Source organism: Apodemus sylvaticus, chromosome 7 (genome assembly GCF_947179515.1).
Source record: "Apodemus sylvaticus chromosome 7, mApoSyl1.1, whole genome shotgun sequence".
Taxonomy (NCBI): domain Eukaryota; kingdom Metazoa; phylum Chordata; class Mammalia; order Rodentia; family Muridae; genus Apodemus; species Apodemus sylvaticus.
The window spans coordinates 38,793,418-38,906,776 of record NC_067478.1 but is presented as its reverse complement, the minus strand read 5'-3'; the positions used below and the strand labels follow the sequence as shown (position 1 = coordinate 38,906,776).

Here is a 113,359-nt window from a genome sequence, read left to right as displayed (position 1 = left end):
GCAACCTAGAATGTGTCTGGCCTGAAAGATGTGCTGGGGCAATGGAGAAGAACTTTTGGGAGTGGCCAAATCATGACTGGTTTAACTCGAAGCCCACAACTGGCGTCTGGGTAGCCAAGGACCTAGGGTAGGAAAAATAAGTCAATGAAATGATTCCTAGTGTTATTCTGCTATACTCATAGATTGGACCCTAGTTCAATAATCATCAGAGACACTATTCCTAGAAGCTGATAAGAGCCAATGTAAAGACTCAGAGTCATACAGTAGGTAGAGAGAGAGCCCAAATTGGAGTACTCCATTAGGTCTCTCAACTTGGAGCTCAAGGAATCCTATGCAAGTTGGGGAGGAAGAATTATAAGAGCCAGAGGAGTCAAGGGCATTAGGATAATACAGCACACAGAATCAACTAAATAGGGATCCTGGGAGTTCGTAGAGACTGAAGCAGCAATCCTGGGGCATTGATCTGTGCTTAGGTCCTCTGCTTTTTATGGTTTTTAGGTTGTGGCTTTGTAGGACTCCTAACAGTGCACAGAGATCTGACTCTTTTGTCTGCTCTTAAGACCCATTTCCTCCTATAGTTCTCCCTTGCCCAGCCTTGGACTGGGAAAAATGGAAGAAGAGGATATGATCTGGCTGTATTGTATTTAAGAATAAATTTTAAAATGTATATATATATATGAGTTTTGTATTTTACCTTATTACATATGAATTCAAAAGACCACAATAGTTAAATAAGAAAGGATCTATACTTTATAATGCTCTAAATGTGGCCAAGATTAAGGCCTTTTGCCCACACCAAAAGTGCATTTGAGGAGCTTGGAACAGGAGATAAGTCACTGAGTTGCTGTTGACTATTCTACTGTGATTTTTACTTTCCCTCCTTTATTAATTTATGGCAACTTCATACATTGATTATTCACCCATGAACTTTTCTACTCCCTCTTCCTTTGTGTGCCTAATTTGAGGAGATGTTCTGGTGATTTGGCTGGTATGATGTATCTGCCTCTTCTGCAAAGTTTCCTGAGTGTTAGATGAGTGTTAGATAGGAGATGTTGTATTGTTGATATATCAAAACTGATGTTTTATGGCTAGAAAAATGCTTTCAGGAAATTTGGGGATTTAGAGATTCTCCAGAACTCTGTACATTATATAAATGCAACACTAACATTTGCTTTTGATTTTTCTAATAGAAATGAGCACATTAGAAACACAAAACACAGACAGGCAGTGCTGTCACAGGCCTTTAATCTCAGCACTTGGGATGTAGAGGCAGGCAGATTTTTGAGTTCCAGGCCAGCCTGATCTACAAAGTAAGTTCCAGGGCCAGGGCTTTACAGAGAAACCCTGTCTCAAAAACCTCCCTCCAAAAAAATTCCACACATAACACCTCATCCTCTTTGAGCTTAATGTCTCTATATTTTGAGATCTTATTGAACTGCACTATTGTTGATTATTGTTCTCAAATAACTGGTGCTGGCCAAGTAGTCAACATGCGGCATTTCTTATGTCTACTGTGTTCTTAATTAGCCTAGTCTTTTCTAAAATAATATTTGCAAGAAGATTCCTAAAGAGACACCCTAATTTCTCAGGTCTCTGTATAGTCCTTGGAGTAAAATTCAGGTCAGAGCCTTGGTATCACACAAGTCAAACCATATGTGGACAAAGAAATGGTCAATGCAGTAAATTATCCATATGTTGGGATATTAAGAGGTGTAATATTAAGCCTTTAGGAACAACATGAGAAAGACAGGGGGAACCATACTGGCTAACCAAATGGAAGGCAAAAATTTGAGAATTCATTTCTGAAAGTCTAGGACGATGAAAGTAAGTGTCCTTGGATGGACATTACAGTCTACTTCTCTCAGTGTTCTCAAGTGCATAGGACACTCTAGCAAACCACCAATGAGAGGTTTCCAGAAAAGGATTGCAGCTTTTGAATGTCAGAAAACAATTGTGTGTTCTCAGACTGGAAGATTATTTGATATTTAAAGCTGTTTCATGTTCCATTAATTAACGTTTTTCAAGTGTGTCCCCAAAATAAAACAGCTATAAAATAATGAAAGTGAAAGAAGAGGGGGAAACTTGTTTTTTTTTTCTAGAAAAAATAATCCCTTCTCTCTGAATGATGAAAGCATGGTTTTATCAATCACAGATGGTAAACATTTATATTTGTTTAGATCAAATAGGGATTCAAGCTTTTATTGATCAACAAAACAGCCTACAGTACATCTCTGTGCCTCTGCTTGACATCATTAAGTTAGAATCACATAGATATATAATATTTTAATAGTCTTGGAATCCTACTTTGTATCCTGAGCACACTTAAAATTTCTAATTCTATAGTAGATCCTAGATTCTAATTAATAATTCTTACAAATATGTAAAAAAGGAAAAGCAGTACCCACTGTGAAACTAAGTATTCTGGGAGGAACATATGGACCACAGATAAGAAGAAAGCAGTCACCCATCTTTTACATGTAATGTCATTGTAATATTTGTTTAAGTTAGGGTTTGACTGCTGTTAACAGACCCCATGACCAAGGCAAATCTTAAAAGGGACAATATTTAATTGGGGCTGGCTTACAGGTTCAGAGCTTCAATCTCTAATCATCAAGTTGGGACCATGTCAACATCTAGGCAGTCATAATACAGGGAGAGATGAGGATTCTACATCTTCATCTGAAGGCTGCTAGTAGAAGACTGGCTTCCATAAAGCTAGGATGATGGTCTTAAAGCCCACACACTCAGTGACACTCATACTCCAACATGGTCACACCTTCTAATAGTGCCACTCCCTGGGCCAAGCATATACAAATCATCACAATATTTAATCACAATAAAGAGAGGACACATTATCATAGAAAACCACTAGCATACTAGATACAGATCCCTATGACCATGTGTAGACAGTACAGTAGCAAGGCCTGACAGTATAATGGAATGTTACAGGGAAGTAGCTCTATGAGGGAACTCTTAGCTACATCCAGGAAACTCACACATCCACCCTCAAAATCAATGAACACTCCAACCTGGCCATCTGGTTTCTATATATAGTGGTGAAATGTTGGGCAGGTCTTGAGGAGACTATAATGATCACTGTCCTTCAAAAACACAGGAAGAAATGCACCTTCAGATCCAATCTCAAAGTGTCTCAACCAGACATTGTCACAGACCCCTACAGCCCATTGCTCATGGTCCTTCAAATCCAGCTCCCAGTAATGTTTTCTAGTGATGAAGCTCTCTGATCCCCAGGAAGCACGATAGGATCCCGGTACAGCTAGAAATGGACTTTCATTGCGAGGTCTAGAGGTTGACTTCTGAAATCAAAAACATGTCTTGGCTGGCAGTTGAACAGGACTAAATTTTGAAAAAAAGTTTTCACTGTGTTAAGAGACAACATTTTCATTAAAACAAATATTTACATTTGTCAGTTGAGAGAGAGAGGGACCCCTAGAGATTTTCTGGGTTTTAAAAATAGATAGTCTAAGACTGGAAGGGTAGGTATAATCCAGATAAATAATAGTCAAGAGTTACCCCAAAGAAACAGAATGAGCACATAAGGAAAACTTTTTTTTAAAAATCTGGAGAAGCTGCAGAGGTGGAAGCCACAGCACAGTTCTGTCAGGGGCTTTAGTTACACCAGGCAAACAAGCTGTGTGCAATGCAACGAGGATCCCCTGAAGGCTGTACCCCTGAGTCTCCATGAAAAGTTATTCCTAAGTCATAAGTCAGGGTTGCTTTCATCTTATTGTTTGGATTTTCATCCCACTATGCAGATTTGTACCAAAGATAAATCCAAGCATGCATTAGAAGTTATTCCCTAGTAGCAATTTTCTGCATTTAACTAAACCCTGGTTGCTCTCATATTCTTTCCCTGTGATGTTACAATCCATATTTTGATCTCCCAGTGTGATTCAGACTGCCCCATGTCTTTTCAACTTGTTGTTGTTGTTATTATTATTACCATTATTATTATTGGTTTTTTGGATTTTGGATTTTTTCGAGAAAGGGTTTCTCTGTATAGCCCTGGCAGTCCTGGAAATCACTCTATAGACCAGGCTGGCCTTGATCTCAGAAATCTGCCTGCCTCTGCCTCCCAGAGTGCTGGGATTACAGGCATGTGCCACTACCCCCCAGGCTTTGTTTTATTTTTATTGCATGTGATATATGACTTTTTTGTGATCATTTCTGTAGTTTTTTGAGATAGGATTTCTTGCAATATACTCTTGACTACCATGGAACTCACTATGTCACTCTATCTGGCCTCAAACACTTTGGCAGTCCTCCTGATGCCATGTTTTTAATATTGGGGTTACAAGTGGGTGCCACAATATCTTGCGAATTTTTAATCTATGGAGTATAATACACTTTAAGAATTCAACTGATAGCTGAGCATGGTTTTGCATGTCATTAGTTAATGCATTCCAGAGCCAGAGGCAGGTGGATCTCTGTGAGTCTGAGCCCAGCCTGGTGTATAGAGCTGGTCCCATGATAGCCAGGGATACAAAGAGAAATAATGTCTCCAAAATAAAAAAAGAATAAATTGCTAAAAATTTAATCAAATATACAAATATTTTAATGGCTTAATATATATTAAACTGTCCTGAATTAATCATTCTTTGTGTCTCAAGGAACATATGAAACTATATTTTCAACCAGAATCATGTACATCATTAAATTGGTATTCATTAATCTTTGCTTGTAAAATGACTGTCTGCCTAAATATGATGTGGATTAACTAAACATGTATGTTTAGGGAATTAAAATATTCATTGTACAAAGGTTATCTCACAGTTCAAGGGCACCACTGGACATTATATCAGTGCTGATACTCACCTTGGAAGTTGTTGAACTTTGTAGTCAGCCCAGTATTGGGATGGGCACTGAGTTTTGGTTTCATACCCTGTGTCAGCCCCACTACTCACTCCTGCAAGGAGAAGACATTGATTGGCATGTACTACAGATATCACCCCAGTGATGAGGAAAAATCTTCAGTAGGAGCCAAATATTAAAACCCTTGTCATACAACCTGACAAGTGAAGTTCAATCTCAGGAACCAATGGTGAAGGGAGAGGACAGGCTCCTGAGAGTGCTCCTGTGTCCCACATACATGTGCACTCACATAGGTATTCCTAACAAACCAAATTGATAAAAGGAAACACTTACCTGAACATTTTTTCACACAGAACATTTTCTGGTATTAAAGAAACCCCATGGTCAAGAGACAGGATGGTTTCCTCTTAGATGTTCTTTCTCAAGCCCTTCCTGTTACCAACCTCTTCCCTGTGCTTCCAGGCCCTTTCTTCTACTACCAGGAAAGTACAGCCCATGGGCCTCAATGATTAGGATTTGAAAACAACAAATTTTACCTCAAGCCCATTATATACACTGCTTCATTCATAGGGAAAAAGAAAAGACACTGTCTGGTGAAGGCAAACAGGCTTCATATCCATGAAAACAATCCCAAAGTCATCATCCATAAACAATTAAATATTTTCTATGTAAAGTATATCTGTAAATTGCTAAGAAGGCTTGTCCAGCTTTGAATGATAGTTCATAGCATCCTGGTTTACACTGAGGATTAAACTCACCTTCTGAACAAGTCATCCAAATCCTGCAAACAAAACAAGGGAAGATATCTGAAGAAACAGCCTACAATGTATTTCTATATATACATAAAGATTTATTTTAGAGACTTATTTATTCATTTTATGTATTGAGTATAAGCTTGCTCCTTTCAGACACACCAGAAGAGGGCATCAGATCCCATTACAGACAGTAGTGAGCCACCATGTGGTTGCTGGAAATTGAACTCAGGACTGCTGGAAGAGCAGTCAGTGCTCTTAACCGCTGAGTCATCTCTCTAGACCATAAAGCTTTTTTCCCCCCCTTTTCTTTCTCTGTTTATAATTTTATTTGTTCCCTTCAACATTCCACATAAAAATTTAAATAAATTCAACAAACACCTACTGGTTTATATTGTTAGTTACTGCAGTCAGCAGTGGAGCAATGGAGACAGAATCAGAATAATATAATAGTTTATTTTGTCTTTAGAAAACTTCCCACTTCCTTATTTGGCAAGAACTGGACAATCTTAGGACCAAGCTTATTAGTACGATACAGATGAGTGATTCCTGGGGAGGTTTCAAAATGTCTGACTCCATTTTTCTGAGGGGAAAAATTAGAATTATTATTATTGGACCAGAGAGGAGTAACAGACTAGACAAAATTTGATTCAACTTGTGATTAAATTCTGATTATGGCAATAAAGACTTTTTTATTTTTTTCTTTGCCCAAGAACTTTTCCCTACATATTGCCCGACACCATTCTAGATCTACCATCTACATTCCTACTGAAGACTTCAGCCCAAATTGGTATGTTTTTCAAGGCCAGAGACATTCCTCTTTATTGTTATAGAGAAAGATATACCATACTGAGGAGTGATCCAAGTCCTTCTGCTCCATAGGCCACTCCTTCACTGCAGGCACGTGAGTAAACAGCTCCTTCATCTGTTGTCTATTCAATAAAATGCACACTATTTCATACCTTCTTTACTAAATATTTGTGTTTGGTATCTGACTTTTACTTTCTTATTATTCAGATTTTACTGCCCCAACCCTTAAATCTTCATGGGAAATATCACTCACTTCTCTTCTTTCGGCTACAAAATGCCTAAAAGTAAAGAATTTATGCTCTCTCCTACTTCAAGGATATCACAGTGGGGAAGAAATCATGGCAGGAGCTCAAGGCAGCTGTTCTCATGACTTCCAAAATCAGGAAGCAAAGAGCAAAGGAAAGCTTGCTCCTCAGCTCCTCTTCCACCTTTTTCTTCATTGGAGCCCTCAACCCATGGGCTGGAGGATCTCACCAACATTTAGTGTGGCTCTTGCCAACTGAATGAATCTAATCAAATAGATTTTCACAAATATATCAGGTCATTTCTATAGCAATCATGCTCCCCTCAAGTAGAACACAAGGGGAATTCTTTTTTTTAAGATTTATTTTATTTTTTATGTATGTTAGTACATTGTCACTGTCTTCAGACACACCAGAAGAGGGCATTGGATCCCCATTACAGATGGTTGTGGTTCCTGGGAATTGAACTGAGGACTTCTGAAAGAGCAGTCAGTGCTCTTAACTGCTGAGCCATGCCTCCAAGACAGGGGGAATACTTTGCAGACTCTTGTTTATCTCCCCAAAATACAATTCCTGCCTTGAGTTTGTGGGAAGAAATCTTGAGGCATAAATGAAACACTCATGTGTATGTGAGACTTGGTTATCTAACCAACAGGTACACATTTACCATCTCTTAACTTTTACATGTAGAAATAATCTCAGACCCAGCAGTGGTGGTGCATGCCTTTAATCCCAGCACTTGTGAGGCAGGGGTAGAGACATGTGGATTTCAGAGTTCAAGACCATCCTGGTCAACAGATTGAGTTCCAGGACAGCCAGGGCTACACAGAGAAACCCTGTCTTGAAAAGCCAAATAAGAAAAAAAGTAAATAAAAGAAATAAAGATGGAAAGAAAGAAATAAAAGAACAAAGGAAGGAAGGAAAGAAAGGCAGAAGAAAGAAAGAAAGAAAGAAAGAAAGAAAGAAAGAAAGAAAGAAAGAAAGAAACAAAGAAAGAAACAAAGAAAGAAACAAAGAAAGAAACAAAGAAAGAATTTGTTTGATTGAGGCAAATTTTGTCAAAATAATTAAGCTTTGCAGTTAGACACAGATGGAATCAAATGGCTTTAGCTGGTGTTCTGTATATTTCAAACTGCAATACTAATATTATCAAAAATCAGATTAGCAAAAATATTGGTACTTTAATGCTGCCTTCCTTAATTTAGCTAATGGTCTGAAGTTCTCTTTCTTTGTTGGATTTTTGTGTGGTTTTGGTATCAGCATAAGTGTGGTTTTGTAGATGGAGTTGGGTAGTGTTCCTTCTGTTTCTATTTTGTTGAATAGTTTGAAGAGCATTGGTGCTAAGTCTTTTTTGAAGGTCTGATAGAATTCTGCACTGAAACCATCTGGTCTTGTGCTTTTTTTGGTTGGAAAACTTTCTATGACCCCTTCTCTTTTATTAGGGGTTATGGGACTGTTTAGATGACCTATTTGGTCCTGATTTAATTTTGATATGTGGTATCTGTCTAGGAAATTGTCCTTTTCCTCCAGATTCTCCAGTTGTGTTGAGTATAGGCTTTTGTAGTATTGAGTTGGGGTCTCTCAGTGCCTCTTTAATACTTGAATAATACGTTTTATATTTTTTCATTCAAAGCTTGCTATACTTGTTCAAAACACTCTTAATGAGACTTAAACAGAGAACAAAGTCTATTCTGGGTATTTTAGAGACTTCCTTTGTCTTTTGTTTTTGGGGGTCTTTTTTGTTTGTTTGTTTGTTTTTTTGAGACAGGGTTTCTCTGTAGAGTCTTGGCTGCCCTGGAACTTACTTTGTAGACCAGACTGGCTTCAAACTTAGAAATCCTCCTGCCTCTGCCTCCCAAGTGCTAGGATTGAGAAACCTCAACTCAATGTTTGTAGACCCCTAAACAACTAGCCCATCACAGAATAACTTGTTTTTTCTGCTTTCAGCTTGAGAAAGTTAGCCCACCCCGTTCTAGTTCCAACGTTTAAGTATATAATGTGCCAAGGATGTTTGCTCCAGATAATCTCTAACCTTTCCTAGGCATAAACTATTGCCTGACTTCCTCATTCTGTACTTCCCCATTCCATGCATGTTTTGTCCTCCACCCCTTGCCTTTTGAATTGTGTCCCCCATGCTTGTCTTGTGATTTTCACCAATCAATTACCCCTGATTTCAGTTGCACGGGGTTCCACAGTCCTCTACCCAAATGTGGTGTATGGCTGTGGACCCCTGAGCCTTGGAATAAAAGAAATCCTCATGCTATTGCACCAAGACTGTTTCTCAAGAGTGATGTGTGTCACCTTCCCAGGTATGGGGTGCTGGGGCAACACTGCCCAGTGAGACTTCCTTTGTCAAAGAAATTAATCTGAGTCTCTTCAACCTATCCTCGGGCAAACTCTTAAAACTGGGGCAAAAAAGCCCCCCCCCCAAAAAAACCCAAAACAAACCAAAATCAATCAGAAAAGCCCTAGGGCAAAAGGCAGGCACATTTTTTTCTTTCACGTAACATCACATGAGTAGCCTCTACCCCTCATTCTACCCCTCATACTGAGATCCTTCTCTCACAGTTCAAAACCCTCAGCACCAATGTCTTCAAATTCCTGTTAGAATGGTTCATTAAACCGAACTTAAAGCACTTCACTGCTTTCCACATCCAAAGTCACCAAATCAACGTTCCTCCAAAAACATGAAAAAGCCTACCACAGTAATACCCTAGTCCCCAGTACCAACTCCTGTATCAGTCAGGATTCTCTAGAGTTCGAGAAATTATGGAATGTCTCTATATATTAAAGAAATTTGTTCTCTACAGTACATCTAACCCAATAATGGGCAGCTGTGACTGGGAAGCCTCACTTCATGAGAAAAAAAAAATTGTTTGTTTTTTTTTTTACAAGATTTCTCTGTATAGTCCTGGCTGTCCTGGAACTCACTCTGTAGACCAGACTGGCCTTAAAGTCAGAAATCCACTTGCCTCTGCCTCCCAGAGTGCTGGGATTACAGGCATGGGCAACCAGCGCCCAGCTGAAAAATTTATTTTCAATGATAAAAAAGAAATGCCTAGTAAATCAACAGGCTATATTCCCTTGAATATGTCTATGAGGGCCTTTCAGAGAACAAGAGGGAAGAGCCATCCTGTGAGCATCCATCCAATAGATTAGGCACACAGGAATAAAAGAAAACAGTAAGTAAGGGCAGGCATTCTGCTACCCTGCCCTTTGGCTGCTGAGGTGAAGACCTTACTTCTGACACCTAGACAAAGAATCAGCTTGTATCAGGGATAAGCTTTCTAACTGATCACCCAATACAAAGTGGTCAGCCTCTGTGATGGCTGTTCTTGGTAATTATTTGACTACACCTGGAATTAAGAATAACTCAAGTGGCTGGAATTTTTCTTGTGAGGATTTTTTCCCCTCTTGACTGAATCATTTGAGGAGGAAAAAACTACCCAAACCCTGACATTTTGAGCTTTGAGAATCTACCTAAAATCCTAGCCAAAGCTCTGGTAGCCACCTCTATGAAGGACCTGTAAGAAAGGAAGGGAGAGGAAAAATTATGGCATTTTATTTTAACTAAGAAAATATTAAAAAAAAAATAGACATTCCAGGTGTAAAGGAAGCAAAAACCTGACTGAGATGTGGAAGGTTCCTAGTTATTTCACATCTACAACATTAACACACAACTGTCTGGTTAATGTGAACTCAACAGATGGGGAGGTAGGTATCTTTGAAGTCTAATGACACGATACACAGTCAAAAGTAAATAGAGGGAGATTCGTGCATTTTCCCCCCTTTTAGTAAATGGGGTAGACTTAGAAGAAGTAGCAGTTGAGATTAATATGAACAAAAGAAATTGTAACACATCCCCAAAGAACTGAAAATATATTCATGTTGATAATTGTTAGAATCAGAGATTAATGGCACCACCACCTGTAAAACTATGAAAAGCAAAGTATGAACACATTGCACAATATGTAGTTACAGTAAAACAATGTTGTAAAATTACTATGTTTCTTAGAAAAATTCTCGCTGTATATTTTAGGCAGGTCTTGAACTAAAAATCTTCCTGCTTCAGCATTCTGATTCCTTGGACTCTGGGTAAAGGTGTGAGCTACCACACCCAGCTAAACAGTGACTCAGGAAATTTCTTGGGAGAGACTTGCTTGTGGAGATTGGCCAATGTGTTAGTTCAACCTTCCATCCATTTAGATAATCCCACTTAGAGAAGCTCACCCATTGGAAGCACTAGCAAAAGTCACCATGGGAGGAAGTGGGAGTGGAAACACAGTCCTAGAGCCCACCAGGTTCATTCTACTTCAGATCAGACACAGAGTGTTTTCAACCTTCAGGTCCAGACACTGCTAGACCCCTGTGCTCTGAGGATCTGATCTCAGAACTGAGCTAGTATTGTCTTGCTACCAAGCATTGATGAGCTCAGGGATAATTGCTTGGGTAAGTGCACAATTTACAAGAGAAAATTCCTTCATAGTCCCTATTTTTAGCTAAATACAAACAGGTGTTTGCTTAGAAGTTGTATGTTGTCACTCAGCAAAACTTGACTCAATTTGCATTTGGATTTCTTTCTTGGTATATAATGGTGGTTCAGGTTATAGATAATTTTAAATTTATCATTATGCACATTTGAATTGATCTGATGTATTGTATTGATAGTTTCATGATACCTTTCAATTTTGTATTGAGAGATAGTTTCATTATACTTTTCAATTTTTTGTGTTGTCTAAATTCTAAATGTTTCTTTTTCTTTTTTTGTTTTGTTTTGTTTTGTTTTGTTTTGTTTTGTTTTGTTTTGAGTCAGGGTTTTTCTGTGTAGTCCTGTCTGTCCTGAACTCACTCTGTAGACCAGGTAGGCCTCGAACTCAGGAATCCACCTGCCTCTGCCTCCCAAGTGCTGGGATTACAAGTGTGAGCCACCAAAAATGCCTCTAAAATATTTCAAGAGCATTCTATGCTTAACATGACATAGTTTAAAGACGTAGGAATTTAAATATATATAGAAAAGTATAGAAGTAAAAACTCAATTATCAGCAAAAGAATTTTAATATTTCTTCTCTTGTAAATTATAGGAGGGAAAATTTCACAATATAAATGGGTACTTACGTGTACCATGGTGATGGAATTGGCTATTCCTGATAGAGTTGGGAATGCTAGATTGGAAGGTTACATGTAGTTAAAGAATAGAAAACTAACCACTCCCTTATTCATAAGAGTACATTCTGGTTAAAATCTGATGCCATTTTTCTTTTGTGTTTAATCTGGGTTATCTCTGTGTTCTTGTTTTGTAGTAAAATGTCTAATGTACAAAAAACAAAACAACAACAACAACAACAACAACAACAACAACAGCAAAAAAAAAAAAAAAAACGAAAGGAAAACATGACCATTAATAAATTAAGGAAGGCAGCATTAAAGTCCAAATGTTTTTGCTAATCTAATTGTTGACAATATTAGTATTGGAATTTGTAAAACAAGAACCATCAGCTAAAGCCATTTGATTCCATCTGTGTCCAACTGCAGAAGCTTAATTATTTTGACAAAACTTGCCTCAAACTGTGATTTTCTTTTTCTTTCTTTCTTTCTCTCTTTCTTTCTTTCTCTCTTTCTTTCTTTCTCTCTCTCTCTCTTTCTTTCTTTCTTTCTTTCTTTCTTTCTTTCTTTCTTCTTTCTTTCTTTCTTTCTTTCTTTCTTTCTTTCTTTCTTTCCTTCTTTCCTTTTCTTTTCTTTTGTTTTCTTCTCCCTTTTCTTTCTTTTCTATTCTTTTTTCTTTTTGGGTTTCTCAAGACACAATTTCTCTGTATATCCTTGGCTGTCCTGGAACTGAATCTGTATACCAGGCTGACCTTGAATTCAAATATCTGCCTGCCTCTGCCTCAAAAGTGCTGCCTGGGAGTTAAAGGATGCACCACCACTGCTGGGCTGAGATTATTTCTCCATGTAAATGTGAAAAAAGATGGGAAATACATACCTGTTGGTTAGATAATCAAGTCTCACATAGACATGGGTGCTTCATTTATACCTTAAGATTTCTTCCTGCAAACTCTAGGCTGGAGTTGTGTTTTGGGGAAGTAAACAAATGTCTACAAAGTATTGCCCCTGGGCTAATGGCATGGCTCAGCAGGTGAGAGCACCAACTGCTCTTCCAGAAGTTCTAAGTTCAATTCCCAGCAACCACAACCATCTCTAATGGGGATCCAATGCCCTCTCCTGGTGTGTCTGAAGACAGTGACAGTACACTAACATATAAAAAATAATTAAATCTTAAAAAAAAAAGAATTCCCCTTGTGTTCAACTTGAGGGGAGCAGGATTGCTTTAGAAAGAGCTGATAAGCAGGGCTTGGTGGCACATGCCTGTAATCCCAGCACTTGGGAGGCAGAGGCAGGCAGATTTCTGAGTTCAAGGCCAGACTGGTCTACAGAGTGAGTTCCAGGACAGTCAAGGCTACACAGAGAAACCCTGTCTTGGGGGGAAAAAAGAAAGAAAGAAATGACCTGATATATTTTTGAAAATGTATTGCATTAGATTCATTCAGTTGGGAAGAACCACACTAAATGTTGGTGAGATCATTCCTCCAGCCCATGGGTTGAGGGCTCCAATGAAGAAAAAGGGGGAAGGGGGAGGTGAGGAGCAAGCTTTCCTTTACTCTTTGCTTCCTGATTTTGGAAGTCAGGAGAGCAGCTGCCTTGAGCTCCTGCAACCATTTCTTCCTCACCATGATATCCTTGAAGTAGAAGACAGCATACTAATTCTTTTAGGCATTTTGTAGCAGAAAGAAGAGAAGTGAGTGATATTTCCCATGAAGTTTTAAGGGTTGGGGCAGTGGAATCTGAATAATAAGAAAGTAAAAGTCAGATACCAAACAAAAATATTTAGTAGAAAAGGCATGAAGTAGTGTGTATTTTCTTGGATAGAAAATAAACAAAGGAGCTGTTTACTCACATGCGTGCAGTGAAAGGCTAGCTTGTGGAGCAGATGGACTTGGATCACTCCTCCATGTGGTATTTTTTTTTTTTCTCTATAACATTGGAGAGGAATGACTCTGGCATTTGAAAACTACCAATGTGGGCTGAAGTCTTCAGGATGAATGTAGATGGTATATCTAGAATGGTGTCACATCAGGCAATATGTAGGGAAAAGTTCTTGGGCCAAGAAAATTAGTCTGTATTTTTTGCCATAATCAGAATTTTACCTCAAGTTGAATTATACTTTGTCTAGTCTCTTGCTCTCATCTGGTCCAATAATAATAATTCTACTTTTTCCCCCTCAGAAAAATGGAGTCAGACATTTTGCAAACCCTCCAGGAAACACTCACCTGCTTCATTTGCCAGGGCATCTTTATGGTTCCAGTCTCCTTAAGGTGTGGCCATACCTTCTGCAAGGCCTGTCTCATCCTTGCTTCAGAAGACGTTGGAATCCCTGACCTCTGCCCTATATGTAGGCAACCATCTGATGGGACATTCAGAAATAACATCACTATCTGTTACCTGGTATCTGCTATGAGAAAAAAAAAACAGGCTCATGAAGTATTTGCATTCTCGGGATCAAAAGTGCATGATCCACAAGGAGAGAAAGACAACATTCTCTGGTGATAGCAGGGTCGTCTTCTGTCAATTGTCTTCTGACTCCCAGAATCACAGAGGTCAGAGATACTGCATCATTGTACTGCATGTTTGCACGCAAATGGTTAGTGATATTTCTGAAAAAAAATGAGAGCTTAAGAGAGGGAGGCTTAGCAGACCATGTGGAGAGGCTTGTCCTGATTCTGAGGAATCCACTGTGCTCCAAATTTTGCCAGTTTTTAAACAAAGAATGAGGAATGGCGATAAAATACAAACATTCCGTGACAGGTGCAGAAGTATAAATGCCATTTCTAGTTTCATGATTCATTATGTTCATGTTATTGAAAAGTATAATCATAAATTTACATCTTTAAAAACTGCTTTAAAAACTGACATGAGACTAAAATCCCAAAAGTACATTGGAATGAGGTGGTTAGAAGCATCTGGGGATCCCAGTCGGATGCTAATTATCCAGACAATCATCATTTTCAGTCCATCACTTTACTTGAGCACAGGGTGGTTGTGTTTTGTAATTCTATAGTCTGAAATCTAAAGATCCATAGTTATTAAAATAAAATATAAATAGCACTGTGATTCTTCTTCTACCCTCCATAAATTAATTGTGTTCAGTGCTAGAGTTTGTCATCAGGTAAATTACATTATTTATGTAAGGATGATATTCATTTATTTACTTATATAATTATTTACTTTTATTTATTTATTACAGATGAAACTTGAAAAGAAAATGGCATCTTTATTGAAGAGGATCCACGAACAGCAGGAGACTCTAAATGCAGAGAGGAGAACAATCTTTCAGTGGTTGGTGGGTATGAGAGTGATCTGTAAAGTCAACCAGATGCAGATATCTTGCAAAGCTGGTCATTCACAATTTGAGGATCATACATGTGAAGTGATGCTAGGAAATTCTTTTGTTAACCTTAAATTCTTAAAGGCAAAATCCAATTTTGAACACAGAAGGGCCTGGCTATGTGGCAGAAAATTTTGATATTAAATCTTTTTTAAAAAGGGAAAAGTTTGATATTAATAGGCAAATTTCTGAGTGTTTAGCAGAGTATATTAGACTCTATGGCTCCACTTGGAATTTCGGTTACAATGTATGTACAACGTTCCTTTTTTTTTCTTTTTTGGTTTTTGAGACAGGATTTTTCTGTTTAACCCTGGCAGTCCTGGAACTTACTCTGTAAACTAGGCTGCCCTCAAACTCACAAATCTGCCTACTTTTTCCTCTGTTGCTTTTTTGAGTGAATATTGTAACTATCAAAACCTTTTTTTCCCAGATATCTCAGAGTCTCAATTAATAGACGAAAATGGGAGCCGGACGTGGTGGCACAAACCTGTAATCCCAGCACTTGGGAGGCAGAGGCAGGTGGATTTCTGAGTTCAAGGCCAGCCTGGTCTACAGAGAGAGTTTCAGAACATCCAGGACTATACAGAAAAACCCTGTCTCGAAAAACCAAAAAAAAAAAAAAAAAAAAAAAAGATGAAAATGGTAATAGAAAAAAGGATGGATTTGTTTGCTTCCTCTAATAATAATGAAGAAATGTATAAAATCAAATGATTTACATTTTCTGAAAAGTGGGGAGAGTAAATCAGCGTGTACAGCACCCTGATGGGATCCTGTAGGTGAATTTAAACATAGAAGAACTCAGTGGAGAGGATCAAATACTCTCCAGATGTGATCTAGGATGTCCTTTTTCCTTCAGCACTATGTGGCCCTATGGGGGCGGGGGGAGTGGGAATGGTCAGAACAGAGTATAGCAAACTACATCCACCCCTCGAAGAAGGAGAGAATCAATATATGGAGTGTATGAAAAATCAAAGCAACACTATTTTAGAGGAGTTCAAGAAAAGTGAAGCCATGATGGTCCACAATAGGAGTCAACTAATAGAATTGTATCAGAAGCTGAAGGCGATGTCCCAGAAGCCACATGAGGTGGTGCTGCTGCAGGTAAGCATGGAAGAGGGCTTGAAACAGCTTTATTATCTGAGGCCCACACCTATGACTGTTACATCTGAGATCCCTTTCTATATCCCCTCTACTTATCAGGTTTTAAGAAAAAACTGGAGAGACAATTTTTGCAATAACCTAAAAAGAGCAAGCTTGCTGACATTGTGTCAGTAGATTCCCCATTGAATATCTCATTTTTTTGTGTTCATAGCTTGCTTCGCTTCTTTGAAACCAAAATAAGTGATTCTTGATACCAAACACTCCATTTTACCTCTACTTGGATGCTAGTTCAGTTTTAAAGTAGTGTACCTTAAGTTTGTTCTGTTTGAAAGCTGTGTTTTAGAGATTTCTTTGGGAGGTGGGGGATTTGATATTTGTTCTTCTTTATTGGTGAACAATGGCCTCGGATTCACAGGATTCCTGAGACCTAAACCCAAAATTCTAGAGTTAAAGATATGAGACACCATGTAGGGCTTAGGCCTCAGTTTTGAATTACCCATAATGAAAGTTTCATATGCTTTGTGTACAAGATCAAAGAAAGTTCTCTTTGCAGACAGTTGTGTGTTACAAAGCAGTGTATAACTCCTACCCATATGCTTGTCAAATAGTCTCACAGCCTGCTTTCATTAAGAATTCATCCCATGTCATTGGCCTTACCCTGGGACATGAAAATACTTTTGCAGGATGAATAGGTGTAGTGATGACTGGAAATTACCTTTATATATAAAACTTTATGGACTGTAGAGATGGTTCAATGGTTAAAAGCACTGACTGCTCTTCCAACAGTCCTGAGTTCAACTCCCAGCAGCCACATGGTGGCTCACAACCATCTGTAATGGGATCTGATACCCTCTTCTGGTGGCTCTGAAGGGAGCCAGAGTGTACTCATATACATAAATAGAATAAATAAATCTCTAAAAAAACTTTATATATGTATAGATCCACATAGTAGTGTGTTCCTTCAGATATCTAAGCTTCTCTTGTTTGTTTGCAGGATTTGGATGACTTGTTGAGTAGGTGAGTTTAATCCTCAGTGTAAGCCAGGATACCCTGAACTATGGTACAAAGCTAAAAATGCTCTCTTAGCAATGTACAGACACACTTTATATAGAAAATACTTAGTTGTTTATGGATGATGTGTTTGGGATTGTGTTCATGGATATGATGCCTGTTTGGCGTTACCAGACGGTCTTTTCTTTCTCCCTATGACTGAAGCAGTGTATGTAATGGGCTTGAGCTAAAATTTGTCATTTTCAAGTCCTAACCATTGAGGCTCATGGGCTGCACTTTCCTGGTAGTAGAAGAAAGGGTCTGGAAGCATGGGAAAGAGGTTGGTAACAGGAAGGGCTTGAGAGAGAGCATCTAAGAGGAAGCCACCCTGTCTCCTGAACATGGGCATTCTTTAATATAAGAAAATGTTCTGTGTGGGTGCACATGTGTGCAGGACACAGGACCACTCTCAGGAGTCTGTCCTCTCCTTACACCACGGGTTTCTGAGATTGAACTTCAGTTGTCAGGTTATATGACAAGGGTTTTAATACTTAGCACTGAGTGAATATTTCCCCCTCATCCCTGGGGTGATATCTGTAGCACATGCCTATCAATGTCTTCTCCTTGCAGGAGTGAGTTAGCACAGCTGACACAGGGAATGAAACCAAAACTCAGTGCCCATCCTAATACTGGGCTGACTGCAAGGTTCAACTGCTTCCAAGGTGAGTGTCAGCACTGATATAATGACCAGAGGTGCCCTTCAATAGTGAGATGACCTTTGTACAATGAATATTTTGTTGTTGTTTTTTCGAGACAGGGTTTCTCTTTATAGCCTTGGCTGTCCTGGAACTCACTCTGTAGACCAGGCTGGCCTCGAACTCAGAAATCCGCCTGCCTCTGCCTACCAGAGTGCTGGGATTACAGGTGTGTGCCACCACCGTCCAGCTCCAAAGAATATTTCAATTCCCTAAAAATATATGTCTAGCTAAGCCACATTGTAATCATATTTAGGCAGATGGTTTTTTCACAAACAAAGATTAATGAATACCAATTTAAGGATGTACATGATTCAGGCTGAAAATATAGTATCATTTGTTCCTTGAGACACACAGAATGATTAATTAAGACTGTTTAATATATATAAAGCCATTGAAATATTTGTATGTTTTCTATTAAATATTTTAGCAATTGATTTTTTTTTATTTTACAGACATTATTTGTCTTTGTATCCCTGGTTATTCTGGGACTAGCTCTGTAAACCATGCTGGGCTGAGACTCACAGAGATCCACCTTCCTCTGGCTCCAGAATGCTTTAATTAAAGACACGTGAAACCATGCTCAGCTATCAGTTGAATTTTTAAAGTGTATTATACACCATTGATTAAAAATTCACAAGTTATACTGGCAACAATTTGTAGTCCCAGTATTAAAAACATGGCATCAGGAGGATTGCCCAAGAGTTTGAGGCCAGATAGATTGACATAATGAGTTCCATGCCAATCAAGTGAATATATCAGGAAATCCTATCTCAAAGAATCTACAGAAATGATTACACATGCACACACACACACAAAACCCAAACAGACAAAGTCATATATCACAGGCAATAAAAATAAAACAAGTTGATAAGACATGGGGCAGTCTGAATCACACTTGGAGACCGAAATATGGATTGTAACATCACAGGGAAAGAATATCAGAGCAACCAGGGTTTAATTAAATGCAGACAATTGCTACTAGGGTGCAACTTCTAATGCTTACTTAGATTTATCTTACAAATCTGCATAGTGAGATGAAAATCAAAACCGTAAGATGAAAGCAATCATGACCTAGTACTTAGGAATAACTTTTCATGGAGACTCGGGTACACAGCCTTCGGGGTCCTCATTGCATTGCATACAGCTAGTTTGCCTTGTGTAACTAAAGCCCCTGACAGAACTGTGCTGTTCTGTGCTGTGGTTTCCACCTCTGCAGCTTCTCCAGATTTTCAAAGCAGTTTTCATTATGTGCTCATTCTGTTTCTTTGGGGACCTTCTTGACTTTGATTTACCTGGGCTATAGCTAACCTTTCAGTGTTAGACTTTCTATTTTTAAAACACAGGAAATCTCTAGGGGCTTCTCTCTCTCACCTGATGAATGTAAATATCTGTTTTAACTAAAATTTCTTTCTTTTTTTGATGTTGGTTCTGTTTTTTGTTTGTTTGTTTGTCTTTCTGGGGTTTTTTGAGACAGGGTTTCTCTCTGTGTGGTCCTGGCTGTCCTTGAACTCACTCTGTAGACCAGGCTGTCCTCGAACTCAGAAATCCACAGCCTCTGCATCCCAAGTGCTAGTAATAAAGGAGTGTGCCATCGCTGCCTGGCTTAACTAAAATTCTGTCTCTTCCTACAGTGAAATTTTTCTTTCAAAATTTAATCATATACAACTACTACCCAAGCATAGTTTTTGATGTCAGAAGATTCACCTCTAATCCTCGAAGTGAACATCCAGTTCTGGCTGTGCCTGGATCCTGTCGTGCTTCCTGGGGAGCAGAGAGCTTTACCAATGGAAAACATCACTGGGAGCTGGATTTGAAGAACTATTTATTGTGATTAAATATTGTGATGGTTTGTATATGCTTGGCCCAGGGAGTGGCATTATTAGAAGGTGTGGCCATGTTGGAATATGTGTGTCACTGTGGTTATGGGCTTTGAGACCCTCATCCTAGCTCACTGGAAGCCAGTCTTCCACTAACAGCCTTCAGATGAAGATGTAGAATCCTCAGCTCTCCCAGGACAGCGAGGGCTACACAGCAAAAACTCTGTCTCGATAAACCAACAACAACAACAAAAAAGAATCCACAGTTCTGCCTGCACCAGGCCTGCCTAGGTGTTGCCATGCTCCCACTTTGATGATAATGGATCAAACCTCTGAACCTGTAAGCCAACCCCATTTAAATATTGTCCTTTTTAAGACTTGCCTTGTTCATGAGGTCTGTTGACAGCAGTAAAACCCTAACTAAGACAAATATTACAATGATAATAAATGTAAAAGATGGGTGACTGCTTGCTTTGTATTTGTGGTCCACATGCTCCTCCCAGAACAATTACTTTCACAGTGTTTAGTGCTTTTCATTTGTTTTTACATATTTGTAAGAATTGCTAATTAGCATCTAGAATCTACTGTAGAATTTGAACTTTTACTTTTTTGTTTTGTTTTATGTTTTTTTGTTTTTTGTTTTTTGTTTTTTTGTTTTTTGTTTTTTTTTTTTTGAGTTGGTTTTTATTCCAGACAGGGTTTCTCTGGATAGTCCTGGCATTCCTGGAGCTCACTCTGTAGACCAGGCTGGCCTCGAACTCAAAAATCCACCTGCCTCTGCCTCCCAGAGTGCTGGGATTACAGGCATGTGCCACAACCACACAGCTTAGAATTAGCACTTTTAAGTGTGCTCAGTATACAAAGTGGGATTCCAGAACTATTGAAATATTATGTATCTATGTGATTCTAACTTAGTGGTATCAGGCAGTACAGAGATGTACTGTAGGCAGATTTGTTGATGAATAAAAGCTTCAATCCCTATTTGATCTAAACAAATATAATTATTTACCATCTGTGAATGAACCATACTCTCATCATTCAAAGAGAAGGGATTTTTTTCTATAAAGAAACAAAAGTGCATTTCCGCCTCTTCTTTCATTTCCATTATTTTATAGCTGTTTATGTTGGGGACACACTTGAAAGATGTTCATTGACCCCAACATAAAACAGCTTTAAATATCGAGTATTCTTCCAGTCTGAGAACACACAATTGTTTTCTGACATTCAAAAGTGATGACTACTTGGCCTGCACCAGGTATCTGAGAAGAGTAATCAACAATCATGCAGTTCAATAAGATCTCAACACATAGAAACATTCATTTCAAAGGGGATGATGAGGTATTTTATGTTTCTAATGCATCCATTTCTATTAGAAAAATAGAGAAAATGTTGGGGTTGCATTTAAATCATGTACTGAATTCTTTTTTTTTTTTTTTTTTTTGTTTTGTTTTGTTTTGTTATTTGAGGCAGGGTTTCTCTGTGTAGCCCTGGCTGTCCTGGAACTCACTCTGTAGACCAGGCTGGCCTTGAACGCAGAAATCCGACTGTCTCTGTGTCCCAAGTGCTGGGATTAAAGGCCTGTGCCACCACCACCTGGCACAGAATTCTTGAGAAACTCTGAATTCCCCAATTTCCTGAAAGATTACATTCCAGTCATAAAACATCACTTTTGATACATCTACAATACAACATCTCATATCTAACACTCAGGAAACTTTGGAGAAGAGGTAGATACATCATAAGTGCCAGAGCACCAGAACATCTGCTTCAAAGTAGCTACACCGAGAAAGATGGAGTTGAAGGAGGGTTCATGGGTGATTATACAATATAACAAATTGCCTTAAATTAATAAAAGTTCTAAAATACACAGTGGTTAAGTGCACTGCTCTTCCTAAGGTCCTGAGTTCAAATACCAGCAAGCACATGGTGGCTCACAACCATCTGTAATAAGATCTGATGCCCTCTTCTGGTGTGTCTGAAGACAGGGACTATGTACTTACATATAATAATAAATAAATCTTAAAAAAAACAAAACAAAACAGTAGAACAGTCATAGCAACTCAGTGGCTTATCTCCTTTTCCAAGCTCCTCAAATGCACTTTTGGGTTGGGCAAAAGGCCTTCATCTTGACCACTTTTAATGAAATATAGAATATAGATCCTTTCTTATTTAATTACTGTTGTCATCGTTTGAATTCATATGTAATAAGGTGAAAAACAAAACTCATGTATATATATATTTTAAAATTTATTCTTAAATACAATACAGCCTGATCATAGCCTCTCCTTCTTCCATTTTTCCCAGTCCAAGACTGGGCAAGGCAGCTCTGTAGCAGGAAATGGGTCCCAAAAGCAGACAAAAGAGTCAGATCTCTATCCACTGTTAGGAGTCCTACAAAGCCACAAGCTAAAAACCATAACATGCAGAGGACCCAAAGCACAGACCAATGCCCCAGGATTGCTGCTTCAGTCTCTGCTTAGTTGATTCTGTGGGCTGTATTATCCTAGTGTCCTCGACTCCTCTGACTCTTATTATTCTTCCTCCCCTACCCCTTGCCGAGCAGGGGTGGTGCACACCTTTAAGCCCAGCTCTTGGGAGAAAGAGGCAGGCAGATTTCTGAGTTCAAGTCCAGCCTGGTCTACAGAGTGAGTTCAAGGACAGCCGGGGCTACACAGAGAAACACTGTCTCAAAAAATAAAATCTTCCTCCCTCGCAGCCATAGGATTCCTTGAGCTCTGAGGACAAAGACCTAATGGAGTACTCCAATTTGTGTTCCTTCTCCAACTAATATATGGCTATGAGTCTTACACTGACTTTCATCAGCTTCTAGGGAAAGTGTCTCTGATGATTATTGAATTAGGCCCCAATCTATGAGTATAACATAGTACCACTAGAAATTATTTCATTGATTTATTTTTCCTACCCTAGGTCCTTGGCTATCCAGACTCCAGTTCTTGATTATCCAGGTAGTGTCAGGCATAGCTCCCTCTCTTGTTGTGGAGTTTGAATTAGACCACTCACAATTTGACCACTCCAAAAAGTTCTTCTCCATTGCCCCCCACCCCCGGCACATCTTTCAGGTAGGATAGATTGTAGGTCTAAGGACTGTAACTGGGTTCATGTTGCAATCCCACCACTGTAAGTTGCCTGGTTATAGAATATGGCTGGTCCAGGCTCTATATCCTCCATTGCTGAGAATGGTCTTTAGGGTCACCTTTGTACATTTCAGGGATTTTCCATTTCACTAGATTTCTACATCAGCTTCAAAAGTCAACTATTTCCAGTTGCCTTTCCCATACTCTCTCTCCATTCCTCCTTGAGAACTTGATTCCTTCTGTTCCCATCCCTCCCTACCCTAGTCTACCTTCAAATGTATCCTACTTCCTCCATGTCAATGATATACATTTGGCCCTGGTAGAGCCCTCCTTGTTAATTAGCCTCTCTGAGTTGGTGGACTGCAGCATGATTATCATTTACTTAACAATTAATATCCACTTATAATTGAATGTATACCAGGTTAGTCTTCCTGGGTCTCTGTTACCTCATTCTGGGTGTTTTTCACTAATTCCATCTATTTTCCTGCAAATTTCATGATGCCATTTTAAAAAATAGCTGTGTAATATTCCATAGTATAAAAGTACCAAATTTACAGCTGGAAGTGTCTGTGCTTCCGGTTGGTGTCATAAGCTTGGTGAGCAGTGGTGTTTCTTCAGTAAATCATGGGTAAAATGTTGCGGAGTAAGTTGAAAAGGAAGATCCTTGCTGAGAAAAGAAAGAATAATTCATCAAGGGAGCTCAACAGACTTAAAAGTATTCTCAGAGTTGATGGTGATGCTTTAATGAACCTCATTGAAATAGAAACTATGGTGGTACCCAAACATTGCCAGGAGAAAGTACAACGTGACGTGGATGATGAAAAGGATAACATGAAATGGAAACTGAAATTAAGAGAAACAGAAAGACTCTAGACCAACATGTCCAGTACCCAGGGTAAATGAACCAGAGGGAAAGAAAAAGACTGAAGGCCAAGAGAGAAAAGAAACAGGGGAAAGGCAGAGCAAAGGTTGTGAAGAACATGGCCCTTAAAGAATGGAAAGAGAGCCAGGCATGGTGGTGCACCACTTTAATCGCAGCACTCAAGGCAGAGGCAGGTGGATCTCTGAGTTTGTGGCCAGTTTGGGCTACAGAGCAATTCCAAGATACCCAGAGATCTTTTACACAGAGAAACCCTGACTCAAATAAACAAGCAAACAAACAAAAAACAGAAGCTATTTGTTTTCAGTTTGGACTTAGTTATGTAAATCACAACCAAAATAACTCATTTTTCTTAGAAATGTAAATAAAATATCTTAGGTGATGAAAGAGTGTTATGCTGAGGTTGTGATTGGATACAGCAACCATGATGCTGGGTATCGTGAGCATTAGTGTGGTTATACTTATTTGATTTTACAAATGTCCATTATACTCAATGCCAAAACATGCTCATATCAACAAAGTTTTGGCAGAAAGCTATTATGCTGTCACATTCAAAAATTGCGTATCAAGGACCTGAGGATGACTCAACCTCTGTTCCTTGTTGGGTGGCTCAAAACTAGCTCCCTGGGATGTGCCCTCTTGTGGCCTTCACTGGGACCCATATTTGTATGCACAAGTTAATAACTAAATAACTAAAAAAATAACTAATAACTAAAATAGTCTTAAAAAGGACATCAGTGGATCTTACAAGTAGTACTTATTTGAAGTGTTTATTTTTAATACTTAATAATAAATAATATTTTGCATGGGAATAAAAATACCACATTTAATTTATCCATTCTTAATTTGAGAAAAATTTATTGTTGTTTCCCGTTTGGGGTTATTATGAATAAAGCCACTTTGAACATACCTGAGCAAGTGTTTCTGTGATAGTATAGTGTGCCCTTTGGGTATAGGCCTAATAGAGGTATAGCTGGGACTTGAGAGATCAGTTCCCAGTTTCCTGAGGAACTATATTGATTTCCATAATTCTTTTATAAGTTTTTACAGCTGCAGACATTGCAGATTGTTCCCCTACTCTCCAGCATGAGCTGTCACTGATGTTATTGATCTTAACCATTGACAGATATAAGATGGAATCTCAGAGGAGTTTTGATTTGCATTTCCCTGATGACTGAGGATTTTGAACATGTAAGTGTTTCTCAGCCATTTGTAATTCCTCCTTTGAGAATTCTCTGGTTACATGTGTATTCCATTTTATAATTGGACTATTTAGTTTGTTGTAAATAACCCACTTTTTTCCCTATCATTAATTTTACTTGTTTTGTTTGTCTATCAAGCTGTACCATTAATACACATGAATGCAAGAGGACAGGTTGGTTTCTCCTTCACAGTGTGGTTTGTGGGACTCCACTCAGTCAGGCTTGACAGGAAGGCCCTTTACCAGTTGATGTTTCTTTATTGGAGCAGGTGCAGTTATCCAGTCTGGGCTTCAGTTTGTTTTTAAGATGTTGTTTTTAGGCATGTCTGTGCCCCTGTGCAATGTGTGAGTGCAGGTGCCTATAGAAATCAGAGGTGTTGGTCCCCCCCTTCAAGTTGGAGCCAGAGTACAGATTAGTGTTGAGATTTGAACTCAGGTCCTCAAGAATAATAACACTCTTTTTAAAGAAGAGTCATCTGTCCAGTCCCAGACCTTCAGTTTGTGATAGGCTATTAGGAACACTTTATCCTCCTGTGCCAAATAGTAAGTAGTAACCTTTTAGTTCAGAAAATTGACTTCATATTTGAAAGTCTTACACTTAAGTCTTTGATTCCTTTTGGGTTTCTACTACTCAACCTGAGAGGCACGGGTCTGCTTCCTCTAGTAATAACAGAAATAGTCCCAAAGCAGTCTTTCCTTTTGCATTTTTATATTTATGTGTGTGTGCATAAATATATAAAGGTTTTCTCTTTCCTAAGAAAGGGTTTATCTGTGTAGCCCTGGTTGTCCTCAGCTCACAGAGAACTGCCTGCCACCAGCACCCAGCTCAGCTTGTTCCCTTATATTACCCAGGCAGACCTCCTGAGGAGTTATGCCGAGAAGCCATTAATTCACCTTCATTCCCAGCAGTCTGGAGTCAGAGGCAGGGCAATCTGTGGTTCAAGGCCAGCCAGGCCTACAAACTTAAGTTCCAGAGAGCTTCATATTGAGACCCTGATTCAAACAAAAGAAAACTATCTAAATATATTTCTCAATCAGAGTGTGCACCTGCATGCCCAAAGAGGCCATCAGATTGCACTATAGATGGCTGTGAGCCTCTTTGTGGTTGCTGGGAATTGATCACATGACTTTTTGCAGAACTGTCAGTGCTATTAACTGCTGAGCCATCTCTGGGATTCTGGGGATAGGGGAATCTCCACTCTCTAAGCGGTGGAGAGTGGTTTTAGGGTGAGGGACTGCGAGGCTGGAACCAGGAGTGCCTGGATTAAAGGTGTGTACTGTCAACACCCAGGTTCTTTGAACTGCAGTCATCTCTCCAGCCGCAGACCCACACCCCAGTTTTTTTAAGACTTGAGTCTCTATTGAGCTCTCAGGTAGGTTTCTTAACGAGCTAGATGTCAGGGATGATAACTAGTATAAGCCCTTTATTAACAAAAAGAATTATTCAGTCAGAATCTGTAATTAAAAGGTTTAGTCAAAAATGTCATCCAGTGTGTATTAAAAGGTTTGAGTTATTAAATTTAATGGAAACTAATTTTACTTCCCACTAAAACGATGCCTTGTTTGGACTTGCCTCTTGTTCAGGTCAATAATAAGGATGGCTCAATGGTCAAATGTGCTTACTGATTTCAGGACCCAAGTTCAGGACCCAGCTCCCTCACAGCATCTGAACTCTAGCATGAGATTCAGCACCCCCTTCTGTCCTAAAAGTGCAATTACACACGTAAACATAACACCCCCTAATCCCCAACCTATAAAAACTGACCATGTTTCTCTTTCAATGTACAATAAACACATCAAATTATCATCACAGTTTCTTACTGAAAACCATTGCAATTTGAACCCATCTACTCAGAAACTACAATGCACTTAGCATTCAGCCTTATCTTGCATTCCTTTTCTTCCCATCCCATTAATACCAAGATCCCATTGTATCACAAATACATACCATGCTTTATTCATGCAGTTCCTTAAGGCTAGCTGTATGTTTCCTAAAGTTCAACTGGTTTGGCCTCCATTTGTTTAATCCTTTAATAGGAAGGATTCTCTGGCTAGCTTGGTGACACCTACCTGTAATCTACAGGTAGGAGGCAGGATTGCCAAAAATTCCTAAGACCAGTTTGGTGTGAAGGAGCTCCAGGTCTAAACAGTGATGCACTCTTCTAAAGTAATCAACCAACATACAAAATCTTCACTTGTGTTTTCTATTTCTATAAGGTTGCTTTTGATTTTATTCAGCATCCTGTATATATATAGGTTTTTTTGGATTTGGTTTTTTCAAGACAGGTTTTCCCTGTATACATCTGGCTATCTTAGAACTCACTCTGTAGACCAGGCTGGCCTCAAACTCAGAAATCCACCTGCCTCTGCCTCCCAGAGTGCTGGGATTAAAGGCTTGCACCACCACTGCCCAGCATGAATTTCCTGAGCCTGGTCTACAGAGTGAGTTCCAGGACAGCCAGGGTTACACAGAAAAACTCTGTCTCGAAAAACCCAAAATAAAGAGAAAAAAAAGGGAAATTCATATTTCTTCAAATAAATAAAAAGGAGGCACAACAAATAACATGTGATATAGCAAAACAGAATGTAGGAACAAGGAAAAATAAAAAAAAAAAACAGTATCAAACAGAATTCTGACATCCTGAAAAATAAGCTACCTGACTAAACATTCAGCTGCACCTAACGTAGAGAATCCACAAAGAACTTTGTATCCACAGGAAAACTCATTTTTCAAATGTAGCAAGTTTTCACCAATGCTACCAGGAAAACTTAACATATATAGGGGGAAAAAAAACAACACAAACTAGATTCCTGCTGCTTAGTGTGAAAAATCATTTTAAGACCTTGACTTTAATAATAAGCTAGGTAGAGGGGTGGACTGATATGCTTTTAATCCAAGAGTTGGGGAGGCAGGAGGATTGAGTTCAAGATCAGCCAAGTTCAGAGTTCAGATAGCCAGGGATACTGAGAACTGTCATGAAAAGTGTTACCACAAAGCAACGGCATACCAGAAGAATTTATCCATAACCAGTGACACTACTTTATATAGGTAACAAAAAATTGAAGCCTACCAATTTTATAGTATTCTAAGGGTAGGCATGGTGGCTTTTTCTTTAAACTGAGGCCATCTCTATAGTTGAGTATCAGGACAATTTTGAGATACTGTTGCCAATAAAAAAATCAAGTTCAACCCTTGTCAATTACCACAAAGGAAAATGGAAGTATGCAGCAGTTAAGAATTTAGAAATTAAAGCCCACTTATTCTTACCGCTTGGGAAGCAGAGACAGGTGGAATAAAGACCAATCAGTCAAAGATCATTAGCTCTGAAAACTCAATAACCATGGAAGTGGAACATGTACCAGGGCACTCTGGTTAATCTTCTGACACATACTGAATTGAAGAAATATTTGCAACTGGATGTTTATTGCAGCACTCTCAAATATCCACTGTGGGATGCCTAAGGAAATAGCTCACAATCAAGTTTACAATCACTGAGATGGTGACCTGCTGCTTTAAGTTCATGATTGCATTCACTCTGCTCAGTCTGTACAGCTGTGTCAGCTCACCACAACCTTCACAGAACAGACCACCCTCAATGGATTGGCAAAACAATCCATTTACATATAGCCCACAAAAAATGTACAAGAATCAACTCTTCAGGCCATACCAGATGCTGTCCTGATCACTAGACAGATTAACAGGGACAGCCAGGGCCATGGAGACCCCATCTCAAACATCCCAGTACTAATACTGTGCATTTTCTTCTTGTCTCTGCCTTTTCTGGATGTTTATCACATCTAGTTTTCATTCTCAAATCTTGTGTCACTGGCCCTAAAAATAAAAAAACAAAGAAACACAGGCATTACATAGCTGCCAAAATTAAAACAGAACACAACAGACCTTTGTAATGGTCCATCTCAGAAGTCAGATCCATAGTTGTGGTTTTTCAAAAGGAATTCAGGTTCATGATAGGATTATCATAGACTAGACCAACTTCATTAAGTTCAACACAGGGCTGGAAAGATGGCTCAGCGGGGAAGAGCACCAACTGTTCTTCCAAAGGTCCTGAGTTCAAACACCAGCAAGCACATGGTGACTCACAGCCATGCTTACACATATCTCATGATGCCTTCTTCCGGTGCTTCTGAAGACAGCTTCAGTGTACTTACACATAAAAATAAATAAGTCTTTAAAACAAACCAAAAAAAAGTTCAGCAGAAAACAAACCAGAGAAGCACTCACATGCACTCCTGCTCTAGGATCTTTACAGGCTACAGACATCCCAATGGGTTGGCATTCCCTGCTGGCAGAAAGAAAGAAGTACAGTGACACACTATTAATATGAACTGCATAGAAAGAGTAAACAAGACCACTTCACTAAAGCACAATGTTCTTCTCTCAGAAGCTGTATTTGTCTTCAGGTCATCAACTTCTGGATATAGTTCATCACTGTTCAGACCAGGTACGTCCCACAAATTTAATTTGTACCCTATGCATTCACTACAGTCATTCCAAATTGAAAAAGCAAGGGTAGTTGGTTGGCTTTAGTTTACCAGCACTATTTCAGAAAACATTTACAGGAAGCTGATGCTAATTCACAATGGTAAAAATGGATGCTGACAAAAATATAAATCTAGGTTTCTTACACACCTTTCAAAAGAGTCAGGTTTTAATCAAGTTACTTTCTGTTACAAATTCTCTTGGATGCTATGGGCTCCCCTCCACCTAAGGAAAAGAAATTCTAAGCAGCACACTCCACTTCCTATTGCTCTAATACTTCAAGTAGAAAACTAAGCTATATTGCCCTTAACTTGGCATCGTTTTGCAGCTGTTTTGACCATATGAGGAATGGTGTCACCATTGTTCAGGTGAGAGGATTTGTGTTTCTCTTGGGTGTCACCATTACCTTCTGAATAGCACAAGAGGCCTAGCATATTTTTCTGCAAACCCTGCTGTATAAGAACCCACCCAAGGTGAGACCAAGGAACCAGAAAGCAAGCAGCCTTCAACCAGGCTGTCCAGTCCCAATCTCCCCAGGACCTAGGCTCCAATCCAGAAATCCCTTTTGCTGCTGCACATTTCCCCTAGGAAGTTTACATGGGTACCCTGCTCCACAGACCCGGAGCCTCTAAATTCACTTTGCATGTCCACATTTTGGTTGGCCATCCGGGCACTTAAACCACACACCTACAGAAAAGAAGGAATGCTTAGCTTTCCAAGCAGCTCCCATTATACCTTCAGTTGAGGGAAATGGAGGATGCCCCTCCCTCTAGCACCGATTGGACGGAAGAACACATGGGGCGTGGCCTTTCCTGGAGCACTGTCTGGAGCTGTTCTCAGTGGTCTTTTCTTCCAGGGCATTCCAGGGCATGGTGAGCACCTGCCAAGTGCCTATCCTGTTCTGTGTGCACTACCACAGGCTCCGCACCACCTGTCTATTCCAAGTCTGGAGACCCACTGAACTTGATGTGGAGTGGGAGTGGCGCCAGAATTCAAAGGAACAACAGCAGTTGGAGGTGAGGTCTCCTCCGACTTCCAGCCTAGTTGGTTGGCACACATGGTTGGCAGATGGGAGTGGCCTTGACGTCACCCTAACTGTAGCCCAGATGGCAGGGGCACCTCTGAAGGGACCTTGGAGGACAGAACTATGCAGGTGAAACCAAGCAGCCCTGCTCATGTATGCACATGTATGTGGAGGATGAAGGACAGCCTTAAGTGTTGTCCCACGAACACCATTTTTTTTCCTTTGAGAAAGGGTCTTTTATTGATCTGGAGCTCACAAATGAGGCTAGACTGGCTGAGCACAAGGAGATCCTCCAGCTCCCAGCTCTGAAACTATAACCATGTGCCACAACGAACATCTTTTTTTTTATGTGGTTCTGGGAGTGAATCAATCTTGGGTACATGGGCTTGCAAAGAAAATGCTTTACTGAGCCATATACACAGTCACATTATTAGGTTTTTTTGTTTTGTCTTGTTTTGTTTTTGGGGTTTTTTTTTTTGGTTTGTTGTTATTGTTGTTGTTTTGGGACAGGGTTTCTCTGTGTAGTCCTGGCTGTCCTGGAAGTCACTCAATAGACCAGATTGGCCTTGAACTCAGAAATCTGCCTGTCTCTGCCTCCCAAGTGCTAGGATTACAGGCGTGAGCCACCATGCCTGGCTCAGAATTAGGTTTTTAAGGTTACTAGATGAATGTCATTTTCTAAATGATTTTGGTATGTCTTTTTAATCTTTTTTAAAAAAGATTCATTTATTTCATCATAAATAAATAAGTAAATAAATAAACACAATAAAGTACACTGTATCTGTCTTCAGACACACCAGAAGAGGGCACTAGATCTCATTACAAGATGGTTGAGAGCAACTGTGTGGTTGCTGTTAATTGAACTCAGGACCTCTGGAAAAGCAGTCAGTGCTCTTAACTGCTGAGCCATCTCTCTAAACCTGTAGCTTAAATCTTCTGTGTTAACACTCATCACAATAACAAGAGAATTTAGATAAGGAATCGTGGTATGCACTCACTAATAAGTGGATATTAAACTTGAATACCCAAAATATAATCCACACATCAAATGAGGTACAAGAAGAAAGGAGGAGTGGCCCCTTGTTCTGGAAAGACTCAGTGAAGCAGTATTCGGCAAAACCAGAACGGGGAAGTGGGAAGGGATGGGTGGGAGGACAGGGGAAGAGAAGGGGGCTTACGGGACTTTCGGGGAGTGGGGGGCTAGAAAAGGGGAAATCATTTGAAATGTAAATAAAAAATTATATCGAATAAAAAATAATTAAATAAAAAAATAAAAAAAATAAAAACACAAAGGAGGCAAAGAGTTTTCTAGAGCTTCTCCATTTTCATAGGTTTCTTTTCAGTCTATAATAAATAGGACAATAAATTTCTTTCTGATTCAAAAAAAAACGATCTCATTTCCTATTTCCAGTTAGTAATCAGAGTCAGAATGGTGCTTCAGGAAGGTCACCATATTTTGTGAATAGGCATTACACAGACACCTTAGGCCATGTGTACATTTGTGTGCCTATGACAATATGGCAGGAGCAGAAGGAGGTCCTGAGTTCAAATCCCAGTAACCACATGGTGGCTCACAATCATTAGTAATGAGATCTGATGCCCTCTTTTGGGGTATCTAAAGACAGCTACAGTATATTTGCATATAATAAAAAAAATAAATCTTTAACAAAGATGTCTGTTTTTCAGAAAATGCAATATTAAGAACTGTTTCTAAGGGAACAAGCAAACAATTAAATGAACAATATATTGTTATAACTTTTGAAACCACTAGAGCCAAACACTTGTGTGGAAGGAAACAGCAAGCAATTTATGTTATAAGTCAGGGATGTGCAAGCCTCAGCTTACTCCACAACTCCTGCAGACCTTCAAATTCTGTAACACCTGGGTGATTTCACACTATCAGTTCCAGCTGCAGTACCAGGTACAGCCTTAGCTATCTCTGGAACACAACTTCTTTGTACTCTGAGAAAACACTTCCTAGAAGATTTCACCTCAGTGATGCTGGCCTTTTTTTAATCCCCTCTAATTTCGTAGCTCCAGCTAACCAGCATCAATTACCCCAATAGTCCCTTCTATTTCTGACTCTAAAGCCAGGTCTAAGTGACAGAAGCTGCTGAGTTCTGCTGCATGAAGGATATGGGGCATGGCCCCCTTGTTCTATTTCATTATCACTAGCTTTCCGTTTGCCACCTGCTTCACTGCCTAAACTTGTCTGTACTGGAACTTGTTCTGTACATATTTGGGGGGGGGGATTTTGTTTTTTTTTTTTTTTTTGAGACAGGGTTTCTCTGTATAGCTCTGGGTGTCCTGGAACTCACTCTGTAGACCAGGCTGGCCTCGAACTCAGAAATCTGCCTACCTCTGCCTCCCAGAGTGCTGGGATTACAGGCGTGTGTCACCTCCGCCCGGCTTGTTCTGTACATTTATCTCTGAGATCTGCATGGCTCTGTGTCCTTAATGTGGAGATTGAAGGCGTGAATCACCATGCCTGCATCTAAATTTAGCTGGGGGGGGAATCTTGCTCCAAGATCACCATTCCCTTTATTTAATGTAATAGCCTAGAAATCACGATCAAGCTCCATTTCGCTTCCTAGTGCAACCCCTTTTGTTGTTTTGTTTTTGTTGTTGTCTGTTTCTAGGTTGTTTTTTTTTTCTAGACTGAGTTCCTCAGTATATTCCTGGATGTCCTTGAACTAAGTCTGTAGACCAGGCTGGCCCCAAATTTAGAAATTCGCCTGCCTCTGCTTTCCAAGTGCTGGGATTAAAGGCGTGCACCACCACTGGCCAGCTGGCGCCCCCTTTAATACTTGAATAAAACATTTTATATTTTTTCTTTCAAAGCTTTCTATACTTGTTCAAATCACTCTTCATGAGACTTAATTAGAGAACAAAGTCCATGCTGGGCATTTTTGAGACTTCCATGCAATTGACAAGAGACGTGTCAATGCAATTAATCTGAGTCTCTTCAACCTACCCTCAGGCAGACTCTTAAAACTAGGGAAGATAAAAGCCTAGGGCAAAAGGCAGGCACCATTTTCCCACTAAATACGACAAGAACAGCTTCTAGGCCTCATACTGACATTCTTTTCCCACAGTTCAAATCACCTTCAGCACCAATGTCTTCCATATTCCTACTAGAATGGTTCACTAAGCCCAACTTAAAGCACTCCACTGCTTTCCACAACCAAAGTCATCAAATCAACATTCTTCCAAACAAAAACATGAAAACGCTTATCACAGTAATACTCTAGGCCCCAGTACCAACTTCTGTATCAGTCACGATTCTCTAGAGTTAGAGCAATTATGGAATGTCTCTACATATTAAAGGAATTTGTTGTCTGCAGTGCATCAAACCCAATAATGGGCAGCTGTAAATGGGAAACCTGCTTCATGAGAAAAATTTATTTTCAAGGAAAAAAAAGAAATGCCTAGGAAATCAACAGGCTATTCCCTTGGGTATGTCTATGAGGGCCTTTCAGAGAACAAGAGGGAATAGCCATCCTGTGAGCATCCATCCAATAGATTAGGCACACAGGAATAAAAGAAAGGAGTGAGTGAGGGCAGGCATTCTGCTTCTCTGCTCTTTGGCTGCTGAGGTGAAGACTTTAGCTCTGACACCTAGACAAAGAATTAGCCTGTATCAGGGATAACCTTTCTAACTGATCACCCAATACAAAGTGCTCAGCCCTTGTGATGACTGTTCTTGATAGTAATTTGACTACATCTGGAATTAAGTATAACTCAAGTGGCTAGAATTTTTCTTGTGAGGATTTTTCCCCTCTTGACTAAATCATTTGAGGAGGAAAAAAACTACCCAAACCATGACATTTTGAACTTTGAGAATCTACCTAAAATTCTAGCTGAAGCTCTGGTAACCACGTCTGTGAAGGACCTGTAAGAAAGGAAGAGAGATGAAAAACTATGGAATTTTATTTTAACTAAGAACATATTAAAAAGTAAACCATCCAGATGCAAAGCATGCAAAAGCCTGATTGAGATGTGGAAGGTTCCTAGTTATTTCACATCTACAACATTAACACACAACTGTTTGGTTAATGTGAACTCAACAGATTGGGAGCTAGGCATCTTTGAAGTCTACTGTCACTATACGTAGTCAAAGGTAGACAGATGGAGATTCATGCATTTTCCACCTTTTAGAACAGAACGTCGAGTTAGTAAATGGGGTAGACTTGGAAGAGGTAGCAGTTGAGATCAATATGAGCAAAAGAAGTTGTAAAAATCCTCCAAAGAACTAAAAAGATGTTCATGTTGATATTTGTTAGAATGAGAGATTAATGATGTCACCATTGATGAAAATCAAAGTATCAAAGTATAAGCACATTGCATAATATGTAGTTACAGTAAAACAGTGTTGTAAAATTACTAATATTTTTCTTTAGAAAATTTCTCACTGCACATTCTAGGAAAGCCTTTAACTAGAAATCCTCCTGGTTCAGCATTCTAATTCCGTGAACTCTGGGTAAAGGTGTGAGCTACCACACTAAACTATACAGTGATTCAGGAAATCCCTTGGGGGAGATTTGCTTGTGGAGATTGGTCAAGGTGTTAGTTCAATCTTCCAATCCATTTAGATAATCCCCCTTAGAGAAGCTCACCCATTGGAAGCATCAGTAAAAGGACCATGGGCGGAAGTGGGAGTGGCCTTTCGAGACTCTAAGCACAGTCCTATGGCCCACCAGATTCATTCTATTTCAGATCAGACCACAGTGTGCTTTCAACCTTCAGGTCCAGACACTGCTAGACCCCTGTGCTCTGAGGATCTGATCTCAGAACTGAGCCAGTATTGTATTGCTACCAAGCATTGCTGAGCACGGGGATAATTGCTTGGGTAAGTGCACAATTTGCAAGAGAAAATTCCTTCATAGTCTCTATTTTTAACTGAATAAAAACAGGTATTTGCTTAGAAGTTATATTTTGCTATTCAGCAAAACTTGATTCAGTTTGCCTTTGGATTTCTTTCTTGGGATATAATGTGGCTTAAGGTTATAGATAATTTTAAATTTATCATTATGCACATTTTAGTTGATCTGATGTATTATATTGAAAGATAGTTTCATGATACTTTTCAATTTTGTGCTTTGTCTAAATTTTAAATATTTCAAGAGCATTTTATGCTTAACAAATGCCCTGAATAGTTTAAGGACATTGGAATTTAAAGATATCTAGGAAAGTATAGAAATAAAAACTCAATTTTCAGCAAAAGACTTATCTTTGTTCTTCTGTTACAAATTACAGGAGGAGCCGGGCGTTGGTGGTGCAAACTTTTAATCCCAGCACTTGGGAGGCAGAGGCAGGCAGATTTGAGTTCAAGGCAAGCCTGGTCTACAGAGTGAGTTCCTGGATAGCCAGGGCTATACAGAGAAACCCTGTCTCGAAAAAAACCAAATCCAAAAAACCCCCAAAAATAAAATAAAATAAATTACAGGAGGGAAGATCTCACAGTATAAATGGGTACTTAAGTGTACGATCATGGTAGAATTGGCTATTCCTGCTAGTGTTGGGTATGTTAGATTAGAAGGTTACATGTAATTAAAGTAGAGAAAACTAACCACTCTCTTATTCATAAGAGTACATTCTGGTTAAAATCTGGTGCAATTTTTCATTTCTGTATTTCATCTGGGTTATCTTTGTGTTCTTGTTTTGTAGTGAAATGTCTAATGTACAAAAAAAAAAAAAAAAAAAAAACATGCCAAAGGAAAACATAACCATTAACTAAATTAAAGAAGGCAGCATTAAAGTCCCAAAGTTTTTGCTAATCCAATTGTTGATAATATTAATAGTGGAATTGGAAATACACCAAACCTCCAGCTAAACCCATTTGATTCCCTGTATGTCCAACTGTAGTAGCTTAATTATTTTGACAAAATTTGTTGCAATCAAACTGAGATTCTTTCTTTCTTTTATTTCTTTCTTCCTTTTCTTTTTCACTTTTCTTTCTTTACTTTTCTTTCTTTTCTTTTATTTTGTTCTTTTTTTTTTGAGACAGGATTTCTCTATGTAGATAGCCCTGGGTATCCTGGAACTTAATCTGTAGACAAGGCTGACCTTGAACTCAAATCTGCCTGCCTCTCCCTCCCAAGTGCTGGGATTAAAGGTATGCATCACCACTGCTGGGCCTGAGATTATTTCTATATGTGAAAGTTAAAAGAGATTGGAAATGTGTACCTGTTGGTTAGATAACCAAGCCTCACTTAGAAATGAGGAAGTAAACAAGTATCTACAAAGAATTGCCGTTGGCTGGAGAGATGGCTCAGTAGTTAGGAGCACTGACTGATCTTCCAGAAGTCCTGAGTTCAATTCCCAGCAGCCACAACCATCTTTAATCGGGATCCGAAGCCCTCTTCTGGTGTGTCTGACGACAATGACAGTGTACTAACATATACAAAATATAAATAATCTTAAAAAAGAATTCCCCTTGTGTTCAACCTGAGGGGAGCAGGTTTGCTATAGAAATGACCTGATATATTTTTGAAAATCTATTGGATTAGATTCATTCAATTGGGAAGAACCACACTAAATGTTGGTGAGATCATTCCTCCAGCCCATGGGTTGAGGGCTCCAATGAAGAAAAAGGGGGAAGAGGAGCTGAGGAGCAAGCTTTCCTTTGCTGTTTGCTTCCTGATTTTGGAAGTCATGAGAACAGCTGCCTTGAGCTCCCGCCACCATTTATTCCCCACCTTGATATCCTTGAAGTAGGAGACAGCATAAATTCTTATTTTAGGCATTTTGCAGCAGAAAGAAGTGAGTGATATTTCCCATGAAGAACTAAGGGTTGAGGCAGTAGAATCTAAATAATAAGAAAGTAAGAGTCAGATACCAAACAAAAGTATTTAGTAGAGAAGGCATGAAGTGGTGTGTATTTTCTTGGATAGACAACAAATGCAGGAGCTGTTTTACGCACATGCCTGCAGTGAAAGGCCGGCCTATGGAGCAGAAGGACTTGGATTACTCCTCCGTATGGTATTATTTTCTCTACAACATTGGAGAGGAATGTCTCTGGCCTTTAAAAACATACCAATGTGGGCTGAAGCCTTCAGGAGGAATGTAGATGTTAGATCTAGAATGGTGTCACATCAGTCAATATGTAGGGAAAAGTTCTTGGGCAAAAATAATATGTCTGTATTGCCATATTCAGAATTTAATCATAAGTTGAATCACATTTTGTCTAGTCCCTTGCTTCTCCTCTCTGATCCAATAATAATAATTCTCCTTTTTTCCCCTCAGAAAAATGGAGTCAGACAATTCACAACCCCCCCAAGAAATACTCACCTGCTTCATTTGCCAGGGCATCTTTATGGATCCAGTCTTCTTAAGGTGTGGCCATACCTTCTGCAAGGCCTGTCTCATCTTTTCTTTGGAAGACGTTGGAATCCCTGACCTCTGCCCTATATGTAGGCAACCATCCCATTGGACATTCATTAATAACAACACTATGAAGATTCTGGTATCCACTGTGAGAGAAAACAGGCTCATGAAGTATTTGATTTCTGAGGAGCACAAGTGCATGACCCATAAGGAGAGAAAGACGACATTCTGTGGTGAGAGCAGGGCCCTCCTCTGCCAATTGTGTTCTGACTCCCAGGATCACAGAGGTCACACACACTGCACTATTGGAGCACGTGCTTGTATGCAAATGGTAAGTAATATTTCTGAAAAAAAAAAGGCTGAGAGCTTGAGAGAAGGAGGCTTAGCAGACCACAGGGAGATGCGTGTCCTGATTCTGAGGAATCCACTGTACTCCAAATCTTGTCACATTTTAAGCAGGGAATGAGGAATGACTATAAAATGTAAACATTCTTTGAGAGGTGCATAAATATAAATATCATTTCTAGGTTCACGATTCATTATATTCACGTCACTGAAAATTATAATCATGGTAAATTTACATCTTTAAAAAGTGAAAATGACATAAGACTAAAATTCCAAAAGTACATTGGAATGAGCGGCTTAGAACCGGGATCCGGGTTGGATGTTAATTATCCAGACAGTTGTCAATTACAGCCCATCACTTCACTTGAGCTCATGGTGGTTGTATTTTGTAATTCTATGGGCTGAAATCTAAAGTTCCATATTTAATAAAAATAAAAAGAAACAGCACTGTGATCTTTCTTCTAACCTCTCTAAAGTAATTGTGTTCAGTGCTAGAGTTTGTCTGCCAGGTAACTCATTATTTATGTAAGGATGACATTTATTTATTTATTACAGCTGAAACTTGAAAAGCAAATGGCATCTTTATTGAAGAAGATCCAAGAACAGCAGAAGAATCTAAATGCAGAGAGGAGAACAATCTTTCAGTGGTTGGTGGGTATGAGACTGATGTGTAAAGTGAACCAGAGGCAGATATCTTGCAATTTGAGGATTATACATGGGATGTGATGCTAGGAAATCTTTTTATATTTACCTTAAATTTGTAAAGGCAAAATCCAATTTTGAACACAGAAACACCTAGCCATCTGGTAGAAAAGTTTGACATTAATGGGCGAATTTCTGAGTGTTCAGCAGAGTACACCAGACTCTATGACTCCACTTGGAATTTTGGTTGCTATGTATATGCAAAGTTGCATTTTTTCTTTTCCTTTCTTTTTGTTTTCTTTTTTTGTTTTTTTGAGACAGGCTTTCCCCGTGTAGCTCTGGCAGTCCTGGAACTTAGTCTGTAAACCAGGATGGCCTCAAACTCAGAACTCTGCCTGCCTTTGCCTCCCAAGTGCTGGCATTAAAGGCATGTGCTACCACTGCCTGGCCCAAAGTTGCATTTTTGAGTGAACATATTATTAGTCCAAACCTTTTTTCCAGATATCTCAGAATCTCATTTAACAGAAGAAAATGGTAAGGGAAAAAAGAATGGATTTGTTTGCTTCTTCTAATAATAATGAAGAAATGTATAAAATCAAATGACTTACACTTTCTGAAAAGTGGGGACAGTAAATCAGCATGTGCAGCACCCTGATGGGATCCTGTAGGTGAATTTTAAACATAGAAGAATTCAATGGAAAGGACCAAATACTCTCCAGATGTGATCTAGGATGTCCCTTTTCCTTAAGCACTACGTGGCCCTACGGGGGGAAATGATCAAGAAAGAGTATAGCAGACTGTATCCTCCCGTCCATGAAGAAGTGAATCAATATATAGAGTGTATGAAAAATCAAAGCAATATTATTTTAGAGGAGCTCAGGAAAAGTGAAGCCATGATGGTCCACAAGAGGAGTCAACTAATAGAAATGTATCAGGAGCTGAAGGCCATGTCCCAGAAACCATTTGAGGTGTTGCTGTTGCAGGTAAGCATGGAAGAGTGCTTGAAACAGATTGATTATTTGAGGCCCACACCTATGACTTTTACATCTGAGATCCCTTTCTATATCCCCTGTACTTATTATCAGGTTTTAAGAAAAATCTGGAGAGATAATTTGTGTAATATCCTAAAAAGAGCAAGCTTGTTGACATTGTGTCAGCAGATTCCATATGGAATATCTCATTTATTTGTGTTTGTAGCTTGTGTCTTTGAAACCCCAAATTAAGTGATTCTTGTTACCAAACACACCATTTTACCTCTACTTGGATGCTAGTACAGTTTTAAAGTAGTCTACCATAAGTTTGTTATGTTTGAAAGCTGTGTTTTTGATATTTCTTTGGGAGGTGGGGGATTTGATATATGCTCTTCTTTTGTGGTGTACAATGGCCTCGTATTCACAGGATTCATGAGCCCTAAACCCAAAATTCTAAAACTGCAGATATGAGCCAACATGTAGGGGCTAGGCCACAATTTTGAAGTACCCTTAATGAAAGTATTCTATGCTTTTTGTTCAAGATCAAAGAATGTCCTCTTTGCAGACAGTTGCATCTTACAAAGTAGTATATAATTCCTACCCATATGCTTCCCAAATATTCTCACAGCCTGATTTCATTAAGAATTCATTCCATTGTGCAAGTCCACAATGGACTCTGGGGCATGAAAATACATTTGCAGGGTGAATTGGTGTAGCAATGACTGACAGTTATATAAAGATAATAAAATTTACATATATATTTATATAATGATATAAAACTTAATGTACTGGAAGTTGACTGAGCAGTTAAGAGCACTTTCTGCTCTTCCAGCAGTCCCGAGTTTAATTCCCAGCAGCCACATGGTGGTTTACAACCATTTGTAATAGGATCCGATGCCCTCTTCTGGTGTGTCTTTAGGGAGCATGAGTGTACTCATATACATAAAATGAATAAATAAATCTCTAAAAAAATCTTTATGTATATATAGATCCACATTCTGGGCTGTTCCTTCAGATATCTAAGCTTCTCTTAATTTGTTTGCAGGATTTGGATGACTTGTTCAGAAGGTGAGTTTAATCCTCAGTGTAAGACAGGATAACCCTGAACTATGTCACAAAGATGAACAAGCTCTCTTAGCAATGTACAAATACACTTTATACAGAAAATACTTAGTTATGGATGATGGGTTTGGGATTGTTTTCATGGATATGAAGCCTGTTTGCCTTCACCAGACAGTGTCTTTTCTTTCTCCCTATGAGTGAAGCAGTGTATGTAATGGGCTTGAGCTAAAATTTGTCATTTTCAAATCCTAATCATTGAGGCCCATGGGCTGTACTTTCCTGGTAGTAGAAGAAAGGGGCTGGAAGCATGGGAAAGTGGTTGATAACAGGAAGGGCTTGAGAGAGAGCATCTAAGAGGAAGCCACCCTGTCTCCTGACCATGGGGTTTCTTTAATATAAGAAAATGTTCTGTGTGAAAAATGTTCAGGTAAGTGTTTCCTTTTATTGATTTGATTTGTTAGGAATACCTATGTGAGTGCACATGTGTGCAAGACACAGGAGCACTCTCAGGAGTCTTTCCTCTCCTTACACCATGGGTTTCTGAGATTGAACTTCAGTTGTCAGTTTGTATGACAAAGATTTTAATACATACCTTTGTTTGTATGACAAAGGTTTTCAGCTCTGCCTGAAGATTTCTCCTCATCACTGGGGTGATATCTGTAGCACAGGCTCATCAATGTCTTCTCCTTGCAGGAGTGAGTCAGTGCAGCTGACACAGAGTATGAAACCAAAACTCAGTGCCCAACCCAATACTGGGTTGACTGTAAGGTTCAACTACTTCCAAGGTGAGTGTCAGCACTGATATAATGACCAGAGGTGCCGTTCAGCAGGGAGATAACCTTTGTACAATGAATATTTTAATTCCCTAAAAAGATATGTCTAGTTAAGCCACATTGTAATCATATTTAGGCACACAGTCATTTTACAAACAAAGATTAATGAATACCAATTTAATGATGTACGTCATTCAGGCTGATAAATATAGTATTTGTCCAATGAGACACACAGAATGATTAATTCAGTACAGTTTAATATATATTAAGCTATCAAAATATTTCTATGTTTTCTATAAAATATTTTAGCAATTGATATTTTTTATTATGGAGACATTATTTCTCTTTGTTTCCCTGGCTAACCTGGGACTAGCTCTGTAAACTAGGCTGGTCTGGGACTCACAGAGATCCACGTGCCTCTGGCTCCAAAATGCTTTAATTAAAGTCATGTGAAACCATGCTCACCTATCAGTTGAATTTTTTTTAGAGTTTACATATAACATTTATTGCAACATTCACAACATGTACACAGAAGTTCTCAGAACAAGAAAATATAAAACAGCCCGGGAATCTATCTCATCCTTTAAAAAACATGTTTCTAAAACTAAGTTTAAAAGAATATGGGACTTTCAGGGAGGGGGGAACCAGGAAATGGGAAATCATTTGAAATGTAAATAAAGAATGTATCTAAAAAATGAATATGTTTAAAATACTTCGATAGTAGATTGACAATATAAGAAACATCTGAAAGTGAATTATACTCCATAGATTAAAATTCACAAGATACAGTGGCGCCCACTTGTAACCCCAATATGAAAAACATGGCATCAGGAGGATTGCCCAAGAGTTTGAGACTAAATAGATTGACATAGTGAGTTCCATGCCAGTCAAGGGTATATAGCAAGAAATCCTATCTCAAAGAAACTACAAAAATGATCATTAAAAAAGAACCCAAACAGACAAAGCCATATATCACAGGCAATAAAAATAAAAAGTAAAATAAGTTGATACAACATGGGGCAGTCTGAATCACACTTGGAGATCAAAATATGGATTGTAACATCTCAAGGAAAAATTGTCAGAGGACCATGGTTTAGTTAAATGCAGAAAATTGCTACTAGGGAACAACTTCTAATGCATGCATAGATTTATCTTTGATACAAATCTTCATAGTGGGATTAAAATCAAAACCATAAGATGAAAGCAATCAAGACCTAGTACTTAGGAATAACATTTCATGGAGACTCAGGGGGTGAGCCTTTGGGGGGGGGTGGTCCTCATTGCATTGTGCACGGTTGTTTGCCTGGTGTAACTAAAGCCCCTGACAGAACTGTGCTGTTATTTGCTGTGGTTTCCACCTCTGCAGCTTCTAAAGATTTTCAAAAAAGTTTTCATTATGTGCTCATTCTGTTTCTTTGGGAAAACTCTTGACTTTGATTTATCTGGATTATAACTACCCTTCCAGTCTTAGACTTTCTATTTTTAAAACCCAGGAAATCTCTAAGTATCTGTCTCTCTGTCTCTGTCTCTGTCTCTGTCTCTGTCTCTCTCTCTCTCTCTCTCTCTCTCTCTCTCTCTCTCTCCTGACAAATATGAGTATTCGTTTTAACTAAAATGTCTCTTCCCACAGTGAAAATTTTCTTTCAAAATTTAATCATATTCAACTGCAACCCAAGCCTACTTTTTGATGTGAGAAGATTCACCTCTAGACCTTACAATGAAAACCCAGTTCTGGCTGTGCCTGGATCCTATCGTGCTTCCTGGGGAGCAGAGAGCTTCACCACTGGAAAACATTACTGGGAGCTGGATTTGAAGGACCATGAGCAATGGGCTGTAGGGGTCTGTAACAATGTCTGGTTGAGAAACTTTGAGATTGGATCTGAAGGTGCATTTCTTCTTGTATGTTTGAAGGACGATGATCAATACAGCCTCCTCACTACTTGCCCAACATTTCATCACCACATAGAGAAACCAACTGGCCAGGTTGGCGTGTTCCTTGATTGTGAGGGTGGATGTGTGAGTTTCCTGGATGTAGCCAAGAGTTCCCTCATATACAGCTACTGTCCTGGAACTTTCCATTGCACTGTCAGGCCTTACTACTGTACTGTCTACACATGATCATAGGAAGCTGTATCCAGTATGCTTTTCTATGGCAATGTGTCCTCTCTTTATTGTGATTAAATATTGTGATGGTTTGTATATGCTTAGCCCAGGGAGTGGCACTATTAGAAGGTGTGATCATATTGGAGTATGTGTCTCACTGCGGGTGTGGGCTTTAAGAACCTTATCTCAGCTGCATGAAAGCCAGTCTTCAACTAGCAGCCTTCAGATGAAGACGTAGAATCCTTAGCTCTGCCTGTACCATGCCTGCCTAGATGTTGCCGTGCTCCCATTTTGATGATAATGGACTGAATCTCTGAACCTGTAAGCCAGCCCCAATTAAAAGTTGTCAGTTTTAACATTTGCCTTGGTCATGGTGTTTGTTGACAGCAGTAAAATCCCAACTCAGTCAAATATTACAATGATATTAAATGTAAAACACGGGTGACTGCTTGCTTCTCATCCGTGGTCTATATGTTCCTCCCAGAACACTTATTTTCACAGTGGTTATAGTTTTTTGTCTTTTTGTTTTTACGTATTTCTGAGAAATACTAATTAGAATCATGGATCTACTGTAGAACTAGAACTTTTAATTGTGCTCAGGATACAAAGTGGGATTCCAGCACTATTAAAATATTATGTGTCTGTGTTATCCTAATTTAGTTGTGTCTAGCAGAGACACAAAGATATGTTTTAAGCAGATTTGTTGATCAATAAAAGCATGAATCCCTATTTGATCTAAACAAAAATAATTATTTACCATTTGTGATAGAACAAAAACCGAGGCTTTCATTATTCAGAGAGAAGGGATTTTTTTTTCCTGGAAAAAATGAAAGTTAGTTTCCCCCTTTTCTTTCAATTCTATTATTTTATAGCTGTTTTATGTTGAGGATACACTTGAAAAAATGTTAGTTAATTGTCCCCAACATAAAACAGCTTTGAATATTCTTCCAGTCTCTAAGAGCACACAAATATTTTCTGATATTCAAGAACTGCAATCCTCTTCTAGAAACCTCTCACTGGTCGTTTTCAAGAGTGTCCTGTGTACCTGAGAACACTGAGAGAAGTAGATTGTAATGTCCATCCAAGGTCACTTTCTTTCACCATCCTAGATTTTCACAAATCAATTCTCAAAATTTTGCCTTCCCTTTGGTTAGCCAGCATGATTCCCTCTGTCTTTCTCATGCTGGTCCTAAAAGAATAATCTAAGTTCCACTTCTTTTTTTTTTCCTCCAGCAGTGGCAGCTGATGACACTCCTGTCACCTCTGCATCAACCACACCTTCTCTTCTCTTCAGAGTGTGTTATCTTAGTGAAGAGCAGAGCCACAGGCTCAGGCAAGGCACAGTGCAGAGATATGGTAGGGGTGTTAGGCCAGAGGGTGTGAGTGCACTCTAATTTTTATCTCTTTACAGGAGTGGAAAAGACTCAACTATGATATCTACACCCTGCGGCAGATCCGCCGGGAAGTGAGGAACAGAAGGAGACAAATCTTAGAAGACTTGGGTGAGTCCGAGAGAGCTTGTGAACCAGTGAAACGACTGGTCACATGCTTTTCACTTTTTCTATCATGGTATGGACACTGTCTCAGACCCACCAGCCGCGGAGTAATGACACAGGGACCTTTTATGAACTCTGAAAGCTCAGCCTTAGCTTAAGCTTGTCCCCAACAGCTCTTTTACATCAATTGGCCCTTTATACTAATGTACGTCTGCACCTTGGCTCGTTACCTCCTGAGTGCCACACTTGCTTTTTCTCCCGACTCAGACTCTTTCCCAGAGTACCTAGCTCTGCCTGGAAATCCCGCCTTTCCCCTCCTGCTTTGCAATAGGCCTTCCAGCTCTTTGTTAAATAAATCGGAAGGTGAAGGAGAAGATGTTTACAAGTTGCTGAGACAGGTGATGCTTCATACACAGTGCACAAGAGATTATCTCAACAATCTTTTTATCAAAAGATTGTCAGCCACTGACTAATTCTTTTTTTTAAATTTATTGATATATTTATTTACATTTCAAATGATATCCCCTTTTCTGGACCCCCACTCCCCGAAAGTCCCATCAGTCCCCTTCCCTCCCCCTGTTTTCCCACCAAACCCTTCCCACTTCCCTGTTCTGATTTTGCTCTATACTGATTCACTGAGTCTTTTCAGAACAAGGAGCCACTCTTCCTTTCTTCTTGTACCTCATTTGATGTGTGGATTATGTTTTGGGTATTCCAGTTTTCTAGGTTAATATTCACTTATTAGTGAGTGCATACCATGATTCATCTTTTGAGTCTGGGTTACCTCACTTAGTATGATATTCTCCAGCTCCATCCATTTGCCTAGGAATTTCATGAATTCATTGTGACTAATGGCTGAATAGTACTCCATTGTGTATATATACCACATTTTTTGCATCCACTCTTCTATTGAGGGATACCTGGGTCCTTTCCAACTTCTGGCAATTATAAATAGGGCTGCTATGAACATAGTGGAACATGTATCCTTATTACATGCTGGGGAATCTTTTGTGTATATGCCCAGGAGTGGTATAGCAGGATCTTCTGGAAGTGAGGTGCCCAGTTTTCGGAGGAACTGCCAGACTGATTTCCAGAGTGGTTGTACCAATTTGCAACCCCACCAGCAGCAGAGGAGTGTTCCTCTTTCTCCACATCCTCTCCAACACCTGCTGTCTCCTGAATTTTTAATCTTAGCCATTCTGACTGGTGTAAGGTGAAATCTCAGGGTTGTTTTGATTTGCATTTCCCTAACGAGTAATGAAGTTGAGCATTTTATAAGGTGTTTCTCCGAAGTTCTTCATTTGAGAATTCTTTGTTTAACTCTGTACCCCATTTTATAATAGAGTTGTTTGATTTTCTGGAGTCTAACTTCTTGAGTTCTTTATATATATTGGATATTAACCCTCTATTTGATGTAGGGTTGGTGAAGATCTTTTCCCAATTTGTTGGTTGCCGATTTGTCCTTTTGATGGTGTCCTTTGCCTTACAGAAACTTTGTAATTTTATGAGGTCCTATTTGTCAATTCTTGATCTTAGAGCATATGCTATTGGTGTTCTGTTCAGAAACTTTCTCCCTATACCGATGTTCTCAAGGGTCTTCCCCAGTTTCTTTTCTATTAGCTTCAGAGTGTCTGGTTTTATGTGGAGGTCCATGATCCATTTGGATTTGAGCTTAGTACACGGAGACAAGGATGGATCAATTTGAATTCTTCTGCATGCTGACCTCCATTTGAACCAGCACCATTTGTTGAAAAGGCTATCTTTTTTCCATTGGATGCTTTCAGCCTCTTTGTCGAGGACCAAGTGGCCAGAAGTGTGTGGGTTCATTTCTGGATCTTCAATCCTGTTCCATTGATCCTCCTGCCTGTCACTGTACCAATACCATGCAGTTTTAACACTATTACTCTGTAGTATTGCTTGAGGTCAGGGATACTGATTCCCCCAGGCTTTCTTTTGTTGCTGAGAATAGTTTTAGCTATCCTGGGTTTTTTGTTATTCCAGATGAATTTGAGAATTGCGCTTTCTAACTCTGTGAAGAATTGAGTTGGGATTTTGATGGGTATTGCATTGAATCTGTATATTGCTTTTGGCAAAATAGCCATTTTAACTATATTGATCCTGCCGATCCATGAGCATGGGAGGTTTTCCCATTTTTTTGAGGTCTTCTTCCATTTCCTTCTTCAGAGTCTTGAAGTTCTTGTCATACAGATCTTTTACATGTTTGGTAAGAGTCACCTCAAGGTACTTTATACGGTTTGTGGCTATTGTGAAGGGGGCCATTTCCCTAATTTCTTTCTCAGCCTGCTTATCCTTTGAGTATAGGAAGGCCACTGATTTGCTTGAGTTGATTTTATAACCTGCCACTTTGCTGAAGTTGTTTATCAGCTGTAGGAATTCTCTAGTGGAGTTTTTTTGGGTCACTTAGGTAGACTATCATGTCATCTGCAAATAATGATAGTTTGACTTCTTCCTTTCCAATTTGTATCACTTTGACCTTCTTATGTTGTTAAACTGCCCGAGCTATTACTTCAAGTACAATAGTGAAAAGATAAGGAGAAAGGGGCAGCCCTGTCTAGTCCCTGATTTTTGTGGGATTGCTTCAAGTTTCTCTCCATTTAGTTTGATGCTGGATACCGGTTTGCTGTATATTGCTTTTACTATATTTAGGTATGGGCCTTGAATTCCTGTTCTTTCCAAGACTTTAAGCGTGAAAGGATGCTGAATTTTGTCAAATGCTTTTTCAGCATCCAATGAAATGACCATGTGGTTTTTTTCTTTGAGTTCCTATTGGGTTTCTACTACTCAACCTGAGAGGCAGGGGTCTGCTTCCTCTAGTAATAACAGAAATAGTCCCCAAAGAGTCTTGACTTTTGCATTTTTATATTTATGTGTGTGCACATAAATATATAAAGGTTTTCTCTTTCCTAATAAAGGGTTTATCTGTGTAGCCCTGGTTGTCCTCAGCTCACAGAGAACTGCCTGCCACCAGCACCCAGCTCAGCTTGTTTCCTTATATTACTCAGGAAAAAACCTCCTGAGGAGTGATGCCGAGAAGCCATTAATTAAGAAGGAGACATTCACCTTCATTCCCAGCAGTCTGGAGTCAGAGGCAGGACAATCTGTGGTTCAAGGCCAGCCTGGCCTACAAACTTAAGTTCCAGGACAGCCAGAGAGAGCTTCATATTGAGACCCTGATTCAAACAAAAGAAAACTAACTAAATATATTTCTCAATCAGAGTGTGCACCTGCATGCCAGAAGAGGCCATCAGATTGCATTATAGATGGCTGTGAGCCTCTTTGTGGTTACTGGGAATTGATCACATGACTTTTTGCAGAACTGTCAATGCTATTAACTGCTGAGCCATCACTGGGATTCTGGGGATGGGGCAATCTCCACTCTCTAAGAGGCAGAGAGTGGTGTTAGGGTGAGGGACTGTACGAGGCTGGAACCAGGAGTACCTGGATTAAAGGTGTGCACTGTCAATGTCCAGGTTCTTTGAACTGCAGCCATGTCTCCAGCCCCAGACCCCACCCCAGTTTTTTTAAGACTTGAGTCTCTATTGAGCTCTCAGGTAAGTTCCTTAACAAGCTAGAGGTCATGGATGATAACTAGTATAAGCCGTTTATTAACAAAAAGAATTATTCAGTCAGAATCTGTAATTAAAAGGTTTAGTCAAAAATGTCATCCAGTGTGTATTAATAGGTTTGAGTTAGTAAATTTACTCGAAACTAATTTTACTTCCCACTAAACCGATACCTTGTGTGAACTTGTCTCTTGTTCAGGTCAATAATAAGGATGGCTCAGTGGTCAAATGTGCTTACTGATTTCAGGACCCAAGTACAGTACCCAACTCCCTCACATCAGCTGAACTCTAGCATGAGATTCAGCACCCCCTTCTGGCCTAAAACGGCAATTGCACCATTTGTTGAAAAGGCTATCTTTTTTCCATTGGATGTTTTCAGCCTCTTTGTCGAGGATCAAGTGGCCATAGGTGTGTGGGTTCATTTCTGGATCTTCAATCCTGTTCCATTGATCCTCCTGCCTGTCACTGTACCAATACCATGCAGTTTTTAACACTATTGCTCTGTAGTATTGCTTGAGGTCAGGGATACTGATTCCCCCAGATTTTCTTTTGTTGCTGAGAATAGTTTTAGCTATCCTGGGTTTTTTGTTGTTCCAGATGAATTTGATAATTGCTCTTTCTAACTCTGTGAAGAATTGAGTTGGGATTTTGATGGGTATTGCATTGAATCTGTATATTGCTTTTGGTCAGCATGCAGAAGAATGGGAATTGATCCATCCTTGTCTCCTTGTACTAAGCTCAACTCCAAATGGATCAAGGACCTCCACATAAAGCCAGACACTCTGAAGCTAATAGAAAAGAAACTGGGGAAGACCCTTGAGGACATCGGTACAGGGAGAAAGTTTCTGAACAGAACACCAATAGCGTATGCTCTAAGAGCAAGAATTGACAAATGGGACCTCATAAGGTTACAGAGTTTCTGTAAAGCAAAGGACACCATCAAGAGGACAGATTGGCAACCAACAAATTGGGAAAAGATCTTCACCAATCCTACATCAGATAGAGGGCTAATATCCAATATATATAAAGAACTCAAGAAGTTAGACTCCAGAAAACCAAACAACCCTATTAAAAAATGGGGTACAGAGTTAAACAAAGAATTCTCACCTGAAGAACTTCGGATGGCGGAGAAGCATCTTAAAAAATGCTCAACTTCATTAGTCATTAGGGAAATGCAAATCAAAACAACCCTAAGATTTCATTTTACACCAGTCAGAATGGCTAAGATTAAAAATTCAGGAGACAGCAGGTGTTGGAGAGGGTGTGGAGAAAGAGGAACACTCCTCCACTGCTGGTGGGGTTGCAAATTGGTACAACCACTCTGGAAAGCAGTCTGGCGCTTCCTCCGAAAACTGGGCACCTCACTTCCAGAAGATCCTGCTATACCACTCCTGGGCATATATCCAGAGGATTCCCTACCATGTAATAAGGATACATGCTCTACTATGTTCATAGCAGCCCTATTTATAATTGCCAGATGCTGGAAAGAACCCAGGTATCCCTCAACAGAAGAGTGGATGCAAAAAATGTGGTATATCTACACAATGGAGTACTATTCAGCCATTAGAAACAATGAATTCATGAAATTCTTAGGCAAATGGATGGAGCTAGAGAACATCATACTAAGTGAGATAACCCAGGCTCAAAAGGTGAATCATGGTATGCACTCACTAATAAGTGGTTATTAACCTAGAAACCTGGAATACTCAAAACATTATCCACACATCAAATGAGATACAAGAAGAAAGGAGGAGTGGCCCCTGGTTCTGGAAAGACTCAGTGAAACAGTATTCGGCAAAACCAGAACAGGGAAGTGGGAAGGGGTGGGAGGGAGGACAGGGAAAGAGAAGGGGGCTTACGGGACTTTCGGGGAGTTGGGGGGCTAGAAAAGGGCATATCATGTGAAATGTAAATAAAAAATATATCGAATAAAAAAAAGAAAAAAAAAAGGGCAATTGCACACATAAACATAACACCCCTAATCCCCAACCTATAAAAACTGACCATGTCTCTCTTTCAATGCACAATAAACACATCAAATTATCATCACAGTTTCTCACTGACAACCATTGCGATTTGAGCCCATCTACTCAGAAACTACAATGTACTTAGCATTCAGCCTTATCTTGCATTCCATTTCTTCCCATCCAATTAATACCATGATCCCATTGTATCACAAATACATCTGAAACCATACCATGGTTTATTCATGCAGTCCCTTAAGGCTAGCTGTATGTTTCCTGAAGTTCAACTGGTTTGGAGTCCATTTATTTAATCCTTTAATAGGAAGGATTCTCTGGCTAGCTTGGTGACACCTACCTGTAATCTACAGTTGGGAGGCAGGATTGCCATAAAATCCTAAGACCTGCTTGGTCTGAGGGAGCTCCAGGTCTAAACAGTGAGACACTCTTCCAAAGTAATCAACCAACAAGAAAATCTTCAGTTGTGTTTTCTATTCCTGTATATATATATATATATATATATATATATGTTTTTTGGATTTGTTTTTTTCAAGACAAGGTTTCCCTGTATAGCCCTGGCTGTCCTTGAACTCACTCTGTAGACCAGGCTTCCCTCGAACTCAGAGGTCAGCCTGCCTCTGCCACTCAGAGTGCTGGGATTAAAGGCGTGTGCCACCACTGTCCAGCATGTATTTCCTGATTCTGGTCTACAGAGTGAGTTCCAGGACAGCCAGGGCCACACAGAAAAACCCTGTCTCAAAAAACCCAAAATAAAGAGAAAAAAGGGAAATTCATATCTCTTCATATAAATAAAAAGGAGGCACAATAAATAACATGTGATACAGCAAAACAGAACATAGGAACAAGGAAAAATAAAAAAAAAGCACAGTATCAAATGGAATTCTGACATCCTAAAAAATAAGCTACCTGACTACAAGAACTTTGTATGCACAGACAACTCATTTTTCAAATGTAGCAAGTTTTCACCAATGCTATTAGGAAAACTTAACATGTATAGGGGGAAAAAAAACCCAACCCTAGATTCCTCCTGCTTAGTATGAAAAATCATTTTAAGACTTTGACTTTAATGATAAACTAGTTAGAGGGGTGGGCTGACATGCTTTTAATCCAAGAGTTTGGGAGGCAGAAGGATTGAGTTCAAGATCAGCCAAGTTCAGAGTTCAGATAGCCAGGGATACTGAGAACTGTCATGAAAAGTGTTATCACAAAGCAACAGCATACTATAAGAATTTATCCATAACCAGTGACACTACTTTATATAGGTAACAAAAAAATTGAAGTCCGCCAATTCTAAGGGTAGGCATGGTAGCTTTTTCTTTAAAGTGAGGCCATCTCTATAGTTGAGTATCAGGACAATTTTGAGAGAATGTTGCCAAGAAAAAAAAATTAAGTTCAACCCTTGTCAATTAGCACAAACGAAAATGGAAGTATGCAGCAGTTAAGAAATTAGAAATTAAAGCCCATTTAGTCTTAGCAGTTGGGAAGCAGAGACAGGTGGAATAAAGACCAATCAGTCAAAGAGAAACCCTGTCTCAAAATTAAGAAATGGGTAGGGAGGGCTGGATAAATGTGATCAAGTCACTGTTTGACAATTGTCACAGGGAAACCTCATCATGTGCACAATTGGGCTAGTTAGGACACTGACACTAGTGCACCTAATGCACTTACTCTGAAAACTCAATAACCATGGAAGTGGAACATGTACCAAGGCACTCTGGTTAATCTTCTGACACAAACTGAATTGAAGAAATATTTACAACTGGATGTTTATTGCAGCACTCCCAAGTATCCACTGTGGGATGCCTAAGGAAATAGCTCATGATCAAGTTTACAATCACTGAGATGGTGACCTGCTGCTTTAAGGTCATGATTGTGTTCACTCTGCTCAGTCTGTACAGCTGTGTCAGCTTATCACAACCTTCACAGAACAGAGCACTGTCAATGGATTGGCAAAACAATCCATTTACATACAGCCCACACAAATCATGTACAAGAATCAACTCTGCAGGCCATACCAAATGCTGTCCTGATCACTAGACAGATTAACAGGGAAATCCAGGGCCCTGGAGACCCCATCTCAAATATCCCAGTACTAATACAGTGCATTTTCTTCTTGTCTCTGCCTTTTCTGGATGTTTATCACATCTAGTTTTCATTCTCAAATCTTGTGTCACTGGCCCTAAAAATAAAAAAACAAAGAAACACAGGCATTACATTACTGCCAAAATTAAAACAGAACATAACAGACCTTTGTAATGGTCCATCTCAGAAGCCTGATCCATAGTTGTGGTTTTTCAACAGGAATTCAGGTTCAGGATAGGATTATCATAGACTAGACCAACTTCATTAAGTTCAGAACAGGGCTGGAAAGAAGGCTCAGCAGGGAAGAGCACCAACTGTTCTTTCAAAGGTCCTGAGTTCAAACACCAGCAAGCACATGGTGACTCACAGCCATCCTTACACAGATCTGATGATCCCTTCTTCTGGTGGGGCTGAAGACATCTTCAGTGTACTTACACATAATAATAAATACATCTTAAAAAAATGTTCAGCAGAAAAAAAAAAAAAACAGAGCAGCACTCACATGCACTCCTGTTCTAGGATCTTTACAGACCACAGACATCCCAATGGGTCGGCAATCTCTGCTGGCAGAAAGAAAGAAGTACTGTGACACATTATTAATATGAACTGCATAAAAACAGTAAATAAGACCACTTCACGTAAGCACAAAAGTTTTCTATCAGAAGCTGTATTTATCTTGAGGTCATCAACTTCTGGATATAGTTCATCACTGTTCAGACCAGGTACGTCCCACAACTTTAATTTGTACCCAATGAATTCACTACAGTCATTCCAAATTAAAAAAGGCAAGAGTACTTGGTTGACTTTGGTTTGCCCGAACTATTTCAGAATACACTTAAGGGAAGCTGATTCTATTTCAGAACAGTAAAAATGTATGCTGACAAAATATAAACCTAGGTTACTTACACACCTTTGAAAAGACTCAGGTTTTAATCAAGTTACTTTCTGTTACGAAGTCTCTTGGATGCTATGGGCTCCCCTCCATCTAATGAAAAGAAACAAATTCTAAGCATCACACACCACTTCCTATTGCTCTAATACTTCAATTAGAAAACTAAGCTATATTGCCCTTTCCTTGGCATCATTTTGCAACTGTTTTGACCATGGGAGGAATGATGTCGCCATTGTTCAGGTGAGAGGACTCATGTGCATATAATCGGGTTTCTCTTGGGTGTCACCAGTACCTTCTGAACAGCACAAAAGGCCTAGCATATTTTTCTGCAAACCCTGCTGTGTAAGAACCCACCCACGGTGGGACCAAGGAACCATAAAGCAAGCAGCCTTCAACCAGGCTGTACAGTCCCAATCTCCACAGGGCCTAGGCTCCAATCCAGAAATCCCTTTTGCTGCTGCACATTTTCCCTAGGAAGTTTACATGGGTACCTTGCTCCACAGACCCGGAGCCTCTAAATTCACTCTGCATGCCCACATTTCGGGTGGTCATCCAAGCACTTAAACTACACACCTACAGAAAAGAAGGAATGCTCAGCATTCCAAACAGCTCCCATTATACCTTCAGTTGAGGGAAATGGAGGATGCCCCTCCCTCTAGCACTGATTGGACAGAAGAATACATGGAGCAATGCCTGGAGGTGTGCTCAGTGGTCTTTTCCTCCAGGGCATTCTTGGGCATGGTGAGCGACTGCCACATGCCTGTCCTGTTCTGTGTGCACTACCACAGGTTCCACACCACCTGTCTATTCCGAGTCTGGCGACCCACTAAGCTTGATGTGGAGTGGGAGTGGCGCCAGAATTCAAAGGAACAACAGCAGTTGGGGGTGAGGTCTCCTCCAACTTCCAGCCTAGTTGGTTAGCACAGATTGTTGTCAGCTGGAAGTGGCCTTGACCTCACCCTAACTCTAGCCCAGATGGCAGGGGCACCTCTGAAGGGACCTTGGAGGACAGAACTATGCAGGTGAAACTAAGCAGCCCTGCTCATGTATGCACAAGTATGTGGAGGATGAAGGACAGCCTTAAGTGTTGTCCCACGAACGCCTTTTTTTTTCCTTTGAGAAAGGGTCTGTTACTGATCTGGAGCTCACAAATGAGGCTAGCCTGGCTGAGCACAAGTCTAGGAGATCCTCCTGTCTCCAGCTACCAGCTCTGAAACTATAACCATGTGCCACAGCGAACAACTTTTTTATGTGGTTCTGGGAGTGAATCCATCTCGGGTCCCTGGGCTTGCAAAGCAAATGCTTTACTGAGCCATATCCACAGCCACAGTATTAGGCTTTTAAGGCTACTAGATAAATGTCATCTTCAAAATGATTTTTGTACATCTTTTTAATTTCATTTTTTTTTTTTGGTATTTTTTTGGATTTGGTTCTTTGGAGACAGGGTTTCTCTGTATAGCCCTGACTGTCCTGGAACTCTGTAGACCAGGCTGGCCTCAAACTCAGAAATCTGTCTGCCTCTCCCTCCCAGAGTGCTGGGATTACAAGTGTGCACCACCACTGCCTAGATTTTTAATCTTTTTTAAAAAGGCTTATTTATTTCATCATAAATAAATAAGTAAATAAACACAATAAAGTAAACTGTAGATGTCTTCAGACACACCAGAAGAGGACACTAGATCCCATTACAGAGGGTTGTGAGCCACTCTGTGGTTGCTGGAAATTGAATTCAGGACCTCTGGAAAAGCAGTCAGTGCTCTTAACTGCTGAGCCATCTCTCAAGCCCTGTCGTTTAAATCTTCTGTGTTAGCTTTCATCACAATAACAAGAGAATTTAGATCAGTGGTTTTCAACTTGTGAGTTGAGATCCCATTGACAAACCTATATCTGCAAAAACATTTACATTATAACTTACAACTAGCAAAATTATGAATTAGCAGTGAAAATAATTTGATGGTTGGAGGATCACCACAACATGAGGAACTGCATTAAAAGTCTGCAGAATTAGGAAGGGTGAGAACCACTGATTTAGGTAATCAACCTTTGTAAAGAGAAAAGAATCATTTTTGGTCATGGTTTGAAATCTCTAGTGCATAACTGGTTACTGCATTCTGCCGGGCCTATGGTAAGGCTGGGGATTATGTTGGAAATGTGCAACAGAGTAAAAGTATTCATCTCAGGGCTAGGAAATGAAATAGAAGATAAAGAAACCAGAGCCCCAGAAGTCTCTAAAAGTACACCTCCACTGACCTGAAGGCCTGGTCAGCTGCTTCTTAAAGTTTCTACCATGGGCTGGCAAATGTTCATTGTCAACTTGGTAGGACATAGAATGATATAAATATGGGATATAGATATGGGTGTATATGTGAGAGATATAGGTGTAACTGCGTGGATGTTTCCAGAGAAGTTGAACAGGTAGAGAAGATCATGGTGAACATAGATGGCATCAACCCCTGAGGAGAGGGGGACTCAGACAGACTAAAAACTGAAAAAAGGGGAAAGCTAATTGGGTAGCAGTGTTCATTCCTGACTGTGAAGGACATGTGACCAAGGGCTTCACACTCCTGCTGCCAGTCTTGGAGCCATTTTTTCCATCACCCTTTTTCCTAATTGGTAGATTATATTCTCAAAGCAGGAGCTAAAATAAATGCTTCCTTAAGTTGTTTCCCTTGGGTACTTTGTCATAGAAATGGAAAAATACAGCCATCTTTCAGTATTGCCAACAGGAGACCAACCCTCTCACACATAGAGTTTTGCAAGACACTGAATATCCAAATTACTGCATCTTGCTTTAAAAATGAAAAGGATGAATGGAGATCTGAGTTAACTAATAGCATCTCAATTTTTTTTTATTTTTGGTTTTTTGAGTCAGGGTTTCTCTGTGTAGTCCTGGCTATCCTGGAACTCACTCTGTAGGACAGGCTGGCCTCGAACTCAGAAATCTGCCTGCCTCTGCATCCCAAGTGCTGGGATTAAAGGTGTGTGCCACCACTGCCGGGAATAATATCTCAAAATTACTGAGACTCCAGCCTCATAACCATGTCATCAGAGCATGTTGTTAGTGACATCATGGTAAGCACTGATGGTGAACAGTGGGAACAGGAAAGAGGCAAAGTGGACCCTGGCAGGGAAGAGAATGTCAGGCCCAGTGCCTCACAGAAAATTGAGATCAAGCACAAGAGGGTGAAGTGGTTTTTCTTTTGTACCATGCATGTGCAGTGCTTGTGGAGGCCAGAAGAGGGTGTCAGAATCCCTGCAACTGGAGTAACGGGTGGTTGTGAACTCCTCGGTGGGGGATGGAAACTGAATACAAGTCCTGTAGAAGAGCAGGTAGCTGCTTTTTTTTTAATAAGGTTTTTTTAAAAGATTTATTTATTGTTATATGTAAGTACACTGTAGCTGTCTTCAGACACACCAGGAGAGGGCGACAGATCTCATCATAGATAGTTGTGAGCCACCCTGTGGTTGCTGTGATTTGAACTCAGGACCTTGGGAAGAGTAGTCAGTGCTTGTAACTTCTGAGCCATCTCACCAGGCCCAGTTAGTTGCTTTTAACAGCTGAGCCACCTTCCCTTTTGTTAAATTTTAGAGGCAACATTTGGCTACATTTGCCCAGTAAGGGATCAGAATTGTTAACTGGACTCCAAGAGAAAGGTCTGGACCATAGAAAGGCTAGTGGACTGACTGGTTAAGGACTTTAAGGGCTATTACAATTACAGTGGCCTGGGATTAGTGCCACAGTATGTGCAGATGTCTTGTAGTAGCTGACCTTGGAAAACATAGTACTTATAAGAAGTGGTTACATAATAAATGTGTAAGATCAATGGCACAATTGCAGCTTTCAGAAAAACCACAGGAAAATATATACACCAAGCTAAGTATAATACACACAATTCATTTATTTCAAAGCAGAAAAATAATCTTAAATATTCAAGAATACTATTGTGTCACTAGAGTGATCCCATACTTCCCACCCCCTCTGGTCTGAACTACCTAGTAAAAGTGAGGCTTCATAAAAAGGCACGCAGCTGCCAATCCTATGAGAATTAAAAACAAAAACAAAAAGAGTAAATTTATGAACTCAAAAAAAAGTCTCATCTTTGTGGATATTGATCCATGAGTCTCAAGCTCAGGAGTGGGGTTAGGGCTTGAGTGCCACTGGCATAAGAAAGTAACTTGAAGCATGAAAGGAGTGAGGTCACCAGGAAATCATATAGAGAACAGGAGAAGGTGCAGCCCAGGGGCCCCGGAACACTGGAGACTGGAAAGTTCCAGTGGAGGATGAAAAGCTCACCAAGGAAACACCTAGAGGGGAAAATTGGAGAATGTGGTATCCCAGAATTGAAGTGTTTCAGTGAGAAATCAGCCAACTGGACTGAATGCTTCTAAGACTCTGAGTTTGATAGTGGAAGCAACCATTGGGGTTGGCCATTGTTGGCATCCCATTGTAGCAGAGCAGCGATGGCTGTTCATCTGAAGGTGTGAAGGCAGATGTGGATTAGCAGGTAGTGAGGAGTGTAAGGAAAGGAGTGTTTTCAGATAGAAGTGGGTGGTATTAGACATAGACATTGTGTGGCCTTAGGATGCAGGAAAGTGGTAGAATTCCAGGAGCCAAATCTTTGAAAAGACAAGAGCTCCTTCACAGAATAGAAGTGAAGTCTTTGATCAGAATATGAGCATGGCATCTGCTAAAACAGAAGAGGAGGCGGGTGTTGACAGAGGAAGTCATATGCAGCCTGCCCACCATCACATGACTATGAAACTGTGTGCTTTGTTGTAGATTAGACCATTTTCTTTTTTTTCATGGAGTCACGACACCTGCACAGCCTGTGCTTGGAATACCACTGTCTTTGGCAATAGTTGTTTTTTCCCTCCCCAGAGTTTATGAGAACTTCTCTATTTGGCTACAAGAATGTTCATCTGCTAGAGACCCACAGCCAAACAATTGGAGGTGGGGTCTGGGAGGGTGTCCCTGAGGAAGAAGAAGAAGAAGGATTTTAGAAGGAATAGGGGTTAAGGACATCAGGACAACATGGTCCACAGAATCAACTAAGCAGGGCTCCTAGGAGCTCACAGGAATTGGAGTGGCCATCAGGTAGCCTGCATAGGTCTCCACAAGACCCTCTACATACATATTGTGTAGCTTGGTGTTCTTGTGGCATTCCTCCCAGTGGGAGTTGGGGGAGGTGTCTCTGACCCTTGTGCCTGCTCTTGGGACCCTTTTCCTCCTATGAGGTTGCCTGACCCAGTCTTCATATGAGGGATTGTGCCTAGCCTTATTTATGGTGTTATGTTGTATTTGGTTATTTCTGGGCCTACTCTTTTATGAAGGGAAAATGGAGGGGGCCATCTAGGAGGAATAGAGGGATGGGGATGTAATGTATGAGAGAGGAATAAACACAAAAGAATGTATATCCTCTAGTGTCTGAACACTGCCTCCATCCCTAGTCAAGTGAAAAGAGCTCCCATGGCCATAACCATGGGACCACCACTTTGAGGCCACTGTAAGGCAAGACAAGCTGGCCACGCGGGAAAATACTCACTGTTTAACTAATCTTATCTTTTAAAAAAAAGATTTATTTATTATTATATGTAAGTTCACTTGTAGCTGTCTTCAGACACACCAGAAAAGGGAGTCAGATCTCATTACAGATGGCTGTGAGCCACCATGTGGTTGCTGGGATTTGAACTCCGGACCTTTGGAAGAATAGTCAGGGCTCTTAACACCGCTCAGACATCTCTCCAGCCCATCTTTATCTCTTTATGTGGGGAAAGTAGTGAGCCACGAGAGCCACTGCTTTCTTGGTAACCTTGACATCTATAATTCTTAGAGTGGACTGCATAATGAGACTGCTACCCCTGTTGTTACTCAATTAACAGTTTAGCGCAAAACCAGAATTATCCCAGCATAGAAGACACACAGTCTTATCAGTCTACGAATTTCAGGGTGGTACCTCCTTGTCCAAGGACAAAATTCTTGTCCTTAGAAGTATCAATAATTAAGAAAGAAGATCCCGGGTTACTAAGCCAGTTTAGATAGTGTGGATAATGTGTGTTCTGTGTGGGTATTCTTTTGGCCACATTAGTCAATATTGCCCCAAACATGGCCATTTTTATAAGCACCAAAGGTCATAAAATATGGAACAACACAGGCTCTGCTAATGGAGCCTGTCAGACTAAGATTGACACCAGGTGTGATGCACTTGGAAGTCTGAGACAAGAGGATTGCAAATGCTGAGCGTGGTAGCACACTGCTTTAATCCTAGTACTCAGAAGGCTGAGACGACGGGAGGATCTCAGCCCGGTCTCCATATGGTGTTCCAGGAGAGCCAGGACTACATAGAGACCCCGTCCCAAAACAAAACAAACAAAAGAGGATTACAAATTCAAGGTTAGCTAGCTACACATGATGAAGGTCTGTCAGGGTTTGAATATGGAACCTCTCTACACAGGTTTATGTGTTGAGGTACTGGCTCGCTGCTATTGGTGCTATTGAGGTGAAAATCTTAACCTTAGTGATGAGTTATCCCATTTAAAGCTGAATGGACTTTCAAGAGGTGGAATCTAAGTAGGAAGAAAGTCACTAGCAGTGAACCTTTGCAGGCTAGATCCCGTGCCTATAGTTTCTGTTTCTCTCCGTTTCCTAGCTGCCCTGAGGTGAGCAGTCTCTTTTACCACATGTTACACTATCTGGGTACTGTTCAGTTTAGGCCCAAGGCAATTAAGCCAGAGACCATGGATCAGAAACTCTGGACTCAGAATCTATGAGCCCAAATAAATCTTTCCTTCTCTTTAAGTTTACCTTCTCAGTTATAAAGCCACCAAAACTTTTACTCAAAGGAATTTGAATTAATAGCAAGAGAATACATCACAATGTCTGTACATAATACATTAGTACATAAATGATCTGAGATGGCTACCAGATATACCATCTTTTGGTATACCAGATATACCAAAGGAAAATCTGCCTGCTATTGGGTGTTTTTGAAAACTAGAGCACCAAACCATTGTGACCTTAAAGATCTATATGACCTTAAATCCAATGCTGTCACTTAGCATATGGGACTCACTCATTGTATTAATAAAACAATCTTAGCAAATCTTCACTACTACATACAATTCTGCTTCCAAGATATAGTCTGACTAGGGCCTAAGAAATTAATCAATTTTATTAACAAATAGTTATCTTGATGAAGGGGGCTAACAACCTACCAGGGGCACTTTCTTCCTTTCTTTCTTTCTTTCTTTCTTTCTTTCTTTCTTTCTTTCTTTCTTTCTTTCTTTCTTTCTTTCTTTCTTTCTTTCTTTCTTTCTTTCTTTCTTTTATTTATTTTGACTTCATGGCACTCAAACTTCAAAGATATTTTAGCTGATGTTTTGGCTTGGTTTCCAGACAGATCTTCAGACCTCAAGTGTAATGGAGTTTAAGGCTCTATCTTACCTAAGTGAGCTGGCTAGTTTTATGGCAACTTGATAGAAGCTATCTGGGATGAGGGAACCTTGATTTAGAAGCATTATTCTCGAGACTAGGCTGTAGGCCAGATTGTTGGGGATTTTCTTAATTGATGATTGATGAGGGATGTCCCAGCCCATTGTGGGTGTAGACACCCCTGTGCTAATTATTCTGGGTTCTATAAAAAAGCAAGGTAAGCATTTTTCAGTAAGTAAGTAAGTAAGCAGCAATCTTCCGTGGCCTCTGGATCACCTTCTGCTTCAGGATCCTGCCGAGTTCCTTCCTTGACTTTCATCAATGATAACAGTGATGTGGAAGCACAAGGCAGATAAACCCTTCCCTCTCCACATTGTGTTTGCTATCATATTCCATCACAGCAGCAACAGCCCTAACTGAAACACTAAGGATGACCAACTTCTGATTGAAACCAGTCTTGTGCATTCTGTCCTATGGGCCAAAAGTTCTATAACAACAGTGTGTGTATGGGCTAGTTTCAATAGCAACTGTCTGGTAAATATTTGTAGATATGGGTCTCATATATGAGCTAGTCATGCAGCTGATGATTAATACTAATAGACTATGGAATGAAAAGTGTAGCAACAGCTTGGAAACGGAAAGTGTATCCATTTGTCCTTCACGTTGCAGACCCAGGACAAAGGACCATAGAAAAGGAAGCATAAAATGAACTTATACACTGAGCTAGCAAGGGCTCAGGATTGTTCAGTTCTATGTAATGTATGATGTAAAAATATACTCCATGCACAAAAACTGGTCAAACTGAGGGCATAGAAAAATGCAGACTGGGGAGGGGGGGCAGCTGGAGACATGACTCAGAGGTTAAGAGCACTGGCTGCTCTTCCAGAGGTCCTAAGTTCAATTTCCAGCAACCACATGGTGGCTCACAACCATTTGTAATAGGATCTGATGCCTTCCTCTGGTGTGTCCCAGAAGAACCACAATGTACTCACATAAAGAAAATAAATTGAGAGAGAGAGAGAGAGAGAGAGAGAGAGAGAGAGAGAGAGAGAGAGAGAGAGAGAGAGAGAGAGGCCAATCTGAGGGAAGCATTTTGTCAGTTAAGGTCTCTATTCCCAGATGATTTTAGCTTCTGTCAAGCTGACTAAAAAACTAGGGTTAGTTAGACAACCTCTGAGAACCAGCCAAGCCCCAGGATCTGTGTGGAAGGCCTGGCTGGAAGAATGTTTGGTTGTCGGTTTTCACTGGAGTCGAGAGAGTAAACATCCTTAGGGGTTGCTGACTGGTGTCCAGAAGGGAGTGCATGAGACTTGACAGCATCCCTTGGCTACCCAAGATACATCTCTGTCGTCCTCTGTCAAGCAGCCACACCTTACTTTGCAAGCAGGTGTGGCTGATGAAACTGTACTAACTCTTCCTCAGTAGCCTAATGGTTCCTGGCTGGGTCTTAAAGTCTGCAGTGGTCAGAGAGATCGTTGATGTTCTGGTGATGCCTCTAGTTCTGTTAAAATGCTTCACCCATGGTGGATTAAAGCCTGGTGGGTAGACCAGGCACCTACTAGGCTGCCATATACAGTCTCACTCAGGTAGGACACTCTGGCTTTGGCCCCAGCTCCTGGGGCATGGGTGCTGAAGACGGAGGGTTCACATCCCATCAAATGCCAGAGCCTCTAGGTTTTCATGCTGTCAGAGGTCTGTGAGTGACAGTGGGTGTGTTTTGTTTACCAGGCTTGGTCTCCATGGCTCAGTCCTGCATAGAATTTTGCAGGCATGGTGTTACTTAATCCTTTCCATGGCCCTGTGAAGTAGCTCGGAATAAACAATTTGTTGGTCACATATATGAGGCTTTGAAAAGTGAAATTACACACATAATTGACTCCTCCTCTCTGTGGACTCTTCCTCTCCTCTTTCCCACCAAGTCTGGACTTCTGACAGGGTCCCCAGGTGTATCCAGGATGTAATCTGCATCCTGGGCCATGAGACTCCATCATCCTGCGTGACCTTCCTTGTCAGGTCACAGGGCCCTGGCAACCTGAGCTGGCCATGGGCATCCATTTGATTGTTGAGGTTTGGTATATTGCTATGTATTATAATGCAAATTCTATACTTGAAGATTTAGGCCTAGGAGTGACATCTCATGTTTATAGCTTTCTTTGTGTAAACTTTGTTCTTGATTTAAAGATATTGGTTAAATAAAATTGGCTGCAGCCAATTACAGGAGGGATTAGAGGTAGGTGAGTTTGGAGTGACTTGGTTGGAGCAGGGAGAGATGAGGGGCAAAAGAGGAGGAACAAGGGAGGAGGAGGAAGCCCCCATGAGGGGAGAGGAACCGTGAGCACATGGACAGGAGAAACCGCAAATATTTGGGATACACTTCTGGGGAGGTAGCCAGGCTAGCAGTTAGAAGAGTAGATTGACAGTGACCCCCTCCCCACCCCCAGTAATTGTCAAAGCCAAATAACCATAGTCTGAGTCTTATTTATTTGTAAACTAGTCAGGGTTAAGCTTAAGTTTCTCATACTCCACCTATAAACAGCAACTCCAGCAGTGGCTCTTTACTTTTCTCACCTCTTTCAGAGTCTGGTAGATGTCCTGGACTACACTAGTTCGCTAATACTAAGTACTGAAAATAAGCTTTCTCCGCCGTAATTTGTAGTGCTGAGGAACATCTTTAGCTAAAACAGTCAGAGCCTATTATCTTATTTTTAAGGTGTGGCAAAGCTTTCATTCAAAAATCCTAAAAGTCAATGGCTAGTTACGTGTGACCCTCCTTTCCTTCTACATGAAGCCAAGTGTCCATTATCTTCCCCTTGAAAACGAGTTGCTGCCGAATGGTGGTGGCACACACCTGTAATCCCAGCACCCTGGGAGGCAGAGGCAGGCAGATTTCTGAGTTCGAGGCTAGCCTGGTCTACAGAGTGAGCTCCAGGAAAGCCAGAGCTATACAGAGAAACCCTGTCTCCAAAAAAAAAAAAAAAACAAATCCAAAAAACCAAAAAAAAAAAAAAATGAAAAGAAAAGAAAGAAAAGAAAGAAAAGAAAGAAAAGAAAAGAAAAGAAAAGAAAAGAAAAGAAAAGAAAAGAAAAGAAAAGAAAAGAAAAGAAAAGAAAAGAAAAGAAGTTGCTGCTGGATGGTGTATGCCTTTAAACCAAGGACTCAGATGGCCAAGGAAGGCAGACCTCTGTGAGTTCAAGGATCTTGGTCTACAGACTGAGTTCTAGGACAGCCATGTCTTAAAAAAACAAAAAAACAGAAAACAAAACAAAAAACAAAACCCCTAAAACAAAACAAAACAAAACAAAAATAAATGATCAAACAAAAACACCACCAAAAAAACCAACCAACCAAAAAGCAAAAAAGAAAGAAACAAAACAAGTTGCTACTCCTGCTTTTTTATTCCCCAAGCTGAGTTGGCTTTGGTGTTGGTGATGTCTTTGGCAGGGTGTGTGTGTGTGTGTGTGTGTGTGTGTGTGTGTGTGTTGGAAATCAAACCCAGGCCTTCATAACATGTACCTTAGAGTTAACAGTCTTCTTGAAGCAGCCCCACACCCCATATTCATGGGCTTCAGTTTTTTCTTCAGTCTAGGTTGGTTTCTACTTTGTATTTTCATGGAAATTGTGTTTATCCAATTAACTTCTTGGTTGGATTCCTATTCCCTCTTACCTAACTCGACTTTCCTAGAACAGTTCTTAAGTCTGTTAAACTTCAGAGAAAAATTGCCTAAGCATCTACAAAATTTGAGAAATGCTCTTTTCTTCTCAGAAGGTAGGTATCAATTACAAAGAGTAATTCCATCCTGGATACAGCTTAGAAATATTGTATTTTGCAAAGGCAGCTGATTTCAAAAAGCAAGGAATAATATGGGCCAAGACAAAAGAAATAATGAAAGCCAAAACAGACATCTGGAAAGCAAGAGTGTGGCCTGGTGGGATGGAGTCCAGGAGGAAGAATGGACAAAGAGTGGGAGGACCACACTGAACTATGACTAAACACTTGCTGCCCAAGGAAGGGTAGAGACTTGGGTGTTTGTGAAAGTGGATGAAAGCAAACCTAAGTCGGAATAATGACCTTTTGACCTTCCTATGTATTATTAGGAACTTATAACTGAAAGATTATTTCAAGTTTTATTTTTTCAAACGGCTCTTTTAATTTTTTTTAGTGCCTTTTAAATTAAACTATAATTAAACCACGTTTCCCTTCCCTTTCCTCCCTTAGCCCAACACAGGTTCCTTCCTTATAACTTCTCCATGTCTGACACCTCAATCTCAAATTGAGTGACTTTTTTCTTTGATTATTATTGTTACACATGTGCATGCACATACACACTCACACAGACTCAGACACACATACACACACTTATATAAATGCACAACATGTAGATGGCAATCTGTTGTTTTTTGTTGTATATATGTGGCTACAGGACTGACCACATTGTACTGGATAACCAATCAGGGCCTCAGTCCTGGGATGGACTAATCATCTCTCTTGGCTGTCATTAGTTGTCTGTGACATATTTCCCTGCTTTGGTATGAGCAGTTCTGTGAAGAGACACCATGACCAAGGCAACTCTTGTAAAGAAAGCATGTGATTGGGGTCTTGCTTACAGTCCATGATCATCAGGCCAGCATCTGTAGTGGAGAGCAGTGACTGAAAGCTTTAAATCCTGATCCACAGGCAGCAGGCTGAGAGGAAGCAGAGGGGAGGGGAAAGGAGAGGAAGGGAGGAGAGGGGAGAATAGGGGAGAATAGGGGAGAAGAAGAGGGAGCAAGACTGGGCTGGGGCCTGGCTAGGCCTTTGGAGAGGTTGTCTCCTCCCCCCCTTCCCCCCCACAACTAAGCTGGCTGGCAAGTCACCCAACACTTCTGATAGCTACCTCCGGCCTTTGTTCTGTGAACAATAGGCTCCGCACCTCGGCTATTGACACCGCCCCCAAGCCGGTGTTTACCTGAGTCGCCAGCCCGAAGGCAGACGACCCGCTGAGACCTGGAGCCAGAGAATTCACAGGACCGCCTCTGAAGCCACAGACTTGTGGGGGGTTAGTCGATCCCCCAAAAGACTATTTAACCTGTCTTAAAATTATTAAAACCAGTCTTGACCGGAATCCCCGCCTTGACTCAAATCTCTTGTCATCTCCCCTGTCCCTGTAACCTCAAAATTCTCTCAACAGGTAACCCGGTTTACATGTGGCTGCTGGCAGCTACATAATTGGTGCCTGAACGTGGGAAAACCTGGTACGGGAGAATTTCCTGAGGTAACCCTATCCAGCGAAGCTTCGCAAGAAAGGTGAAAAGGAATGGTATCTGCACGGTAAGCAACATAGAGGTCAAAACTAGCGCTAGTGAAAAATTGTGTCTATCGTTGTGAGTGCAGAAGGGATACGGTTTTTCAAGCAAACTGTGTTAGCCCGGCACAGTGGCTGCTTGGGTTGAAAAGATAGGGAAAATGGGACAAGAAAGTTCGTGCGAAAATTGCGCACGCAACATTCAAGAGTTGCTTCAGGCGAAAGGGATAGGGTTTGATGAAGAAAGATTGGAGGATTTCTTGGACCAGATATATTCCTGTTGTCCTTGGTTCCAAGAAAAACGAACGTTAAATGAGAGAACTTGGCTGAGAATTGGTAACTCGCTAAAGGCAGCCAAGGCAGACAATATCACTCTCTGCCTCTGGACTCTGATTAAAGACATCATAGACGAAGGAGGTTTGGAAGAATTAGGTGTTATTCAAGAAAGTGAGGATTTTCAAGTAAAAGGCCTTGTAGAGAGGATCCCTGTAATAGAAGATTCTCCACAACCTAAGTCTCGTAAACACAGAGACAGTTCGGATGAGCCTATTGTAAGAAAAAAAATAGCTCATCCCGAGAAAGGAGCGACCGAAGTTCATGGAGAAAATTGGCCCCCCGTAGCGCCATCTGCTCCGCCTGTGACTTTGATGGCAGAGGCCGAGATCCAGAAGGGCATGCAATTACAAAAGTTAGAGTTTGAAATTAAATTGCAGAAATTGACTAATGAATTACAGGAGCTAAAAAGGGTCTCTAATACTAGAGAGAACAATAACTCGGAGACCCGCCAGTCCCCATTAGAAAGAGTTATAAACCAGGCCCGCGGGGAGGGGCAGGATACGTCAGAAATCTTAGCTTTTCCAGTCCTTGAGATAGAAGACCAGGACAATGTGATTAGACAATATCAGACCTTGGAATTTAAGGTGATAAAAGAATTAAAGCTAGTCGTAGCCCAGTACAGCCCGACAGCTCCCTTTACACAGGCGTTATTGGATACTGTGATAGAGTCGAATCTAACTCCACAGGATTGGAAAACGCTGTGCAAAGCTACATTGTCGGGGGGAGATTTCTTGCTTTGGAGTTCTGAATGGCGTGAGGCTAGCAAAAGAACCGCCGCCACTAACACTCAAGTAGGCCATCCAGAATGGATTGCGGAGATGTTACTGGGGGAAGGCCTATATGAAGGAAATAATAACCAGATTGGGTTTCCCATCGAAGTGTATGTGCAGATTGCGGTGGCCTCCCACCGTGCTTGGAATCTGTTATCAGCTAAGGGAGATCTTAGTGGAAATCTAACAGCTGTGAAACAGGCTCCCGACGAACTCTTTCAAGATTTCGTAGACCGATTGCTAAAAACGGCTAATAGAATTTTTGGAAATTCTCAGGTAGAGAATCCGCTGGTTACTCAACTAGCCTATGAGAATGCTAATGCGGCCTGCCGGGAGGCCATTAGACCCCAGAGGGGAAAGACAGACCTAGCTGGTTACATCCGTCTTTGTTCTGAAATCGGTCCCTCCTATAATCAGGGTTTAGCTATGGCGGCAGTGCTGCAGGGAACCACGATCCAGGAGATTCTTTCACAGAGACGAGGGAATAGAAGGTGTTTTAAATGTGGTAGTCTGAGTCATTTTAAAAGTGATTGTCCTGATAATAAGCCTAGTATAAACGGGCAATCAGGTGGTCCACCAGGAACATGCCATAAGTGTAGAAAAGGAAATCATTGGGTAAAGGGATGCAGGTCAAAAAATAATTTCCAAGGTAGACCCGTGTCGGGAAACGAGGGGAGGGGCCAGCCCCAGGCCCCGTTGCATCTAAGACAGACTGTCTGTGGGGCACAGCTGCTGCCGAGCCAAGGAAATCCATCTTTGACCTCGCCAGAGCTACACCAGGAAGTGCAGGACTGGACCTCTGTTGCGTGTGCCAGGCCGTACTAGTGCCAGAGATGGGTGTTCCGGTTTTACCCACGGGAGTCTTCGGACCATTACCCGAAGGCACTTGGGGATTGCTGTTAGGACGAAGCAGTTCTACTGTAAAGGGACTGCAGATTTATCCAGGAGTCATAGACAGTGACAATGAGGGAGAAATTAAAATTATGGCTGCTTCCCTTCATGGTGTCATAACTATACCGGCTAATCAAAGAATTGCTCAGCTAGTTTTGGTTCCTTTACATCCACTGCCTTCCAAATTCATTAAAGATAAAAGAGGGGAGGAAGGCTTTGGCTCCTCCGGAGTGTTTTGGGTTCAGTCTATTACAAATAAAAGACCTAACCTTAAATTGACTATTGAAGGAAAGAGTTTTGAAGGATTAATAGATACGGGAGCTGATGTTACAATTATTAAGGGACAGGACTGGCCGAGTAATTGGCCATTGACAGAGACCCTAATGCATCTGCAGGGTATTGGTTACGCAAACAACCCCAAACAGAGCGCGAGACTTTTAACTTGGAAAGATGCAGAGGAAAATTCAGGACAAATTCGGCCTTTTGTGATGCAGAACTTGCCGACTACCCTCTGGGGTAGAGAACTTCTATCTCAGATGAATTTAATTTTGTGTAATCCTAATGAAATCGCCTCTAAGCAAAAGACAGTGTCGGAGGAATCCGTACCTGCTCAGGGGCTTGGAAATGAAGGGCAAGGCACTAGAAAGTTTAAAAACCCCCAGGGAAACCCTAACTCTAGAAGTCTGGGGCATTTTCGGTAATGGCCACTATCTTTCCTGCACCCCACGCCGATAAAATTCAATGGCTTAGTGACAATCCTGTGTGGGTTGTTCAGTGGCCTTTATCTAAGGAGAAATTGGAGGCCGCCTCTCTGCTGGTGCAGGAACAGTTAGAGGCGGGACATTTAATAGAGTCATTGTCTCCATGGAACACGCCAATATTCGTAATTAAAAAGAAGTCCGGCAAATGGAGATTGTTACAGGATTTAAGAAAGGTAAATGAAACAATGTTGCCCATGGGAACCTTACAAGCGGGTCTTCCATCCCCCGTGGCTATCCCAAAAGGGTTCCATAAAATAGTCATAGATTTAAAAGATTGTTTCTTTACCATTCCTTTGCACCCTGAAGATTGCAAAAGGTTCGCTTTCAGTGTTCCTTCTATTAACTTTACAGAGCCTATGCACAGGTATGAGTGGACAGTGCTTCCCCAGGGTATGGCTAACAGCCCGGCCTTATGCCAGAAATTCGTAGCACAGGCCATTCAACCTGTGAGACAGAAATGGCCAGATATTTACTTTATCCATGTCACAGATGATTTTCTAATTGCAGGAAAAAATCCTCAGACCTTGCTTTTATGTTTTAGAGATTTGCAGCAAGCCTTGGTCGCTAAAGGGCTGCAGATAGCTTCAGAAAAGGTTCAGATCCAGGAGCCATATAATTATCTGGGTTTTAAACTTACAGACCAGTCAATTTTTTCCCAGAAGATAATTATCCGCAGGGACAATTTGAAAACTTTAAATGATTTTCAGAAGTTATTGGGTGACATTAATTGGCTTCGGCCGTATTTAAAACTTACAACAGGAGAATTGCAACCTTTATTTGATATTCTTAAAGGGGATGCTGATCCGACATCTCCTAGGGTATTAACTTCAGAAGGACTTTTGGCTTTACAGACAGTGGAGAAAGCTATTGAAAATCAATTTGTTACCTATATAGATTATTCCTTACCTCTGCATCTGCTAATTTTTAATACGACTCATTCGCCTACAGGTTTATTATGGCAAAAGGCTCCTCTGATGTGGATTCATTTGAGGGTGTCTTCTAGGCATAATATTTTGCCATATTTTGAGGCAGTGGCCCAAGTAATTATGCTTGGTAGAAAGCAGGCACTGACTTATTTTGGTAAGGAGCCGGACTTTATTATACAACCTTACAGTGTAAATCAGGATGAATGGCTAAAACAGCATAGCACAGATTGGCTGCTAGCGCAGATTGGTTTTAAAGGGTGTATAGACAATCATTATCCTCAAGACAAGTTAATAAAGTTTTTAAATATGCATGAGGTTGTATTTCCTAAAATGACATCTCTACGGCCGTTGCAGAATGCACTCCTAGTTTTCACAGATGGTTCGTCAAAAGGAAAAGCCGGATATCATGTTAACAATCAGCAGGTGGTCGTAGAAACGCCTGGGTTATCCACTCAGTTATCAGAGCTTACAGCAGTGCTGTGTGTTTTTCAAACTGTAAATAGTATGTTTAATCTCTTTACTGACAGTGCTTATGTTGCATTTTCTATACCGCAATTAGAAACCTGTGGCACGTTTAATTTTAATACGCCAGCTGGATCCTTGTTTTCACAATTGCAAGGTATCATTCTTGCTAGAAAAAATCCTTTTTATATAGGACACATCAGATCTCACTCGGGTCTCCCTGGACCTCTGGCTCAGGGTAATGAGTGCATTGACAAGGCGCTAATTGGCCAAGCCTTGGCACTTACACCCATAGAATTGGCAAAACGTGATCATGATAAATTTCATCTTTCGAGTCATACGTTGAGACTCCGCCATAAGATCACAAAAGAGCAAGCTAGAATGATCGTAAAGCAATGCCCTAATTGCTCACTTTAGCACCAGTGCCCCATTTAGGGGTTAACCCACGTGGCCTTGTGCCCAATCAAATTTGGCAAATGGATGTAACTCACTATGCAGAATTTGGGAAATTAAAATTTATACATGTTTGCATTGATACGTGCTCAGGATTTATTTTTGCTTCCCTGCATACGGGAGAAGCCTCTAGAAATGTAATTGATCATTGTTTACAAGCCTTTAATACCATGGGGGTACCTAAGGTCATTAAGACAGACAATGGACCAGCCTACACTGGTAAGAACTTTATCTCATTCTGTAAGGAATTTAATATAAAACTTAAAACTGGAATTCCTTAAAATCCAATGGGACAAGGAATCGTGGAGCGTGCCCATCGCACACTTAAAAATTGGCTTATTAAAACTAAGAAGGGAAATTTATATCCTCCTCGGTCTCCAAAATCACATCTTGCCTTTGTTTTATTCGTTTTAAATTTTCTCCAAACGGATGCTAAAGGTCAGTCCTCTGCAGACAGACACTGGCATCCAGCTACTTCCAATTCCTACGCCATGGTTAAGTGGCGGGATCCTTTAAATAATTCATGGAAAGGCCCAGACCCCGTTTTAATATGGGGAAGAGGTGCGGTTTGCATTTTCTCACAGGAGGAAGACGGAGCGCGTTGGTTGCCAGAGAGATTGGTAAGACAAGTGGATTCCACCCCCAAAACTGTTGGTAAGTATAATTAATTCAAAGGCTGTTTTCAAGCCACCTCCCAGTTACTTGGGGAGGTATAGTTCCTTTGTGTTCTTGCAAATTAAGTTGCAAGCCAGGCCTCTTGCCTGAGGCCACTGAATTTCACTTAAACAAAAACCGGTTTGAGCTCCCAAGACTAACCAGACAGGTGTTCTCTTAATCTCCTTTTATATTTCAAGCAGATAACACTCAGAAGACGAAATTCCTTCAGCGATGGCCCTAGGTTGAGGATGGGTAGCCTTTACTGCCAGCCAGCGCTTAGCCGCAGAGAATTTACTCTGCCAGTGGAATTCCTCGGAGATGAGGCTGCATGGTACTCGGAATCATGCGTGTTTGTTATTACAACAAACATGGGCATCAGTTGAGGTGCGAGGCGAGGCACTGCAAGGGAAAGGGAAAAAATTCCTGGCTCCGAGTTTCCCTGAAAAGCACACCCAGCTGCATGAGGGTTTGACATCGAAAGACTGTCCTGGAAAAATAAAAGGCGGTCTAACCCCCCCCCCCCTGAAAAAGATGTCCGTAACGCTTAAGGGGGCTAGGGTCTCTGCTTTCACTCACTGATAAATGCCCGTCATCCATTGGATGAACTTAATTATTTCCACTGAGTTGTTTAAAATTAATAATTAAGGGGGAATTGTCTCCTCCCCCCCCCCCCCCCCGCAACTAAACTGGCTGGCAAGTCACCCAACTCTTCCGATAGCTACCTCCGGCCTTTGTTCTGTGAACAATAGGCTCCGCACCACGGCTATTGACACCGCCCCCAAGCCGGTGTTTACCTGAGTCGCCAGCCCGAAGGCAGACGACCCGCTGAGACCTGGAGCCAGAGAATTCACAGGACCGCCTCTGAAGCCACAGACTGGTGGGGGGTTGGTCGATCCCCCAAAAGACTATTTAACCTGTCTTAAAATTATTAAAACCAGTCTTGACCGGAATCCCCGCCTTGACTCAAATCACTTGTCGTCTCCCCTGTCCCTGTAACCTCAAAATTCTCTCAACAGGTAACCCGGTTTACATGTGGCTGCTGGCAGCTACAAGAGGTCAAAGCCCACCCCTAGTGACATGCCTCCTATGACAAGGCCACACCTCCTAACCCTTCCTTTATAGTTCATTAATTTGGGGACCAAACATGATCTTATAGGGGTCAGTCTCCTTCAAACCATCATAATGTCTACTGGTATTGCCATTGTACCAGTCTTGTTTATGCAGTCATTTCTAGGAGAGGCAGTCTTACAGCAGAATTCCTGGTATTCTGATTCCTAGAACCTGAAAGATGTTTGAGTGTCAAATCTCAGCTCTAGGAAAGCTGATGCAGGAGGATTGAGTTCAAGGCCACCTCGGCTGCACAGTGAAGCTCTACTTAAACAAACCAATCAACCAATTACCTTAATCTCATTTCATTTTATCCATATTCATCTGAGGAAGAAGTTATAAGCAGATTTGTGCTTTTCTAACCTAGAAAAATTCTGAGGGATAACATTGTGATCTTGCTTTCACAATTCTGCAACGTACCAGGATCTGGATTCTGAAATCAAACTTGTAGCGATGAATGATTTATAGTCCTGAAGCTATTTGTGAAGCTGAACCAAATGTGGCAAAGACCGAATCTCTCTCTTTCAACATAAAGTGGTGAAATTTCCACTATTTCAAAATTTTGCTTTAGTTATAGCCCTAGTGTAACTAATTTTATCCCCTCCCCCCATTGCTCTGTGTTTTCTCGTTTGTATTTACCGGCTCAGCATTTCCCCATCTTTCTTCTCTCCTTCCTACCTCTTTGAGCAGAGCAAACATAGATTTATTAAGTAAAAGCGAGGAATAGGAAGGTCTCCAATGGAAACCCACCTCATATTTATATCATAAGGGATATTTTTACAATGGTCGTTCCTGACAAACTTCCATCGTAGGCAGTCTTCAGAAAGTCAGCACAGTCAGCAATGTGTGCTGGCTCCCACTTGTAATCTCAGTCCTGGGGTGAGGGTGGGGAGTGGAACAGGGCATTCAGAGAGCTCGTTCAAGGGCATCTGCGTGGTGAATTCCAGATTCCAGATCAACCCCAAATGCTTTGCAAGATCACATCTCAAAAAAAAAAAAAAAAAAGTTCAAAGTATTGATCAAAACAACAAAACCTGTGTAGTAATTTACTTCATGTACAATCTTTAGTGTGTTTTTGGCCTCATTTAAGAAGAGAAGTTTTGGCAAGCTCAATAATAATGAATCAGGAAGTGGGCTCACTTAGGAGCAGAGTGACAACACTTATGTGACCAGAGCTGTGCGTCTATGTACTAGACAGCCTGGGGCACTGACCATACAACAAACTTCTTTAGTATAATCTTAATCTTATTGCACGGGTAGTAGAGATAATTTCCAGGTTTAATTTTGGTTTTGGATACTCTTTTGCTATTATTTTAAATTGTGCTTTCTGTTGACATACAAAGAAATGTCTTTCACTGTGATTTTGTTTTTATGTTTTTGTTTTGTTTTCTTTTGCATCTCCCACTGTCCTTCCTCACACTGCTGCGGCCTTTCTTCTTTCATTGGACTTTCTATTTCCCAAATGGTCTACAATTCTGGGGCTAGGGAAATATCTTAGCAGATCAAAGTGCTTATCAGGCGGAGGTTTTGGATCTGTCTCTGAACTCTTGCAAAAAATTCATATATCCCCTGCACTCCTGCTGAGATCTTGGAAGTGATGACAGGAAAGAGGCTAGCTAGCCTGGAGCTAGCCACATCAGAAACAAGACACGTTACCTTAACAAGGTGGAAGGCAAAAATAAAATCCAAAAATCACCCTCTGGTCTCCATAGATGTACCACAGAACATGTATGTCTGCACATGCATGAGTGTGCACCCACCCACCGAACCCCCCCCCCCCAAATAAAGTCTCCCATTCAGCTTTCATGTCATATGTTCTCCATTCTCTTTAGATTCACTCCCTTCCCTTTGTTAAAACTTCTTCCCCTATCACAGTTGACTTTGTACTTTCATATTTTACATATATATGAAAAATTGTAAAGTTATTTTTAAAGATTATTTCATTTTTATTTATATAAATGAGTGTTTTTCCTGTTTTTATGTCTATACAGCACACATATGCCAGTGTCTGTGGAGGTCAGAAGAGGGTGTTGGATGCCCCTTGAACTGGGATTACAAACTGTTATAAACCACCACATAAGTGATTGGAATTGAGGGTTCCTTTGGAAGAGGATTCAGCGTTCATAACTGCACCCATCTCTCTAACCCCAGAGACGTTTCCATGTGTCTTCAGGTAGCAGCATTGTGCATTCATGCAGGGCACCTCCATCCAAGCGATGCTTGATTTAAAAGTGATGGATTTGGGTGTGGGGCAGACAAGGGGTAGGCCTGTGATGGTTAATCTGTACTGTCATTTCAAATGGATTTTGAGTCTTCTGGTAGATACACTTCAGGACATGTCTGAAAGGGTTTTCACTGAGGTGTGAAGACAGGAGATGACTGTGTGTGGCAACTCTTTATGGTCAGAGGATCCACACTGAGTAAGATGGTGTAAAGAGAAAGCCAGAAAAGCATTGGCTTTTCTTTTTTTTTTTTTAATAGAAATATTATATTAAAAGCAAAGTGAATTTTTTTTATTATTCGATATAATTAATTTACATTTCAAATGATTTCCCCTTTTCTAGCCCCCCCACTCCCAGAAAGTCCCGCAAGCCCCCTTCTCTTCCCCTGTCCTCCCACACACCCCTTCCCACTTCCCCGTTCTGGTTTTGCTGAATACTGTTTCAATGAGTCTTTCCAGAACCAGGGGCCACTCCTCCTTTCTTCTTGTACCTCATTTGATGTGTGGATTATGTTTTGGGTATTCCAGTTTTCTAGGTTAATATCCATTTATTAGTGAGTGCATACCATGATTCACCTTTTGAGTCTGGGTTACCTCACTTAGTATGATATTCTCTAGCTCCATCCATTTGCCTAAGAATTTCATGAATTCATTGTTTCTAATGGCTGAATAGTACTCCATTGTGTAGATATACCACATTTTTTGCATCCACTCTTCTGTTGAGGGATACCTGGGTTCTTTCCAGCATCTGGCAATTACAAATAGGGCTGCTATGAACATAGTAGAACATGTATCCTTATTACATGGTGGGGAGTCTTCTGGGTATATGCCGAGGAGTGGTATAGCAGGATCTTCTGGAAGTGAGGTGCCCAGTTTTCGGAGGAACCGCCAGACTGATTTCCAGAGTGGTTGTATCAATTTGCAACCCCACCAGCAGTGGAGGAGTGTTCCTCTTTCTCCACACCCTCTCCAACACCTGCTGTCTCCTGAATTTTTAATCTTAGCCATTCTGACTGGTGTAAGATGAAATCTTAGGGTTGTTTTGATTTGCATTTCCCTAATGACTAATGAAGTTGAGCATTTTTTAAGATGCTTCTCCGCCATCCGAAGTTCTTCAGGTGAGAATTCTTTGTTTAACTCTGTACCCCATTTTTTAATAGGGTTGTTTGGTTTTCTGGAGTCTAACTTCTTGAGTTCTTTATATATATTGGATATTAGCCCTCTATCTGATGTAGGATTGGTGAAGATCTTTTCCCAATTTGTTGGTTGCCGATTTGTCCTCTTGATGGTGTCCTTTGCCTTACAGAAACTTTGTAATTTTATGAGGTCCCATTTGTCAATTCTTGCTCTTAGAGCATACGCTATTGGTGTTCTGTTCAGAAACTTTCTCCCTGTACCGATGTCCTCAAGGGTCTTTCCCAGTTTCTTTTCTATTAGCTTCAGAGTATCTGGCTTTATGTGGAGGTCCTTGATCCATTTGGATTTGAGCTTAGTACAAGGAGACAATGATGGATCAATTATCATTCTTCTGCATGCTGACCTCCAGTTGAACCAGCACCATTTGTTGAAAAGGCTATCTTTTTTCCATTGGATGCTTTCAGCCTCTTTGTCGAGGATCAAGTGGCCATAGGTGTGTGGGTTCATTTCTGGATCTTCAATCCTGTTCCATTGATCCTCCTGCCTGTCACTGTACCAATACCATGCAGTTTTTAACACTATTGCTCTGTAGTATTGCTTGAGGTCAGGGATACTGATTCCCCCAGATTTTCTTTTGTTGCTGAGAATAGTTTTAGCTATCCTGGGTTTTTTGTTGTTCCAGATGAATTTGATAATTGCTCTTTCTAACTCTGTGAAGAATTGCGTTGGGATTTTGATGGGTATTGCATTGAATCTGTATAGTGCTTTAGGCAAAATGGCCATTTTAACTATATTGATTCTACCGATCCATGAGCATGGGAGGTTTTCCCATTTTTTGAGGTCTTCTTCCATTTCCTTCTTCAGAGTCTTGAAGTTCTTGTCATACAGATCTTTCACATGTTTGGTAAGAGTCACCCCAAGATACTTTATACTGTTTGTGGCTATTGTGAAGGGGGTCATTTCCCTAATTTCTTTCTCAGCCTGCTTATCCTTTGAGTATAGGAAGGCCACTGATTTGCTTGAGTTGATTTTATAACCTAAACATAGTAAAAGCAATATACAGCAAACCGGTAGCCAGCATCAAACTAAATGGAGAGAAACTTGAAGCAATCCCACTGAAATCAGGGACCAGACAAGGCTGCCCCCTTTCTCCTTATCTTTTCAATATTGTACTTGAGGTACTATCTCGGACAATTCGACAACATAAGGAGGTCAAAGGGATACAAATTGGAAAGGAAGAAGTCAAACTATCATTATTTGCAGACGACATGATCGTCTACCTAAGTGACCCAAAGAACTCCACTAGCATTGGCTTTTCTTTTTGTATACTTTCTGATCTGCACAGATGTTAGCAAGAAGTCTCATATGCCGACTGGAATATTCAAAATTGCTCATCTCTATGTTTTGCTATTACAAATGGGCTGTGTCATCAAATTATCAGTCAAAGTAAGCCTCCTTTCTCTTTAAAAAATGGGGGTGGAGGGGAACCAGACACAGGTAACCAAAAGAAAAGGTGAATAAAAAAAAACACAAACAAACAACATAATGAAAGCTTTAAAAAGCCAATACAGTAAAAATAACATTAAAACTACAGTTAAAAAAATGAACAAAGGGAATGTACAGGAAGGGGGAGAAGCGACAGGCAGTGGTGGTGCACTCCTTTAATCCCAGCACTTGGGAGGCAGAAGCAGGCGGATTTCTGAGTTCGAGGCCAGCCTGGAGTGAGTTCCAGTACAGCCAGGGCAACACAGAGAAACCCTGTCTTGAAAAATGAGAGAGAGAGAGAGAGAGAGAGAGAGAGAGAGAGAGAGAGAGAGAGAGAGAGAGAGCAGTATGGAAAGCCATCTCAGCAGAACATAGGAAGTCAGCTTGGATCCACAATTTGACTTGGAGTTGTTCGTTGAGACGCTCCCAGACACACCCCTTCCCTTAGAACCCCTTCCCATGCAGAGGCTGGTCCCTGGTATGCCACGACTGGACATTTCTGTTTTTCATATATTCCTTGTTTATGTTCAGTTTCAAAAAAGTGTTTTTTCCTTCCAGTTATCTTTTCTGAAGTCATTTCAATATATACAACCTATTCTTCTTTTACCTAGATGCAAATTTCTTTATCTTTTATTATTATTTTTTTTTTTGAGACTAGGTTTCTCTGTGTAGCCTGGGTATCCTGGAATTTGCTCTATAAACCAGGTTGGCATTAAATTCAGAGATCAGCCTATCCCTGTTTTCTGAGTGCTATGTATTACTACCAAGTGGCTTTATTTTAAAACTTTAGACAAGTTCATCTCATTAATTTAATGTGTGTAATTGTTTTGCATGTATGCATATTTGTGTACAATATGAGCGTTTTGCCTGCAGACGTCAGAAGATGACCTTGGGTCCCCTGGGACTGGAGTTGAGGATGGCTGGTTGTGCCATGTGCATTATGACAACTGAGCCCCAGGTCTTTGGTGAGGGAAGCCAGTGTTCTTAACCACTAAGCCTGCTCTCTTGCCTCAGTTACTAATTGTTTAACATATGTGTAATTGACATAATACTTCAGAGTGTAACTCACTGACCTTTGAAACTCAAACACCTCCTCCAGTGAGACCATCAGGGTAGAAACACAGAGAAGCACACACAGCTCAGGGGACTTCCTTGGTGGAAGGTTTCTTGTCCTGGGAATCTGTCTGTATTCAGAGTAGGAAAGGAGCATCTTTACTACCCATTTAAGTGGTGATCAAGCTGTATTCACTCAGATGTTGTTAGAGCTATCAGCATAATTAAGGAGAAACCTATTAGTGTGAATTATTCATACCATTCGTTAATGCTAGCAAGCCCTCTGGGACTTTGACCCTTTCTTTACTTAAAAGTTCTGATACAGATTGGTTTACTAATGCAGGACATTTCATCTTTGTGAAGTGATTTGAGATCAGATGTTTTCACATGCTACTGAAAACTATATGGAGACAAATATGTACAATGAGTGTGTCACAAGAGGGCACCCCTGCCTCATTCTCTAAAGTGAATTCCAGAGGAATGATCATAGAAATGCAGTTTGGACCCACAGAATGAACTTGGAGTTCTTTTTTTGTTTTGTTTTGTTTTGTTTGTTTTTGTTTTTTGGATTTGGTTTTTTTGAGACAGTGTTTCTCTGTATAGCCCCCAGCTGTCCTGGAACTCACTCTGTAGACCAAGCTGGCCTTGAACTCAGAAATCTGCCTGCCTTTGCGTCCCCAAGGGCTGAGAATACAGGCGTGTACCACCAATGCTCGGCTGAACTTGGAGTTCAATAGACAATTATCTGACAGCAGGGGAGTTCTGTTCATGAAAATTTATTAGTATCATAAGAGGATATTCATTTATTAGTTTTTTCGGAATAGGATTTCTCTGTGCAGCTCTGAGTGGTCCTATAACTCACTGTGTATATCAGGCTGGCCTTGAACTCAGAGGTCTGCTAGTCATGCCTGGCTATAAAAGGACTTTTAAAATATTATACAAAATTCAAATTATTATTTTTTATGCCATTAATTCGAGAGCTTCTTTAACTTACAGTTCAGTTACCTGCAGAGCATGGTGGTACACACCTTTAATCCAACATTCAGGAGGCAGAGGTTGGCAGATCTCTGTGAGGTAAAACCTGTTTGATGCATACAGTGAGTTCTAGGATAGACAGGGCTATGTAGAGAGACCCTGTCTCAAGCAAACAGATAAAAATAAAACTTAATTGGCTTTTTATTAACATCATATTCAAGGCTACAGTCATCTCACGCTCCACTTGAGCTGTATCTTGGTTTCCAAGATCCTTTCCATGGCTCCCTCTACAGCCCAACCTGCAAATGGCATCTGGTTTCCTTCAAGCCAAATGATAAAAGAAGAGGAAGAAAGAATGCACAAATATGAGCCAAAGGTACAGTTTCTTTATAAGACAGTCCTCAAAATGACACTTCATTACTTTATTTGTTAGGAGTAAGTTACTAAGAACGAGGCCTTGTGGTGCAGTAGGGAGGGGGTGGGAGACATCAGAGTCAAACAAAATCTAAATAAATTTAAACAGTCCCTGACCAGAGTTGATGATACATTACACATTATTAAGATGAATACCAGTACTTGGGAGGTTGAAGACAAGCAGATCCCTGTGTGAGGCCCTTATTTCTTTCGCTCTATGAACAGAAACATTTTCATTGAGATTATAGTGAATATTTAGTTTATGTTGAAAAATTCATCTTAGTAATGTGTAATGTATCATCAACTCTGGTCAGGGACTGTTTAAATTTATTTAGATTTTTTTTTACTCCTATGTCTCCCACCCCTCCCTACTGCACTCCCCCCCCCACCTTTTGAGGCAGGGGTTTTTCTGTTTATTTCTGGGTGCCCTGGCATTCACTCTGTTCACCAGGCTGGCCTCAAACACCTGTTTCTGCCTCTGGAGTGTCAGAATTAAAGGCATGTGCCACCACATTGTTTGTATTTGTTTATTTTTGAAGATTTAAAAAATGATTTCAATTTTAGTAAGTAATTTGTTTTCATTTGAAATTCCAATTATTCCAAAAATTTTTCAAAAATTTTTAGCATTATTGGCAACGTGCAACATAACTTTTGCCTCTTGCCAATCCACAGAGTTTTTGGTGGTCTTCTCCTATTACAATGGAGGTCCAAATTGGTTGTTCTATTTCAAAATGAACTTGAAAATTAATGTGTGCTGTAACCAGAATGCTCAATTTGACGATACACTGGTGATGTAAATGGTTCACAGGCTTTGGGAAACAGGTAGCATTCAGCTTACAGCGGTGCTCTGTACAGCCAGAAGAGAGCCCCAGACCTTAGTGTGCTCTGAGACCTTAGCATAACAGACTCCTGGACAGAAATACTATTCAGGCTGTAAAACTCAGCATGTAGACAGCACCATCTGTCAAGCATATAACAAAAGCCTAATCTGTCAAAGTCCATAGTTACACCAGAAAGTATCTAAATGTACTAACCTTTCCTTTTGGCTTCTGTGGTTCTGCCTTCTAGCTAATTGTTCTTATCTGAAGTTTATCAGTCAGGACCTGATTTTGTGGGGTTTCTCTGGGATCCTGAACACCAAAGGTAGTTGCAGTCTGGATAATAAGGATTTTTATTAGCTTAAACTCATGTCTGAGTAGTCTTCTCTGGTGACTACCCTGCAACAGATATCACATCGATTTTCTATGGCTCCATGTCTCCCACAGAGATAGATATTTGGTCTGATTCTAGTATGAGCACACTGGAGCTCCTTCTCAGGTTCTATACTACTTTGGGACACTTGGTGGTTCACATGAGAGAAAGGTGAAGGAATTTCACCACGCGGTTATTACATAGGCATCTGTTCTGAACCCTGAAGTCCATTATTCCTGATAATTCCTGATAATGGATCTGGGGGAAAATGTCCTTTTCTTCTTACCATAGTTTCCCAGAGACTCATGGGTAATGTAGTCCCTAACGTACAAGGCCCTCCCCCACAGGTTCACATAAACAGCTTTGACATTTGGCTGTTGGGCATCTCTGTCCTGAGCTCTCTTGGCAACTTCTGCATAGAAAGTCGCATCCTGGCTCTATGCTGACGCCTTTGCCCAGACTAAGAGTTTCGTGCAAGGTTTCTGAAGGCGGGTGGGAAAAACGAAAAGAGGAGAGTGGTCGTGGAATCTTTGGAAGCGGGACCTTGCCCTCTACCTCAGTGGAATCAGAAACAGGTGGGTCTTTTAGGAGGGACTGAGTCGCAGTTCAGACTGCAGGCAGGCTGCAGCGGCTCAAGGGAAGGAAGGTGACTATGAGATCCATCGTTCCCAGTTGAAACAGTCGGCCTGAACAGGGCTTTGATGGTCGCTTTATCCGAAGACTGCCCTAGGAGTTTTTGGATCTGTGATCCCAACTGTCCAAACGGGCCATTACAAGCTCTGCCAAGGAGGTGAGAGTCCAAGATGGTGACTTGGGGGTGAGGGCGGTTCGTGTCTGTGGATTGTCAGGACCGGGAAGCCTCCAATGTGAGCTCACACTCCAGCTCTTACTAGTGAAGAATCTTGTTACCTGCTTAGCATCCGATTTTGGGGGGGGAGTTGGGGTGGAGAAAGTCCATAAATCTGAGACCGAACTACAAAACTGGGAATTTTCACTAGCATGACCCAGAAATCCCAAACATCGAGCCTGGGAATATTGTTAAGTTGATACCACAATGCTGGAGCCTGTGGGGGAGGGCTGTGACCCACACATCTGTAAGAAAGAGGGTGTTTGTTATCCTAATGAATTGGCCTGAAATTCCTAGAGAAATTCTCACGTAGTGACTGTACCCTTATGTGTATTGGGAATTGTATTTGTCAATTTTTTCTGTCTCTTTATTAAATGATGTTTTTGGCACTTAAGGTTTGAACACTTAGAACAGTGGTTCTCATCCTGTGGGTTCTCAACCTGAAAGGGTTGGGGGAGGGTCAGTACTGTCAAATGACCCTTTCACAGGGTTCGAATATCAGATAGATATCCTGCATATCAGAAGTTACATTAGGATTCATAATTTAGCAACATTACTAATGAAACAGCAACGAAAATAGTTTTATGGTTGAGGGTCACCACAGCATGAGGAACTGTATTAGAGTTGCAGCAGTAGGAAGGTTGAAAACCACTGTCTTAGGTTTTGTTTAGTTTTCGAAACTGTCTGGTTACCAGAGATAAGAGGTTATCGCAGAAGATCCTTGTATTGTTCTAGGAACATTTTCCTGGAATAAAGTAGGGAGGTTTCATGTTCTGAAGAGGGTGTGCAACAGTAGGAATTCCATCCCACTCACGTGGAGGAAGACCATTAATTAAGAGACCAGGAGGCATTGGGTCCTGCTAGGGAATTGACACCTGGTCCAAGCCTTAGACTAATTCACTGAATTCCATAGAACCGCAGGGCCTGGTGATACAGGCCCCTTTGATTAAACCTGTGCTGTGATTAACCGGATCTGCTGACATTTTCATGACAGAGATTGCATTATTGCACACTACCTACCGATGCATTATCATATGCTAAAACAGTACAGGGGCCAATCTGGATGATTGGGTTCCTTTCCCATTACTTTAGTGCTGACTCTGTGTTGGTGGCCAGCACAGGGAAGGTCTGCTGGGCTCTGAATGAATGCATTTGCCCTTTAGAATGCTTTATTGAGTGTACTGCAATAGAACAACAAGTGGGGAAGCACTAGTGGGCCCCGTACCTCAAACTCCAGTGGTTCAATACAATCTTCCGGGCTCCTCCAAGGGCTTGGGTCACTTCTCCATCTCTGCCCTTTGTAGCACACATCTTGTCTTCTAGGCTCCAGCTATCTGTACTCCACTGCTGCTGCTGTTCTTGGTCATCACATGGCACTGGCAACTCCAATGTAACTCTGTCTTCCGCTATAGCTAGGCTTCACCAATAGCCTCTCCTAGGCTCTCTTCATGGTGCCAAGCCTCAACTCCTATGCATGACCCCTTTCAGTTCTGGGCCATCAATTGCAACTGAGGTTGCACCTTCACCAATGGCCTTCTGCAGCCTCTCACAGTGCCAAGCCTCAGCTGCTCTTCAGGACCCCTTCATGCCTTCAAAACCAGTACCACCTGGGTGACTCTTACACAGTACCAAGTACAGCCACAGCACAAAATACAACTGTGGCTCTCTCTGGAACACACTCTCTGTGCTCTCAGAAAAGATTTCACTTCAGTGATGTTGGTCTCTTCTTAATCACTGATAATTTCTTAGCTCCAGCCAGTACACTTAATTAACCCATTTATTCTATTCTATGAGAGCCTCATGGCTGGTTACCTCTTCTCAGTGTTGTGTGTCTGTCTCTTCAGAGTCTGGGTCATATCTCATCCCTGCCAGATTCTATCTCAGAGTTCTGTCTCCCTACTGGAACTCCCACCTATTTTCTGCCTCAGCTCATTGACCAGACAGCTTTTTTTTATTGAGAGGTGGTGCGTCCATACAGTACACAGAGCTTCTCTCTGCAGTGTATAGGACTATAACTCTGGTGTGTGGTTGTTTGTGTGGCTGAGGCAGGATTTTGAAAGAGAGTTGCACTATGCCAGATTAAGCAAAGGTTATTCTTTCAAAGGCTTCTGAGGGAAGGGGAATTCATGTAGGAAGCAGGTTTGGTAAACATTCATCCTAATTTGCATAACTGAGGTACAAGAGTGGGGCATATATGACTTAATGACAAGGGTCACTCTTTCTTTTTTTTTTCATCTTTTTTTTAAATTGAATATCGTCTTCATTTACATTGCCAATGGTAAAACCTTTCTTGATATCCCCCTCCTCTAAGAACCCCAAACCATCCCCCTCTTCCTTCCCCCTGCCTCTACATATATGCCTCTCCACCCAACACACTCTCTCTTCCTCCCCACTTTGTTTCCCTTCATTCAGGCCTCTGTTAAGGGTCACTCTTCCTTTGGGAAAGAGTGTAGATGTTTTATCTGGGTTCTTCCCAGCCCCTATGCTCCCAGAAATAAGACTCAGACTCAAAATACCTTGGCCATATAGCTAGGGTCAACTCTGACTAGATCATAATTTAGATAACCCAATTTTTTAACATACATTCTGCCACCTGGCTGGTTACCTGTGCTCAGGTACCATGCATCCATCTCCTCACATCTTCTCAGGCCAATCTTATCATCTGTCTCTATCCCAGAATTCCTTCTGCCTCCTCGGTGTCCAACTTCCTATTTTCTGCCTAAGCCATAGACCGTAAACTTTTCTTTCTTTCTTTTTTTCTTTCTTTCTTTTTTCCAAAACAGGGTTTCTCTGTGCAGTCCTGGCTGTCCTGGAACTCACTCTGTGGACCAGGCTGGTCTCGAACTCAGAAATCCGCCTGCCTCTGCCTCCCAGAGTGCTGGGATTACAGGCGTGCGCCACCACCGCCCGACTGACTGTAAGCTTTTTAATTGACAGGCGATACATCCATACAATACACAAGATATTCTCTCTACAATTCCCCATTTTAGTCCAATAAGAGGATCTTTTCCTTTAAAATATAAACTGAATACAATTATAACAATTATGAGACAATTTTGGAAACTGTTTGGTAGGATTTGCTTTCATAATGTTCAGTCCACAGTATTTGGCAATTAAGGAAAAAAAATTTTCATCCTAGGAATTATCTGTCCTATCTTGGTGTATTCAGAGTTTTGTGCCTAACTCAAATTTTATCCTAATTTGCATTACCAACCAAAAACATCCTTTTAGACCTACATCTTCTTAAATCCTAAATATCTCAAGCTTAAATGTGAGACTCTGTAGTTTTCACCCCATCAGAGACCTGAGAAGGAATAAAAATTTAACTGAGTATACAGGAAGGGCAAGGACATAGCTTCCCCAAAATTAGAGAAATGACAGAGACAGTTGGATGCCTGAACACTCCCCAGTAATGTTTCTATAACTTTGGAGCATCCATCTTCAGCCTTTGGCCCAGAGAATCTAACAGACTTATGTGAAGCAGAAATTATGAAGGACTTGGCTTACTCGGTCTTGGTAGAGCTTGACAGTTGGCTTTTCTGTGTCCCTTTGTCCTTTCTGGACAGCATTTGCCTGTAGTTGAAGTGTGGGCATTTTCTTTGCCCAGTGGGTAGCTTGACACAATTGAGTGACCTCCACATGGAGCTTATAGACGCTCATCATCATACGTGACGTCAAATGGGGGACTTTCAGGAGCTGACTTGCCTTATAGTCCAGAGATCTTTTAATAATGCAATAATTTTATATGGCATATGCTGTAGATCTCTGAGGTTTTTGAAGACCAGCTATCCACTTATAATATATCTGAATTGTCTAACACTGTTTATTCTTAGCTATTTACTATCTGAAAATACCTTGAAAACACTTTATTGTATTAACAAGACTAGTATTTAATATGACCATGAGTCTGACTATCGTAACCATCCCTAAAAGTTTGTAACTTGCAGTTTTTAATCATCCCTAACAGTTTGTAATAGCAGTCCTTTCAAAAGGACTAGAACTTTTGCACTGCATCTTTAAGAATTATATAAGTACAATACCTCAAATAAACATTAAGAACATATATACAATGTGGGTATCAAAGTATCCTTAAATTTATATCAGAATAAAATAACCCATGCCAATGTATCAAAAATAAACTTATTTTTGTATCAATATACACAATCCTGTACCAATGTCAGATTATGACTATAAATGTTGTTTGGCTTAAGAGTAGATTCAATAATCTACCCTTATATATCTAACAACAATAACTACTATTACTACTACCCCCACCGCAACCTCCTCCTCCTCCTCCTCCTCCTCCTCCTCCTCCTCCTTCTTCTTCTTTTCTTTTTAAGACAGGGTTTTTCTGTATAGCCCTGGCTGTCCTGGAACTCACTCTGTAGACCAGGCTGTCCTAGAACTCAGAAATCCACCTGCCTCTGCCTCCCAAGTGCTGAGATTAAAGGCATATGCCACCACTGCCCGGCTATACCTAACTTCTTATAATGCTTCTCTACCCCCCCTTTTTTTCAACCCCCTTTCCCTTACCCAAGAAAGAAAGAAAGTGAAAAGGAAAGGAAAAAGAAATCCCTGAATCTAACCTTCCTATTTTGTTCCCTCCCTATCCAAGACCACAATTATTTGTAACCATCCCCCTTTAAAAGACAACAAACCTCTGACAGCTATTGAATGATGAAAGTTCCTTTACCCCACTTTTGGGAATGGGGTGAAGTTTGCTTATAATTGTTTCCAGTTGATTTTAGATATAGATTTTGTTTTGGGGGCCTGAGACAATTTAAAAAAGTGGTTAGTCTTAAAGAAGCTAGCTGTAGCAGTTGCTGTCCAGTCTCTGTATGCTGAGAAAGTGCAGGCTTAAATGAAGTCCCAGGTGGAATCGTCTGAAAGGCTGGACCAAGTGAGATAGCTGTTATGAAGCTGTCCCAGATGCAAGTCTTTAGAGGAAACCAGCTTCTATGTAGTTGAGGTAGGATCAGGCAGGGAGGTGGAATAGCAAGTCTCAGCATCTCAGCATCCTTGAGGGTGAATCTTGTCAGGACTGTGTTCTGGGTTGTTTTTTTTTCTGTGAACATAAAACTTTTAGAGGTAATATATATTTCTATATTAATATAATATGTGGAATGTCCAACATGCACAGATCAGTTAAAGATGATTTTTTATTTCTTGTTTGAGCAGGTTTATGAGCTAGTTTGATCATATATCCAAACTGCAATATAAATCTTCATTCATGCTATATGAAAGGATAGAATGATAGATCTTGAAGACTCTGTAGTCAGTAAGATCCATTGGTATGACTAGGTGAAGTTCTTGTTAGAGACATTTTTTTGTCTTCCCAGTGTCAAGGCTGATCCATGTAGAGGGATCAGGAAATCATGTTACAGATTCTGTTTGGTCTTTTTGATTTCCTTTTTCCTATCTGTAGTCAAGATCTTCATGGTGTCTTCCTCTATCAAATCTGATTATTTTATCGGTTTGGATGAAATCCATAATTTTTCTTTTCCTGTATGAACATATGCAAAGTTCCTTCCCCAGAGTAACACATTTCATGCTCTCTATTTTGAAGTTAATATATCTTTGAAATAAACAGGCTGATATAATTCAGTTTTTTTATATAATCTGGTGGCTTCCATGGCTATTGTTTTTTGTTTATTAGCATTTAAGAAATTTTAAGCTAATAAAGCATTTTGTAATCTATCTTTGGGTTCTTTGATAGTCCTGTTTATTAAGCATTTCTTTTAAAGTACAGTTGGAACTTTCAATGACTATTTGTTCTGTAGGATTGTTGGTATACCTGTAATATGCTTTATTTATTAATATGTAAAGTTTTAAAATTTTTACTAGTGACATACGCTGGAGCATTGTCAGTTTTAATTTGTATAGGTATTCCCATAATTGTCATAACTTCTAATAAACACATAATGGCAGAATCAGTTCACTTGTTGAATAAACAAGAAGTCAATTTGGAATCATCCTGAATAAGTTCAGCAGTTTCTATATGGAAAAAAACACTTTATGCATATTTAGAGTTAGTTACTATATTAAGAGATTCTTGAAAAATCTAATTATGCCATAAGTATTTCATATGATCCTGATTTTATCCTGATTCATAAGGATTTTTAACCACCTTACTTATATCTTCTGACTTATATCCTGCCTTTCCTGATTTATTTGCATCAGCGTAAAATGTAAGTGCTCCAGAAATTGGAATTCTTTTTATTATACAAGGGAAAATCCAATTAGTTCTTTTTACAAATTGAAGCCACTTGCCTTTTGGGTATTTGTTGTTAATTTCTTCTAAAAATTACTTCAGACTCTTTGCCAAAGTTCATCTTGTGCCCATTGTGAGGCAATCTCAGCATTGGTAAAAGGTGCCACAATCTCAGGTGGATCCATTCCAGAGAGTTGACAAAGTCACACTTTTCCCTTTAGAATTAATTCAGAAACCTTTTCTGTATAGGTTTTTAATTTTTTTACTCTGTTTGTGTTAAAAATATCTATTCTAAGGTTAAAATCTTCCCTTTGCGTAAGAATTCCTGTGGGAGAATGAGTAGAAGGGACAATAGCTGGGATGCAGGTGATCTTTGGGTAATGATCTAGCTGTGTATTCTATAGTTTCTTCTGTGTCAAAACCAACTCTTTTTCATCCTCAGCTGATAATTTCTTGGGCTATTTAAGTCTTTATCACCATGTAAGGTATGAAATAACATACTTTATGAGTTTCTGAATGCAAATAGACCAGACTTTTTCAATGTAACTCTTACCTAATATTTTTTATAATTGTTTCATAATTGTTACTGCTGTGTGTTGTTTATTATTATAAGAAAAGAGTCTTCTATTAGACAAAAGGGGGAAATGTAGACTTACACTGTGTAAAGTTTCCCTTCAAATGCAAATTTCTTTGCCCTTGTTTCAATCATGACACAGCATAAAAATGCTTATACTAAGGATGTCCTGTATTAAGTTTCTGTAAACAATTCTTACCATTTATTCTCTGCCCGACAATAAATGATGATCACCCAATGGCTGGACAGAATAGAGAATAGTGAGACATCAGCTATTAAGGTGCAGATTTAAAGAAATACTTATTTTTCTGAGTGATTATTGAGAAATAGCATGAAGTAAAGAAATACAGCCACTGTATTAATTCACAGATGATATTTACATTAAAGACAATTCATTTATGCAAGAGAATGGGAATTATATAGCACAACGCATACATCAGGACATTAGTCAGGCTCCTTCCAACTCCTAGGAGGTAGCGTGAGGCATGGGTATGTTTATGTTCACCTGCAGTCCTATTTGATTAAGGCCTGGTTACCTGAGTAGTCTGGGTTCTCTTACACCACCAGTAAAAGTTTTAATTTTAATATTATGAGGTAGTACATTAATCAATAACATCAGGTCTTTTTTTTTTACTTTCTTATACTATATAAACAAGGTATATTATAATGAAAAATACACATGAGAGCCTTCTACCCCTTAAGAGAAGCTAGTCTTCATGTTCCTTTTTACAAGCTTAGAGTAAATTGATTGAGGAGAAATGTGCTGTTACAGGAGTTGGTGTCATTTGAGGATGTCACTGTGAAGTTCACCTGGGAGAAGTGGCAAAATCTCAACAATGCTCAGAAGATGCTGTACAGGAGTGTGATGCTGGAGATGTATAGTAGCCGGCTGTCACTGGGTAAGTCTCAGAGCAAGCACCTTCCCTGCATTTGTAAGGTTGAGGGCTAAGGTTCAAGGCCTTGTATGATTATTCACTGCTCTCTAGTGAAAGGTCCACATTTGCACTTTTGTTGCCTAGATCTTAAAACCTGGTTTTCTCTTTCTTATTATCAGAATTTTTCCAAGTCCTACATTATTTCCTATTAACAGGGCAATGCATCCCTAAACCTGAGTTGATCTTCAAATTGGAACAGGGAGAGGGGCCAAGGACAGCAGAAGAACCTGCAAACAAGAGTCTGCCAGGTTGGTTGTTGGTCCATGTGAAGTGGGAGACTGTGTATAACAAAGGTTGGCCATATCATCAGTTTATCCCCCAGTTCTGTATCTGAGGGCTGAAACATGTTTGTTATATAGTCTGCAAGGAGAGTTCTCTTGCATATGTTCGTGCACTTCAATTTAATGAAATATTTTAGACCCTCCCCCAGCCCCCCATCTCTCTTAACTTCTGTAATTTGATGTTTTTTTCTGGTACTTTTTCTTTTTCATAGCTTCACTTGCCTCTTGCACTCCAGGCTCATGGGGATTTTGTTTTCAGACGTATTTCATGTGCTTGTTTTTGTTTTAGCACAGTCTAATGAGGCAGATTTCAAGTGCTAGTTCTTATATATATTTTATATAAAATAAAAATGTAAAAATAGCTAGGCGGTAGTGGCACACACCTTTAATCCCAGTACTCAGGAGGCAGAGGCAGGTGGATTTCTGAGTTCGAGTCCAGCGTGGTGTACAAAGTGAGTTCCAGGACAGCCAGCGCTACACAGAGAAACCCTGTCTCAAAAAACAAAACAAACAAAAAAAATATAAAATTAATGTCCTTGCTTCATGGAATTAATTTCAACAAAGACAAATAAGTTTATTTGTACTGTGGAATCACAAACAAGTATATGTAATGTTGAACCAGAGTATAGTGAGTAACAGATGGTGTTTAAAGTCATAGAGTATTTCACTTATGAAGTTGATGAGATAATACAGAAACAGATTTAGAAGTTAGGCTGTGAGCTATGATGTAAGAAATCATAAGAAGAACCCATAGGATGGGGCATTTCCAGTTGAGAAAGAATCAAGAGCTTTTTTGTTGCAAAGAGAAGTGAGACTAGTTTTTTCTTTTTTCTTTCTTTATTTCTCTTTCTTTCATTCTTTTTTCTTTCTTTTCTTCTTTTCTTTCTTTCTTTCTTTCTTTCTTTTTTTTTTTTTTTTTGGAGGCAGGGTTTCTTTGTATAGCCTTGGCTATCCTAGAATTCACTCTGTAGATCAGGCTGGCATTGAACTGAGAAATTCACCTGCTTCTGCTTCCCAGTTTTTTTTTCCTTTTAAAATTTTATTTATTTATTATATGTAAGTACACTGTAACTGTCTTCAGACAGCCTAGAAGAGGGCATCGGATCTCATTACAGATAGTTGTGAGCCACCTTGTGGTTTCTGGGATTTGCACTCAGGACCTTCAGAAAAGCAGTCAGTGCTCGTAAGTACTGAGCTATCTCTCCAGCCCAAAAGATAAGTTTTCAAGTTGAAGAACTCAAGCTTCTTCTTTCTTTCTTTCTTTCTTTCTTTCTTTCTTTCTTTCTTTCTTTCTTTCTTTCTTTCTTTCTTTCTTTTTTTTTTTGGATGAGGGTTGAAATTTCAATGTAGCACTTGTTTAATTTTTCTTCTATCATTCTAAAGCAACAAAGATAATGAGGAATTGTAGAAGCCAATTTTTATGAAACTTAGAGAAGTCAAGTCTCTGAAACGTGCCAACATCCTTTAGAATTGATGAATAACTAGATGCTGGTGCATGCATCACCACTTTGGAGGCAAATGTTAGGGCTCATCATTATCACAAGTAGCCACATATTTTAGAGAAGATGTACAGCATACATGTTTTTCCAGAATGGTAAACAGGAGTTTCCTTGTATTTATTTTGGTTCAGAAAAGAGCAGGACATGTTGTTCAATTGAGCCCTCAAACTGGAATGTTTTGGGTGGAAGTAGAAAGGAAGAAATTTCAGGTTTGAAATATTCACAGTCTGTTGTCATTTGCAATAACTCTAAGCATACAAGATGCAAATTCGTGGCCATAATGGAAGCTTCAGGCTAGGAAGTAGCCTATCAGAGTTTGCTCAGAATCTGCAAAGAGGATGTCCTAGAAATTATTGCCTCTTTTAGACCAGAATAAAGAAAATGACAGAAAGAAAAGGTCATCACTATCATATATTAAAGTATATATGTGACTAGAACCTGTAAAAAATGTAACCATTCTCTGAGTAGAAAACTATACCCAGCAATTGATGGATATTTTAACAAAATACTTCTTCAAAAAAATAAAATGAAACAATACTTTACTAATACATTAATACTAGGAAACTTACCAGTGTATTTCAGTATGTTAAATTAGAGGAGTAAGCTAAAGTTTATAAGCTAATACTTACTCTGATTTTAATAACAGTATGTACTAGTAGGCTAGAAATTGTTTTTTTCATAAACATGAAAATTCCATTAGAAATTCTTAAAAATAATTTATAGAAAGTTCTTTTGTTTGTTTGTTTGTTTGTTTGTATTTTTAGTCTTCTGCAGTGTGGGTGGCATAATTGAGACTAACCAGAAGAGTCGAGAAAGACATTTGTGGCAAGTTACCTCCAACGGCCAAAATAAAGCAAGTGAGGAAGCAGAGGGATTAGAAAACACTTTTTATTTATACTCCATGAATATTTCAAGTTTTGTTGTAAGTAATAGAAACTGTTCAGGAGTGAAGCCTGAGGAGTTGAGTGGATATCTGAATACACATCTCTCTTTGGAGCCTCATGGATTGTGTGCTGGAGAGCAATATAATGGCTGTTATGTAGCAGGGAAATCCATCAGATGTCCTGTGCAGTTGGGTCAGTATTCCAAGATTCTAACTAGACAGCAGGAATTTGAATATATCGGAGAAGGGAAAGATACAAAGGATGGAAAATTATTGAAAAAAGTTACTCCATCTAAGAGACTTCAAATGGGACTGACTTCTTGCAAGCATAATGAGTGTGAGCAAGTTTCTGTTCAGTCAGATGCCATGACTAAGATAGGGAAGGCAACTTTCAGTAAGAAGTGTAACCTCACTAAACACCAAGCAACAAACTCAGTGAGAAAATCTTGTAAATACCTTGAAAGTAGGAAAACCTTTACTAGTGAATTAGACCTTATAGTATATCAGAGGACACATAACCAGAAAGAAAGACCATGTATGTATCCAGTGTGAGAAACCTTTTAGCACTAAATCTTCCCTTACTATTCATCAGAGAATTCACACAGGAGAAAAGCCCTATGGATGTAGTGAATGTGATAAAACCTTCAGACAAAAGTCAGCTCTCATTGTACATGAGAGAACTCACACTGGAGAGAAACACTTTGAATGTTGTGAGTGTGGTAAAGCCTTCCAACATAAGTGGTACCAGAGAACTCATACTGGGGAGAAACCATATGAGTATAAAGAATGTGGAAGAGCCTTTCTAAAGAAGTCATACCTCAGAATGCACCAGGGAACTCACAAGAGTGATAAACCATATGAGTATGAGAAATGTGGGAAAACCTTCCATAACAGGTTATACTTCAACGTGCATCATAGAACTCACAATGGCGAGAAGCCCTATATGTGCAGTGAGTGTGGAAAAGCCTTTTACCAGAAGTCAGACCTCAGAAGGCATCAGAGGATCCACAACAGTGAGAAATTACATGAATGTAAAGAATGTGGAAAAGCCTTTCAAAATAAGTCATACCTCAAAACTCACCAGAAGGTTCACACAGGTGAGAAACCATATGAGTGTAAAGAGTGTGGGAAAGCATTTCAAAACAAGTCATATCTCAACAAGCACCAGATAATTCAAACAGGTGAAAAGCCCTATGAATATAATAAATGTGGGAAAACGTTTCAGTGGAAGTTAGTCCTCCGTAAGCATCACAGAATCCACACAGGTGAAAAGCCCTATGAATGCATTCAGTGTGGAAAAATGTTTGGCTACAAATCATCCCTCATTGTACATGAGTTGATTCATTCTGGGGAGAAACCTTATGGATGTAATGTGTGTAGAAAAACCTTTTCACAGAAATCAAACCTAAGCAGGCATCAGAGAACTCACCGACATGGGAAGCTATGTTAGGAATGGATATGGATGTGGTCCATGTTCTGCCTCTCATGTGGAGGTGCACAGCAGCCAGTACACTGGCTTGTAGAAGACAAGGTGAAGTCAAGGACAGGGATTTGCAGTCTGGGTTCCTCTTGGGGTGTCAGACACTGTTGCTTGTCAGGCTGGAAGAGTGAAAATAGTACAGGAGAGGAAGGAACTTAGTCTGGTTTGGAGCTAGTGATAGAGGGACAGAAGGAGAGAGGTCTTCTTCAGGAGTTTTAGTGTTATGTCTCCTTTTAGGTGAAGACATTCCCTGAGGTGATCATTAACGAAGAAGCTCTCTGAGATGATCTTAGCTTGTTTGTATTGCTTTGTTGGGGGTAGATGTGAGCACATAGGTTTTATTCTGGGTGAAGAAAGGATTATGTAATGTTTGGGAACAATGTAAGAATATCCAGGAAGGGAAGGTCATTGGCTGAAAGTTAAGGTTATTGAGATACCTCATTAGTATGGATAGGCGGTCCAGATGCTATGCTACATGGCAAGCACTAATCCCTAACATTATTGATGATACTCTTATGTTTGCAGACAGGAGCAAGTTGTCCTCTGAGAGGTTCCACTGAGCAACTGACTCAGACAGAGACAGACACCCATAGTCAAACAGTGGATGGAGCTTGGGGACTCTTATAGAAGAAGAGGAGGGATGATTATGGGGCAGAAGGGGATAGGAACTCCACAGGAAGACTAACAGAGTCAACTAACCTGTACCCTTGTGGTCCTCAGAGTCTGAACCATCAACCAAAGAACATACACAGGCTGGACCTAGGCCTCCCCGCCATATGTAGCAGATGAGCAGCTTGGTCTTCATGTGGGTCCTGAATACCTGGAGCAGGGGCTATCCCAAACCTGTTGCCTATACTCGGGATATGTTCTCCTAACTGGACTGCCTTGTCTGGCCTCAGTGGGAAGGGAAGTGCCTAGCTGTGCAGAGACTTGAAGTGCCAGGGTTTGGGGAGGTATACCCAGGGGTCTCCCACCCACTCCCAGAGGAGAACAGGATGAGGTGATGGAGGAAGGATTGTAGGAGGAGGTGACCTGGAGGGGGGTGGTGAGTGAGATGTAAAGTGTATAAGCTAAAAATATTAAAAACCAACACCAACAAAAGAAACCAATCATTAACACACATCACAAAATGTATACAAAGAAATAATACTGGGTAGCAGAATAATTACATGTGCTCCAGAGACTATTTTCTTATCTCTGGAAATAGGTTGCAACTTTCAGCTTTTGGTTGTGGCCATCACAAATTAAATGCTCTCTGCTGGGAGACTCTGAACGCAAGTGGTGAGTAGTACTAGACTCCGCAGCCTGAAAGATAGCAGGTAGTGGTTTTCAGTTTCTTTGTTATGTCATGACCCTAAGGACATCTTTGTAAAATTTGGTAGGAGAAAGTTACTGTAAGTTAACAATTGTTTGGGTTTTGTTTGTTTGTTTGTTTGTTTTGTTTTTTGTTTTTTTTGTTTTGTTTTTTACAGGTTTCTCTGTATAGCCCTGGCTGTCCTGAAGCTCACTCTGTACACCAGGCTGGGCTCGAACTCAGAAATACACCTGCCTTTGCCTCCCAGAGTGCTGGGATTACAGATGTGCACCATCACTGCCCAGCTAAGAATTGTTTGATGAAAACAGGTCTTTAACCTTTATCTCTGTGCCATGTATCTGGTCTGTTAGTGAGAAATAAATGTGTAATGTTTAGTCTTCCCAAATGTGATCTGTTTTCATTATATTACCAAGAGGTCATTATTGGTAATTCATTTTATGAATACAGAGAATCTTTCAGATTTGAGTGATTAGCCCTTTATCAGCACATTCCTACAGAAAAGAAGCCTCCCTTGATTCCCCAGTTAATTGTAGAAAAATCAAATGTGGGAAAAACCACAAGGAATCATTTTGGGGAATGCTTTTTATCATGTGAATGTATCTCATTGAAAAAAATAGATGTTAAATGTTTTTATAGTATTTCCAGTTTTATACAAAATTATAATATATAGAGACATACCAACTCATGCATTATATATAGATAGATACAGGCAATGTTAAATATAACTTTAACAACAAATATTTGAGTATTTATTAGACATAAACCCATGGGCTGATAGTAGTCTGTGAGGATCTGTGATGGCATTTTCTTTTTTAGGTTGAAAATCCAAGATCAAGTAGTTTCATCATTTTAGCTTCTTCTGTGGGTCTTCTTGGCTGTTTTACAACACATTAGAGGGTCATAAGTGGACCAAGCTAAGTGCAGAAAGACAAAAACATGCTCTATGCTGCATTAAAAATAATACAAGGGCTGGAGAGATGGCTTAGTGCTTAAGAGCACTGACTGCTCTTCCAGAGGTCCTGAGTTCCACAGCAACCACATGGTAGCTCACAATCATCTGTAATGAGATTGGATGCCCTCTTCTGGTGTGTCTAAAGACAGCTATAGTGTACTCATTTAAAATACATAAATTTTAAAAAAATACAAAATTTTGGGAGTAACCCCAAGATTAGCAGTACTCTCTTCTGTGGCATTTTCTTTTGTTCTTCTTACAACCTTGGTTTCCCCACCATGATATAGTAATTCACTCACTTTCAACTTTTACCACACAATTGGCGAAGTTTAACTTAGCCTATGAACCTTTTGAAAGGAATTTTCACAATAAACATATGATATACTCCATAGACACAAAAAAGCAAAACAAGAAGGAAGGCCCAAGCAAAGATGCTTGAATTCCATTTAGAAGGGGAAGATAAAATAGTCATAGGAGGCAGAGGGACAGGAGAACTGGCTGAGAGAGGGGACAGTGAAGGAAATGGTTCAGGATCAGGTATGGGAGAGACAAGAGAGAGAGATTCAGGATCTTGAATAGAAATCTGCAGCTGGCTAGGATGGGGGTGGGAGCATCTCTAGGACATGCCAGAGACCTGGGATGGGGGAGGCTCTCAGGAATCACTGTGGGTAACCTTAGCTGAGATTCATAGCATTGGGAATATATAGGAGAGAGACTGAAGAGGCTGCCTCCTGTACCAAAATAAGACCTCCAGTAGAGGGATAAGGACACCAATTCACCTACATACTTTTGACCCAAAGTTTGGCCTAAAAAAAGAGGGCCAAAGATGGAGCAGAAATTGAGGGCATGGTCTACCAGTAACCAGCCCAACTTGAGACCCATCCTATGGGCAAACACTACCAATTACACTCTATTATGCCTACAGACAGGAGCCTAGCATAACTGTCCTCTGAGAGGCTCCACACAGTAGCTGACTTAAAGAGATGCAGGGACACAGAGCCAAACATTGGACAGAGCTTGGGGACTCTTATTGAAGAGTTGCGGGAGGGGAAGGATGGAAGGCCCTGACTGGGATAGGAACTCCACAGGAAAACCAAGAGTCATCTAACCTGGACCATTGAGGTGCTCTCAGAAATGAGCCACCAAGCAAAGGGCTTACACAGGCTGGACAGAGGCCCCCAGCATATATGCAGCTCAGTCTCCATTTGGGGCCTCCAACAACTGGAGCTGGGGCTGTTCCTAAATCTCTAGCCTGTCTGTGGAATCCATTTCTCCAACTGGGTGCTTTGCCTGGCCTCAGAAAGAGAAAGAGTGAGAGAGAGAGAGACAGAGAGAGAGAGAGAGAGAGAGAGAGAGAGAGAGATGGGGGGGAGGGGGAGGGAGAGGGAGAGGGACTCTCTGAGAGGAGGATCAGGACTAGGGACCATGATAGGGATGTAAAGTGAATACATTAATTAATGGAAAAAGTACTTGCAGGCAAATACAATGAACTATAAAGTTAAATTGAGGTAATCCAGACACAGAAAGGCACACATAGCATTTTTTTCCATTTGGAGGTGGATTTTAGCTGCTAATTTATAAGTGGTTATAAGCCCCTTGTAAACATGAGGTATAATCTGTATGAACTCAGCAGTTACATATAGAGTAAGGGGACAGATACTTAGTCACTTCAAGGAAAAGGAACTTGTAATAGGTAGTTATAGATGAATGCATGATAGGGCTTGAATGAGAAGATCAAGTAGAGAAGGGACAGGAGGACAGGGAAAACTGAGAATATCGGGAGAGACAGCTAAAATTAAGGGCTATTTGAATCATAGCATGGGAACCTAATACAGGAAAAGCTTCCTTTTGTATATACATATATGAAGTGATCTAAATGAATGGACTCCTAAATAATGGGGAGGCAGCCTCAACTGGACATCTCTTGTCACCAGCTGAAGCTTCCAGCACTGAGAATGGCTTTCTTCTAATTCAGTTGTTATCCAAGGGGGTTCTATAGGAACCCCTAAACAACTCAGGATATTGTCAAAAATGTACATTTTCTTCTCCCTTTTGCTCTTACCAAAACTGAATCCAATGCCCAGAGTTCAATATCTGATTCTATATAATATAAAGACAAAGGGGTATTACCAGGTCAGTCAGCTTAGCAGGCTGAATTATTGGCGCACACTCAGTTGTGGGTGTCATCTGTGGACCCATTACACCTAGGTAAAGAAAGCAACTGATCTAGAACAATGAAGACCTGATCTTCAAAAATTCATCTAGACCATCCTCTATGAGAAGCCATCTAGAAATGACAGTGGCCAGCTGTTCGAATTAATTCACAAATCTCTTCCAAGTAATGAGCCAGAGTTGTACATTTCCATGAAAGCACATTCTTCTTTTCTTTCTTTTCCTTCCTTCCTTCCTGTATGTTTCTTTGTGTCTTTGTTTCTTTGATTCTTTGTTTCCTTTCTTCCTTTCTATCTCTCCTTTCTTTTACTTCCTTTCTAACCTCTCTCTCTCTCTCTCTCTCTCTCTCTCTCTCTCTCTCTCTCTCTCTCTCTCTTGAGATAGGGTTTCTCTGTGTAGCCCTGGCTGATCTTTAATTCACTTTGTCAACCAGGCTGTACTACAACTGAGAACTCTACATGCCTCTGCCTTCCAATTTCTCTAAAGCTGCTTTATTTTCATTACATGGTTGTCACTATGTGCATTTAAAACCTTAGGAGGGGTGTTTTACTTAAGATTTTGGTAATAAAAACAAATATTGGTTGAGCATTGTAGTACACACCTTTTATCCCAGGACTTTGGAGCCAGAGGCAAGTAAATGTGTTAATTTAAGCCCACTTTACATAACTGATTCCTGGACAGCAGGAGCTACATAAAAGAGAGACTGTTTTCAAAAACAAACAAACAAACCCTAAAAAAAAAAAAAAAAAAAAAAAAAAAAAAAAAAAAAAAAAAACACAGAACACAACAAGCAACCAATCAAACACCATATGAAACTACTTAAAGATAAATAAAACCAAAATTTTACATGTGCTTTTATAAACTATAATTTTCCCTAGGTTTTGTGTTTCGTACTTAAATAATATTGACATCCAGTGGCATTTAATGTGAAAATTTCTTTCAAAGGCCCGTGTACTAAGTAAAACTTGGCCCATTGTGTGCTAGTGTTCATTTAAACATTTTTTCCCAAACACAAACAAATACACATTCTCTGCACGTCATGGAACCTGCTCTAAAATTGACCACATTCTTGGACACAAAGTCAGTTTCAACAGATACAGGAAAATTGAAATAACTCAGTGTATGCTATGAGGCCATCACAGAATAAAGCTTCATATCAACAACAAAAGTAACAACAGAAATCTCACAAACACATGGAAACTGTACAATTTACTACTGCATGAAGACAGAAGTAAAGAAATTAAATACTCCATAGAATTGACTAGAAATGAATATACATCATACCCAAGATTATGGGACTTGATAAAGGGGGAAGTTCTAAAGGGCAAGGTCACAGCACCAAGTGTCCACAAAAAAAAAAAAAAAAAAAAAAAAAAAACAACTAGAGAGAAGCCCAGTGGTGTAGTCTCACACCTTTAATTCCATCACTTGGGAGGCAGGTGGGTCTCTGAGCTCAAGGGCAAGCCTGGTCTGCAGATCCAATTCCAGGACAGTCAAGGCTATACAGAGAAACCCTAGAGAAAAATCTTATAGTAGCAACTTAATAGCACACCTAAAAGCTCTAGAATGAAAAGAAGAAATCACACTTAAAAGGTAGTACATGGTATGAAATAAACTGAAGACTGAAATCAATAAAATAGAAACAAAGGGAGCAATTCTTTAGTTCTTTGAGAAAATCAGTGAGATTGCAAACTCTTATTCAGATTAGCTGACAGACACAGAGAAAACACCCAAATTATCAAAATCAAAATGAAAAAGGGTGGTAAGGTGGTGGGGAAATCTTTAGGAAGTGCCAGAGATTTGGGATGGGGAGGGCACCCAGGAGTCAATGCAGGTGACCTTGGCCTAGATGTCTATCAGTGGGGTCATTAAACCAGAAGAGGCCACCTCGAGGAGCCATGCAGGATCCTCAGTAGAGGGATGAGGACAACAACACACACACACACACACACACACGCCACCCAACCCCACCACATACACAAAACTTTTGACCCATCAGTTTGTCCTATCTAAAAAAAATGCAGGGACAAAGGTGGATCAGAGACTGAAGGAATGGCCAACCAACAACCTGCTCAACTTGAAACCCATCCCATAGACAAGCAACATTTACTGACACTATTAATGATACACTATTATGCTTGCAGATAGAAGCCTAGCATAACTGTCCTCTGAGATGCTATACCCAGCAGCTGACTGAAACATATAGATACAGAGAGGAGAAAAAATGGAAGGAGGTTGGGAATCTTATGGAATAGCTAGCTGAAGGACTAAAGGCACTAAATAGGATAGGAACTTCACAGAGACCAACAGAGACAACAAACCTGGACCCCTGGAAGTTCTCATAAACTGAGACACCAATCAAAGAGCATACACAGACTGCTTTGAGGCCCTGTCACATGGGTAACAGATGTGTAGCACAGTCTCCATGTGGGTCCCCTAACAACTGGAGATGGGAGGGTTGGTTGTCCCTGAAGACTGTCAGTAGAATCTGGTCCCTAACAGGACTGCCTTTTCTGGCTGCAGTAGGAGAGGATTCATCTAACCCTGCAGAGATTTGATATTCCAGTATTGGGGAATACCCAGGATGGTCTCACCATCTCAGAGGAGAAGGGGAAGGAGGATGGGATAGGGTGGGACTTTGTGTAGGGGACTGGGAGGAGGGGCAGTGTTTGAAATGTAGATTTAAAAAAATGTATGATTTTAGGAGAATGCAATTTTAAGAATTGTCTCACGGGGAACAAACAAACAAATAAGCAAACTATATTTTGTTAGAACCTTTGAAAGCACTAGAGCCAGAAACACTTGCCAGGAAGGAAACAGCAAAACACTTCATGTTACAGTTCTGGGATGTGTAAGCCTGACATTTCTACTGAGGTTCTCAAATCGTGAAGAAGTCTTCAGAATGGTCAATATATGTACTCTCGGTGGGCATGTACCTAGCTTTGTTTATGGAAGACTTGTTTTCTTTCATTTCCTTTTAAAATATTTTCTTCACTTTACATCCAAATCAATTCCCCCTCCTTCCAGTCTCCCTCAAACATTCCCTCCTTCCATACCCCTTCAGCTTATCTTCTAAGAGGTGGAGGCCTTCCCTTGGCTATCTCCTGCCCTGGCACATCAAGTCACTACAGGGCTAGGCACATCCTCACCCAATGAAGCCAGAGAAGGCAGACCAGTTAGAGGAACAGAATCCTCAGTTAGGTAACAGATTCAGGGACAGGCCCTGCTACAGGTGTTTGGGGACCCACATTAAGACCAAGCTGAACATTTACAATATACGTGGGCAGGGGGTGGGGTGGGGGCTTGGTAGAGCCCATGTATGTTATTTGGTTGATGGTTCAGTCTCTGGGAACCCCCAAGGGTCCAGGTTACTTGACACTGTTAGTCTTTGAAATCTCTATCTCTTCCAGTTCCGTATTTCCTTCCCCCAACTTTTCCTTGCTCATTTCTTAGAAGGCCCACCCTAACATCACATCTCCTCCAGCCTCCCTCCCAAATTCTTGTCATCCTTCCTAAATTATCTATATATTCAAATCCAGTGAGTTTAATCAGTATAGTGCCCATATATCGATGTGGGGTGAACTACTGAGACAAAAAGCGGATCCTGCTTTAAGATCAGTCTTAAATGGGACTTTCTGGGCTTCAGTCACTTATTAATCCTTTGTTCCCTCACCTCCATGGTTCTGACAACCACAGGACTGGACGTTCTTCTAAGCCTGACAATAATTCTTGTGATGCACTGGACCTAGCTTTAAGAGTGCTCACTTTTGGGACTCCAGCTCCACCCTCATGACATCACTTGGGGTATGTTTGGTGTTAGTAACAGAAAACATAACTAATGATGGTTTTAACATGGGGGACATTACTCATATACTTGATTAATAAGACCAGAATTGGGCTGTTGAGGTGGTTCAGTGGTTAAGAGCACCGACTGCTCTTCCAAAGGTCCTGAGTTCAAATCCCAGCATCCACATGATGGCTCATAATGATTTGTAATGGGATCTGACACCTTCTTCTGGAGTGTTTGAGGACAGCCACAGTATACTTACATATAATAAAATAAATAAATCTTTGTCGGGCGGTGGTTGCACAAACCTTTAATCCCAGCACTTGGGAGGCAGGGGCAGGTGGATTTCTGCATTTAAGGCCAGCCTGGTCTACAGAGTGAGTTCTAGGACAGCCAGGGCTACACAGAGAAACCCTGTCTCAAAAAACAAACAAACAACAACAACAACAAAAAAAAAACACCCAGAATTGATGTAGTAGTTGTCACACATTGTGTCCTTCAAAAAGATATAATTAAGCTGGATGTGAAGACAACACAGAGAGACAACAGAAGGCTTATTTCTATGATTTTGAGGCCTGAGACATCTATATACGAGGTGAGTTTCAGCCCAGCCAAGGCTACATGGTGAGACCCTATCTTAAAAAAAAAATACAAAACAAAAAGCAAAACAAACAAACTAAAACAAAAAACCATATGCTTAGTGCCTTGGTTAGGGTTTCCATTGCTGTGAAGAGACACCATGACTTAAGACAACTCTTATAGGTACAACATTTAATTGGGGCTGGATTACAAGTTAAAGGTTCAGTCCATTATCAAGCAGATAGCTTCCAGGCAGACATATCTCTGGAGGAGCTGAGGGTTCTACACATCTTCATCCAAAGGAAGCCAAGAGCACACTGGCTCCCACATGGCTAGAAGGAGGGTCTCAAAGCCCAACCCAACAGGGACACACTTCCTCCAATAAGGCCACATCTATTCTAACAAAACAGCAGATCCCAATAGTGCTACCCCCTGGGTTAGTCATATTCAAACCATCACATAGGCTTGTTCAAACACATGAGTCTATAGAGCCCATACCAAGCCATAGTATAATGCAAAATACATTTAATCCTACTTCAAAAGTCTCCAGTCTGTAACAGTTGTGACAATCTTAAAAAGTTCAAAGTCTCTTCTGAGATTTATGCAGTCTCTTAACTATATAATCCCATATAAAGTTACAAATACTGGGCCAAAGCAAGACAGAAAACCAGCTGAACACCCTCAAAACTTCACATCTCCATGTTTCATATCAAAGCACTCTTCACATCTCCAATTCCTTTCATCGTTGTTGACTGCTCTTGGCAGATCTGATAATCAGCAGCAACAAACTTCATTGTCTTGAGCTGGTTCTACTCTGTGTTAACCACTTTCCTTGGCAGGTACCTCAAGGTTCTGACATCTTGGATACATCTTGGTGTATCCAAGGCAACTTCACAGATTCTTGTTTCAATGTCTGAGATCTACACATGATCTTCGGGGCTCCTCCAAAGGGCTTGGGTCCCATCTCCAGCTCTGCCCTATGTAGCACTGTAGGTTGACTCCACTCCACTCCATTGCTGCTGCTGTCCTTGGTGGGGTCATCCCATGGTACTGGTATCTCCAATAGGATGGGTCTTCCACCACAATTAGGCTTCACCAATAGCCTCTCAGAGGCTCCCTTCATGGAGCCCAGCCTCAACTTCTTTGCATTATCCCTTCAATCCTGGGCCATCAATTGCTACTGAGCCTGCACCGTCACCAATGGCCTTTTCTGGCCTCTAACAGTACCAAGCCTCAGCTTCTCTCCACAACTCCTTCATACCTTCAAATTCTGTAATACCTGGGTTATTGCACACTACCAAGTCCAGCTGCAGTACCAGGTACAGCCTTGGCTATCTCTGGAACACAACTTCTTTCTGCTCTCAGAAAACACTTTCCAGAAGATTTCACCACAGTGATGCTGGTCTTTTCTTAATTACTGCTAATTTCTTAACTCCAGCTAACCAACATCTATTATCCCAGTAGTCCCTTCTATATCTGACTCTAAAGCCAGGTCTAAGGGGCAGAAGCTGCCGAGTTCTTCTGCTTGCAGGAGATGGGGCATGGCCCCCTTGTTCTATTTCATTATCACGAGCTTTCTGTTTTCTACCTTCTTCCCTGCCTAAACTTCCCTGTACTGGAAATTGCACTGTAGATTGATCTCTGAGAACTATGTGGCTCTGTCTTCTTAATGTGGGGATTAAAGGCATATATCACCATGCCTGGATCTAAACTTAGTGGGGAGGGATCTTGCCCCAAGATCACCCTTGAATATCACAATGTAATACCCTTGAACTCACAATCAAGCTCCATTTCACCACACCACCCCCTTTTTTCTTTGAGACAGAGTTTCTCTGTACAGCTTTGGTTATCTTAGAACTCACTCTGTAAACCAGGCTGGCCTCTAACTCAGAAATGTACCTACCTCTGCCTCCCAAGTGCTGGGATTAAAGGTGTGCACCACCACTGGCCAGCTGGTGCCCCTTTAAAACTTGAATAATTCATTTTATATTTTTCCTTTCTATGCTTGCTGTGCTTGTTCAAAATGTTCTTCATGAGACTTAACCAGGGAACAAAGTCTATGCTGGGTATTTTTGATACTTCCTTTGTCAAAGCAATTAATATGAATCTCTTCAACCTACCCTCAGGCAGATTCTTAAGACTAGGGCAAAAGGCAGCCACACTTATTCGCTAAATATCACAAGAGCAGCTTCTAGGCCTCATACTGAAATCCTTCTCCCAGAGTTCAAATCAACCTCAGCAGCAATGTCTTCCATATTCCTACTAGAATGGTTCACTAAGCCCAACTTAAAGCACTTCACTGCTTTCCACATCCAAAATCACCAGGTCAACATTTCTCCAAATAAAAAATTGAAAAAGCCTATCGCAATAATGCCCTACTCCCCAGTACCAACTTCTGTATTGGTCAAGGTTCTCTAGAGTCAGAGAAATAATGGATTGTGTCTATATATTAAAGGAATTTATTGTCTGCAGCGCATCTAACCCAACAATGCAGAGCTGTTAATGTTAAACCCCACTTTATGAGAAAATTTTTTCTTTTTTTTAATATTTTTATTTTCTATATTCTTTGTTTACATTCCAAATGATTTCTCCTTACCCAGATCCTCCTCCCCATATGTCCCATAATCCTTCGTCTCTCCATCCATTCTCCAATCACCCCCCTCCTTTTTCTCTATCCTTATATTCCCCTCCAATGCTAGATCAGTCTTTTCCAGGATCAGGACCCTCTCCATACTTCTTCATGGGAGTCATTTGTTATGCGATTTGTGCCGTGGGTATTCAGAGCTTCTGGGCTAATTAATATCCACTTATCAAAGATTGCATTCCATGTGTACTCTTTTGTGATTGGGTTACTTCACTTAGGATGATATTTTCCTGATCAAACCATTTGCCTAAAAATTTTGTGAATTCATTGTTTCTAATTTCTGAGCAATGTTCCATTGTGTAAATATACCACATTTTCTGTATCCATTCCTCCTTTGAGGGGCATCTGGGTTCTTTCCAGCTTCTGGCTACTACAAATAGGGCTGCTATGAACATAATGGAGCATGTGTCTTTATTGCATGCCAGGGAATCCTTTGGGTATATGCCCAGGAGAGGTATAGCAGGGTCTTCCGGAAGTGTCATGTCCAGTTTTCTGAGGAACCACCAGACTGATTTCCAAAGTGGTTGTACCATCTTACAGCCCCACCAGCAGTGGAGGAGTGTTCCTCTTTCTCCACATCCTTACCAACACCTGCTGTCTCCTGAGTTTTTGACCTTAGCCATTCTGACTGGTGTAAGGTGAAATCTCAGGGTTGTTTTGATTTGCATTTCCCTAATGACTAATGAAGTTGAGCACTTCCTAAGGTGCCTCTCAGCCATCTGAATTTCTACAGGTGAAAATTCTTTATTTAGATCTGTACCCCATTTTTAATAGTGTTATTTGGTTCCCTGGGGTCTAACTTCTTGAGTTCTTTGTATATATTGGATATTATCCCTCTATCAGATGTAGGGTTGGTGAATTTCCTTTCCCACTTTGATGGTTGCCATTTTATTCTTTTAACAGCGTCCTTTGCCTTACAGAAACTTTGTAATTTTATGAGGTCCCATTTGTCAATTCTTGATCTTAGAGCATAAGCTATTGTTGATCTGTTCAGGAACTTTTCCCCTGTGCCCGTGTCCTCAGTGGTCTTCCCCAGTTTTTTTTTCTATTAGGTTCAGTGTGTCTGGTTTTACATGGAGGTCCTTGATCCACTTGGAGTGAAGTTTAGTACTTGGAGATAAGAATGGATCAATTCACATTCTTCTGTATGCTGACATCCTATTGAACCAGCACCATTTGTTGAAAAGGCTATCTTTTTTCCAGTGGATGTTTTTGGCACCTTTGTCGAAAATCAAGTAACCATTAGGTGTGTGGATTCATTTCTGGATCTTCAATTCTATTCCACTGGTCTACTTCTCTGTCACTGTGCCACCACCATGCAGTTTTTAACACTATTGCTTTGTAGTATTGCTTGAAGTCAGGGAAACTGATTCCCCCAGAATTTCTTTTGTTGTGAATATAGTTTTAGCTATCCTGGGTTTTTTGTTATTCTAAATGAATTTGAGAATTGCTTTTTCTAACTCTGTGAAGAATTGAGTTGGGATTTTGATGGGGATTGCATTGAATCTGTAGATCGCTTTTGGCAAGATGGCCATTTTAACTATATTAATCCTGTCGATCCATGAGCATGGCAGATTTTTCTATTTTCTGAGGTCGTTGATTTCCTTCTTCAGAGACCTGAAGTTCTTGTCGTATAGATCTTTCACTTGTTTGGTTAGAGTCACACCAAGATACTTTATATTGTTTGTGGCTATTGTGAAGGGTGTCATTTCCCTAACTTCTTTCTCAACCTGCTTATCCTTTGAGTATAGGAAGGCAACTGATTTGCTTGAGTTGATTTTATAACCAGCCACTTTGTTGAAGTCGTTTATCAACTGTAGGAGTTCTCTGGTGGAGATTATCGGGTCACTTAAGTAGACTATCATGTCATCTGTTCAATATAAGGAAATGCATCAATGCTATCTGTCGCGTCCACCCTCGCCGGCAAGGAATGACGCAACACAGGAAGATCTTCTTCAAGCAGTTTACTCAGGACCCTTGTACTTCTTCTCCTTCTGACCCCAAGAGAATCAGCCCAGCCCTTAAATACTAATAGCCAGCCAATCAGGCTTAGCCATGTGGGCATTGCTGATAGGTTGTATCCACGTGGAAGGCACAACTCAACAGGCTCCACCCAAATAAGGACTTGTTAACAGTTAACGACAGTTAACGACAGTTAACGACAGTTAATGGGCAAGCAGCTCCCTACAGTTCCTCCTTTTTCTTTTTAAACACGCATTCAGGCGAGAGTAGAGGTTTGACCTCTGATATACCATTTGCCCATCGGGTGGACTCATGGACCTTGTTTCGACGCCCCTCTGAGCCATCAGCCCAGTGGATTTCATCAAACCCATCCGGTACCTTTTGCTCAGAGACGGGTTCTGGGGTACCAACCCGTGTGCAGTCAAACATGCTCCCCTCAAGGGCTCTCCAATCATGGGCCCCTGAGTGCAGTGCTTAGCCTCGCATCCTGAGCGTGGAAAGCATCTTATTAGGCCTTCATAGCTGCCAGCCAGGCCTAGGAGGACTGTCCAGCTTCAATGGCTGTGAATGCCTGTACCATCATTGCAACCTGTCTTTGTTGGATACACCTCATCCTGCAGATGCACCACAGGCAAACAATTGAAAGTACTATCAAAAGAATGGCAAGGGCATAGTTTTCATTTACACTCCCTCCTCTTTAAAGGTGAATAAGGTATATCAAGAGACTTGTTAGAACTAAAAGACAAGGAAACAGCTTAGTATCATGGCGTATCGGCATGGGTCTCGGGAACACCGACAAGATCGCCCATCTTGGCTCCATCTATACCAGCATCAATGTCTTGCCGAGAATCAGTAACAGCAGGAGGATCTTCATTTTTATTGCAGCGTCTGGTCAGCCGCTCAGGCACCCACAGTGGATCTTGTTGAGTCTGAGGAAACACACAAACAGAACCTCTCTCCCACGCCAACACTGGATCAGGGCCATGCCATAATCCAGTAAGCACATCCTTCCATTTAACATAACCCTTCAAGGTATTATTAGGGCATTGGTGCCAATCAGCTGCAGCCAAACCATCATTATCCAGATTCAAAAAATTTAAAGTAAATAATGCCAATGAATTTCACCTGTGCCTGTGCGTCCTCTTTCCAGACATTGTTTTTTAAGATGGCCCAGCTTTCCACACCTGAAGCAAGCCCCTGACTGTGGCTTCCTATTCTGTGTTAATTGCACCACAGCCGCAGCAAGACCTGCATTAGTCAGCGGCCCTCGTAACTCTCTGCACGCTTTCATCCATTCCTCTTGTAAGATTTCTAAAGCAGTTTGTCCATCCTTTATGGCCTTACAGCATTTTTTATCTTCTAAACAGCCCCTAACAAGCTTCCAAATAGGTTTTACTCCTCCTTTGAGTGTGCCCTGATCCCAGGCTAAGTCCAGATCCTTCCCTAACCTATCCCAGCAGGTGACTGTTAGGCTGCCATAAACAGCGAACCAGGGTGCCACGGTATTACATTCATTAAGAAATCTCTCTAAGGTCGATTTCTTGATCTTTAAATTCTTTGATAAAAGCAGCTCCTGAAGAGCCAGAAAAATTGGATGAGACTGTGAGGTCCCCATTTTCAAAATTAAGGCTCTAAGTCCTTTTACAAAAAGAAAGCAGAAAAAAATGTAGGACACTGTTATCAGAGCAGGGTCCATAAATTGTAACTCTTTACTTTTCACTAGGTTGCTAATCTGCGAACTTAAACCTCCACGGACTTTACTTTCACTTTCGGTTTGCCTTCCGCAAACTTTTCCCTCCCTCTTTGTTTACAGAAAGGAACAAGCTGTCCGTTTTTAACGGTCCCTTTTGTCCCACCTTGCCTGGGAACTTTATTGTCTCTCACCGAGAACTTTATTGTCCCATTTAACCGGGAACTTACCATCGCGCTACCCTGACTGCGAGAAGTTCTGATCTTCAAACCCCACGAACGAGGAGAGTTTCTTGTCCTGGGTTTCGGCACCAGTTGTTGCGTCCACCCTCGCCGGCAAGGAATGATGCAACACAGGAAGATCTTCTTCAAGCAGTTTACTCAGGACCCTTGTACTTCTCCTTCTTCTCCTTCTGACCCCGAGAGAATCAGCCCAGCCCTTAAATACTAATAGCCAGCCAATCAGGCTTAGCCATGTGGGCATTGCTGATAGGTTGTATCCATGTGGAAGGCGCAAGACTCAACAGGCTCCACCCAAATAAGGACTTGTTAATAGTTAAGGACAGTTAACGACAGTTAACGACAGTTAACGGGCAAGCAGCTCCCTACAGCTATCCACTACATAAACAAACTCAAAGAAAAAAACCATATGATCATCTCATTAGATGCAGAAAAAGCACTTGACAAAATTCATCATCCTTTCATGCTAAAAGTCTCAGAAAGAACAGGAATTCAAAGCCCATACCTAAACATCATTAAAGCAATATACACCAAACCGGTATCAAACATCAAACTAAATGGAGAGAAACTTGAAGCAATCCCACTAAAATCAGGGACTAGACAAGGATGTCCTCTCTCTCCATATCTTTTCAATATAGTACTTGAAGTTCTAACTAGAGCAATTAGACAACATAAGGATGTCAAGGGGATACAAATTGGAATGGAAGAAGTCAAATTATCACTATTTGCAGATGACAAGAAAATTTTATTTTCAATCATAAAAAAATAAGGCTCCTGCCAGAGGCCTCAGGACTGGATCCTCTGCTCTGCAGGGTGGGACTCACCAGTGCAAGCTGCCTCCTCCCAGCTAGCCTCTGGGTGCACAGCTGGCCTCCTGCACTGCCTGGAGATGGGGTACTGTGCAGAAAGACTTTTTATATCTAACATTTAGTATGTACAATTTTCCATGAAATAGTCAATTTTAACATGTTTGTCTATATATTTCTTGAATTTTACCAGAAATATTTTCTGGTAAATCTTCAATTTTATCTGAAAATGTTTATAATTCCAACTTCAATCAACTTAGAATTATCTTCATGCCTATCATTTTATCTGTATAATTTTCATGATAATCTTTAATTTTAACACGTTTTTCTATATATTTCTTCAATTTTATCAGAAATATTTTCCATGTAAATCTTCAAGTTTATCAGAAATGTTTACAATTCCACTTCCAAACACCTCTTCTCTCATGACAACATAAACTCCCAGCTGTAAAAGAAGAGATCTGAGAACCTGCATAGGAGATTCTTGAATGGTGTGTGTGTGTGTGTGTGTGTGTGTGTGTGTGTGAGAGAGAGAGAGAGAGAGAGAGAGAGAGAGAGAGAGAGAGATTCTTATATACCCCTATTAAGTAGAGTTTACCTACTATATATATGCTAATATCTCTGTGACTCCCAGATAATTCACACAATATGTTAGTTAGGAGTTAGATTTTTGAGTAGCAAATATTCTGTGTCTTTCTCATGTTGGGCTATACAATGGGAACATAGTGTAAAACTATAGAGCTTGTGAGGGTCTTTGCCATAGGCTCATTTATGGCCTCTGGGCTAGAAGACATTTGTCTTCATGTAAGTCGTACATAGTGCAGCAGAAACTTTTCTGAGCCCCTCCTAGAGTCAACCAGGAGAAACATAGTATCTGACATGTTTTAGCTAGACTCAAATCAGGCCAAGTTAGAAAGAAGAGTCATTGAAAAGAAGGACTAAATTACATACAGTAAGACAGCACTAAGCAAGCAGACTTATAACAAAACAGAAATGGAACAGCCAGTGTTCAATACAGTTGATTGCACAGAACTTTTAAATACTTGTAATTAATGAAGGCATAAACAATTTTAGAAGATAAGAAATGAACTAAAAAAATCTGTCACATATTAAAATTTTCAGACTTCTTATAAGTTAATAAAGCCATTGAAAACTGGGCAAAAAATATAAACAGGCAATTCTAAGAATTAATAAATATGAATATATGCTCAACATGAAGAGAAGCTGTACTAGTAACCAAGGGGAAATGAATTAACACAAACTATCTAAGTACATGTATGTAGTGTAACAAAGTGGAGAAATGTGATAGATTACTAGGACTCATGTTTATCTCCTTGCACCAGGGGAATGCTGGGCACTCTTACCATGTTTATAGCAGGTTTATAGTTTAGTAAAACCACCATGGAAGAGAAAACTCCAGTAATTTCAAAATGGATATACACCATGAGCAAATAACTCTACAAATATCCACTCTAGAAAACATGCCTACACTCAGGGAAAGGTCAGGAAGTAACTCAAATAAATATACTACAGCTGGAAGAGACAAGCTCTTCAACAGCATGTACATACAACAAAACAGAGTCAGAACTCTTTTAATTTGTATTTATGTTGTTAGAGGTTGAATTAGAGATCTTGCTCACACAATACAGGGACTCCACAATTGATGTACTTCTTCGGGCCATAAAATATTATTTAAAATGTTATTTTAAGTGCCCTGGGTTGATAAAAGCAGTTATAGCATAAATATATGTGTTATCTGAGTAGGGGAGATGAAAGAGTCCTTCATGTGCCCAGAGGTGGCTTTCTGCTCACTTACTATGTAGTTGAAGATGGCCTTGAAGTTTTGGTCCTCTTATCTTCCTTTTTATGTTCTAGAACAAGCACTTCCATATATATCCCAGATACCAATTTGTAAAGTATTTCCCAGAAAGACTAACCTAAGGGTACAATGCACTGATCGAACATATATGCTCAGACCACATTAGGCTCTAGATTTGATCCCTAGTAACAAAGGACTGTGAGGGAGTCTGGTTAGCCACACTTGATAGCGTTCTAAGAAAATGGAAAAAGTTGGCGTTTAAGTAATGAATGTAAAATGGTTGACTATTACAACGTGATAAAGTACATATGACAATATTTAATACCAGCTCTTTCTGTAGTATTTCTCGATTGTCATAAAAATAACCCTAGAAAAGGCAGGCATATGGGGATCCACACTGCTGATACTGAAGATATTGTTTAAAAAAATGATACTGTTCTCAAGCCCAGACCTCACAGCAAGAATTAAAGTTGGAGAAACAAATGTTCTCTGACTATAAAAAAAAAAAGGGGGAACAGGCTAGAGAAATAGGTCAGAAGTTAAGAGCACTGACTGCTCTTCCAGGGGTCCTAAGTTAAAATCTCAGCAACCACATGCTGGCTCACAACAATCTGTAATAGAGTCTGATACCCTTTTCTGGTGTGTCTGAAGTCAGCTACTGTGTGCTCACATACATAAAATAAATGTATAAATCTTAATTTTAAAATCTTTAAGAAAACATTTCCAGTAGGGGCCACTGGAAATGACCCAGGGGATTTTTGTTTTGTTTAATTTTAATTAAGAGCATCTCAAAATAAGGCATACAAACAGACTGGAATCCTTTGATTGTTATTTTGTTGTTTTAATTAATAAGGAAACTTTACATTCCTATTCTTCATTTTATATATATAAATAATATATATGTCATCACACATACCCAGCCTCCATTCTGCCATATCCATTCTCCTGTGTTATTCATTATGAATTCTGCCACAAAACTGGAAACTTGTTTGTAAGCACCTATATCCAGGGACATCTGTTATTGTGGAAGTTTTTTGAGGAGAACACCCCCAAAGGCAAATATACTTAAAATCCTTCCCCAGTTAATGATGCCATCTTCAAATTCTTTTTCCATCACTTGGTTGGCAGTATCTATGGATTCCACGTGAAAGTTATCCAAGAATGGCTTCAGCTTCTTTTCAACTTCCTTCTGAATGGAGAAAGCAACTCTGTAGCACTCTGGATGTTTTGCTTGGAACCGATTCAAAGGCAGGTGCCTGCAGGACATACTGAAGATAGTTCTCAGCCAGGGAGTGGATATACATGAACTCATAGGCTGTCATCTTCCCTGGCAGAGCTAACTGAAGCTGTCCACCTAGAGGCCGAGGAGGACTGCAAAGATATGACCTGTCAGGGGAGGACAGAGAAATATATCAGTATAATCCAAATAAA

The 113,359-nt window shown here is 40.4% G+C and overlaps 2 protein-coding genes, 2 non-coding genes and 2 pseudogenes across 4 annotated transcripts; 3 read left to right on the top strand and 3 right to left on the bottom strand.

Annotated features, from left to right (window-relative positions):
• Positions 1-23,462: 23,462 nt before the first annotated feature.
• Positions 23,463-35,229, top strand: LOC127689685 (protein LLP homolog; annotated as a pseudogene).
• Positions 28,835-28,906, bottom strand: LOC127690325 (small nucleolar RNA SNORD50). Its single transcript, XR_007979052.1, has one exon. It is a non-coding gene; the product is annotated as a small nucleolar RNA SNORD50 (small nucleolar RNA).
• A 2,464-nt stretch (positions 35,230-37,693) lies between the features above and the next one.
• Positions 37,694-43,681, top strand: LOC127690221 (tripartite motif-containing protein 43C-like). Its single transcript, XM_052189764.1, has 6 exons — positions 37,694-38,101; positions 38,671-38,766; positions 39,507-39,740; positions 40,774-40,796; positions 41,484-41,575; positions 43,194-43,681. Exons 1-6 carry the CDS (start codon positions 37,694-37,696, stop codon positions 43,679-43,681), a joined length of 1,341 nt encoding a protein of 446 aa, XP_052045724.1.
• A 1,230-nt stretch (positions 43,682-44,911) lies between these two features.
• Positions 44,912-93,938, top strand: LOC127689683 (zinc finger protein ZFP2-like). Its single transcript, XM_052189335.1, is given in 7 exon segments — positions 44,912-45,022; positions 45,078-45,168; positions 80,735-80,850; positions 89,658-89,784; positions 89,976-90,068; positions 92,365-93,005; positions 93,007-93,938. Coding segments are annotated over 7 exon segments (2,106 nt in total). The 3' UTR covers positions 93,934-93,938.
• LOC127690290 (small nucleolar RNA SNORD50) lies at positions 52,991-53,062 on the bottom strand. The gene has a single exon (XR_007979018.1). It is a non-coding gene; the product is annotated as a small nucleolar RNA SNORD50 (small nucleolar RNA).
• An 18,921-nt stretch (positions 93,939-112,859) lies between the features above and the next one.
• LOC127689619 (bcl-2-related protein A1-like) lies at positions 112,860-113,254 on the bottom strand (annotated as a pseudogene).
• Positions 113,255-113,359: the final 105 nt, after the last annotated feature.

What these genes read in the sequence shown, in the direction of transcription:
- LOC127690221 (XM_052189764.1), top strand. Translation starts at nt 37,694, where the DNA reads ATGGAGTCAGACAATTCACAACCCCCCCAAGAAATACTCACCTGCTTC. An exon ending in CACGTGCTTGTATGCAAATG is followed by an intron (nt 38,102 to 38,670) that starts GTAAGTAATATT and finishes TATTTATTACAG; the next exon opens with CTGAAACTTGAAAAGCAAAT. An exon ending in TTGAGGTGTTGCTGTTGCAG is followed by an intron (nt 39,741 to 40,773) that starts GTAAGCATGGAA and finishes ATTTGTTTGCAG; the next exon opens with GATTTGGATGACTTGTTCAG.